This window comes from Canis lupus, chromosome 30, assembly GCF_048164855.1.
Source record: "Canis lupus baileyi chromosome 30, mCanLup2.hap1, whole genome shotgun sequence".
NCBI classification, from domain to species: Eukaryota; Metazoa; Chordata; class Mammalia; order Carnivora; family Canidae; genus Canis; species Canis lupus.
Window position 1 is genome coordinate 34,829,494 of NC_132867.1, and position 144,179 is coordinate 34,973,672.

Genomic DNA, 144,179 nt, shown 5'->3' on the forward strand with positions numbered 1-144,179 from the left:
ATTGACCACCTTCCCTATGCCGTGCAGCAGCAATAAAAAATATTTAAAAAGTTTTAATGCTATTTTTCAAAAATTTAAAACATTTTAAAAACATTTAAAATACTATTTTTTCAGATTTTTAAAACTTAAAAAGTACTATTATTCAAATTTTTAAAATACTTGATTTTTCAACGAATTTATTACACTTTGAAATATTTAATGCATTTCCACTGTTCAAAATTCAAAGGGCACAAAAGGCTATAGTAAGAAAGTATAATAAGTCATCTTCCCACCCTTGTCTCCTTCCACAGAAGCAGTTAAAGTTCTCAATTCCTTGAGTGTCTTTCCAGAGATATTTCACGCAAATATAAACAAAAGAACTTTTTTTCTGACTTTGTTTCCTTCTGCTTCTCAAATGTTAAGGGCTCTTTTTGTGATGGTCATATTTTCTTTCTTGACATACTGAGACCTCTGAGATCTATTTTGAATGAACTCAATGTATTTTTTTCTTCTTTGATCTATTCTGAATGAACTCATGTCATTCATAATGGATATTAATGTGATCTATTTGCTAGTATTTTATTATTCATTTATATCAATATTAATAACAGATACTGAGATAGGTCTACTGTTTGGTATGTGTGTGTGTGATATTTTTAAATGGCTTTGTTATCAGGGTTTGTATTAGTCAGGTCCAGCCAGCAAAAGAGAAGCCATGCTGTGTGTGTTGGAGGGATTTAGTGCAGGGCACGACTTGGTTGCCACCAACCCCGCTGAACAGGTGCGGTGAGGCTACCACAGGGTGTACCAAGAGAACCCGGATGTCAGAACCAGCTACAGCTACTGAGACTCATCTGTCTCAGCACCTCTGGTCGGAATCTGAATGGCCAACAGGTCCTAGTCTTGGTGTCCAGAGGACCCCAGAAGGGTAGTTTAGACCAGAAAGACTGTAGGTAAATAATAGGCACCTGAACGAATCAGGAGGCTTTCCTTCCTTCTCCATGCCCTTGAATAGTTTAAATAGGCTTGGAAGCATGTATGCTTTCAAAGTTTGAAAAAAATTGCCATCAAATCATCTGAGTATGAGTCCTTCATGGGGGAATAATTCACTGACAATTTTTTATAATTTTTACCCGAATTGCTGAGTTAACTTTTTCACCTGTTCCTCAGTTCAGTATTATTGAGATATATTTCCCCAGAAGACAATTAACTGGCATAGAGTTAGCTAACATATTGCTTGTAATTACTTCCCTATTTAATTTTGATTTTATGTACGTCTGCTCTCCCATCCCTGTCTTTTTTTTTTTTAAAGTAATCAAACTACTTTGTGATCTTTTTTTTTTTTTTTTCAAAAAAGCCCCTAAATCTTGAATTCATGATCAATTCTTTTGGCTTTTTCCCCCTTATGTTTTCTTTAAATTTTGTATTAACTTTTCTAGTTATTTTTTCTCCCAGAATGCTTGATTAATTTTCGTGTGATGTGTTTAAGGATATGATTATTACTTTGCCTTCAGCTTTGACCTTTTCCTTTGGGGTTTGATACATAATATCCTCATTATTGTAATTTCCTAGATATGCTGCAGTTCTAGTTTGATTTCCTCTTTGAAACAAGGAAAAACAGACTTTAAAAAAAACATTTCTGATAGGCTGGATATTAATATTTTTTTATTCAACGTTATTATTTTTAGCTTTATTGGCTTGAGAATGTGGTTTCCGTTTCACTTCTTGGAATTTGTTGAGGTTTCTTTGTAATTTAATATATTGTAAAATTGTGTAAGTCTCTTGTTGTTTTTTTGTTAAAGATTTTATTTATTTGAGAGAGAGAGAGAGTGTGTGTGCAAGTGGGAGGAGGGAGAGGGACAAGCATATTCCATACTCAGTGAGTAGTCTGTCTGACCCAGGAATTGATCTCATGACCCTGAGATCATGACCTGAGCCAAAATGAAGAATCAGGCACTCAACCAACTGAGCTGCCCAGGTGCCCCTGTCTTCTGTTTTTTTGTTTTTTGTTTGTTTGTTTTTAAAGACTGCTTTGTATTTTCGGTTTTTTTTTTTTTTTTTTCAGGACAAAGAAGTAGGTATGTATGGACAAGATCAACCTTGTTCATCCTATTATTCAGGAAATCTATATCTGTTTGTTTGTTTGTTTTACTTGATAGGGACTGAAGGAAGTGAATTAAAATATCTTGCTACTCATGTATTTCTGTCATTTTTTCCCCACTTCATGAGCAATATCTTTTCATTGTGGATTATAAAATCCATCATGATGAAGTGACCTTTATGGATTACTTAAGCAGTTTTCCTTGAATTCAAATTTCTCTGATATTAATGTATATATACATACATATATAATGGAATATTTAAGTATACACACATATATATGTACACATACATATAGATCCCCCACACCTTCTTTATCCATTCATCTGTTGATGGACATCTGTGCTCTTTCCATATATTGGCAATTGTGGACATTGCTGCTATAAATACTGGAGTGCATGTACTCCTTCAAATCATTATCTTTTTATCCTAGTAGTGTGATTGCTGTGTACTCACCCTTCCTCATCTGATGATACAAAATGATAAAATGCCTCCTTGTTGAGACAAAATGAAATGCGTGACATAGGCATGTGACCTAGCCTGTTAATCTGATGATATGTCAGAAGGAGGATCATCTGCTTCTAGACCCTGGTTGACTGCAGGTAACTGAAATCAGGGGGAGTGAAATCCTAGATAAAGAGGACCTAGTGTATTCTTGGATTCTCTCACCCAATTTTATTTGCTTGTTTTGGAATTTTTGTACTTTATATCATTATCAATTAAAAATAATTAGTCTCTGCATTTCCAGGAATTACAACAATTATATTCTTGTTTTTAGAATTTCTGCATCATTTGGATATACTTTATACTTATTAGATTCAATGATTAATGCTTTTTTTATCCTATGACTTCCCTACTTCTGAGTTATTTATTTTTCTTTCTAAAATAGATTATATCTTTAAGTATTTTTAAAATTTTGCTGAGATATTATTGGAGTACACTAAATTGACAAATATAAAGTATAAAATGTTATCACTTTATGCACACACATATCTGTGAAACCATCACTGCAACCAAAATAAACATTTGTAAAAAAGAAAAACCCCACATATGGAAAAGAAGATAACACATATTTCTATTTGAGGAAAAACAATGCCAATGTGGAGGACAGACAACCCAAATATCCAATATATAGTTAATTTTGTAGACCTAAAAAATAGAACTAATTGAACAGGAAAACAATTAGAAGATATAATAAAAACCAGAATTTTCTAAAATGAAGAAAGAAATAAATTTGTACATCAAGAGTCCTTTATTTTTTGGGACAAAAATAATAAAGAACTATAAACTCTGGATAAAATTGTTGAAATATAAGGTTGAAGTGATTGTGACAAAAATAAAGTTGTTTACTAAAGAAAAATTAGTCTAACTTCAAATTTCTCCTCAGCAGTTTAAAATGAAAGGATAAAATAGAACAATGTCCATTGAAGGTTTTGTTTGAGAAATTGTTTGACCCAATTTTCCATAACCAGCCTAATTATCATTTGTCTGACAAAGCAACCGAAAGATGTTATCAAATGGTCAGGATTATAGGAAATATATCATTTTCATGGACTTCTCTAAAATACACTTGGCTAAAACTAACATCAGACCAAATGGTGAAAGACTGAGTTGTTTCCCCCAAGACTGGGAATGAGGCAAGGATTTGCATTTTGAACACTTCTATTCAATATTGTTTTGAAGGTTACAGACATCGCAATAAGGCAAGATAAATAAATAAAAGGCATGAAGATAAGACATGACACAGTGTAATTATCCCTGTTTGCATTTTTAAGAATTTTATATAAATGGAACCTCATAGTAGTTACCTGGGTATGGGGATGCTAAGGGCATGGCTAAACTTTTGGAGATGATGGAAATGCTTGTTGTCTTGATTGCTCAAAAACGATATGGGTACGATTTTCCTTTCCTATGTTTCTTAGCACTATTTCAATCCTTCCCTTAGCGTTTATTCTGAAAGGTGGGGGGTTAATAATTTATGTTCTCTGTTTAGATCTTCACTTGCTTGAGAGTTTGGGAGGAGGACCAAGGTTGTGAGCAGATGCATTCTGGAAGCTCTTGCCCTGAATTTGTTGAATCCATGGGAAACTGGGTTGATGTTTTACCTTGTTCTGTGCATGTGGGATTGCCCTTGGATTTCAGTTTGTTCCTCTGCACTGGTGTGAGAAGTTGAGTAGGAGTGATGCCTCCTTGCAGCCTGGCTTGTGCGCTTTATGTAGTAGCACTTATTTTTATCCAACAGTTGCCACTTGTCTGCAGTTTCTAGATCTTCCCATTAGGAAAGGAAGACCTCTCTGAGGAGCTGACATTTGAAAGGAAGCAGAATTAAAGGGAGAAATAAGCCATTTGAAGATTTAGGAGGTGGGCATTCCAGGAAAAAGGAACAGTACATGAAGCTCAGAACTGGGAGAAAACATAATGCTCCTTAGTTGAGAGCCTTTTTGTTAAGTTTTACGTGCCTGCTGATCTCCAGTAGGAGCTGTTCCAATGGAGGGTTTTTCTTTCCTTCACTAGTCCACCCATGCTTTTAGCTCTTTCATGCTAAAATGTGAATTGGGATGTTTTGGGGAGGGGGAGATTCTTTCAGAAATGCCTTCGTTTCCTCTGAAAGCACTCACTGTGCTTGTAAGATGGGTATTCTTCGTTCCTATGTATCCTCTGTGTATGTCGTTTCTCATACACATCTGGCCAATGGTCTTTGATGATGAGAAGTGGTTGGGGTCCTTCATAATTTCAGCCTAAATGGAGTTTTCTTTCTCATGGAGCCCAGAGATCAATGGTCCTGTGTTCTTTTACTCCTGAATCCACATGTATCATGTGTGTTCCCTGCTGTACCAGCCAAGGCAAAAAATTTCTTCAATTTCCCTCCAAATATTCCCAGTTGCCCAAAAGCATTCATGATTTTGCAGATTTTACTGACGGCTTACTAGGGGAGACAGGGGAGGGAGTTATATCTTGTATTTCATTGCAAACACTGAGAAATCATTGTTAGATGTTTTGTTCTTTAGGTCTCTCTTGAGTGAGTGCCAACACATGGAGGTTTGTATCTATGGGTGGTCAGAGTAGAGCAGCAGGGCTGTGGCTGTCCCTTCCACCCTACTGGGCTGCAGCCTCAGGCTGTGAGATCCCCCTTTCCTTCCTGGTAACAGCCATGGAGAACCATGTAGTATAACATTTTTGTAACAATTGAGGTGAAATTTACATAACATAAAGTTAGCCATTTAAAAAAATCACAGTAGGGGATCCCTGGGTGGCTCAGCAGTTTGGCGCCTGCTTTCGGCCCAGGGTATGATCCTGGCATCCCGGGATGGAGTCCCACGTCGGGCTCCCTGCATGGAGCCTGCTTCTCCCTCTGCCTGTGTCTCTGCCTCTCTCTCTCTCTCTCTCTCTCTCTCTCTGCCTCTCATGAATAAATAAATAAAATCTTTAAAAATAAATAAAATAAAAATCACAGTAAAATAAAATTAACCATTTAAAAAATATTTTATTTATTTATTCATGAAGACACAGAGAGAGAGACAGAGACATAGGCAGGGGGAGAAGCAGGCTCCCCATGGGAAGCCTAATGCGTAACTCAATCCCAGGACTTCAGGATCATACTCTGAGCTAAAGGCAGGTGCTCAACCACTGAGTCACCCAGGTGTCCCCAAATTAACCATTTTAAAATATATAATTCACCGTCATTTAATACATTCACAGTGCTGTGCAACTACTGCATCTATGTCATCCCAAAACATTTTAATCACCCCCAAAGAAAATCTCATACCCAATAAGCAATCACTCCCTGCTCTTCTCTCTCACTCTAGTCCCTGGGAACCACTAATCTGACTGGGCTGGTCCAGCAGGGAACACACACAGTACTTGCTGTCTATCCATACAAGGGAATACAATTCAGCCACAGAGGAATGAAGTTCTGGACATGCCACAACAAGGATAGATCCTGAAGATGTTATATAATTTTATATAAATGCAGTCCTACAATATGTGATCTTTTGCATCTGTTTTCTTCACTTAGCATGCTTTCTTTGATGTTCATTCATGTTAAAGCATGTATTCAGTACCTTATTCCTCTTCATGGCTGAGTGATAGTCCATTGTATGGATAGACCACATTTGATTTATCCATTCATCTGTTGATGGACTTTTGGACTGTTTCCACCTTTTGACTATTGTGAATTATGCTGCTATAAACATTCATGTACAAGCATTCATCTACGTATCTGTTTTCAATCACTTTGGATATGTACTTAGAAGCAGAGTTCCTGGGCCACCACCACATTTTAATTGGGATTCTCTTCAAGATGTGCTGGTGAAGTCATTTCCTGGGACTTTCTCTAGGACCCCCATCTATCCTTTCACACTCTCTCAATTCTTCAGCCTCACCTCTTGGAAATGCTCCCACAGAACTAGTCATGGATTCTGAGGTGCGTGTTATTAGGGTTTCTTAATTCTGTAAGACCGGGGCTCTCACACACAGCTCTCGATTTGTAGTTTGGTATTTCAGGAGTGGAAAGAGGAGGTGCTGAAATGGAATACGTGCATAAACGAGGAGGGTTGCTCTGCCAGCGTGGCCTGGCCAACGTGGAAGGGCAAGAGCAACTGAAGGAAGCTGTATATATTTTTCCATCTCTTTGTGTCTTCCCCTGGAGTCTCAGCTGCCACAGAGTGAGAGTTACTTCTGGGAGATCAGTGACCCAGAACAGCACCTGAGGAAGGGAGGATCAGTAGTAACACCTCTGGCCCCGGAGCTCAAGCAGAGGGGTCTCCCCAGCGTGTCCACTCCTCACAGAGGGTCTCCCTGCCTGAGCAGCAGGATGAAGTCTAGATGCACAGGACAGGATAGGACACTGCTGCTCCCAGGGCTCCCAGAGTTTCCTCCTCATATTGCTGCCCTCACCTCTGGGGTCCAACCTCCCCTACTCCAGACTCTGCTCCAGCAAACCAGGCTAACTAAGGAGTGAATTTAACCCAAACTGCAAAGACAGCTTCTGAGCTGAGGCTTCTCCAAAGAATGTTCTGTAGTAGTGTAGGCTGCCAGGTGGCACGGGACCCAAGTCAATCTTGGTGCTCCGGTCTTCCTTTTTTTGTGTATTTTCCCCTCCATCCTTGGGCACTTGGACTTGCTGAGGTGTCCGTCACACTGTTGTGTAAATCAAAGCGCTTTGCTAGCATTCCAAGGAGGAACTCGCGCTTCTTGCCTTCCCTGCTTCAAAGGGAACTCCAATTAAATCACATACATATTTTTAACCCAGGGCTATGCCAGGTCTTTCACATATGACAGTGAATGATATGGACCAAATCTCTGCACTGAAGGACCTGGAGTCTAATGGAGGAGTCAGAAAAGAAATATAGGTACCACACGATAATCACTCATTCTGAGAAGGGTTGGAAGGAGTGGACAGTGTGCGGAGATAGGGTCTAACAGGGATGTGGGAGCTGCTGTGGATGAGAAGGAACCAGCTATTCTTTCTATATGATCTGGGTTTTTTTTTTTTTTTTTTTTGCTCTCTGGGAGTTTTTTAAACATCTTTTTTTTTTTCTGATGTTCTGAAATTTCATGAGGCTGTATCTTATTTATTTGTGTGAATCTCTAGTATTGCATTTAATATCTTTTAAGTCCCTTCAATTTGGAAATTCATGTCTTCCTTCAGGTCTGGGATTTTTTTCTCATTTTTAAACATAATTTCTACTTGTCTATATTATTATTATTATTATTATTATTATTATTATTATTATTTAGGAACTCCTGTTTGTCAGATGTTTGACCTCCTGCAGGGATGCTCTGTGTCTTTCATCTTCTGGTCTGTGGTTCCCTATTATTTGTATGGTTTTTTTTAAGTAATCTCTGTATCCAATGTGAGGCTCAAACCCACAACCTCAAGATCAAGAGTCACACGCTCCACCAACTGAGCCAGCCATGTGCCCTTATTATTTGTAATTTAATCTTTGTTATGCTTTGGAATATTTTTTCTACTTTATGTTTCAACTCAGGTATTTAATTTTTAAATGTATTTATTTGTTTTATATAAAACTTTTAAATATTCTATTAAAAATTTTAACTTAAGGGATCCCTGGGTGGCGCAGCGGTTTGGCTCCTGCCTTTGGCCCAGGGCGCGATCCTGGAGACCCGGGATCAAATCCCACGTCGGGCTCCCGGTGCATGGAGCCTGCTTCTCCCTCTGCCTGTCTCTGCCTCTCTCTCTCTCTCTCTCTGTGACTATCATAAATTAAAAAAAAAAATTTTAACTTAAAAATCTTTTCCATTTTCTGATTTTTTCATAGCATTCTCTTCTTATGGAAGAAATAAGACCTTGAATTTCTGTAAGAGTACAGAATAGAGATTTCAAAACATTCTCTTCTCTTCCCTGAACTACTCTAGTGTCAGTCTCTCTCTCTTTCTCTCTCTTTCTCTTTCATGCTGCAGGCTTTCCTCAAGTGTCTTACTTCTTGGAAGCAGGAGGCAATGCAGACGCTGGCCGAGAGTGTGATTTATGCAAGAAAGACTTGTCAAAAGGAAGGCTTCCCTTGGGCCAGAGGGAGCAGGAAGCTGGACTTCTTGAGGACTTCTGAAATGCCAGAGGTAGAGGGGTTCACAGTAACGTGCAGACACCTGTACTACTTGCCCCATAACTCCCTAGAACCTAGAATGGTTATCCTAGATCCTCTGTGTGTGCCTGTGGGGATGGGGAGAAGCAGTAAATGGAGTAACTCTGCCATTTGCATTTTCCATCCTTTCCTTCTCAGCTCTGAGTCAGCTTTCTTGTTGGACTCCTCCAGGGTTTCCCCTCACTCAGCTCCACTTGCCCTCCTTGTTGTGCCTCCCACCTCTCTGATTTGAAAATTATATTTTCACATCAGCTTTTTGTTTCCAATGATTTAAAAAAAAAAAACCCAAACCCCAAACCCTAACAGTCCTTTTTCCGTTCTCTTTGTTGTGCATTTCATTCTTTTATTATTTACTATTATTTTGTATTATTTTGACGGGATCCAAAGAAGGGATAGGCATTTAAACATAAACTTAGCCTACTGTCTTGATTGGAAGTTCCAATTTAAAAGGATGGCTTTGGCTGTCTGTCACTTTATGAAAAGGAAGGATATGCATGAATAGGATTCCAGAACAGTCCAGAATTGTTGTGACCCCTTCATTGTTACACAATGAACTACTATAACCCTCTTAATATTCTTTGCTCTGGAATCTACTTTGTCTGATAATATTACAGCCACTCCATCTTTTTTCTTTTAATTACATCCACGAAGGCAAAAGAAACAAAAGCAAAAATGAACTATTGGGACTTCATCAAGATAAGAAGATTTTGCACAGCAAAGGATACAGTCAACAAAACTCAAAGACAACCTACAGAATGGGAGAAGATATTTGCAAATGACATATCAGATAAAGGGCTAGTTTCCAAGATCTATAAAGAACTTATCAAACTCAACACCAAAGAAACAAACAATCCAATCATGAAATGGGCAAAAGACATGAACAGAAATCTCACAGAGGAAGACATAGACATGGCCAACATGCACATGAGAAAATGCTCTGCATCACTTGCCATCAGGGAAATACAAATCAAAACCACAATGAGATACCACCTCACACCAGTGAGAATGGGGCAAATTAACAAGGCAGGAAACAACAAATGTTGGAGAGGATGCGGAGAAAAGGGAACCCTCATACACTGTTGGTGGGAATGTGAACTGGTGCAGCCACTCTGGAAAACTGTGTGGAGGTTCCTCAAACAGTTAAAAATAGACCTGCCCTACGACCCAGCAATTGCACTGTTGGGGATTTACCCCAAAGATACAGATGCAATGAAATGCCGGGACACCTGCACCCCGATGTTTATAGCAGCAATGGCCACGATAGCCAAACTGTGGAAGGAGACTCGGTGTCCAACGAAAGATGAATGGATAAAGAAGATGTGGTTTATGTATACAATGGAATATTACTCAGCTATTAGAAATGACAAATACCCACCATTTGCTTCAACGTGGATGGAACTGGAGGGTATTATGCTGAGTGAAGTAAGCCAGTCGGAGAAGGACAAACATTATATGTTCTCATTCATTTGGGGAATATAAATAATAGTGAAAGGGAATATAAGGGAAGGGGGAAGAAATGTGTGGGAAATATCAGAAAGGGAGACAGAACGTAAAGACTGCTAACTCTGGGAAACGAACTAGGGGTGGTGGAAGGGGAGGAGGGCGGGGGGTGGGAGTGAATGGGTGACGGGCACTGGGGGTTATTCTGTATGTTAGTAAATTGAACACCAATAAAAAATAAATTAAAAAAAATAAATTAGTATTCACATTGTATATTTTTCCATCCTTTTAACTTATTTTGTCCTTATTTTTAAAGAGCATTTCTATGCAGGCATCAGAGAGGTGGGTCTTACTTTTTTATCCAGTTTGACAATCTCTATTTTTAAAATTGAGGCAGTTAGTTCATGTACATTTCATGTGACTCTTGATATAGTTAGGTTTACGTCAAAAGGACGTAATTCTAATTTATGCACCTAATAATGGAGCTTCAAAGTACATGAAGTAAAAACTTATAGAACTGCAAGGAGAAATAGGCAGCCCCTCCATGTATAATCAGAGATTGCAACACTCTTCTCTCAACAATTGGTAGACAAGCGGAAAAATCAGGAAAGATGTCAAAGAATTAGACAAACAGGACAGAGAGAAATAGTCAAGGAGACAGTCTAGAGGGCCTGCGACCCCAATTTGTGTGAAGAAGGCTCTTGAGAGGAAGGAGGGCAGAAAAAATAAATAAATAAATAAATAAATAAAAAAGGAAGGAGGGCAGAGAGCAAGCAGAACAGGACCGACAAGTAAGTTGGATGAATTGTATATAAGATGGGGGAAACTTAAAGCCTTTTATTTAAATATTAATGGAAAGACTTTGGTTTCATTAAAAGAATTCCATTCGCAGAAGACAAGATGTACAGATGTTTTAGAGCACCAGACTGGCACAGAGCTTCTCCCTAAAGACCCTGATTTAACCATGGCCCTGACCACATTTGGGCCGAGTAGGGGATTGCCTCTCTCTATGCCATGTGTTGTTGACTCTCCTGGTGAAACAAAGTTCAACATCCACTTGGAAAAAGGCCTGGGCTCAGGAGCACAGTACAAAATACATCCCTATATTTTTATTCTCCTTTTCAGCTTTGGTCAAGCGGACTTTCTAAGAGTGGAGTGGCCCATGATGTGAGGAAGGCCCTGTTTTCCACACAATGCAGTCCTGAGACGTTTTGTGCAAAGAGATTTCTAAAATAAACTGAATCATATGTCAAATATGTAGAAGAGTTGCATATCTAAAGGGATTCGATAGCTTTTTGTGAAGTACAAAGCCATGTATTCAACAGCAAGTCACTTGTTGAAGAGCTACCATGTACAAGGCCATGGGAACATAACTTCCTAGATCAGGAAAGCTCAGAATCTCATGGGAGAAGGAGGCAAACACAGGGTGAGTTGTAAAGAAAACAAAATAAAATAAACATATCCCAGTTATGAGTGTCTACCTAGATAAATGACCATTGGATGAATATAGCTGTATAAGTACCACCCAGATCTAGAGAGGGAACATTACCAGCACCCAGAAGCCTCCCAACTACCCCCTGCCCATAACCATCTGTAATGGTACGGATGTGCCCCTTCACTCCTGGAAACAGAAGTTGTCGTTGCTTCATCTCCTAGTCAACACTTGATATTGTCAATCCTTTACAATTTAGCCAGCCTAGCGTGCATGTAGTGGTACTTATCTTATTGTGATTTTAATCAGAACTAGATTTTATGTTGGAAAAACAAAGTCATGTGATGGTCTGATGTCTGGGTATCACAGAGCAATTCATAGTCATTACGAAGAGGGGTGGTAAATTTCATAACAGAAATATTTATAGAGCTGTGAATGGAAAAACAGGCTACCTCTCCAGCTGAGACGGTTGTCTGGGGAGAGGCTGGGGATCAGGTTCTGTCTAGGCTCAGGGACTCCTGAGTATAGCACTGGGTCTCCTTATTCACACAAGAGCTTCACTGTCCTGGTCCCCCATTGCCTCCAACTCGTGTTGAGCAAAGTCATCATGAGCTCCTACTCAAGGCAGGCACCAGCTTCCCCAGACACCTGTTGAAGCCACTAGACCAAAACTCTCCTATGTTTTTCTGACTGTTAAATCCTGCCTTCTTGCTATTTATTATGCTGGATGGGAAATCTATGCAAATGCTTTATTTTGGAAAAATGCCTGGGATAACTGAAAAAAATCCCAGACCTCCCCAGAGCTCTAGGCAGCTGATGCTCCCAGCAGGAGCTGGTAGGCTGCCCTGGTGGGATGGAAAGCTTGGGCCAGTCAATCATTTACCCAGCAGGGATGGCAGGGTGGCGAGCTTTTAAATAGAGAGCCCCATAGGAGAAAGGAATTGCAGTATATTCCGTGCTGAGCTTTTCGGAGGTGAAGCTCTAGAGCAGGAGGTGTGAGGAGGATGCAGGTGAATCACCCCCAGGGCCTGGGGACCTCCAAGATTTATGGGGTCGACCTCCGCTGGCCTTTCCCAGGCAGGAAATGGACTATTGGCTCATGCCTTTCCCCTGCCACACACACCTGCAAGAGCCAGTTGGTAGTATTTTAAAATAATTTACTAGAATGAAATTTCTGTGTTTTCATTTGGATAGTTGCCCAGTAATTGGCTTTGTGCTTTTTGATTCAAGAAATAGCTTCAAATATCCAGGACCTCAGATTTCAATCTCTCCTTTTGTCTCTGTCTCTCTGTCTCTCTCTTTCTCTCTCACACACACACACCACACCCCTGTGTCTCTTCCTGGTTGAGAAAGGTGTGAGGATACTATAGGAGATGTGTGGAGGCTCTACTCCTCCAAGTTGTAGTTAAACCTGGTTTACTCACCTGTTGTTCCCCTGGGGCGTGTCTTCTGCTTCCTCCCCCCTCTCTGGAGCTTGGTGACTGTTAAGCTACTGAGTATGGTTAATTCTAATATCATTTGTCTAAAACTGACTTTTCTGGCAGAAGAAATGTGCACTGGATTTGCCTTTGCTCTTGGCCTGACTTGGTTTATTTTTTATTTGTTTTATTATTAATTTTTTTGGCCTGACTTGGTTTAGCAAGGCTGTTCCCAGGGGCTCTTCTCTCTCTCTCTCTCTCTCTCTCTCATCTGTGGACCTTGCAAATGGCAGCCAGCGGTACCAAGAAACCCCATGACTGGGTACCTATGCCTGGTGCTTCTCTGGCCACCGTGAGGAGCTCCTGCTCTGTCTGTAACAGATGGGAATACTGCCTGGGGTCATTGTGATTTACTTTGGGGCATTGAGATGGCTCTTACTGAGCAGTTAAAACAAACAAACAAACAAACAAATAAATAAATAAATAAATAAATATGTACTTGAAATATTAAAAAAATAATGTCCATATATAATGCTATGTGAAAAGAATAGCCTACAAAACTTTGTAAAGTAGAAGTTTTGTTACAAATTATAAATTAAATTAGATGTAAAATAAAGGACTACAAGAAAAAAAATATATAAAAAAAAAGTGGAGCCAGATTTCCACTGTCTTCAGGAATGGCGGAGGCAGGTCTAGGCTGCTGTTCTGGGGTCCCCTAGCCCCCCAGACACATGCATAAGACTTCTGGGGTTCCCAGGTGGCTCTTAAGGTTTATTTTATTTTAATTTAAACATTTTTTTTCTTTGGACCCCTGGGTGGTTCAGTGGTTGAGCGTCTGCCTTCAGCTCAGGTCGTGATCCTGGGGTCCTGGGATCGAGTCCTGCATCGGGCTCCTCATGGGTAGCCTGCTTCTTCTCCCTCTGCCTATGTGTCTGCTTCTCTCTCTCATGAATAAATAAAATCTTTTAAAAATTTGTTCTTAAACTTATTATTATTTTTAGTAATCTCTACTCCCAACATGGGGCTTGAACTCACAATCTAGAGATCAAGAGTCTCATTCTTTTCTGATCCAGCCACCAGGCACCTAGTAGACTATTACTTATGTGCAGTAGGAAGTTTGAATTTCAGGCTGCAGAACTCTTCATGCAAAGGGGCTTTAAGCGTATCTTTAAGTCATCTGAGGAATTTTCTTTCTTTCTTTCTTTCTTTCTTTCTTTCTTTCTTTCTTTTCTTTCTTTCTTTCTTTCTTTCTTTCTTTCTTTCTTTTTTCTTCTCTTTCTTCTTTCTTTCTTTCTTTCTTTCTTTCTTTCTTTCTTTCTTTCTTTCTTTCTTTCTCTCTTCTTCCTCTTTCTTTCTTTCTTTTTTGAATTGTAGCCCTTGAGACTTTATCACTACTGGAAGTCGCAAATATTTTCATATCAAATTGTTGCAAATTTCTGAAAATACTATTTACGCTCATTATTGCTTTTGGCCTTGCAGTATTTTTTGCAGGGTATTGTCATTTAGCGCATTCCTGAAGGAGTGCAAATATTACCAGTGATGTCACACTTTGTAAATATTTTGACAACCCCTTTCAATTTCATTGGTTTCTTTTTGAAATCTTACATAGTTCTCTTTTGTCTTTCTATTCAAAAATATTAATGTGGTGTGGAGTCCACGGGAACCTAGGACAGAACCTGGAGAGAAGACTCCTAATGTGTTATCTCGGGAAGAATCCTAGTAGGTCTGCCTTAAAGCTTATGAGGGAGCTTCGAGCTGCGTATTTTTCCTTGAGGGCTCTTGCAACCTTAGGGCTTGGATACAAGAGTGTTGTAACCTTAGTGCATCCGCTCTCCACGCAGGCAGCTTGTTGCTTCCACCTGGCCACCGCCCTCAGCTTCCCTTTTGCTTTTCTTTTTTTTTTTTTTTTAATTTATTTTTTATTGGTGTTCAATTTACTAACATACAGAATAACCCCCAGTGCCCGTCACCCATTCACTTTTGCTTTTCTAAGCCCAGTGCCTGCCCTGCAAATGAAGCCAACCACAACACCTCCATCCCACATGACCATGAAGATCAAGGAGTTAATGTAACGCTGCTGATCACTCCCTTCAAGAACATCCTCTCCTTAGTTCTCCTTGCTCACTGGGCATTCCCCCTCCAGCTGCTGGCTAGATCAATCCACCTCATCCTCCCACCCTCCAAACATGAACCTCTTTGGCCTCTGATTCCTCATCTGGTTCACTTCCAACGTGATCCTTTCTAGCTGCCAGCTTAAGTGATATTCCTGGGCTGATGGCTCCCAAAGTGACCTCTCTCTGAGCTCCAGCTTTGTATATCCAAGAATCCACCCCACATCTCCCCTGGAGGCAGCTCAGACCAAACACCTGGTAAATTGATTTAATCTACCTTAGTAGATTTTTCTACTAGAATCTTCTAGATTCTACTAGAATTTTTCTTTCTAGAATCTTCTTCATTTCAGAAAGTTGTAACCCCATGCTTCCAGTTGATCCAGCCCCAAATCTTGGCATCATCCTTTAAGACTTTTCTTTCTTTCTTTTTTTTTTTTTTAAGACTTTTCTTTTCAAGCCCAGAATCAAGCCCCCAGGAAATCCTATTGGCTCTGTCTGCAGGCCAATCTCTTCTTCCCCATCCATCCTGCCACCTGGTTCACAGCCACATCTCCTGCCAAGATTCTCATCATCCATGCCATTCCCTCTGCCTGGCAGGGAAAAAGCAAGGAGGGATCGAGGCAGGGAGAAGTACAGTGGCGCTGTAGCCAAGCATGGGATGTTGGGGCCAGGCACTGAGTGTGGAAATCCTGACCCTGCCTTCAGTTTATCACCACAACGTAATAGACGGTTGCTATACAGATTGTGAGTGAGCGATCATTCTCAAATTGTTTCCACCTAGGGCTGAGAGTGGCTGACACAAAAGTAGAGTTGTCTGGGAGATTTCAGAGGCCTTTGATTTCTAAAGGCTAAACCTATGAGAGCAATCAGAGTGTGCTATTCAAGAGGCAACATTCAGGTGCTTTGGGTAGGAGAGGGGCATGTCTCCATCTCAGAAAGTGGCTTCCAGAGACTCAGCCAAGGACAAAGAGTTCATGAGTGGAAGTTTCCAGTGTCTGCTCACACAGGGCTGGTGAGGGCTTGGGACATGACATGAATGACTGTGGTGATGGATGGGTTGTGGCCTGGGAGGAGCATCAGGAGGCCGTGGGCTGTGAAAGCACCAATGCCAACAGTCAATGGGTAACAACAAGGCATCCTCAAGGACTCAAGACTGGCCTTCACATTCAAATTGGCAAAGAAGAAGTCAAACTCTCCCTCTTCGCCGATGACATGATACTCTACATAGAAAACCCAAAAGTCTCCACCCCAAGATTGCTAGAACTCATACAGCAATTCGGTAGCGTGGCAGGATACAAAATCAATGCCCAGAAGTCAGTGGCATTTCTATACACTAACAATGAGACTGAAGAAAGAGAAATTAAGGAGTCAATCCCATTTACAATTGCACCCAAAAGCATAAGATACCTAGGAATAAACCTAACCAAAGATGTAAAGGATCTATACCCTCAAAACTATAGAACACTTCTGAAAGAAATTGAGGAAGACACAAAGAGATGGAAAAATATTCCATGCTCATGGATTGGCAGAATTAATATTGTGAAAATGTCAATGTTACCCAGGGCAATATACACGTTTAATGCAATCCCTATCAAAATACCATGGACTTTCTTCAGAGAGTTAGAACAAATTATTTTAAGATTTGTGTGGAATCAGAAAAGACCCCGAATAGCCAGGGGAATTTTAAAAAAGAAAACCATATCTGGGGGCATCACAATGCCAGATTTCAGGTTGTACTACAAAGCTGTGGTCATCAAGACAGTGTGGTACTGGCACAAAAACAGACACATAGATCAGTGGAACAGAATAGAGAATCCAGAAGTGGACCCTGAACTTTATGGGCAACTAATATTCGATAAAGGAGGAAAGACTATCCATTGGAAGAAAGACAGTCTCTTCAATAAATGGTGCTGGGAAAATTGGACATCCACATGCAGAAGAATGAAACTAGACCACTCTCTTTCACCATACACCAAGATAAACTCAAAATGGATGAAAGATCTAAATGTGAGACAAGATTCCATCAAAATCCTAGAGAAGAACACAGGCAACACCCTTTTTGAACTCGGCCATAGTAACTTCTTGCAAGATACATCCACAAAGGCAAAAGAAACAAAAGCAAAAATGAACTATTGGGACTTCATCAAGATAAGAAGCTTTTGCACAGCAAAGGATACAGTCAACAAAACTCAAAGACAACCTACAGAATGGGAGAAGATATTTGCAAATGACCTATCAGATAAAGGGCTAGTTTCCAAGATCTATAAAGAACTTATCAAACTCAACACCAAAGAAACAAACAATCCAATCATGAAATGGGCAAAAGACATGAACAGAAATCTCACAGAGGAAGACATAGACATGGCCAACATGCATATGAGAAAATGTTCTGCATCACTTGCCATCAGGGAAATACAAATCAAAACTACAATGAGATACCACCTCACACCAGTGAGAATGGGGCAAATTAACAAGGCAGGAAACAACAAATGTTGGAGAGGATGCGGAGAAAAGGGAACCCTCATACACTGTTGGTGGGAATGTGAACTGGTCAGCCACTCTGGAAAACTGTGTGGAGGTTCCTCAAACAGTTAAAAATATACCTGCCCTACGACCCAGCAATTGCACTGTTGGGGATTTACCCCAAAGATACAAATGCAATGAAACGCCGGGACACCTGCACCCCGATGTTTATAGCAGCAATGGCCACGATAGCCAAACTGTGGAAGGAGCCTCGGTGTCCAACGAAAGATGAATGGATAAAGAAGATGTGGTTTATATATACAATGGAATATTACTCAGCTATTAGAAATGACAAATACCCACCATTTGCTTCAACGTGGATGGAACTGGAGGGTATTATGCTGAGTGAAGTAAGTCAGTCGGAGAAGGACAAACATTATATGTTCTCATTCATTTGGGGAATATAAATAATAGTGAAAGGGAATATAAGGGAAGGGAGAAGAAATGTGTGGGAAATATCAGAAAGGGAGACAGAACGTAAAGACTGCTAACTCTGGGAAACGAACTAGGGGTGGTAGAAGGGGAGGAGGGCAGGGGGTGGGAGTGAATGGGTGACGGGCACTGGGTGTTATTCTGTATGTTAGTAAATTGAACACCAATAAAAAATAAATTAAAAAAAAAAAAAAGACTGGCCTTCACTCCTACAAATCCAGGGCCTCCCTTAGCTCTGTGGCCCTGAGACATCCTAAATGCAGGGGAGAGAACCAGAAAACATGGATCAGAGCCAAACTTGATTTGATTTAGAGAAGCAAGGAATTGTAGCATTTCTTATCCCATGAGGGTCATGTTGTAATTTATATTCATGACAATGGTCTGACTCACATTTCCTTTTTATTCTGAAACTTGGGACTGTGTGTTGGACCTCCAAAAGAAGACCATACTGTTGTTAAAGCAGCCTTGCTTAAGACCGACCAGTTCCAAAGGTTTGGGCAAAACCAGGAACAGGCACCTACTTGAAGGCCCTGGTGGTAACATGGCAAGAGACGGGCTTGCGTGGCCTGAGATACTTGCTCTGGGAGTGACGGAGGAAACAGGGAACTGCATCCTTATACCCTGTTTCTTGAGGGAGAGAATCAAGGTCTTATTCACATCTACTTCCTGTTCGGACTGGCTAGCTATAGGACGGAGTCATCCATGTGTCACTTCTTATATGTTGCTTCCTGCTTTCTATGGGAATTCAAGTTTGGACCTTTGGGTCTGGCATCACATTCCATCAATACAGCCAGAGCCCAGGCAACAGAAGCTCTAGGGGGTGAAGATTGTGGCAAGAACCATATATGGTCATGAAATAATCTCTTAATTATTTGGAAATAGTCTAGACACAAAAGCAATTAGACTATGGGTCATGCCGCTACTTGAGTGAACATATCTGTCACCTGCTTACCTGTCTGGCTTTGAATCCTGGGTCTTTTACTCATTGGCTCTGTGATCCTGGGCAAGTAGCTAATCTCTTCTAAATGCTTTAATTTTCTCCTTTGTAAAATGGGGTTAAGAGTTGTGTTTATCTCATTGGGTTCTCATGGGTCTCATTGGACCAAATTAGTCAACAAAAAGTATGCTTGGCACATAGTAAGTGCCCAGTAAACTGTAATCACTATTACTATTGACTTCTCACCTGAGTAAGAGATAGGGACATGTTTTATTTTAGTAATGAGATAATTCAAGGAAGAATTTGAAAAAATGCTATTTTTTCTTTAATTTATAATAGGTCTATTACCTAGAGTAACTTCACCAGACACATTGTAGACCATGACCATCAAGGGAGGGCTAACAGAATATCATTCTGGTTTTAGAAGATTCTATTTCCCTTCTTTATTGGTTCAGATTGATTTATTTTTTTATAGTTTAAAGAGTAGGTTAAGATTATTTGTTTCATCCTACATGAATGATGACCTTTCTGGTCTAATTCCCTGGCCTTGTTGGGATGGCAGCCCTCCTAGATTCTCTGTGCTCAGATAAAGGCTAAAATGTACTGCACCCCTCCTTCCAAACCCAGGTGGTACCTGTTGCCTGGGTTGTAAGGTCAACAAAAAGTAGTACAGAGCTTCTCCTTTAACTCCCACTTCCCCATGTCGGGAAGGTTTTCCTCCTGCCAGACCTCAGCAACAGTGTAGTTCAGTAGCTGTAACTGGTAAGGCCAAAAGGAGCCAGAGGGTCTCTCAGTGTACACACATCCCTGCTGAGAGCCTCTGCCTGCACGTGAAGCACATGGTGGCTGAGGTTCTTGTCACCATCTCAGTGGCCTGATCAGAGGGCCTGGAGGACCCTGTCAGATGGAAGCATGAAGTCAGCGGAGGATGAACCCACCTCTGGCCTTGTTGGATCCAGGGGCACCATGCTACAGCCTGCCTGGCCCTTTGACCATGGTCCAGGAGCCTCCTCTTCCACCCTTCTGATCCTGGCCACTGCAGCAGCGAGGTTGGCCAGCTGGCTCCATGTCTGTGCTGACATGCTGTGGCTCTCTCCTCTGCAGGCAATGACTGCTGGAACCCTGGCCACTCTTCTCCAAGACCCCTTGAGCATGGAGGCACAGCTCTCAGGCACAGCCCTTCTGCAGAACAGGGTATTCTCTTGACATGTTCAGAACTTGAAGTTTGGGACAAAGGCATGAGCCGGGCACCATCAGGGGGAATCATGGGAAGGCTGTGAAATGGATGGAGATAGAACAGGACTAAGGTCCCCAGGCTAATGGGAGAGCTGTGTGTGTGTGTGTGTGTGTGTGTGTGTGTGTGACCCTGTTCAGCTCTCTGACCATGTGATTTAGATCACAACCAGAAAGCATCATCGATGTTCTTAAAGAAGTCCGAGCTCATCTGGTCCTCTCAGCAGTGCTTTGGAGCTAAAAGAGAAGTAAACACACTCTTGTACCTGTTCTGATGGCAGCTGCAATCCTGCTTCTTTTTTTTTTTTTTTTTAAGATTTTATTTATTTACTCATGAGAGACACAGAGAGAGAGGCAGAGACACGGGCAGAGGGAGAAGCAGGCTCCATGCAGGGAGCCCGACGTGGGACTCGATCCCAGGTCACCAGGATCACGCCCCGAGCCAAGAGCAGATGCTCAACCACTGAGCCATCTAGGTGCCCTGCCATCCTGCTTCTGTCCCCAGAAAAGGAGCTGGTGGTGTCCTGCAGGGCCCTTGGGCGTGAGCAGTGCTCCTAACTGGGCTTCTTGCCAATGCCTAGATAGCTAAGTAAGCAGCCACCCCTGATTTGTCTTTTTTAAATGATTTTATTTATTTATTCATGAGAGACACAAAGAGGCAGAGACACAAGCAGAGGGAGAAGGAGGCTCCCTGCGAGGAGCCTGATGCAGGACTCGATCCCAGGACCCCGGGATCACACCCTGAGCCGAAGGCAGGGCAACTGCTGGGCCACTCAGGCATCCCTGCTTTGTCTTTTTATTTATTTATTTATTTATTTATTTATTTATTTATTTATTTATTTTAATTTTTTAATTAGAGTTCAATTTGCCAACATATAGCATAACACCCAGTGCTCATCCCGCCAGGTGCCCCCCTCAGTGCCCATCACCCAGTCACCCCCACTCCCCACCCACCTCCCTTTCCACCACCCCTTGTTCGTTTCCCAGAGTTAGGTGTCTCTCATGTTTTGTCTCCCTCACTGATATTTTCACTCATTTTCTCTCCTTTCCCTTTATTCCCTTTCACTATTTTTTATATTCCCCAAATGAATGAGACCATATAATGTTTGTCCTTCTCGGACTGACTTACTTCACTCAGCATAATACCCTCCAGGTCCCTCCACGTCGAAGCAGATGGTGGGTATTTGTCTTTTCTAATGGCTGAGGAATATTCCATTGTATACATAGACCACATTTTTATCCATTCATCTTTCGATGGACACCGAGGCTCCTTCCACAGTGCGGCTATTGTGGACATTGCTGCTATAAATATTGGGATAGTTGAGAACTTGCCTAACTTGGGAAGGGAAACAGGCATTCAGAACCAGGAGATAGAGAGATTCCCCTCCCCCCTGCTTTGTCTTTTTAATGCTGACTTTTGCTTCCTTACTAGTGAGGGGCTACCACTAGAACACATTACCTTTACTGTGTGATTTACGGCCCCCGTCTTTTCCCCACAAAGCCCTGTGCTTCCTGCCCTGCCTCTGCACTTAAGCTGGAGTTGACAGTTTTTGGTGGGTGTTGCTCAAGCAGCTTTTCGATGAGTATCAGCCCAACCCTCCTCTGATTTTCCCATCATGTGTGGGTCGGGGCCCCTCGCCGAGTGTCCCCATCGCTTTGCCGCGTGAAGCTGTGACGGTGTGCGGTGGTTACAAGACCTTAGCAGACAGGACAGATCGGAAACAGAAACGGATACTGTCTATTTCGTGCACGACCACATCCAAAAGGTTTATTCCTATACCGCAGACAAACCCCACAGACCAAACTCCCGAGTTGCTTTGCATTCAGTTGTTATTAAATCACCCACATAAATACATAAAATAAATAAAAAACCCAGAAAGGATTGTTGTAAGTCTTTGGTATATAGAGCTCCTCTCCTCCCATTCCCCCCTCCTTCCCTGTGTTCTAAGCCCACTCCCCTCACGATCATATTATTCCTCTGGACACGAGAGTGGCCGGGACCGTGCATGGGTGCCACCCCAGGGTCCGTGGGCTCGGGGAGGGGCAGGCCCTGGGCACTCACACATAGTCGTTCAGTCTGTACCCGCTGAGCGAGGCCGAGGTGGCTGAGGGGGCCCGGTTGTCCTTGAAGGCAGCGGGGGGGCGGTAGGCGGGAGCGGTGGTGGCCGTGGTGGCCCTGGGCGGCACCTGGTGGGGCCCGGAGGGCACCTCGTCCAGGCAGGACAGGCAAAGCAGCGTGCCACCGATGAGCGACAGGGAGGAGGAGATGAAGCCGAGGTAGAGGGCCTGCCCGAGCTCGAACTTCATGCCGCTGGGCAGCAGCGGGTTGTAGAAGTTCTGCACCACGTCGTTGGTGGTCCAGGAGACGGCCACCATGCACAGCAGGCCGGCCAGGAGGAAGAGCGCGCCGCCCAGCACGGCGCACACGGTCTTGGCCGGGGTGCCCTTGGCGCAGCGCGTGCACTTCATGCCCACGACGGCACAGGCGCAGGCGGCGGCCGACAGCAGGCACGAGATGACCATGAGCGCACGGGCCGCCTGCAGGTCCCGGGGCAGCGCCAGCAGCGAGCGGTAGATCTGGCACTGGTAGATGCCCGTGCTGTGCCACACGCACTCCATCCACAGCCCTTTCAGGTAGGACACGGCCGTCAGGATGTTGGTGCCCACGTGCGCCGTGCGGCGCCAGTGCGGCAGGATGGTGGTGATCAGCGTGCCCACCAGGCCCAGGAAGCTGAGCAGGAAGCCCAGCAGCTGCACGGCCGTGCTGGCCATGGTCCGGGTGCCCGCTGCCCGGCTCGCTCAGGCGCCCGCCGGAGTCCTAATGAAGCCGGGGGGTGGGGGGGAGGAAGGAAAGGAGTTAAAGATTATCTCGCTGCATTTATTTCTGCCACCGAAACTGAGTTTTCCATAGGCAGTTGGTATGACAATTAACATATTTTTCAAAAACAGTTGCTGAGACTTCACTGGGTGAAGGAATGAGCGGCCGGGTTACGACATTTTCCCTGGAAGGCCAGAAGGGGAAGGGACGGGGGCAGGAACCCCGGCGGGGACCCCAGCGAAGGGCAGTCCACACCCCCCACTTGCCATCTGTCAGCCCTTAGCAAGCGCGTGTGGCAAGTTCTACCTTATGTCTACCCTGAAACACTTCTGCTGCATCTGAATCTCCTCTCCTACCGTGTGGCCAGTAATCACTTCGGTTGTTAAACCGGCCACAAACATATGGTCTCATTCATTTGGGGAATATAAATAATGGTGAAAGGGAATAGAGGGGAAGGGAGAAGAAATGGGTAGGAAATATCAGAAAGGGAGACAGAACATGAAGACTCCTAACTCTGGGAAACGAACTAGGGGTGGTGGAAGGGGAGGAGGGCGGGGGGTGGGGGTGACTGGGTGACGGGCACTGAGGGGGGCACTTGGCGGGGTGAGCACTGGGTGTTATTCTGTATGTTGGCAAATTGAACACCAATAAAAAATAAATTTATTATTAAAAAAAAAATAAACCGGCCAACGGACTGACAAGAGTCAAGTGGTGTGTTACCTACGACTTAGAAATTAGCCTGCGGTGGCCCTTCAGGGTGGTGACTTCCCTGTGCTCTCCGGGTGGGAGAGATTTAGCATCCGTAGGCGGGGCTGATGCTTCCTTCCAGAATCCTGAGCTGGATGTGAATTTAGAGATTGCCTACTGATGCCAGGGGCCAGGGATGACCAAGGTCACCAGCTCCTTAGGTGCTCAGCCCAGCACCACGAATCACCCACCACCCCCTCCAGGCAAGCCGCCTCCCCTTTCACCTCTCTGCAGGGTGGCGGGCTTGTTGCAAACCAAGCATGGCCACCTGCCTTTCAGAGAGACAGGAATGCGGAGCCATTTCAGAGGTTTAAAAAATTCTAACCATGGCAAAATCTAGAACACTTCTTGGGGGCAGGGACCCAGCACCTGTGTAGTGCCAGACAAATAGGGGACACTCGGGAAATATTAGAAGGAAGGATGGAGAGAAGCAGGGAAAATGATGCAGGGAGGAGTGGAAGGGAGGAAGGAAGGCGGGAGGGCCAGCAGAAATACCCCAGTGGCCACCACCGGCTCCTCTCTCTTGCCTGGGGCAGGGTACCAAGCCGTGTTGCCACCCCTACCTGCTGGGTGACTCGGGGGGTCTCTCTGGGCTCAGCTTCTTTCTCTAACACGAGGGAGCTAGACCCCAGAGCCCCAAAGTATCTCCTGGTCCTGAGGGGAGAAAAGGGACGCTTCCCTGATAACAAGTCACTTCAGCATCCCGAACCAAGGAAGACCTCAGTAGGCAAAACCCATTTCTTCCTTCATCTCAGTGAAGTGTGGGAGGCTGCCAGGAGAGAACGGTGGGCTGGCAGGACACCTCCCAGGCCCTGCTGACGCTCACTATGACCGTCTTTAACCCCGGGTCCCTTGGGGAGAAATCCCCTACTCAACTACCATCATCTTGCTGGATTTAAAACTGTATATGGGGCTTAGATGTCTGAGCGTCGTAGCAGGAGATTCTTAGTTCTATGCTGGTTAACAAACAAGCAAAGCTCGGTGACAGCATAACGGTGTGGTGCCAAACAGGACATGCAGTCCCCTGGCAGTGAGTTTTCTCGGGCCTTTTAAAGGATCATTTGTTCAGGACACAGTGTTTTTCACCCACACTTGACGCTGACCGGCCCCCTGCACCTCATCAGGATGCTGGTCCCCTTTAGGCTCTGCAGGAAGGCTTTTCCTTCCACTCAGCAAGTGCTCACTTTGTGCAAGTGCTGGGTCGGGGTCGGGGACCCTGACAGTGCCTGTTGCCCAGAGCAGCCTCGGCTGCCCTGCAGTCACTGCCAGGGAGGAGAGGGGGCCCACACAGGGGTTGCTCTGATGTGTGGGCCGGGGCAGCTTCAGGAACCCCCACCTGATGCGCTGAGCACCCTAGCAGAGCTGACACCAAAGCTCCAATTTCTGGGTGTAAGCGATGCAGGGTGCTGCGTGTGCCTTGACTTAATGCTGCCCGGTGTGTTCCCCATGCAGCAGCTGTTCATCCTGTTTTCACACAGGGAAACTCTGTGTGGGGCATGAAGTTCTATGCCTAGCCTGGCTGGTCCTTTCTGTGGTTAATTCCTCTTACAAACACTAGCTTCTTCAAATAAATAGGAACAACACTGGTGTAAAGAGCGAGAGGTGGTATCATCAAGGCCCTTCTGGAGAGTTGACTCTTCTCCCCAAAGACGTCCCAAAACATTGGTCTCAATCCTTTTGCAGTGGTTCAGGCAACCGGAGTGACCAACTGAGCCGGTTTGCTGAAGACTGAGAGGTACCCAGGGCAGGGGACTTTCAGCCTGAAATCAGGACAGTACCAGGCAAACCTGGACAGTTGGTTCCTCCAGGTAGCCCAGAGGCTGTGAACTTTTCCAAATGGCCTTTACAATCCTTCTAGGCCTGCCCGGTGGCTGTCCCCAGGCTGATGTCCATGCAGGCTGTCCCAGGTCCAAGGCTTCTCAAAGCTCTTGCTTGTCAAGGTCAATCATTTTAAGTACACTGATCCTCAAGAATGTGGCATAAAAGCTAAGCCTGCTTGACCCCATTAGTCTAGGGAAGTGGACCTGAAGTTTATTAGAGGTCTAAATATTTATGGAAAGCCATGACTGCTAATTTTAGAAACCATTAGGTTTCTATTTTTAAACTTGTACCAGGAGGACTTGCTAATTTAAGAAGTGAGTGTTAATGAACCCCCAACTCCCAGCCACCAGCTCCCCACCCCTTCCCTGTAGTTACCAGCAGCTGCTACTGGCATTAAGTCATAATTCAGCTTCCCTGCAACCACTTTTCACTTTGGGGCCATTCGATGGAAAAACAACTTCAAATGAATGCATCTCCTTGGAAACCACATAAAACTCATCCCTGATACTCCGGAAGGATCTTGCCCAAGCATGCCTCCCAAGAGGGGCTGCGCATGCAGGACTCAATGAGCCAGCTGTGTTGAAGAGCTGCAACTGGCTTCACCTATGGGCTACTCTTTTCCTGCAGACGTGTGTGTGCCTGTGGAAACATTTGCTAGAGAGACATGAGTCCAAGACAAATATGGTCCTAAGAATCAAGTTCCAAAAAGACCTTGACAGGCGGCTGGGTGGGTGGGGCTGAGCATAACAAGATAACGCATTCCAGGAATAAAGGTTGCGTCTTGCATTTGGGTTCACAAAGTCTCCAAAGCCCACTCCGAGGTGGGCAATATGCAACCTAGTGTGTGAGTGAGCAGGATTTAGGGTGGCATTTCCCAGCCGATGTTTCTGCCACGCTGTGTTTGCAGGAGGTCTTGCGTGAGGACATAATTGTCAGGTGGGTGTGGGAGGCATCGAGAGTGCAGGCCCTCTCACCGCTCATAACAGGCAGGTATGCATTGCGAACCTCCCAGAAAAGTATGGGTAGCATTTCCTAAACTTCCTTGACTAGAGACATCCTCTTTTGACTTTTCCAGGGAACGACTTGAAGTCAGATCACTCTGGCAAGCAGACTGAGAGGATATAAGTCCCTTGAAAGTTTAATGGGGCAAAGGTGAGTTTGAGTTGCTAAACCAAACAAAGCAAAACAACAAAATTTGATTTTGGGGAGGCTGAGTGAGCACAGATTGGAAGGCCAGCAGGATGTAGGGTTTGCCCCCAGCAGAGTCTCAGAAAGCCCCAGGGCTGTAACAGCATGAAAATCCATAAGGGCAGCTGTGAAAAATGCCAGGGCACTTGTCAGCCCTTCCAACTGGATCTGGTTTTATGAGCACCAGATCTGAGAGGTGAGGGGTTTTTTTTCCATATAAACTTTTATGTTGTTCCTTCCTCTGTTGTCTGTGAGATATATACGTACATATACATATATATATACATATATATATATAAAATTTATGAAAGAAAGAATTTTTTCTTTTATGAAAGAAAGAATTAAAAAAAAAAAGCAGGAACTCTCAGCATATGGTAGAGTCTCTCCATTGTGTTCAGCCTCCCAGCCTGCCTGGACTCCAGCTGTGTCCACTTCGGAGTTTTGTCTCCCAGTTAGATGTCATTTCAACAGCAATGGCCAGTGGGGACAACCTGGCAGGGACAGGGGACAGAGGCATTGTTCGCCTAGCCCCTCTTCCTGCTTTTTTACTGTCCATGGTCCCTGAGACATCTAGTTCATTCTTCATTTTGTCCAGTCTTCTTAAGACCTTTTTCCTGCTTGGTGGAGTGTGAGCTCAGGTCTCGCTGGCCATCCAGACTTCCTGGAGGGCTGCAGGTGTGAGGCCAGTAGGACATTTGAGTCACATGATGTTCCCATCCCTCAGAAGTCTCACCTTTGGCTACCTGTAACTGTCCCCCACCTCACTCCTCGAATACTCAATCCCATTATGAGTAGCTCACCTATGGGAACACATGGCTTTCTGACTCTTCCCCACCTGCACTGCTAAAGGGCATGTGGGACCTGGCATGGGAGTGGTGCAGGTCATTTATGAGGAAGGAGGGCAGGAGCCAGACGTGTGGGGAATTTTTTTTTTTTTTTTTTTTTTTACCTCGAATCCCCTGGATGCTCCTGTCTGGGTGAAAAGTAGGAAGGTTTAGCCACTCAGCCTCTCTCCAGCCTTGAACTGCCCTGCAGCAGATTCAGATTTTAGATTTAAAGCCATTTGGGAACGGACCATCTCACACATGTCTGCCTCAACAGCTCTTGACCGGGTGGTGGATCCATAGCAGAGACAGCAAAAAACCTGGTTTCCTAGAGCTTATCAAGGAAAAGGAAGAGCTGCCTTTTAAAAGAAGATGGTCCTTGGACTTTGAAAGAATGCAGAGTTGTCTCAACTTTGATGTTCAGCAATTTTAGAAAACGTCTAGTTCAAAAAAGCTGTCTGTCCTTCTTGTCACTCCAACCAGACTGGCTCTTCATTGTTGCTGAGATATTTCACAAATGCTGCAACTTGGAAACTAAGAATAAACTCAAGGGAGATTTGGATTCACCTTAATGAGATTAATTAGCAAAACTAACATGAGAAAATAAATGACTTTTACGGTATATCCAAAAGAAATAACTCCAACCAGTATTTCCTAAGTACATGTTGGATACTGTGTTTCTTGTTAATGTACAAAGCAAAATGGATTTTTTTTTTGCTAGCAGCTTAGGTATCCTCTGGAAGTGCGATTATAGTGCATCTTCTTACACAAATATATAAGGATTATGAGAAAGTGATAGAGTAATATCTTGGAAAAACCATTTTATATTCATTCAGGATGGGCCCATACTGTGGATTTTTTGGCTCTAAAAATGAAGTTTCCTTAATTACCATTCCAAACTTTCTGTAACTTTCCTTGGGTTATTTTTCAGACTGGCAGGCATCTGTATTTTAAATTTATGAGGACTTCTCTGCCATCTACACATGTTGCAGAAGAACTGCAGTCTTTCTGTGACAGCCAGAGACGGAATAATTGTATGACTAAGTTATTACTACCATGGTGGTTAGGACTTGCTCGTGTTATTTAGGGATATTCATGTGAAATATCTTGCCCACATCATATAGACATGACAATTTATAGATTAAATTTTTCCCCTGTCTTTTGGATGACCAAAGAAAAATCTACTTTTCATAATAAGGACTGGTTTGGGGAAAAGCCTGTGTTAATACAAATGAAAACCATGGCTATGTGGTTGGATGCTTGTAGAGACCATTTTCAACTCAGCGAGATTGAGCAATCTATTGATTTAGTGAAAAACGCAAGTTTAAATAACCACAGCCGTAAAAATTCTAAGCCATTTTTCAGGAGGCATTATCTCTCTAATTTCAGCTCACCAAATTTCATTTAGAATCCATTAAAAATACAGCAGATAAATATTTCTAAATGAAACTATTGAATTTCATGTACTAAAACATACTGGTGCCTTTGCATAGCTGTTTTTCCTGACAAGATAGTTGTATAGATTTCTTATGTTGTTGTTTTTCATTTTTCAAGGTATAGGAGAATAAAAACCTATTACACAAGAAAAATATTTAAAAAAAATATGGGGCGCCTGGGTGGCTCAGTTGGTTAAGTGTCTGATTCTTGGTTTAAGCTCAGGTCATGATCTCATGGATCATGGGATTGAGCCCAAGTTGGGCTCTGTGCTCAGCAGGGAGTCTGCTTGAGATTCTCTCCCTCCTCCCCTCCCTCAACTAGTGCACACACACATGCTCTCTCTCTCCCTCAAATAAATAAATCTTTTTTAAAAAGAGTAAAAAGACATGGGTATTGTCTAAACTGTTAAATTAAATGATTCATAGTTAAAATGTTCCAAGGGAAAACTTTATGTAAGGGGTGTTATGGGTTGAATTATGTCCATCCAAGAAGATAATGTTGAAATCCTAATACCTAATGCCTCAGAATGTGACTTTATTTGGAAATAAGGTTGTTGCAGATGACCCATGGGGTGTGAGAGCTATATGCAGCCCCATTTATTGAGAAGATGAAGACAGTAGGAGGTGGGCAGTTTTGGAGGGCGAAGGGCAGAAAAGAGGAGTTTTGTCTTGAATGTGTTGAATTTGAGATGCCTATGACTGCCCAGGTAGGGACATCCGTGGTTAGATTTGGGACACAACAGCATAGATCTGGGATTAAGAGCCGTGAGATTGGATGAAAGCCTAGACCTTCGTCTTCCCAATGACTCCAGGAGCCCTCCAACATCAGAGATTGGGTGATGAGGACAAGGTAGCAGTACAGGACACAGGAGTGGCCACAAAGAAGGAGGCAACCCAGAGTGGTGAGTGCGAAAAGAGATCCACATTGGAGAGAGTAATCCATTATACCAGGTCATCAGACAAATGAAGTAATCTGAGTACTGAGAAATGACTGTTAGATTTAGCAACGTGAAGGAAACTGCAGACCCTGGTAAGCACAGTGTTAGTGGAGTGATTTTATGGGTTCAAGAGAGAATCAGGATGGGATACATGAGCCTAGAACATTCTTTCAAGGACTTGGACAATCAAGTGCCCTCCCAGTGCCCCCCAGAGTTTTGTTCTTACCACCCCAGTCCTCTTTCGGGGACCCCAGCCTGTCCTGGGCACTCAGCCCACCTCATGTATTGATCTTGGCCAAGAAGTTACCCCAGGAGGCATTTACATTTTCCTGGATGGCCCCTGGAAACAAATCTCCTCCTGTCCTTGGTCCCAAAGAATAACATTCACGTTGGTAAGGGTATGACTGGCTCAGCCCTCGGAGGGAGACCAGTGATACTTTCAGGTATGTGCTTTTAAAACATTTAAGAAGTTTAGAATTCGTTGGGTCAGGCATGAAATTTCAGATTGCAGAAGTCCTCATAAAGGCAAAACCCTCACTGATGAAATAGTGCATGGCATTTCTAGCTTAGTCTTCAAACATAGACAAAGGGCCATGTTGTGCATTTTTCTCTGAAGAGTACAGGCCACCATTGGTTACTTTTGCCCATCCTCAGGACTTCTGCAGAAGAAGCCAGTGTAAAATGAAAATGGGGGCCCCTTGTTCAAAAATCACTAAGAATTTGAAGATGAATGAAATATAAGCTAGTACAGTACATTAAACAAGCATGGGGCTCTCCTGAGGGTGGGGTCCTATGGGACCTGGCAGGTTGAAGCCTGCCCTGCTGGTTATGGATGGAGTGAGGAACTGGACGTTGGGATTTTTTTCTCTCTTACACCCATGAGTACACCTTGTTGAGATGTTGAAAGGAACAGGAGACACTTTTGCAGTGTTCTGCAGGATAAAAAATATGGTTTCTTATGTTTATTTTTTCCTCATTTAAGTGCAGCCCAGATGCCTCTGTAAATATCTGCCAAGGAGGAGCCTTTCAAAAACAAAGCTATTGCTGGTCTCCTATGCCCAAGAACGGCCTCCAATGGAAACAGACCTGTCGTACTAAATCTGTTTTCACTTTCCTCTTGTTCCAGGGAGGCTGTAGGTGTGCATGGCATTGGGTGTGCACATCCAAGTCTAGGGAACAGCTGCCTCTGGGTGGCTTGCTGCTTCTGGGAGGCTCTGCTCCAAGCCCCTACCCTCTGGTAGGGTCCCCAGCCCCTAGCAAGAAGTGGTGAGGTGCCTGAGTCCCAGATACTCCTTGTCCCTTCCAGAATCCTCCACACGGGAGGCCCTCTGAGAGCAAGCCCTGGGCACCCTCCCAGCACATGGCCCCCAGTGGAAAATCCCCGGTGCGTTATTGCTATTGGCAGCCCAGGGAAAAGCCTGTGGCCCTGGCGGCCACTGGTCCCGCAAACAGTGCGAGGAATATGAAGATCAGCTGCAGGGAGGAATGTTTGAGTTTAAAAGTGCCAAGAATCACTCCTGAACTGGCAAGATTGACTGTCTGAATTTTAAAAAAAGACATCGGAAGAAGCATTGAAAACAGGCTTTTAGACTTCTTGTTCTGTGTAATGGAAGATACTCTCTGATATAAGTGGAGAATAACTTTTTAAAAACAAAAACTGAAGTTCAATTGCATTGATTTTTACTTAAAAAAAACTGGAAAACAAATACTTACAGTAACATTTTCATGGTACCAAAGAAAGAATCTGTGTTTCTTCCTTTTTTAAACAGATTTCTTTGTAGATGCTTAAAAAGCATTGGTCCCATTATAGATGTGGGTAAGTAAAACACAGTAACCATAAGAAATTTTTGCCAAGGAGATGGTGCCAGATAAGAATGGAGGCCGACTTCAAGTCTCACTAATTTGAGCTAACAGCTCAGCCTTAAATGACTCACCTGGCTATCTACATCATAACAGCTGCTTCCCAGAACTGTCTAGAAGATGCTGAGATAATATATATGTAAAAACCTATAAGCGCTGTAAGGACACCCAACAAATGCAAAATCTGTGCTGCTGAAGATTTATCATCATTACAGATAAATCCATTCCCGACTCCATCGAAGCCAGCCCGGGCACCCAAGACCTGGCGCTGTCGCTGGAGAACGCAGCAATGGGGGCTCTTCTCTGGTTTCCCAAGACTTCAAAACTAAACCGAGCGATTAAGAGATTTTTGACCTTGAAAACTGCAGGAATTAAATCTCTTGGTGGGAATGTGCAGCCAAAAGCCAGTGTCCTGAGTGACTCCAGGGTCTGGGGACCCTCTCAGGGCTCTAATCCCGGATCCCTTTCTACTCTGCCTGTGGCCCTCCCAGCAGGCCTCAGGAGGACCGCCCATCTTGGGAAGACCATGGCAGCTGTTGGGGATGTGGGGTTCAAGGTAGTTGAAGGATTAACTCACGGATCAGATTGCATGGAAATTCCCCGTTTTACCCTTATTAGGAGAGATCTATAACTTTCCTGCCCCTTCTCCCATGCCTGTGTGTGTGTGTGTGTGTGTGTGTGTGTGTTGGTGGAGAGGAGTACAGGTTATGGGGAGGAAAAAGCTCCCATGCCTGGAAACTCTGGATGCTCCATTTGCCTCTCTTTGCAGGAGAAATAAGCCAGTCACAATGCAAAGGGTTAGTGACAGTGAGCTCAAGCTGATGCCACCTCGAAACACTCAACAGATTTAGCCCTTGCTCCCGGACCGGGGCCAGCCAGTGATGAAAGAGTTCTGCCCAAACACTCAGAAATGGGGTCTTGTCCTTCCTGGCTCATTAGGAACCCAGCTGTCCTCACCCTTGCCTGCTGGGGTCCCCCAGGGACCTCCAACCCTGCGTCAGCTGCATTTCTGCAGAGGGATATGGACTGTGCCACCTGGAGAACCCTTGCCTGCTCATGCCTCTGGTCAGTGGTGCCTCATGGCCCCAAGACAAATGACTGTCAATCCTAAACCCTCCCATAGCCTCACCCCAGACTCACATGCAGGGGCCCTGAGTCCCATCCGCTTCATCAGGTCACTCATCAGTGGGGCTGCTCCGGACTCTGGCTGGGGGCCAGCCTGTGTGAAACAAGGATTCCTTAGGGATGCCGCCGCCCTCCTGTCTTCCCTCTTGCACCAACCGGAAGCTTCAAAGCCAGATTCTCTCAAACACTTTTGAGAGAAAAGTGTTACCTTGCTCTTTGAGAAGGGCCTGCGTGGGCACATGTGTCATCGGTTGAATGGTTAACTGCCCCGTGCGTGATATGAGGCAGCTGGGCCAAGGCAGACTTTCAGGACCAACCAGAAATGTCCTTTCCGCACTTTGGAAAAATGCCCAATACATCTGAACATAGTCATCTCGTCCCTATAACACCCTCTGGTGACTCTCCAGGGCTGCCCAGCCCAGCACCATCCCCTGTCAGCCCAGCCCACCCGCCCACACTCCCTGCACCAGGCCCATTGGCTGTGCACTCCTCTGTGTCCTTACTCATGGCTTCCCAATGAATGGCCTGATTCCTGCCAAGGATCCCCTCCTTTGGCCCTGACCACCCATCCTCCCCTGGGCTGGTCACCTGGCAGTTGTCCCCATACTGTGTGGGACTTTTATCATATTGAGCAACTCAAGAGTTTCTCAACTTGCAGGCTGGTGTGCCCTGGACACAAGCCATTGGATTTTGAACCAACATGCAACTGCGTTTTATTTTGTCGGCTACAATTGCAGACTTGGGCAGTTAGGCGGTATATGTTGGTAGAGTATGGAATGGGGTGGGTCTTGGAGCACTGTGTGGAAGGATGGCTGGTTTGGTACGAGTTGGAGATAACGGACAAGGTGAAATGTGAAGCCAGTGCCAAAAGAAGAAGCTGGCTTTCTTGGGATGTACAAAAAGTTTGGGAAGTAAGACTGGACATAGTTCTGAAGGTAGGATAGCTCCTGAGGGTGGCGGAAGGAACAGGGCTGTGCTGGAAACGCCCCCAGCCCGTCCAGGTGTGCAGCCAGCCATTGTGGGATACAGAATTGTTGAGAACTGTGGTTTAACTTGACCCACATGCCTAACTCTTTCTCATTGATTCCATCACTACACTCCAAGGGTGGGGACTTGGGCTTCTGTGTTCTCTTCACAGCAGTCCTCCATCTGCACGGCTTTGGTTGATACTTAAAGACAGTGAAGGAACTCAACAGTGGGCAAACGGCCCTGAGCATGGACCAGAACCTGGCTCCTGTGTCCCTGGCAATGGGAGCCTGATGGCAGATGGGGTGTCTTGTGGAACCGCTTCGAGGTTGGAGTAGTTCAGAAGTGTCTGTTAGATATTACTGATGGAGGATTGACCTGCAAACTAAATCCACGTAGCTTTTTATTTTTTTTTAATCTCTTCTCCAGAAGTAACTGTTATAAACAAAATCCTCTTTGGTTCAGAGCCATCACAGGTCCAGAGCCTCTTCTCTTCAGTAACTATCATCTATAGTAAAATGCACCTGCACGATCTGTAGTTTTAAGCTGGAAATGTTGGGGGATGATCTGTAATACTTTTGTTTTGGGGGGTGATTTGGCTGCAAGTAATACACTTAGTTTACAACTGCTTTTGATTTCTTGGCACTGACTGTGTATTTTTGGGAAATCCTGCAGAAACAGACAAAATGAGAACCCAAATTTGTTTAAAAAGATTATGATTTTTTAAATAAATGCTACATCTAACTGTGAGCAAAGTAGACATAATATTATGTTTTGTAGAACTTTCATTAAACCTTCATTAATCTTGATTTTTCTCTGGAACAATTCATTCCTGTTCTGGGCTGAAGTGTGACAGCTCCCAGGCCCATGGCCCTGGTGAGTGGCTCCTGATGGACAAATGAGCCTTTCCTGGGACAGAGGGCAAAGACGCAGGTTTATCAATTATTGATTAATTGATTGATTGATTGAACTCCAGCATATGTGAGCAACAGGTGCTTGGTGAGCAGGACGGATACTGCTCCTGCCCCCTCAGAGTGTGGGGTCTCAGGCACACAGAGTAAGTTGTATTAGGGACAACTGGCAGGCAGGGAGGCCAGCTTGGGAGCTCCAGCCCTCCTTTCCCACCCGGGACCCTCATCCTTGTTGCTCCTACCTGCCATCAAAGTCCACCCTTGGATCCTTTTTTAAACTCTCAGGTGCAAATGACTCGTAACAGCTTAACATTTTACCCCACCCAGGAGGTATTTTTAAGTCTATAGGATAAAGATTTAATAGTGAAATCTCAAACACCGATCAGGGGACATAGGAGCATTGGGAAGAAGGTCTACCCCTAAAATCATTCTACTGAGCTAGGGTGACTTCTGTCTTTGTGGATATGATAGAAGCCAGTAGATGCTTCAGATTAGATGGATGGGCAGATACATTAATGGACGGATGGTTGGATGGATGGTTGGATAGACGGATGGACAGAAGATGGATAGATGAATAGATCACCTTTATTCTGCTCTCAACTGGTGTTTGAAGTCTGATTCATTTTTTGATTTCTCATAGAGCTGGTCTAGGGTCTGACACACATTAGGGAGTGGGTAAAAAGTTTGTTGAATGAACAAATTAATGAAAAGGAGGTTATACATATGCAATAAACCTGTGGTTTGGGTTACTGTTTTGGGCTCCTTTTGATTTGAGTAACACACAAGCAGGCAACTTGAGTCTGCAGTTAGCAGACTCTTAGCTCTCTTCTTGGGGTAAAGGCCATTACAGAACTTGACCTTGCTCAATTTATAGACAGCATATCCCTTGGAAGCCACTAGACTCCCATGGAAATTCTTGTTCCAGATTACATGTTAAGTTGGCACAGGTCCAACTGTGGTGGATGCCTCGTATTAGTAGTAGCAATAATAAAATGATCCTCAATACTAACATAGCACTAATTGTATGCTCGTTGTGGTTTTAAGCACATTACATATATTTACTAAATGAACCCATAAAATAGCCCGTTACTATAGGCACTACCATTAACACCATTTTATGGATGAGGAAATGGAGGTTCCAAGAGGATAAATGACCTGCCCAAGGTCATCCAGCTCTAAGTGGCAGACTTGAACCCAGGCAGATTGGCCTCAGCATCTGGGCTTATATCACTATATAAACCAGATCCCCAAAATCAGTTGGCAGCTGCCAGGCTCCTGTCATCGAAGGAGAGTTTTTGCTGCTTCTTCAGAAGGAGGGCTCTTACAGGCACCAGGTTGCTAAGGTGCTGGCTCGGGGTCCTTTTGGTGTCCTGGCATTGACAATAGTGTTATCTGTGGAGGGACCAGCTTGGTGGGGAAGGCTCCTTCCCTGTCAGCTATTGACTCAGGCAGGAAGAGAAGACCAACTGCAACAAAGAAACAACCAGCCTCACAGCCATTCCACCCTGCAACAGGGCTGAGGGGGCAGGGACAGGTGTGCATCTATGTATCCATCATAGAAACAGGAAGTCTGGCCTCTTTACTGAGGATGACTGGGGGCTTGCTGGCCTTTCACTGGGAGGGGTATGGGGCATGCCAGGCCATCCATGCTCAGCCACAGTCTGCATTTAGAATTGGGAGCCCTGGGGCCACTTGGAAGAAAAGATACTTTCTTTAGGGAAATACCCTAGAACTGCCCTGAGACAAGTGAGACAGGAGGAGGGCGAGAATATGATCATTTATGTGTGAATGTCTGTTAAATCTGGATTTGAAAATCCCATATTTTTGGGTTTAAGCGGTGCTTTTCTGACATAAAGAGTGAATTGCAAAGTCAGACTAGGGGATTATTACTTTTTCACCAAGTGAGTAGCCTTCAAAGAAGTCCAGTGTATTAGTTTCCTGGGGCTGCTGTAACAATGTACCACAAGTTGGGTGGCTTAAGACAATAAAAATGTATTCTCTCAGTTCTGAAGAAGTCCAAAATCAAGGTGGCAGCAGGCCCTCGCTCCCTTCTAGGTCTAGGTAGGATCCCTCCTTGCCTCTTCCAGCTTCCAGTGGTGGTGGCTGTCAATCCTCAGCACTCCTCTGCCTGCAGCTTGTATTACTCCAGTCTCTGCTTCTGTCTTTACATGGCTTCTTTCCTTTGTGTCTCTTTCGTAACATGGCTTCCCCACCCCCTTTTTAAGATTTATTTTAGAGAGAGAGAGAAAGGAGAGGGGTAGAGAGAGAGGGAGAGAGAGAATCTCAAAAAGACTCCTCCCTGAGTGTGGAGTCCAATGGAAGTCTTGATCCCAGGACCCTGAGATAATGACCAGAGCTGAAATCAAGAGTTGGATGCCCAACCGACTGACCCACCCAGGCACCCCCAGCATCTCCCTTTTATAAGTACGCCAGACATACTGAATTAAAGCCCACTCTAATGAGCTCATCAGAACTTGATTGTATCTGCAAAGACTCTATTTCCAAATAAAGTCATCTTCACAGGTACCAGAATTAGGAACATACCTTTTGAACATACCTTTTTTGGGGGGACAGAATTCAACCCATAACAGCTGGTGATATCTGTGGCTCACTAGTTCCTTACTACATGGAATGAGACCGTGATTTTCATTAGGACCAGGGAATCTCAGCGGGAAGCACTGATACTTGAATGCAGGTTAAACTGATAGAGCAGAAGATGCTGTATCAGTCAAGTTCATTTCCAAATACAGAGCAAAAGCAAGATGCCCTCCTAATCTTATGCTTTGTTTTGTTTCCTGAAGCTTCTTCCTTGGCTGCCTCAGGACACATTCTCATCCCAAGTTAAATGACAACAAAGTGAAAATGAAGACAAACCAAGTAACAGTCTGGAAGCCATGCAGCTAGTAGGGGAGAACCCTCATTTTCCATCAATTATTAATTATAACCTTTGCCTATTTCTTGAAAGAATCCTTCAGAAAGAGGTGCCTTGGTGGTTCAGTAGTTGAGGCTCTGCCTTTGTTGGCTCAGGTCATGATCCCAGGGTCCTGGGATCGAGTTCCACATCGGGCTCCCTGCGGGGACCCTGCTTCTCCTTCTGCCTCTGCCTCTGTCTCTGCCTCTGTCTCTGCACCTCTCATGAATAAATAAATAAAATCTTAAAAAAAATCCTTCAGAAATACCTAGGGTTAATAGTGCTTTGTAGTCTACCTGGAAAGAGTATCAGAAAGAATTTTGCTTAGTGGGGACATTTCCAATACACAAGTGAACTGATGGCAAATGTATTTAATAGGGGAGACCACGGGGAAATAAATTAAATAGGTTCCTGTTTATGCTTTTATCCTGGAAGACTATGTAGATTTTAGTTCAAGCAGGGCTTCACTGGGGCTGTCTGAACATAAATATGTTGGCTAATGCTGGTCACTTGGTATGAAATGGGACGTTTCTGAAATTTAAACAACATATCTGTGACACATGACCTCACTTTTATTTATCTGGTGCCCATGATGAAGCTGACAGCAACCTCAGCAACACACATTTCAACCTGATCCTGTTTTTGCTAATTGTCCTTTTGTACTCTGGACACAGGAAGATTTAACCTGTCGGATGAGATAGATACCAGTAACTTCACAGCCAAAGTGCTTGGAGATCATCTGATAAATAGTGACCACCAAAGAATTATGTATTAACTATTAAGAGGCCACAAGAATTGAAAGTGGAAACCATACAAGCATGTGTGTGCCCATGTTCATAGCAGCATTATTCACAGTAGCCAAAAGGTGGGAGCAGCCCAAATATCCACTGATGGATGAATGGATAAGCAAATGAAGTCTATCCATACAATGCAGTTATTATTTAGGCATAGAAAGGAATAAAATTATGACACCTGCCACAACATGGGTGAACCCTGAAGACATTATGCTCAGTGAAATAAGTCAGTCATAAGAGTCAAATATTGCATGACTCTACTTATATAAAGTCCCTAGAGGACTCTGATTCATAAAGACAGAAAGTGGAATGGTGGTTACTGGGGGCTGGGGAGTTAGTGTTTAATGGGGACAGAGTTTCTGTTTCGCATGCCGAACACATTGTGGAGATGGATGGTGGTGATGTTTGTACCACAATGTGAATGTACCTAACACCACTGAACTGTACACTTAAAAATGATTAAAATGGTAAGTTTTATGTTATGTGTATTTTACCACAATAAAAGACATGCACACACATACACATAAGATGCGTGTTTTATATTAGCCATTCTGAGTGGGGCCACCCCATCCAGTGTGGTCTTGTGGTAGTTCATTACCACAAGGGGATGCCTGGGTGGCTCAGTGGTTGAGCGTCTGCTTTCAGCTCAGGGTGTGATCCTGGAGTCCTGGGATCGAGTCCCGTATCAGGCTCCCGGCATGGAGCCTGCCTCTCTCTCTCTCTCTCTCTCTCTCTCTCTCTGTGTGTGTCTCTCATAAATAAATAAATAAACTTTTTTTAAAAAAAAAAAGGAGTTTCATTGGAATAAATGTTCTCAGATACTAACCAAGACAACACTGTTCTCTTATCTCTATTCTAGATGATAATTCTGAGAGCCAAATGCCAAATCCAGACCCTGGCCCACCTGGGAGGACAGAGGACTATCAGGATTTAAGGCCAGGAAACAGTGGTCTTCCTGCAGTGAGCCCTTCTTTCCTCAGGGAGTCGCTGTGGGAAGGCCCACTCAGCCTGGTGCAGGCCTGCGGCTACCAAGGGAAGAGGTGGTCATGCAGCACATTGCAGGAGCTGGCAGGCAGGCAGCCTAGCTCCAGGTGGGACCAGAGAAGACTGCCGGGTCATCCATCTGCCGTTCTGAACAAAGGCCTCGCCCGCCCTGGACTCCTTCTAATTGCTACCCACTCCACGCACAGTCTACTGATGCTGGTGCCGCACGTCTGAGTTTCCTATGCCTTCTAATTTGCTGAGTGCTTACACGAAGACTATTTATTATCTAATCCTACAGACGACTCTGTGAGGCATCTGTTATCAAGTTTAGGCATCTTGTGCAGTCCTCACAGCTGCTCATAGGAGAATCTGGGCCTCTGACCCAAGCTTAAGTTCCTTCCTCCATAAGCTGCCAGCCCAGAGTCGCCAGCCCTCCCTCAAGCTGTCAGAAAAGGCAGTCGTGATGAGCAAGTGGGGTCACGGTGGAGCTCTGCAGGAGGGCACTGAACACTCCATCAAGATTTGTTGAGTGAACAAGAGCAGGTCTTAAGCATGATTTTCAGAAAGGCCTTGCTCTCTGTTCCAATCCTGGCTTATGTTCATTGCAGCTGAGCAGGCAACATGGCTTTGCTGGGTCCTGGCTTCAGACAGTTTTAAAACATCACAGTTGCCATGGATCAGACAGTTTGTGGATGACAAATTCAGGCTCTCGAGACACGCAGACACCAAGAGGCCCTTTTTCAAAGGAAGAAGAATATTCTCAATATTCAGTCTGATAAGCATAGAATGATATTTGTTTGTGCCCTGATGGACATTACTCACAACCTCCTTTCTAAAGTTTGGTCCTAAGACAAGGCACTTGAATCTGTACCTTCCAGCTCTTAATAATCCCAAATCTCCCTTCTCCACCGGAGGCCTCTTCCATAAAGAGGTTAATCAGAAAACAAGAAGGAACACACAAAGCTCGCAAAGGCAGAGCAGCGAGGAATGTAATATGTTTAAGAGAGTCAACGAAAATAAGAAAGGAGCCCAATGTCAAACTTAACACCATCATTTTAATTTCCAAGTGCTTTTGGGTTTTTTTCATGTTGGTTTCATGGAAATTTATGTTTGCAGAGAACACTGTATTTGCTACAGGATCTTGCTGTGTTCATTTAGCCCGGTAATAAAAACCATCTGCCTGAAATCCTTTTTGGAACAAGAAAAGGTATAAACAAATAGGCAAATGGGTATAAATGACCAGGGGAAGGGGAGGGCTGTTTCAGAAAGGGGGAGTGTGGGTAAGCCCCGAGCGAATGCTGTAGGCCAATATTTGTGGGAGCTGCCACCTTTGGAAGGCATGTGTGAGGCAATTATGAAAACCCATACTGCTTTCAAATAAATATTTGAATGGGGAATGGGTGAGGATGAACAGGCACCTTTCTCTTCCTGAACACTCATTCTGTACTTGGAGTTTCACCACCAGAGTGAGCAATATTAGGAAGCATTGACCCCTGAGACCCTGTAGTGAGTTGAATAGTGTTGTTCCATCCCAGAACTCATGTCCACCTGGAAACTTATTTGTGACCTTATTTGGAAGTAAGGTTTTTGTAGATGTAATTAAGATGAGGTCATACTACATTAGGGTGGGCCTTAAATCTAATGGCTGGTGTCACTATAGGAGAAGAAAAGAAACACACAAGAGAGAAAGGCCGTATGAAGATGAGGCAGAGATTGAGGTGATTCAGCTGCAAACCGAGGAGTGCCAAGAGCCCCCAGAGGGTGGAAGAGCTAGGAAAGGATCCTTCCTTACAGCCCTTGAAGCCTTCAGGGAACATGGCCTTGATGACACCTTGATTTCATTCTCTGGCCTCCGGAACTGTGAGAGAATCAAGTTCTGTTGTTTGCGGGCCCCTGGTTTGTGGTGATTTACTATGGCAGTTACAGAAAATGCATACACCCCCCATTTCTGCTGGGAGCTGTTTAGGCTGGGAGAGATGGGCATATTAGAACCAAGAAGGACTTGGTCAGATTCTTGGCCCTCATCTTAAGAACTGAGGTCCAGGAGTAGGAAGACCTGATCTTGAAAGAATACATGTCAAGCCAGTTTTTCCCATTAGTTCATTTGTTTTCTTGTTACCTGAGAGGAAATCCCTGGATGACCACTAGATACTCCTGGGTCCAAGGAGGAAAGAAGGCAGCCCTAGAGCAAGCAGGTGGTGAGAGGCTCTGTCCTGTTCTGCTGGTCTCAGGGTTGGCTCCACAGAGAGGTGGGATATCCTAGGAGTCCCAACTGGGTTGGAGGATCTGTGAGTAGAGAGGGCTGCTCTTCTGGCTGCCCTGGGAGGCAGGGCATGGAGAAGAAGTAGCAAGAAAGACTAGGTTCTTTGCTTCTGATATTCAATATAGGTTTTTATATTCTCAGCAAGACTGTTCTTGAGAATCAGGCATTGATTGGCAAGAGATAATTTTTAAAATTCCTTTAGCTCCTATCACCATATAAAGAACAAAGCATAGAGATTTGATCTCTGAAATTCTTATAATCTAGAAAACTCAGGACAATGCATTCAAGTACTTGCCCCAAGGAACAGAAGAAGCTGTTCTTTCCAGCTCTGGTGGACAAAGAGGAGAAGGGAGACCAAGGAAGGGGAAGCTGGTAGTCACATACACTTGCCTCAATCTCCCCCAAATTGAATATTCTGGGGGAGTCCAAAGAAAACGGGCCTTTCTTCTGCTTCCTGTTTGAATCCTTGGGGGAGATAACCCCATCCCAACATGGGGATGCTTGGGTGTCGGGGAGCATAATGTGGTCATGGGAAGGTGGGATGAGTGAGCCTGAGTTGGGATTCCTGGCTTCCTTCATCTCCTCTGAGGCCTGGAAGTGATCCAGGAATCCTCACATGTCCCCAAAGGAAGTACAGCATGTAGCTAAAAGTCTGGCTGGGAGCCAATGGCTGCAAGGAGTCCACCTTGGCCAGGGATGGAGTGGGCATCCCATCAGATGTTGAGGGATCTCCAAAGTGTCTTGGTCCCATGTGAGAGTCCCTAAGCCTAGTCCCTCAGTCCCTTGTCTTCAGTAAGGACATCAGCTGGACGTCCAGAAGGCAGACCCAACCCATGCTTCCCTGAGTAGGTATCTATCAGCACAATCACCAGGATAAGCATAGCTTCCTGGTAGAAGAGGCCAGGGCAGGACTGGATGGGAGATCAGTCATGTCCCCATGGGGACTGTGAGCTGCCTTGTGCACTGGCTGCCAACTCAGTATGAGTGCAGGGAGGAGAGAACCAGCACTCATGAGAGATGAACCCTACCAGTAAACATTTCCCTCTTGAAGCCTGCTTCGCTCAAAGATGATCATTTCAACCAGAAAGGATGAAGGTAATACTAATACTGGTCAAATATTAAAATCTCCTCTGCAACCATAGGACAAGGACTCAGGATGAAGAGAATTAAAGAAGCTTCATGCTCCCCCCTCCCATACAACTGAATGATGACGTGACTCTGAACCCTCACCACCTTGGCATGGAAAGGCATGTGCTGAACCGTGTTGCTCCCCAAATTCCCATGTTGAAGTCCTAACCCCCAGGACCTCAGAATATGACTATATTTAGAGACAGAGCCTTTAAAGAGGTAAATAAGGCAAAATGAAGTCATATGGATGGGCTCTAATCCAATCTGACTAGTGTCCTCACCCCAAAAGGAGAGGAAACTTGGACAGAGGATCATGCGAAGCCAGAGGCAGAGACTGGAATGATGTAGCCACACACCAAGGGATGCCCAGGATTGCTGCAATGGCCAAGAGCTGAAAGAGGCAGGGAAGGATCCTCCTGTAGTGCCTTCAGAGAACACAGCCCTGCCAACAACTTAATTTTGGACTTTTAGCCTCCAGAACTGTGAGAGAATAAATTTCAGCTGTTTTAAATTACCCAATCTGTGGCACTTTGTTCCATCAGTCCTAGGAAGCTAAAAACAAAAAACAAACAAAACAAAACAAAAACAAAAACAAAAAACTAATGTCATCAAAATTGAGGTTTCTGAAGGACTGTGCTCAATCTAAGTGAATTTAAAAGCCTTTCTTTTAGGCTAGTATCCAAGATCTATAAAGAACGTATCAAACCTAACACCCCCAAAACAACCAATCCAGTCATGAAATGGGCAAAAGACATGAACAGACATTTCTCCAAAGAAGACCTACACATGGCCAACAAGCACATGAGAAAATGCTGTGCATCACTTGCCATCAGGGAAATACAAATCAAAGCCACAATGAGATACTACCTCACACCAGTGAGAATGGCTAAAATTAATTAAGACAGGAAACAACAAATTTTGGTTGGATGTGGAGAAAGGGGAACCCTCTTGTACTATTGGTGGGAATGCAAGCTGGTGCAGCCACGCTGGAAAACAGAATGGAGATTCCTCAAGAAGCTAAAAATAGAGCTACCCTATGACCCAGTAATTGCACTACTGGATGTTTACCTCAAAGATACAGATGTATCTGAAACGACGGGACACCTGCACTCCAAAGTTCATAGCAGCAATGTCCACAATAGCCAAACTGTGGAAGGAGCTGAGATGTCCTCCAACAGATGAATGGATAAAGAAGATGTAATATACAGTGGAATATTACTCAGCCACAGAAAGGATGAATATCTACCACTTACATTGACATGGATGGAACTGGAGGATGTTCTACTGAATGAAATAAGTCAATCAGAGAAAGACAATTATGGTTTCGCTCACATGTGGAATATAAGAAATTGTGAAAGAGACCATGTGGGAAGGAGGGGAAACTGAGTGGGGAAAAATTAGAGAGGAGGACAAACCATGAGAGACTCCTAACTCTGGGAAACAAAGGATTGCAGAAGGGGAGGAGGGTTGGGGGAGGGGGTGACTGAGTAATGGCATTAAGGAGAGCACATGATGAGATGAGCACTGGGTGCTATACTAGAGGTTGGCAAATTGAATTTAAATATAAATAAGCCTTTCTCCTGGGGGCAGATTCCTCCAGATTCAGAACCAGGCAGGGAGTTTGGGGCCCGGGAGGCAGCAGGGCAGCTCCCTGTCCTGGTGTGGGTCACCTGGCTGGGGCCCCAGAGCAAATGCTCATCACTCCCGCGGGGCTCCCTCCCACCACGGGAGAAGCCAGCCTGGCGGAATAAGGAAAAGAGATGGCAGGGCGCACAGGCTTTCTCTGGTTCTCAAAAGGAAGCAGCTCCGAGTCTGTTTTCTCTTCCGTCAGATTGATCTTTCATATTTCCAATAACTCCTATCTTTCAGCAAACTCAAGCAGGCTGGGTAAGAGCTGTGAAAGTACCTAACTTCAAAGCCTTCACATAAATCACCTTAAAGGCCTGCCCTAAGCCCAGGGAAGCCGGAACGAGGCCTAGAAATCACTCCTTATTTCATCACCGCCTAACTGAGACTTTGTTCCCCCGTGCAGGTCACATGTGTCACCTTAACTGCTGCCACCAGGGTCTCAACCACCTCCAGACACCTGCATCAGCCGCCCCGCAAGGGCTGAGTTATGAGCCGCGCCCCAGACCTGCTGCCAGAGACTTCCATGTTATTCCAGGAGCACGATCGCCGGGGGCGGCCTCGAGAGGGTTGTGGTTTAATTTCCTTTGCTGCTTGCTGGGTAGCATGGAAGGAAACGGATGGAAATGATGGCCCTCCACGGTGGTCAATCTTCTGTCTCTACCACTGACGGTGACACTGTTGACAAGAAGGGGATACCTTTGTGTGCTGGGACAAGTATGAGAGAAGCGAGAAGAGCAATAGGGACAGGATACTAATAGTGCCTTTTTCTCTGGTCCTGGAGGATTAAAAGTTGGCTTTTCCTGCTACGCAGAGTTTTGCCTGACATCTCTTGTCTGGATTGAGTTAGGAAAGACCCGTGGGACCACGGATGGGAGAAGCTGCTCGTATGGCGGCAGGTTGGTAGAGTAAAATAAGATTTCCAGTCTCAGATGAGATACGTGCATATAAGTTCAAAAACTGTGTTATGAGGGTTCGCTGTGACTGGGAAAGGTGAGGACTGACAGTAGCAGGGCAAGACGTGCACACAGAGCGGCCCACAGCGAGCTGGGAGCACCCTTAGCGGAGTCCTTGAGTTCCAAGGAAGAGATGACCAAACCTTCCTTGGTTCTGGAGTGGGGCCGAGCTTGCTGGGTCTGCCCGTGGGGCACTGGCTCTGTGCAAACAGGGGCCTCCTGGCAGCTAAAACCCAACCAGGCTCCACTGGCCAAGCCTCGTTCCCTGCCCGGGGGTCATGTCCTTTCCTCCCAAAGAGGCTCACTTGGCACTTCTTTGTAAGTCAGCCACCCAGACAGGGGCATCCTTCTGCAATCCAGCTGTCTGGATGAGACAGCTTTGTTTTTTAAAATTTTTTAATTTTTACCAATTTGTAGCCTCAGCGCACACAAGCCGCCCTAATATGACAGGAGAGCAACCTTTGTGTGGTTGCTTTTAGGAAATGGCACGGAGGGAAGGGAACAGAGAGAGAGATGATATCAATGATGATGGCAAGCCGTAAGTGACTTAACACACGGGTTGGGGGAAAGCCACCAGAGCCCGAGACTCATGGGAAACTAGCCTTTCGAGTTTTTTTTTTTTTTTTTTTGTGTGTGTGTGTGTGTGTGTGTGTGTGAATGGGGCCATTCTGCCCTCAGCCTTCTCCAATTTTGAATTTATAGGGGAAGTCCAGGGCTATAATTTAGTGAGGAAAATGAGGGCATTGTGTTTTCTCTTTGAAACGACCCAATACTTAAATGGAAAAACAAGACCTGCTCTTAACAATCATTTGGTACACATTTAATAACCAGAAAAATCCTTTAATTTCCGGAGGAGGCTCAGAAATCTTTACGAAGCATGTGGCTACTGTGGTATCTGTTTAGGAAATACGTGGAAGCGGAAATAGGAAGATGTGCAGGGGTGCAGAGGGGGAGCCGCCCTGTGTGCAGGCCTCCTCAGAGGCACCTTGCCCCCTGTCTTCTGTGGACCCCGCTGGGGGGAGGCATGGGTGCCTGCTGGGTTCCCTGGGGTGGCAGCTCCATCTCAGCAGACCCTGCCACTGCCTGGCCATCCTTCACTCTCAACAGATGTGTCCTCACCTCCTTTTCTTCCTCAGCACCCTCCACCCCCACATCAGCTTCCTGGGGCTGCCAGGACAAAAAGCCATAATCTGCGAGGCTTCAAACAACACAAACCTATTCTCTCACATATCAGGAGGCTACAAGTCCAAAATCAAGGCATCAGTAGGTTGATTCTTCATGGGGGTTTGGAGGGAGAGTCTGTCCAGGCACCTCTCCTAGATTCTGGTGGTTGCCCACAAACACTGGCCATCCTTGGGTTGCAGACGCATCACCCCAATCTCTGCTTCTGTCATCATTTCTCTGTGTCTGTCTTTTCTCCTCTTCTTAGAAGGACTCCAGTCATATTGGGTTAAGAGGCCACCTTCCTTGGGTATGATGTCATCTTAACTCTACTAGTTACATCTGCAGTGACCCTATGTCCAAATAAGGCCACATTCTGAGGACCTAGGATGGACATGAATTTGGAGAGGGGGACACTGTTCAACCCAGTGCACCCTCATTCTCCAGACACTGAAGTCCATGGAACTCAGTTCATGGAATCCCGGGGAATTCATCCATGGAAGCTCCCAACCTTGTAGCTCATCTTTGACTGTGCCTGTTCCAGAAGACACTGTTCTCTTAACATTACATCCCAACTTAGAAATCCATTCCCCCTCCACCCCTGTCATTAGAACCAAACTCCTCTACCAGTATTTTCAACATCCTTCCCCGCTCCATCAGGTGCACCACTGAGTACTGTCTCTGGGTTCTCACTCATCACATCTCCTCCTCCATGCCCTCCTCTGCCCTCTGGCCACCACACCACGGTCTGATGGCTCTTCTCCTCCCTCCTCCCAGCCGGCCCTCCCAACTCTCCCTGCGAGCTTCTGGCTGCTGTGTCACTGCAACAGCACATGGTAGATCTCTCTTTTCAGACTTGGTCCTTTGAGCTGGATTCCCTGACATCTCTCTCAAGCACATGCGCTGATATAGCCTCTGTTTCCAGCACCCAGGAACAAGGTGGACCAGGTCCCTCCATCCCTGAATCACTCACTGACTCTCCAGTTCGCTGGTGTTCCACTCAAAAGTCATCGCCCCAGCGAGATTTCAGGCTTTCTGAAGGCCGAGACCGTGATATATCTGTTTCTGCCCTCACAGCACAATCCAGAGACTGAGAACACTCAATCAGTTTTTCCCTTCAAGCATGTATGAATGCAGCCATTTTGCTTTATGGGCCTGGGTTCCTAGAAAGAATTACTCATTAGGGATTGAGTCAGTTTAGGATGTTAACACAACACAATTGGGGATAAAAATCAAGCTGTTTTATACGTGTTTTGAGTTTCTAAAGGTGGACCTGAGGTCTGCCTGTGTTAGCATCTGCAGGGTTGCTTGTTAAAAGGTAGGTTCCAGACCTAGATCTACTGAATCAGAATTTCAGGAGCTGGGTCTGGGAACTGGTATTTTTATGTCAGCCCCAGACCAATCCAGGTGATTCTTATGCGTGGTAAAGTTGAGAATTACAGATCTAGACATGTAGACAACAAATATTGATTTTAGATACATTAGCAGAGTCAAGGACAAACTAGTGACTTATTAGAGCTCACGGAGCCAGCTAGGGCAAAGCCAAAAATTATTTATTGCGTCTTAGGTGACCAGTCACTGCAAGGGCTGCCATAGTCTCCTGGTGCAGAGCAACAGTCTCACAAAATCAGGTGGCCAGTGGAGAAAATCTGGTGGTGGTGGTGGGGGGTGTCTGTGGAGTGACCCCATGGGCGGCGCTGAGCCCGAAGCCTGCCCCAGCTGCAAACAGAGTCTACCTGTCTTCCTATGCTGGTTTCCCCCGAGGCGGAGAATTAGAGCACGCTGTTCATTTATAATGTTTGCTTTGCTTTTGGAAACACCTCAGGGCAACTCAGGATAGGTTTTCACAGTGGTGTTTGACTTGGCTTGGTTGCAAAGTTCCCCCTTTTTAGTCTATTTATTGCAAGTTAGCACACGGCCCCATATCCAGGAGTCCACTGCCAGGTCTGACACAAGTCGAGGGCAGGCAAATGAAAGGAAATGGTGGGAGGGCTGAATCGTGTGTCCCTATATCTATCTTCCCAGCTTAGAGCTAAGCTGAGGTCTGACCTTTTACTGTAGCCCAGTGATGCCTTGAGGTGGAGCGACACTTCCAGCCACTGTCTGCCCTGCAACAGGGTCCAAAGCATTATTTTTCAAGGAGATATATTCCATTCTTTTTAGCTCTCATTTTGCATATATATTTTCTTTTCTTTTTATTTTAAAAAAGTCAGCTACCTTTCCATAGTAAATTGCTTGTCCTCTTGATATTCACTTTCGAGTTTCAAATAGATGCCATGTCACATTTTAATAAAAAGCTAAAGGCCAGCACTGTGCTACATTGTTTCATTTAACTCACACAAAACTCTATGTGAAAGTATTATTAGATCCCATTTAATAATGAGAAAACAAATTCAGAGAAGTTAAGTGAGTGGCCCAAGGTGACCAAGCTCCTAAATGGAGACCAGGGCTTAGAACTCAGTGCCATGTTTTCTCAGTGATGGGAGCGCTCTCTGCCTGGTGATGACCTACCCCGGCCTGAATCTTGTTTCTTTGCTTTGAAGAAGGAGAAAACAAGTTTGGCTGAGGGCTGAAAGATTTCACCTAAGGCTAGCCCCTATTTGCATTTATGTGCCAAGTTTATATCAGCAAAATGAAAAGTGAGGAAATTTACCGGTCTACACTGATTCTTTTTGTAATTCTGTCCATATAATTCTTTTCGTAAACCTGAAAGGCCTGATTGGGATTCACTAGTGTGAGTGACATGCACAGTTCAAGACCCAATCAGAGCATAATCAGGACCTTTGGGATATGGCCACTGTCATCTGATCCAGGGAGGACCGTACTCAAAGATGTAGGTGTTGGGTGGAATCTGGTACACTTGAAGCTGATACTAGCAAACTGAACTGCAACCTATGGATTTTAGGTAATGGCCCAAACACTCCACATCTCCCACTTGACCATCTCCTTCATACTCTTTCCCTTCCGTATTTCCCGCAGTGTTGGCATGGGCTCAGCTCTCCTGCTCCATACCCAAGTGTAGCCTTTGAGAGCCATGGTGACTGCTGGCTCTATTAACCTCTCTTCCCAGCAGCCTGGGCCTGAATTAGAGGACCCATGTTTCTCTCTACTTCAAGGGACACACAGCAGGCTTCCAGCCAGCTCTCGGTCCTGGGTAAGGGCTGATCTTCATAGAATGAGGAATATTGAAATGAGAATAGTTTAGGATTATATTACTCAGCTGCGAAAAGACACTAGATAAAGAAGGAGTTCTATAAATTTAAAAAGCCTGGTAATTAATGAAATCCAAGGACCCCAAAAGGGGCTAAGCTATTGTTGAAATGTGAATCCCATGTCTGGACCTTGTACACAACAGTTTATAGACACTGGACCGGGCAGGCTAGAAGGGGTTAATGGTCCTATTCTGCTGTGTCTGTGCCAGGAAACACCATCTTGATTTTTTTTTTTTTTGGTAATGAGCTAAAAGCAGTAAAAATAAACCACCATGGGTAACAGTAAGTACTTACTACCCTATCAGCAGCCGCATTATGTGTTTCATGTTTGCAGATGTGAATTCCAGTAGCCACAAAAGCTGAAGTTGGTGCTATTATCCTAATTTTGCAGAGTGGGGAAACAACAGATTTGACGAGTTCAGTAACTTGCACAAGATTACAAAGTTAGCAAGTGGTAGGACCCAGAAATGAATGGGGTCCTTTCTTCTCCACACTGTCTCCCATGAAATACTATTCTTCTCCCCACTGTGATCTGATGTGGTATCACATTCTACTACTGCACTAGCCAGGTCAAGAGCAATTATGCCATCCTGGCAGTATGCTGAGGGGTCAGTCCTGGAATTAGCAGGGTTCACCCTCAGCCAAGAAAATAATATTCCAAGGAAATGGTATCTTAGATTTTTTCCCCCTTGGTGGATAGACATTACTTGGGAGGGTTATGGTATGTTAAAGATATATTACTGTGACATCTTGTAAATTTTATAGCCACTGTCTTACACTTCACTGGCATTCCTGATCTCATTGTGGTATTCACTTCAAATAATATTGTGTGGACAAATGTGTAAGAATCAAAAGCAAGTTGTAGACTTTTTGATGATACACTAAATGATGATGTCTTTAGGAATGGATTTTTTCCTCAAATACCAGGGTTTTAAAGTTCTCCATGATTCCTCTTATAAGGAGTTTCTTTGCATTCATAATTATAATTGTTACAAGAAAAAAGAGTTGTTTACTCTTTGTAACACTGAATATTTCCCAACTATTAAAAAAATATATAATTTTGAACACATCTGACTTGAATGAAGGAAAAAGTTCTCAGTCAACACATTAGAACTTAAAAGTTCGGAAGCTTTCAAAAATTCTTCATGTGTGGGCTCCACTCCTAGGCCAATTAGGTTAGATCTCTGAGAAGTGTGATCTGGTTAGTTAAAATTTAGAAAATTCTGCAGGTGATTCTAACATGTAGCCAGTGTTGAGAACTACTGGGTCTAGACAATAATGGATTTTTCAATTTAGGGAGTTAGATCTTGATTAGTATCAATGCATTAATGTATCATAAAGGAGAAAGACCTACATTATACCTCACAATGAAGAGTTTTGAATATAATGCAATTAAAATATATCCAATGAATATAATACATTCAATGAGTCAATAAGTCACAGATACAATTCAATAAATATTACTGAAAGAATGAATGAACATCCTACAAAGTTTCGTATGGAAAATAATATCTTGGAGAAACTAAGATAATTGTAAGAAGTACCAGTGATAAAGAAAAACTTTTAATTAAACTATGATAGGCCATGTATTATGAGCTACACTCCAATTTCAAAAATGTTCAAAACAAGGAGAAATAGATTTTATAATTGAAGTACATATTACTAATGTCCACTAGATGTCGCTGTAATCTGCTGCTTCAGGTTTCAAAGGCAATCTCAAAACCAATTTTCTCCAAGTATTTAAAATTGTAATAGTCCACCTCTTTTAAAGACAAAAGACTTAGAATTATCATATTTTGAGGAATTGCTTATATTAAGACCTACCCGAAGTACCTCATACTGTGTAAAATTATTTAAAATGTGAATTGAAAAGTTTGAATGGCTTGATAGAAGAGGTGCGATTGCTTCCCTTTCATCCACAGCCCTAGATTTCATATTTCTCTTGTTTTTAGTGAGTTACAGAGAAAAGACAGTCATAACAGGGCTTATGTTTGACTTAAATCAAGTAAAACATAAAATCCGAAGGAAAGAAAACGATGTCTTCTAGTTTGAAGGCAGCAGATGGTAGCCCCTTGCACACACAAGTTACTGCTTGCCGTGACAAGAATGGCTGGGTGAACAGGGGGAACCAGGATCAATGGGACTGGGCCCTGAGAGTAAACTTATGCTCAGTGTCAATCCTGGTAATTGACTCAAGGCCTCTGTGGCTGAAAACCTGGATGACTTCCCCTCTGGGGTGAGAATCACCCTCCCAGTAAAATAATAGAGGCTTTGGGACAAAAGGAACCTTGCAGAAGCTTCTAGAGAAGTGCATAGAGCAGTGCTACTCAAACTGTTCCAGATCTCCAATGAGATGAGAATGGAAATTAAGTACTTAGAAATACTTTTATAGCAACATAAAAAGTCAGTCTATGTCTGTGAAATATAATAAGAAGAAATTGAACTTGAATTTTGTGTGTATTTTTTATTTCATTTCTCTAGTAATTCAGTATTTCTAGTATTTTACAAAAGTACTGGTTCACAACTAATGGGAAATTTTTAAAAAGTAGTCTTTCACCCCAAATAGCTTGGGAAGTACTGCAGAAAGCCCACCTTGAGCTGCAGAGGAGGGAACCCCAGGATGATGACCCTATTAAATACCTTAATAATTTCCTAGTGGACAACATAGGTCAAAAAGGGCTGAAGAACAGGTGCACCTTGATTCTGAAGCATAGGATGACTGGAAAGGTAAAAGAAAATCCTAACAACAGCATACCTCAGGGATCCCCAGCCTCTGAGCGCACAGCTGGCAGCTCACCCCAGAACCCCACCAGCTCTGCAAGGCTCAGAGACCCCTCACCATCACCCCTAAGCTGCTCCCCCCCTTGCCCAATGCACACACACAACAAATCGACCTTGGGATGAGAGGAACTCGGGGGGCCACAGTGAAAAGAAAATACAAAACCTCTCAGAATTGCTCAAATCTTATATATTCGGGTTCACAAGAGAAATGCAGAGAGAAATGCATAGACTTCTTCCTGGCTTGACCCAGCCTAAATCAGCTGGCTTTGATGGAAATGAGGCTTAAAGCAGCTTTTCCATGTATGGATGGTTTTCCATGTATGGATAACTGGGTTGGCAATTTTGCTTCTCTAAAAAAAAAAAAAAAAAAAAAAAAAGCCCTGTTGCATTATCATACCATTGGTGTCTTTTTTTAGAAAGCAAATTGGAATACCTATCAAAATGTGAATTGTGAATAGTCTTTAACCCAGCAGTTTGCCTGCTAGAAATTCATCCTACAGGTATCCTCTTACAGCAAGGAAAGGCACGCATAATACAATATCTAACACTCATTGGTTCTTTGTGTGAGGAATAAAACTAGATGAAACCAAAATGGCCTTCAATGAGAGTAGTTAGTCGATGGCACCCCACACAGTAGAAGAGAATACACCATTAAAAGGTTCAGTGTTCCTCTAGGTAGTCATGTGGAAAGAGTTCCAAGACCCAATTTAAAGTAAAGAAGCCAGTTGAGTACAATGGGTACAGTGTGATCATATTTGTGTAAAACAAGAAGCATATGCGTTTTGATCATGCAGAGAGCCCTTCTGGAAGCTGTATAAGAATCTGTTCACAGTGGTTACCTCTGGGAAGTGAAGCTAAGGGTCAAGACGAAAGAGAAGGACTTTTGTATCTGACATCACACACTACTGTTTTCTTTTTTAAGTAAAGAAAAGTATTAATGTAACGTAGAACAAGGTGCCTATTACAGAGAATCGAGAGCTATAAGAAAAGGCAGCAAATATCAGCCAAAGATATAACATGAAACAAGAAGTTGCACAAAAAGTCAATCATGCTGCAAAGGTCAAGAGACATCGACCAAGGGGAAAACACAACTCCTAGATCGCTGTCACCCATGGCTGGGGAATATTTTTAGTCACAGGCAATTATCAGCTGCAGGAGACCCTATAAAACCCAGTGGAACATGTGGCAGGGGATCTGAGACTTCCAGGGATCATGGTCATCACGAGGTAAAGGAGTCAAGAGACAACAGCCTTAGTATTTAATTACGCTGTGGACACAAAATGGGAGGAAAGGAGATTGGGGTTAGGTAGTTAAATAAAACAGGGTTGCCTGGCCCTGCTTCACAAACAGAGGGAGTATCTTGGCTACCCAAAGTGCTGTTAACTTCTACAAATGAGGCATACACATTTCCTGTTTAATTCTATCCTGCACAGTGCCAATTCACCGTGATACCACCGGTCTCAGAAATAACTTTCTTAAAAGGTGTATGTGATTACTCTATTTATATAGGTATATAGTCTCGACCAAGGAGAGTTGCGGAGGGAGGCTCCCTGTCCACCTGGGACCTTCAGCACAACACCCTGCACTACAAACCCTCGTGGCTAAAGAGCCTTTTCAGTGCTATGTGAAGCTGAGTGCGTTCCGCAACACACGCTGCTTACTCTGCTTTGGATTTTCTCTAGGCCACTTATCTCATATTCTAGGGAGCAGAGTTGACGCCTTGTTGCAGGTCAAGTGTGTTGAAGTGAGCATTCAGGAGGTGCCTCAAAGAGACCAAGGAAGAATATGATGCTGGGTGTCAAAACGCCAGTTTCCAGGCAGCGAGGGTTGCCTTCATGGAAATGGTGAACAGGACGCTGGGGGTGAAGATGAGAGAGAGACACACGGGACAGGATGGATTAAAGGTACTTTGCAATTGCAAGGAGCATCATAAGCAGCACTGCACCCCCGGGAGACAAGGCCCGCGGGCCGGAGAGGGGATGTCAAGGCAGAAGCCGGAATCAAGCTCATGATGCTCTGAGGAGCAAGTCTCTCCAGCTTCTACCCACCTGCTGTGTCACGGCCCATCTGATGCTATGATGGGGAGTTGGCGGGGCTGGCGGGGCAGGGTCAGGTGGGCACGCGGCCACCCCTCCCCATGCCCACCCCCAGCAACACCTGGGCGCTCAGGCCTCCCCCTGCATTTGGAAGGAGCCCACAAGTCCTGTTAGCCAGGGTGGACCAGCTGCACATCTGCCCCAGCCCCGAAAACATTAGCAGGAGCAGAGACAATAGTCTTTTGCAGAACGGCCCTCGGGGGAAGCAGCTGTGCTGGGGATGGGGAAGGATACTTGGATAGGGACCGCAGGGACGGGCCCCCACGGGTGCCCTCAATTGCAGGGGCTTTTGCTTTGCTCAGAGGGGGCTGCAGATCGGAGGCCAGAGATGAAGTCTCCGAGCGAGCGAGCGAGCAGAATGGAGAGGCTGAAGCTGCCCCCCCAAGGGCCCTTCTTCCTGCTGGGCCCTTCCTTTATTTATTCAGAGCACTCAGCCTTTCCGTTGAGTAAATACTGAACAAATACTGCAAAACCACCGTTTAAACAGTGTGGAATTATGAGCCTGTCTCCACCCGCACTGACCGCAGCGCTCCCGGGCCTGCGGGTGGGGATGGACGCGCGGGCGCCTGGCGAGGCGGGCACTTCCGGCGCCGCCATCTTGCCGGCGGTGCTCATGTGCCGAAGGAACCGGAAGCCGCGCTCAGACCGGAAGTCACGTGGCCAGCGTGACTTTGGCGTGAGGTAGGAGAAGGGCGGATGGCTGGGTAGGGAGCTTTTGCCTCGCGAGGTAGGAGCCGGGATGAGAGGGAGGTTTTTAGGCCCAGAGAAGGGGCGCTGTGGTGTGGTCTGAGGGTCTCCCGGGAAGGCGGGAAATATGCGGAGAGGCAGAGGCAGCGCTGCCTCTGTGACGACGCTGACGCGTTCTCTCACAACCGCGGAGCCCGGAGGTGGTTCCCTCGAGGGAAGCGGTAGGCGCCCCCGTAGAGGCCTTGGCTGTGGAGCGACACCTGAGGAAGTGTGTTCACCAGCCTCCTGCTCCCGCTGCCGCTGCCGGAGGGAGAGAGATTCAGGGCCCTGCGTGCATGCGACGTGCCTCCTCCCTGGGGGCTCGGCGGAGCCACCGACGATGACGTCAACACCCAGAACCCAGGTAAAGCCAGGGCTCGGTCGTGCTCCTCAGATGCGGTGGGCACAGCTCCCGCTCAGGTCCCCCGAGCACCGAGCACCACCACCACCGAGCACCACCACCACCGAGCACCGATTTTGTCCAGGACACTCTTCCCACCCCACACCAGCCAGACTGGAAAAACCGGAAAAGCAAAGGGAGCTGCCCTCAGAGGCAGCCGTGGCTATTTTCTTTCCTTGGGACCAGTTCAGTTTTAACTAGAAACTGGAATAATAATTACAATGATACATGTTTACAGGTTTTAACTAATTGATCCCTTGGAGTCCTCTTCTGGGGCGAAAGCATTCTACCCACCTCATACATCAGGAAAACAAGAGGCCATATGGTTGCGCTGGGCTGGGTGGTCGCTGGTGTCAGTAGGAGAGTGGAGACGTGGGTGTCAACAGTTCTTGACTTCTTGGCCCGTGTCCAGGCTGCTGGGCCTCGCAGCCCCTAGGAAGGGCAACACATTGAGGAATTGAGGTGGACCAGACCATAAACCATCAGGAGCGATTGGCTCTCGTTAGGGCCCCTGCCTGTGCCTGTTTCTCTTGGAAAGACAGGCGTGGAGAGGAGGACAGCGCGTTTCTTCAGGAGTGTTTTGCCCATCTTTAATTACCAGTTAAAACAAAAACATTCTGTAGAGAAAACCCTTACGTTGCTGTGAAGGTTTCATCTTTCCCTTTTGAATTCCAGGGTCTGCAGCCACATAATCTAATGTTGGCCTGAAAAAATATTTGTCTGCAGAAACACTCGCATGAGGTGTTGGGAAGACCAGCTCCAGGACACTGAGGTGGAGCCCCTACGGTAGCCCCCAGCCAGATCCCCTCAAATCAGGCCCTGACCTATTTATTCTAAATCCTCTTCACCCTTTGTAACAAGTGGTATCTAGAGCGTCTCCTGATCGTATCTTCTTTATCTGCCAGCAATAGTTTTCTCGACAAATTTAGGTGAGATGGTGGGTGTAGGTGAGGGGTGAAGGGCCACAAAGGTCTTCAATGATCATGACTGTTTCAAGGTCAGGGAGGTGGTAGAAACACAGGGAGGCAGGTTGGGGATTCTCCAACCCCGACAGATGAAGACACACACAGAGGCATGCAAGTCAGCAAAGAAATGTAGGCTGGATTCCCAGAGAGAGACAACTGCTTGTGTTTTTTATAAGTGAGCAGGAGGGTCAAGTACAATCCTTTCAGAGTGTAGCAAGGCCGATTACCAGCCCTATGTGGAAGCATAGCCTTGCCATCTCAATAGATTCTCCCTCTGAACCCATAATAGGCCTTTACTTAGTCTTGATCCCATGTTATCTGGTGGTGGTGTTGTCCAGTGTTTCATACATGAAATGCCCGATTTCCCCCAACCACTTGTAGGCTTTTGAGTAGTAGGGACCAGGGTTTTCATAATCAATATTAATTAAAATGACTGATCAAAAAGTTTTCCCTAGTGTATTATCAGCTGAGGGACATAAACTAATTTCAGTTTCATTCCTATTGCTTGATTTCCTTTCATCGTTCCAAGTTTCCTGTTAAGGCCCAAACTTTGAGAGTCTTCCCAATGCAAAGAGCACATCTGGGAGGCATGTGTTTCACTCTTTACTTTTTCACAATGGTAATTTTTTCGGCTACTACAGGAAGCTCGTGGATTCAGAAGTACAAGGAGCCCCACCAAGTCCTAAGATGATATCCATTGATGCTATCAGCAGGTCTGAATGCCAACATCTGCTTAAAGAATGACTGCCCTGAGAGGTTCATTTGATTGGTCTGTTTGCAGGTGATAACCTCATATTGAAGTAATTTTTCCCCACCAAAGGGTCTAGGACAGGTTCAGTTGTAATCTATTTTATGTAGTTGTGACTGTCTTAAGAAACCTGGAAAGGGTTATTAAGAGTGTATATCTAGGCAAATGGATAACTTTTCCAGCTCAACAGTCTGTGAACACCATTAGTAGCCCTTGAAATGGTTCTCCAGGAAGTGTGGGCTGTTAATAACTCTGCCCTGATGCTCCAATGTGAGCTGAACAATGAGATAATGTATAACTTTGCAAGTAGCCCAAGTGCTCTGAATTGACGACCTGTTCAGGGAGACTGAGATGTTGTGCCATCTTATACCCCCAGAAAGTGCTGCCAAAGGAACAGTGGACAATTATCAACTCTCCCTTGGTAGTAGATTGATTTGTCACTCTTGTTGGTAGACAAAAGAATGACAAACTGACAAACTATGATGCTTGTACCTTTACTGGTTCAGAGAAGGGCTCCTTGTCGGACCATCAGAAGTGCTAAGACAACTCATGTGGCAAGAGAGAGAATTATTCCATCAATAGAGAATTATTCCATCAATAGCTGTTAATTGACTTTCACTTTGTAGAAAATATAGTAAGTGCTTGGACGTAGAAAGAAAAATATGCCCTCAGGATGTTCATGCTCCAGCTAGGGAGATAAAGCACAAGATTGAAAAGCTACTTAAAATACAAGGCAATGGAATACCTACCCTTTGGGATAATAATTCAGTCATTACAATTAATGAAATGCATCTAGAAGTACTGAGGGCTAAGTGGGGAAAGGCCAGTAGCAGAACAAGATACCATCTATTTTAAAAATGAAAGGAAAGCACCTATGTGTGTATGAACATATGTTTATATGCAAATGCATAAAGGAGTTAGGAAGAGGACACACCAAAATAGACAGAAGTTCCTTCTGGGGAGGGAAACGGGATTGGGGGAGGGCAGTGAAAGACAATTTTCTTATTTCTCCTCCACATACTTCTGAATTGAGTAAATTATTTAGAACAAAAAATATATACTTCTCATGTAAAGAAGGAAAAGAGTGAAAGTATAACAGCAAGTACATGATAAACACCAAGGGGTGACCCCAAAGGTTAATGTGGTGGTCTTGTAAACTCTGCAACTGCCCCCCCCCACCCCTTCTCCTTGTCTTCAGAGTCCTGCTTTGCTCAGGAATGGGTGCATGTCTCCAGAGATACCTGAAAAAGACAAAATAATGGCGGTTCCATTCCTCTGCAGGGATTCCTTGAGCTTGATCATTTGATACAATCAGGGCCAGTGAGATTTAAAGAGATGCCTAGGAGGTTGCTGGTGAAGCTTCTCTGCTCTTGAAGAGAGGAGCAAAAAAGATAAAGCACTTCTTCCTTCTACTGGATATTGCAGCGCCTGGATGTGAGTATTGGCAGGTGGCAGCCACCTTGTGCCTTAGGGAGCTACCCCAGAGACCAAGCCAGACACTGAAAATGCTGGTAGAAAGATGGAGAAACCTGAGTCCTTGGAAACATTATTGAGCCACTGAATCAGCTGACCCAGAGCTGCTCTGCCTCAGGACTTCTGCTCCAGTGAGAGAACACATTTTTCTTGTTGTTGAGGTGGGATTATCAGTTACTTACAGCCCAGTGCAGCCTGATGGACATATCAGTCAGCAGGAGTCCTGTCTGAAACCTCAAGCCCCTTGGTCACATCTAGGGGACCTTTGGGTCCTCAGCACCATGGCTCCTGGGCACTAGAACATACTCCAGAATGGAGAAGGGGTCATGAACCCTTTGGCTGGGAGGAGACAGAGAGACACATTCCCCTGGCTTGTCAGTGTGTGAGCAGGGCTGCAAGTGTGAGGTGGGAGGATACCAGACAAGTAGATCCATGGTGTGTCCCTGGGGTGTTTGATACAAGTTCCTAACAGAGGCAGGAGTGGCACTTGGGAGGCCAAAAAGAGCCATCTCACCAAAGGGTGGGAGTGAGTGTGGGGTTGGGACAGTGGCTGCCCTGCACAGGACTGCAGCTTTGCAGAGCCTAGGCCAGGCAGCAGTGGGGTCAAGCAGGCTGGGCAGGGCTCACATCAGTGGACACTGGGGAAGAGGCAGGAAAGGGTGGGAGTTGGCTGACTGCAGGTGTTCCCAGAATCCCCCACAAATTTCCCTGGAAGTGATGATGATCTTGACTGGTTTGTAGAGGGGTCTACCTGCATTAAAACCCAGCGCCCAAACTGCTATTGACTTAAAATGTTTTAAACTAGGATAATTCCTTGCAGTGTATTGAGGCTGGGCCCCTGAAGGGAGGGCAGGGAAATGAAGTCTTACTTATTGTGGTTGCTTGAGAGACAGAGACAGAGAAAGAGAAGGATGATTTCTAGTCCTAAACACCCACCCGGGGGGTGGCTAGTTTCGACTTGGGCTCTGAACACCAGACCTGGAGGTATCTGTTTCTTTTCCCAGTCTCACCTCCAGCTTGAAATCAATCACCCTGCTCACTTCTTGGAGTGAAGTCAAGGAAGGCTTACTGTTAAATCACAAACTCTGAGGGGGGATGGTAAAAAAAACCCAGCCCCCTGCTTTCAGACTGCTCTGTGGAACTCTAAAATGACGTGACTGTGCCCCGGCAGCCCCAAAAGCTCAATGCCAATCTCATTAAAACATTTTCCCACTCCCCTCCTAGTAGGATAGCTATCATGTATATAATTATGTATATAATATATCTAAAGGAAAAAACCCAGTAACTGTTGCTGAGGATGTAGAGAAAGTGGAACCCTTGGGCATTACTGGGAGGGAATGCAAAGTGGTGCAGCCTCTTTGGAAAATGCCATGGAGATTCCTCAAAAAATTAAACATAGAATTACGATCATATGACCCAACGATTCCACTCCTAAATGTATACCCCCCAAATTGAAAGCAGGTATTCAGACAGACATTCGTATTCCCATGTTCACAGTAGCGTTATCCATAATAGCCAAAAGGTTGGAGCAACTCAGATATCCAAGGATGAATGAACGGATAAACAAAATCTGTATAAACACATACAATAGAACACTATTGAGTCTTTAAAAGGAATGAAGTTCTAATACATGGGAAAACCTCGAAACATTACGAGAACTGGGCCTCGAGGACGAACTGCATGATTCCACATATATGAGGCATTCAGAGGGGTCAAATTCATAGAGATAGAACATGAAATAGTGGCTGCCAGGAGCTGGAGAGGGAGGAGTAGGGAGTTAGTGTTTAATGGGGAAAGGGTTTCTGTTTGGTACAGTGAAAGAGTCCAGATAAAGATGGTGGTGATGGTTGCACAACAGTATGAATGTACTCAGTGTCACTGAATTCTGCACTTAAAAAAATGGTTAACATGGTAAATTTTATGTTACATATATTTTACTGCAATTTTAAAAATTAAAAGAATTCTAATAATTGAATAAAAACATCATCAGCATTCAGATACTTGAAAATATACTGATTATACATTGGGGACCATCTGTGTGTTAAATTGGGCTTCCTTCTTGCCTTCTCTTTGTGCCCTCTGGAATTAGGCTTCTCCCAGCATTTCTCTGAGGGAGTTCACATTTATTACAAATATGCCAGTGGTTAGGAAGTTTGTATCTCCTGCACTAATCTTTTAGAAATGCAGACTTAACTCTTCTCCACTCAGATAAAATTGTGGGAGCATAGCTGTGACCTGCTCTAGTCACAGCAGCAGAGCCAGTTGTATAAAAACACCTGTGATATGACAATCACAATATTATATCTGTCACGTATTTAAGTTTCTGATGCATCATATGTGGCTCTTATATTTATAAATAAGAATATCAACTACTATTAGGTATTGTTAGTGCTCTGCTTTGGAACAGAAACTCCTCTCTCTTCTTCCAAGCATTGGGCAGTTTAATCAAAGAGCATCTTAACAGCCATATGGAACTTTCCCTTGAGTATCATATTCATCAAACCCTACAAATGTTATCTATCCATTTGAACTCATAAAATAAAATTTTACTAATAGAATACTATGTTTCTTTCGAACGGGATTTCTATAAGATTTGAATTCCAAAGAGTTTCTGCTGAGAGAAAAGGTTTGAAAAGCACTGTATTTGCTTAAATCTCACTCGGTTCAATTTGATAAACATTCATGGAAGCCTTTGTTCAATTATTAGCTGAGCACACGATAAACTTGTGGGGGATGAAAAGTAAGAGAGTTCAATTCGAAATGCCTACAATATAGAAATGGTTTATATATTTTAAGTGGTTGGAAAGCTTCAATAGAATAATATTTCATGACACATGAAGAAATATATGGAATTCAAATTTTAGTGTCCACAAATAAAATTTTATTGGGACACAGTCACATTCATTCACTTTTGTATTGTCCTTGCTGGTTTTGTCCTGCCACTGCAGAATTGGTAGTTGTGACAGAGACTATGTCGTCCCAAAGCCTAAAATATTTACTGTCTGGTCCTTTACAGAACAAGTTTGCCAACTCCTGGATTAGACAATGACTATATCAAGTAAAGTCTGAATATCAGGACCTGAGAAGCCCACCAATAATCTTGATGTTGCTAGCATGGGGGAACTTTACTGCAGAGGCAGTAAATCTGGATCAGTGGTTCTCCAGCTTGGGTAGAACCAGACCCCCCCAATGAGATATCCAGAAGCATGTGGACACAACTTTTGTTATTATAATAATGGTGATACCATGGGTGTAATGTGGGCAGAGACTCCGGACTTTAAACACCCGACGGTGTAGGACAGACCTGCATAGAATTGTTCTACCCCTAAACATCCATGGCATATGCATTGGTAAACCAGATAGTCACTGTGATGGATAATCTTACGTGTTGACATGATTGGCCACAGTGACTGGATATTTGATCAAACGTTAGTCTTTGAACTTTGAGTAAAGCAGATTTATGCTACATAATATGGATGGGCCTCATCCAATTACTTGAAGGCTTTAATAGAATAAAATCTGACCTCCCTGAACAAGAAGGAATTTTACTTGCAGATGGGCACTGGATTCAAACTGTGCAACTCTTCAGAAAGTAAGATGTGGAAATCTGTTACATCTGTTCTCATCTCCTCCTGTCCTTCTTTACTACAACAGAAACCTTTTATCCAGACACCCTTTCCTGCTACCAGAGAAGGAAACCGGCTGATGTTGATGCCATTGGCCAGAGTGGCTTCTCCATTGCTTCCTACCACTCAGTTCGGAGCTTTCCCAAGAGAGAATTCACGGAGTACAGAGTCACAGGAGGACATGTGATTCAACGCAAGAGCCACAGACATCAGAGATAATGTTTCAGAATCCTGGAGCTGCTGTAACAATCACCACAAACTAAGTGGCTTAAACAATGGAAGTGTACTCTCACAGTGCTGGAGGCTGCAGGTCTGAAATCAAGGTGTTGGTAGGGCCATACTCCTTCTAAAGCCTCTCAGAGAGGGCCCATTCTTGCCTCTTCTGGGGCTTGTCATGCTCATCTGTAATCCCTGGCACTCCTTGGTTTGTAGACACAACACTCCACTCCGAGTCTGTCTTTATATGGCCATCTTCCCTCTGTGTGTCTGTGTGTTCAAATTTCCCTCTCCTTAAAAGGATGCCAGTCAATGGATTAATCCTAATCCTAATACTCAGTTATTACCTCATCTCAACTCCGTTACATCTGCAAAAAAAACCCTACTTTCAAATAAAGCCACATTCACAGCTATCAGGGGTTAAGATTTGAGCATCCTTGGGTGGGGGGGGCACAATTCCACCCACCACAGATGCAGACTCCATACTTCTATCAATCTACCAGAAGCCACAAAGACCCTACATAGAACATCTCTTTCTGAGGCCTGTGAAACCCCACCCTCCAGCAATTTGTGCATGAGAATAGAAAAGAAGTCATCCACTTTCATTAGACGCCTGGCAGAAGGGAGCTAGTAGCTAGCGTGCCCTCCTTTTACCTCTCCCCATGGAGCAGCCTCGCTGTTCTGCAGAGTGGCTCTCATGGGCCATGATGGAAGGCTGGGCACTGAAGCCTGGGCAGCTGCTCACTTAAATTCCTGAGTCACACAGAGCAAGCAGCCCGGAGTGACAGTGACGGGGGATGGCCAGACTTGCTCGAAAAGCTGTCATTTCAGAAAGGAAGGGAAAAAAATCCTTTTTTTTTTTTTTTAAATCGCTGAAAGTCAAAGATTTAAAAACTTGGCTATGACCATGAAATGTCTGAAGTAGAGCTGGTCTGTAAAGATAAGTCTCTTAAACCAGCAGGCATTCCAACAGGCCGTTGGCAGCAGCTGAGCTACCATTGGCTTGCTTGGGAGAAGCGTGGAATCACATGGCCCTTGCTGGTTCCGGAGCAGGGGCATAGAGAGGAGGAAGGAGAAAAAAGGTAGGGAGTGGATGGAAACATTTTCTAAAGGTGGTTTCGTCCTCTCCCGGGGCTTCCTGATGCTCAGGAGAGGAGAGTTTAGGGACCTGCCGAATATCTATCTAATACGGAAAAACAGCCTCAGACATACCATCTTGTAACTGGAGCCACACAAACCTCTACTTCTGAATGTTCCCATGGCAAAGACACAGATTTTCACAACATTCCAAGAAAATCCTGAAATTGAGTCCTGTAGATGGCTTGGAATTTTTTTGGCCAGGGAAATAATATTCCACGCATCAGAGGTGCATCTGTGTGGGCAGATGTCTTGCAACCAATGGAGAGAGCCCCAAAGCTGGTGGTCACTGCTGGGGGTGGGGGTTGGAATGCAGGCAGGAGAGCAAAGTGCCTCTGCTGCAGAGATACTGCTGGGCTGGGTGATGCCAGAGATGGGGAGCAACAGGGTAAGGATTCAGGAATGTATTTCTCTTCCCCATCCCCACTCCTTGCTTCTCAATGGAAATGGCAGCATTGTCATGATTTCCCAACTAAAAATCATGGAGAATATTTAGTGTCTTATGCATGAAGGCCAGTGGCCAGTATTATGCCCGTAGGCATTGGAATTTTATATCAACAGCAAAATCTCATCTAAAAAAAAACTCGTATATCAAATCATTATAGGAAATTTATTCATGTCATAACTTTAAAAATAAAGACCTGGTCCTCCCAGCAGAATCTTTGCACCCCTCATTATGGATTAAACTGATGCCCAAACTGAGAAAGTGGCAGGCTCACTGGCACCTATGCTTATTATAAAATCCATCTTCTTTTCATGTCCAATATAATCAAGGCAGCCACACCCCACACTCAGCCAATCTGGCCTTTCTTTCCCCAATTCCAGACCCCACTTTATGTGAGAATATATATAATCACCCTGGTGGGCTTGGAGCCTGTCTTGAAATAAAACATCAGAACCACAGGGGAGAGACTCAAACCCAAATTGTGCATCCTGACTTGGCACACATATCCTTCCTTGTCTTCACTTGTTAATTTGGGGAGGCACTGAGAGCTCCCCAGGATGGGCGAGGGTTTTGCAAACATTCCTGCCCCAAGCCCTGCAAAGGCCTGACGACCAGAGCCCAGAGCTCTCCTGGCTCCTACCCTAGCCCCTCTGGAGACAGAAGGACAGCCCTGCCCATTCAGGCTGCCTCCATTCTCACAAACTCCATGCAACAGCATCTGGAGGACAATGTGATATATGGCGTCTTTTCAGAGAACAGGATGCAGATGCGCGGGGGAGGGTAACCCGAGAACAGTGCAAGAAGATGCTTCTGTCCCCGGAGTTCAACGCATAAATTACAAACCACAATTTCAAATTGGAAGGGAAGTATTGACATTTCTCTCTTTCCCAAACTTTGGCCTTTGTGCTCAAGGTAAGTTCAAGAGGAGTGAAGCTTTTACCAGAGACAACTTCTTCCCATCCTGTGTCAATCATCTGCTGGGTCCTCCACAAGCAGTGTGTCTGTCTTAGTGACAAGGTCATGCACTGTGCCCCCACTGCCCTGACACTGGCCAGCCACAGAAACCTCCCATCCAAGTACTAACCAGGCCCAACCCCACTTAGCCTCTGAGATTAGACTAGATCGGGTGCGTTCAGGGTGGCATAGCCGTAGACCAGCCATGGAAACCTAGTGTTGATGCATGGTCTTTTCTGGGAGCAGAAGGAATTTGGTAAGGGAAGGGGAGAGGTTGAGATGGTAGGCACAGAGGGAGGCGGACATCCATATCATTACAGATACATAGCCTGAGACCAGCCAGGGCATTCAGCTGGACCATTCCCATTCTGTCCAGAAACACTCACTGTCCTGAATGGACACTGTTCTTAGCCCATGCTTCTACCCTCCTGGCTACAGGGAGCAGGGAATATGAGCTTGAATATACCCAGAAGTCTCAGAGACAGAGGGCTACAGGCTCTGTCACCCTTTGTGTGTATTTGTCTCTCTAATTGTACAGAACAAACAGACCGCTTCAAAGGGGTTGGTTTCCTGCCCATCATGTCATGGCTGTCCCAGGTTCTAGAAAACACTGATCCTTCTCTTGAAATTTCATTTGGATACAAATAAATGGGGTGCGTGTGTGACAAATGGGACAGGCTAAATTGTTGAGATGATCTCTATTCACCTAAACTTTTGCAAACAAGTAATTGCACTCAGGCCTTAAACTCTGGATTTGGGAATTTTCCCACTTAGGTGGAAAGTGGATTAGGCCCCATCCTATATGACTGACAATGGAGCAGTAACGTTACAGAATGAGGAGACACGTGACCTCAGTGCCAGGCCTGACTGCCCTCTACAAGCACAAGGAACTCTCTTGTAGATTCATCTCCTGCAGCAGGGTGGGTGGCTGGCCACGTCAATCTGCCCTGAATTTTAACCTGCATGAGGGAAACAGGGAGTCAGTTACACTGAAAAATTAGGCTCCCCTCCCTGCAGACGAGGCTTCACATAACCCTGGTGGACCTTCTCATGACCCAGGAGAATGGTCAGTATGGGTGCCATGCGATAGCCAGGATTATATATCCAGACACTGTTGGACGTGGGCCCACTAAGGCAAATGCAGCCATTTGGTGTTCAAATGTTACATTCAGACACAGCCACTTTCCAGTAGGACCAGCAGGCACTTGTTAGGAGAAACAGGGCCCATGTAGATATGTCCTGCCCTTTGCCCTCAGCACCAGGCCATGGTATACAGTGGTACTGGCACTGGGACCAGGGTGAGTGAGGGTCCAGAGATGCACATCTTTTCTCAGGTCATTCTGGGTGCAGGCTGGGATGCAATGCACAGATGCAAAGTGCTTTCTGCTTGGCCCTCCCTCCACTACTGGGCCACTGTGACTCTCACCTTCGGAATTCTGGGCTCTTTGAGAGCCTCTCTTCTGATGCCCATGGAAGCTGCTCTGTGGACCTTTACACAGCTGAGGAGACCCTCCACCTGCACGCAGATGCTCTGTGAAATATGCCAGCCAATTACGTCCCATGGAGAATAAAGGCAGGGTTGGCCAGACCACTCAACAATCAATTACACATTGACTTCCTAGTCAAGGCCCAATCCTGTGACCTCAAGAGAAATATAAGACAGAGACCCTATGTTCAAGAAAGTGTAGTTATGCATGGAGCCAGAACTGAAGAGCACAGAATGAGAAGATGTCAGTCTGCTGGAATGTGTGGAAGGAGGTGAACCGTGTGCTGTGTCTTGAGAGATGAAGTCTTTGAGGCTAACAGTAGGGAGAACGAGAAGGTTCTGTGCTGGGGAGCACCATCGTGATTAGGGAGGGAGCAAGAGGATGGTGAGAAGCCCGCAGGCCAAGATAGGGAATGCCGGTGACCACAGAGGAAACTGCATGGGGCTGGAGGGATCAGGGAGCCCTGGCTAAGGGGAGCTTTGGAAACTGGGCAGAGGCTTCACATGGTGACTTTCTGACCAGGGGAATGAAGGGTGGCCACACGTGAGATGTTTGGAGCAAGATGCCCTCTTGCATGAGGTGAAGCACTGTGGATAAGATCTGACCCACCAGCTACACTGCTGTCCTGCATGTGGAAGGTCAGACTTTCAAAATGGTGCTGAGAAGCCATAGGTACCATCACTTGCCTTATGGAGGATTGTCTGCTGCTAAAGGGTTATTGCATCTTTAAAACATGAGCTGGAGCCCCTCGCCTGGCACACTACACTTCCACTGTGGGCTCCCAAAGCATGGCCTCTGGGCCAGAGGGAAGCATATCACGAGGGGAAAAGTTACCTGTATTTTGGCCAATTCAGCCTCTCCCTTCTGACCTTTTCTCCATCAGTGCGTCCTTCTCCTCAGGCACCCAAAAGCCTTATATTCTTTCCCTCTTCCCAGAATAATAGATTTCAGAGTTGGAAGGAACTTACAGAAGGATCACCTAGTCCATGGGTCAGTAAACATTTACTGTAATGGGCCAGACAGTAAATATTTTAGGTTTTGCTGGCCATCTAGTCTCTGTCACAACTGTTCAACTCTGCTGTTATAGTGTGAAAGTAGCCATGACAAAGAGGAAGTGAATGGCATGGTTGTGTCCCCATAAAGCTTTATTTATAAAAACAGGCAGAGGGCCAGGTATGGCCCATAGATCATGGTTTGTCAATCCCTGACCTAGTGTTTGGCATTTTCATTTTACAGATGGTTAAGCTGAACCCAGAGGAATGAACTGACTCAACCAAAGACTCAGAGAACTGAGAGTCAGTCCAGTAGGACCTGTTGGGATGTTTGTGTTTTCGCTGAGGTAGAGAAAATAAAAAACAGATCGACTTTTTTTTTTAATGTATTCATTCAAATAAACTAACATCCTGCCAGGCAACTACCAGCTCTTCACACTCATGAGGTTGGCTCGGGCAATAATACCTGAGACAAATTTCCCTCCAGTTTAATGATAACTAACCTTCCATCACCTGCTGAGTGGCACCATCCATTTTGCTACTAAGGTCTGCCATCTGTTGTGTGTGAGAATCTCAGCAGAGACAGGCCCCTTCTCTGTATGGCGGGGCCAATATGCCTACTCCTGAGATGGGATTTTAATGGGTGAAACCTCAGCTCTGAGGACCACTGGAGAAGCGCTGGTTTCCCCAGAGTTTTGGTCATGCACCCAATAAGAGCCTCCCGCTATTGTCACTGTCAACAATAAGAACTGTGCATTCCAAATAAGAAGAAAGCAACACTTTAAAGGGGAAAAGTGGGGATCCATGGCACAAATGGACCAACACCATTAACTGTCCTTCCTTTTGGATGTGATAATTTCATATTTTTGGACCACCCTGTCAGCATGTCAGATTTAAAATATTACACGTGGAATAATGAAAAATTGCCAACATCTCACCACCATCTTTTGATTAATGGGTAGTTCCTCAGAGATTGATCAGTTTGTTTGATTTTGTTACCCGGAGTGACTGATGGCTATTTTAAAAAATACTTAGCTTTAGAGTTACCCTACATGAGATAATTTTCATATGCCTTGTGTAGCCCCGTCTAGAATAATTGGACTTTATTGCCTTCCTTCCATGCATGAACTGAGGTTCCCTGGAGAAGCAAAACAGATTCAGACTTTGTTGCTTTAATATTTCCACGTAGATCAGCTGCTGTATTCATAGAGCGGCTTTGGCCAGATGGCCAGCCAGCCTTGTAGTGACATTTCCCATTTCCCGTCCATTACTCACCAATGGAAAATAATGTGATGTGAATTCCCCATTTTGGGTAATATGTGGTTATAGCCTTGTTGTACCTGCACTAAAGATAAATGACTTATCATGCAATAATTTCTTAACTCTCTAGGGAGAAAATAGGAAAAACAACAGTTCACCGAGTTTGGCAGGAAAAGGAACCATCAATGTTAAGGCATTCACAGGACAACTACATATAATTGCCTAATTTTTATTTTTTGTTGTTTATTTTCTGTTACTTAGAGGGAAAGAAAAGCTTGTTTTTTCTGCTTCAGATATTTAAGCTCAGGTTTGAGAAGGGGACTTCAGACACCCGGTTTCAGTCCATGACTTAGGATGTCCTTTTTCCAAACACTAGTATGATGCAGAGCTGGGGTGATGAAAATTAATGGAAAAGAGTCCAATTGGATCATCCGGACTGACTCAAACACACTGAATCCTTGTTCAACGTTGTTTTAGAATTTTTATTTTTAAAATATTAGTTATCACTCCCCAATGTTTGACACAATGTTGTCATCCTTGGTTTTTAACTTTTCTGTTTGATCTCACCCTTGAAGTTAATTTTTTAAACTAACACTCCTTTTAATTATTGTCAAAGATGAGTAAGTAATAATTATAACATTATCAATAAAGTATGTTCAATTAAAGCTAATGTTTCTTCAACCCTTACCATGTGCCAGGCAGTGTGGTAAGAGTATGCCCCACTTAAATCACTTCTTTGAGCCAGGTGTCCTTTGGGACAGGTACTGTTATCATCATCCATTTCCAGGGAGGACAGGTGAGACTGGGGAGGTGTAATAGCTTTCCCAGGTCCCACAGTCTAGGTGGGATTTGAACCCACATATCTGATTTCAAGCTTCTAACCTCTCTGCTCCGGGGAAGCCAAAGTGCTAGGCAACTCTTCTTTCTGGAACAGAAAAGAGTTGCTAGGCAACTCTTTCTTTCTGGAACATTCCAATCTCTCTTGTCTTTGAAAGAAGGTAACTCAGCTACTTCCCAGTTTCTGCTCTCCTTGCTGAGCTGTGGGTCTCTTCCTGTCTGATTCTCACAGGAGGGCAGCACTATGGAGCTGGGCTGAGGTCCTTTCCCCATGAATCAATCCCGTAGAGTGTGGGTCCATTGAGCTGTCCCATCCATATAGGGGCATCTGTTCTTGTCCTAAAGATGGGTGATTTGCTGGGCTCCAGGCTGGCTACTGGCAAATCAGTTTTGCTCAATGAAATAATTTGCATGTTTGCAGCAGAAGGTTCTGGAAGCTGCAGAAGGGTCTGAAATGGCTTCCTTCCTCCTCCTCTCCCTCCTCTATACCACAGACAGAATCTGTTACAGAGTGAGCTGCAACCTTGCCGTGGCCCTCCATCCACCGAGCCCAAGAAGAATGCAAGCCAGGCTGTACCCGACAGTGTTCAGCCATAGAACTTAAACAAAGAAGGTCACCTGCCTGTGAGTTTACCCCGTTAGTAACTCAAGCCTTTTATAAACTCATTTGTATTCATCCAGACAGCTGTTTTGGCTAGAAAGAAATGCTTCCTCCTCACTAGAATTACAAATAATTTGAGCAGAAAGCTACAAGCAAGACATATTAATCATGTTTGAAAGGATGTATCTTTTTATACAAAGGGTTTGCTTCAATCAAAAAAAAAAAAATCCAAACAGAACAAAACAAAACTTCCCTTGAACTGTACTTATATTTACCAGCAATTTCTAACACAGAGAGAACGCACAGCTTGCTTTATTTCTTAATGTAATCCCCACCTCCCCTGCAGGTGAGAAATCCAATTCTTATCCCATTTATGTGCCCTTCTAATCACAGTCTGCCTTGGAAACCTGTGTGAGGTTCAGAGGAATGAACCGCTATGGAAATTTTTCTATGTTTTCATCTTTTATTTGTATTTGTTAGTCTAAAAAATTATCATTACCCAACAAATAAATGTATCAAGGAAATGGTTTATACAGAGCAAAGTCCTAACATACAGTTAGTACATTATGTTAACGTCAAGTTTGCGTGCCTACTAAATCTGTCCCTCTCCCAAGGATCCCACAAAATAGATACCTGAGTGGCCAACTCGCAGAGAGGTGGGTTTTAATAGGACTATTAAAAAGGTTGGCATTTCCATGATTGGTTTATGCTTCACCCTCCATCTCAGTTAAAGATTAAGTCTCTGCATCACAGACTATTGCTCAAAGGCAGGTTTGGAAGGGATGTGGAGTATTTTCTTTATTAAAAAAAAAAAAACACAAACCCTCATAGATAGAGTTAGGTTTATTTTTAACAGGAACAGATGCACTGTGGGAAGCTGGTTTGCAGATTCCTTTTCATTCACAGACTGTGCTCTGCAAACAAAAAAGCAGCCTTGAGTCTTCCTAATGAAAAAGTGTCCTGAGGGAAGCTCTGGGGCAATCACCCCCTACACGGGGGTCCCAGCTACAGGCTGCTCTACAGCAAAGCTGCCTTATGTCTGCCTTCATTTTTGTGCAGTAATTTCTTCTGACAAGCTCCTTTGCCCTACCTCAAGCAGGCCAGCCACGCTTTACTGAGCACCTATGATGTGCCAGACATTGAACATGGGTGCGGAGTAGATCAATAAACATAGACATAGTCCCCATCTTCACAGAGAGAGTCTGGTAGAAGAGATAACTGTAGAAAACATACTAGGTTAGGGTTAGGTTAATTATATTTATAATTAAGGGAAGGCCATATGATCAAAAAGATGTAAATGAGGGGTGCCTGGGAGGCTCATCTGACTCTTGGTTTTGGCTTAGGTGGTGATCTCAGGGTTATAGGATGAGCTTGTGGGCCCCCATGCTCAGTGCAGAGTCTGCTTGAGAATCTTTCCCTCTCTCTTCCCCTCTACTCCTCCCCCTGCTCTCACTGCCCCCCACCCCACTCCGGGCATGGAGGATGGCTGATAGGGGTCTGCAGAATAAACAGCTAGAAAGGAGGCGATATTTCAAACAGAGGGAGTAGTGGAGGAGGTTATGCTTTAGATGTACCTGGTGGAGGCAAAGAGGCCCAGAGGAGGGAGGCCAGAAACAAATCTTCCAATAACCCAATACAGAAATAAGGGGTACATCCCTATAAGTGAACAGAAAGATCTCCAAGACAGACTGTTGACCAAGAAAACAAGATATGAAAAAGTAACATTTTTAAAAAACCACTAAAAACAATATATTATTATTATCTACATATATTATATTTTATTTAAATATATATTTTAGGGCTATATAGGAATGGGTACTGGTAAATGCATTTTTAAAGGTCTGTATTATATATATTTCCCAAACCAACTATAGTCTCTAGGAGGGGCAGGAGGGTGTTAATTGGGGGTGAGGGACAGGGTGGCCTTCAGTGTTTTTTTTTTCCTGTAATGTGGACTTTTTCTTTAATTAAGGAAAATATATTCTGTATTACAAATGTAATAGAATATATATATACATTAAATGTAACTAATAATCTATTTACTTTTCATTATAACCCATGGCACTTAAGAATATTGCAATATGTCTGACTACATCTAGGTTTGGGATTTCAAAGTCAAATGGATGCTGGAGAAACAGAATTCCTGATCCATAAAACCTAAAGTTCACCAGGTCCAATTCCCTTATTTTACAAATGAGGAAATGTGGGTTTCTCATGGTCTTTTTGTTTATAGGCACAGGAAGAAGTACGTAAAATAATTCATGGAGAAGTCATTGTTGCCTTTGGGTTTTCCTGGCAGCTATGAAAACTACATTAAAATGCTTTAAAAAAAAATCATATGCCCAACCGCAAAAGCCATTTTCTCTGCAAAGAGGATGCTCTGGTACGTACTTGAGCGTAACACACTAGCAGTTGGGTTAGGAGTCAAGTTCTGCCCAGGAGCCACCACGTGATCTTGACATAAGCCAACCTCAGTGTCCCCATCCTAGTACTGGGGATTTTCTGAGCCCTCAGGAAATACTATTACTTCACACAAAGGGAGGGGGAGGACTTACACCTGTGAGGACAGAATGCTAGCCTTAAAAAATGTGCTCTGAATTTATTCCTAGAGCAAGGCTCTAACCTAGTCTCACAAGAGCTCTGATACAAAAGCTTGTTTGCGGGAGTTGTGAAACAGAAGGATAGTATGGGCGTCTCTGGAGAATATGGTGAGAGAGAGAGAGAAATCAGTATTTTGACTAAAGAAAATATTTAAGTTCTGATCGGAAATATATTTGCAGAGAAATAAGAAAAGGACTTTTCCCCCCTTAAATATTCACAGCTGGCTCTCTGACCGTATAAAGTTACTATGCTACCAAATGACTCAACTTGCAACATCTGTATTGGTGATTGACATAATGTATTAAGGGCTATCTAACCCTGCGAGTCACGACACCCCTGTTTGATTAAGGTTTATTTTACTAGCACCAAGAGACTCACACATTTAACATCTGTGGTGCTGCTCCTGAAATTCCAAGCCATAAAACAAGGAAATTCAGCGTGGTCTGAAATTCCAGAGCATAGCAACCAACTGTACAGAAAATACATTCAGGGGGCTGGTCGGAAATCGAGCAGGGCTTAGCTCAGGCGGGACGGCACATCTGGCTGCACCTTCCCTCAGCAAGTGTGGGAAGGAAGAACTGGGGGCGCCAGAGTCCAGCTGGACAGAGAGGGATGGGGCTAGTCAGCCTGGGGAAGGGTCTGTCCTCCTGCCAGTGCAGTTCATCTCTTAGTACCAGATCATTGAGACGGGACACTCCCCACTTGACCCTCCTGTGCTGCGGCTGTGTTTTGAGATGCTCATAGTTTGTAACTGTGGGTTCAGCTTTGTATTCAGCATGGGAAGGAGTTAAGCAAAAGTGAGCTTCAGCTGTCTCTGGGCTATTGCAGATTTTATTAAAGATTTTATTTGAGAGAGAAAGCACAAGTAGGAAGAAGGGCAGAGGGACAAGCAGGCTCCCTGCTGATCCGGGAGCTTGAATTGGGGCTCAATCCCAGGACCCTGAGATCACGACCTGAGCAGAAGTCAGACACTTAACCAACTGAGCCATCCAGGCACCCCACAGAGCCTTTAAAAATGATGGTTATTTGTATGTTGTACCAACGTGGGAAAATACCGACGGTCAGCCTAAACCAGAGACAAAGACAAACCTTGGGCAGCAACAATGCTACGGTAATAAATTGACGAGACCTGACATTCATCTGCAGCCCAGGGCTAGAGCCGAACACAGAAAAACAGCAAGAGTTCAGTTTACTGGGGTACAGTGATTCTTTTAAAGAAAAAAAGTCTATTAATGGAAATGAAAATTTTTTTTATTACATTAATGGAAGTTACACTAATGGAAATTAATCCTTTTAAAGACATAATCCCTGCTTTTTAGGAATCCTAGAGTCCTGGGGGGGAGATGTGGGGGCTCCATATGAAAAAACACAAGGTCAACCCTGAAGAGTTATGAGAGAAGCACAGGACAAGTCCCATGGGAGCTGGAGCAAGATCACGAATTTCAAAGCTCTTTGACAAGTACAGGATGATAAAAACATATGGCTTCCGGACAGCTTGCAGTACCACATCTTCCAATGGGGCTGATACCCAGAAGTCCTGCAAGTTACTCTTTCACATGAGTATCCAGTGTGCCTTGGGTGCAAATGCACTGGAGAGAGGCCGGGGTGGCTGAGTCACCAGAGCACTATCCCACCTTGTCGGTACACAGACTCCTTTGCAGGCACATCTGCCCGCCACCCCACGCCAGGAGCAAGCAGCCTCCAGTGTGCCTACCACCACCACCTTGTGCTCCATTTTCACAATGCCACCCAGCTCTGGGTTCTCATGCTACAGCCCATGTCCTCCCACCTCCCCCAACACTTGCATTTTAATAACATGACACAACTTTAGATGAGCTGGCTGTGTCTTTCCCAGCCACAACCAGAGGAAATATCATCACCTTCCCCTCCAGCAATGGCAAAACCGAACCCTCGCAAGCCAGGAAGGGGAGCAGCAAGCCCTGATCTTATTGTATAATTACAGCCACAGGAGTGTGATTTATGTAGGATGAAAAGGAGTCATAAAACAATAGATTTTGTCCAAAAACAGAACAGTGGTTTGTTAAACTGCAGTACGTCCATCCGATGGAAAAATCATTTCTTTTAAAAAACGATTTTGTAAAGGCCATGCAGTAATGGAAAAAAGCACATGATACACAATTAAGTGAGAAAAGGTACTGTGCAAGAATGCATACAAATTATGCTTATAAATATGAAAAATATTTTAAAGACTGGAAAGGAATATGAATATAGGTAGGTGCATATAGTATATGTCTAAATATAAGTACACAGATAATCGCAAGTTTTACTGCAGAAGGGAATAAATAGGTCTAATGACAGAGAATGAGGGCTCGTGGAAAATCTATATGAGCAAGTGGCTTAGTTCATTTTCAGGAGTGGTGAGATCATGGGGGATTCTTTTCTCTATTGCCCTTAATTTCTGTGACATCTTACATAATAAATGCAATTAAAACTTGTGTTTTGGTTTTCTGGCAGACACTTTCCAAAGTTTAAATGCTCATACTAAACTGGGTGGTTTCAAGGGGTATGCTTTGCTGCTAACCCACCCTGGTGGCCTGGCTGGAGGTGGAGGCAAGACACAGCAGTGCCAGACAATTCCTCCTCATGGAGAATGGAAATCCATGCTCATTCTTATATCTTCTCTAAGGGTTTTCCAGAGGAAGGGGAAAAGCAGCATGGCTGTGCCATTCTGAGCTTGGGTTCTACACTTATGCAGACAGAAAAAAAAAATTATCAGAAAATCTTGGTAGAGGGACGCCTGGGTGGCTCAGTGGTTAAGCATTTGCCTTCAGGTCAGGTGGTGATCCCAGGGTCCTGGTGTCAAGTGCTGCATCAGGCTTCTCTCAGGGAGCCTGCTTCTCCCTCTGCCTGTGTCTCTGCCTCTCTCTATGTGTCTCTCATGAATAAAATAAATAAAATATTTTTTTTAAAAAGGAAACCGGGGATCCCTGGGTGGCTCAGCGGTTTAGTGCCTGCCTTCGGCCCAGGATGTGGTCCTGGAACCCAGGATGGAGTCCCACATCAGGCTCCCTGTGATGTGCTTCTCCCTCTGCCTGTGTCTCTGCCTCTCTGTGTGTGTGTGTCTCTCATGAATTAATAAATAAAATCTTAAAAAATAAAAAAAAGGAAATCTTGGTATAGCTTGCAAGTTTTCAGCTGTGGTCAACTTTGTACAGAGGTGATGGGACAGGAATGGGGGCAGAGAGGGGCTGGACTGCCAGTCTCAGGAGCCCACGCCTCAGGTTCTCTCAGCTTCATGTCTGGGGCCAGCCTTGCACTAGCTCTATGTCTACCTCCCAGGTCCAGTGGGGACTTGCCTCCTCCTGAGGACCTGGCCAGGTGAGGCCAGCAACAACAGCAGGAGGAGGACAAGACTCAAGGCCAGGTGGTCTATTGTCTATCGATCCTCAGGGTGTGCCACTTCTCTGCTTGCATCAGAAAATCAACTGACCTAGACTGGACTCATTAAAACAAACAAACAAACAAACAAACAAAAAACAACCTCACCAGATTACATTTTAATGTTGCATCCTTGGTATTGACCTTGTATACACAGAAACAGCTCAATGAAGAATGTTCCCGAATCACTGATGAAGCTGTTAAAGATGCTACTCATTATTTTGTTTGATGTCATTTGTCTAATGCTCCATAGGACAAATTATTTTTGCAATCTAGTGTGGGTAAAGCTCATATTTCCTGAAGATGATTTTCTTTTTTTTCAACATTTTTGCTTTGGCAGCCAGAAAACTCACCTTCAAATCTCATGTTAAGTTATAGTAACCACATTAATATGTGTTTATGGTATATTTGCCCACTGCATCCCATCTGCCATCCTCCTACATGGTAAAAAAAATTTTCTTTTATTCGACAGGTTTCCTATTCTATTGTAAACTGCCTTAAATTCTTTTTAGGTGTAGACAGTTTATAAATAAACCCACACAGTACCGTATCTTGAGGAAATTGATCGTTGGCAGAGGCACAGTTTCATATACTAAAGCAAGGCTGTTAACACTACTTAACCAAAGCAAATCCAGAGCTAGGACAAATCCGAAACACAGGACTTTATATCAGACAACTGGATTGGACAATTCAAAAGTCAAAACCATAACAAAAAGGCTGAGAGATTGTTCTAGATTAAAAGAGATAAAATGACACAACGACCAACATGTTGACCTTAAACTGGATTTTGGTTCAAGAGAAATAAAAACAAAACTCTGTATAAAAGAAATTTTGATGCATTAGGAAAATTTTGAACATCGACTGGATGATAGATGATATTAAAGTTAATTTTAATAGGTCTACCAATGATACTGTGGATATACAGGAGAATGTCCTTGGAAGAATTAAATATTGCGAAGTTTCATGATTGTTTACTATTAAATAGATAAGCAAAACAAAGCACATATGTGTGTATATACACATATATATTATATTCATGCAAAGAGAAAGCAAATAGGGCAAAATGTAAATGATTGCTAGATCAAGGGGACAGTCTCCAGTTGTTTATCATGGTATTCTTTGATTTTTGATGTGTGTTTGAAAATTTTCACAGTAGGTTGGGCAGAGTTATACAAAAATCAAACACTTAGACTATAGATCCAAAGATATATTAAACCTGATGGCAAATCATTTTCTGGAATCCCAGCTGTACCCCAAGCTTAAATGGTTGGGGCAAATGTTAATGGGGTTCAAGGAACACTCATAAAAACTTAGCAAGAAAGAAAGCAACCACTGCTACTGTTTTACCACTGTCACATCTTGAAGGATGGGTCATGAAGCAGCATGGCAGGAAGGGACAGGATTTTGGAGGGTGGTGGTGCCTGATGGTTGTTACAGGTAGAAAAGAGACTGCCACATTCCCTCCATGCTCTGTGCACCAACTCACTTGGTCCGCTAGATTTGGCTGCCTCTCAGCCGTCCAACAAGACATGCATCAGAACTAGGAGGCTGTGGTTCCAAATGAAGCCACCTCTATTAAAAATCTATTTATTTCCACAGTCTTCATGGACAGGTTCATTATCCACATGTCACCTAGTCAATACCAAGACATTATAGGACCACCTCCTATAACCGTGGAGATGCTCACACCCAAACGTAGAAATAAAAGCAGCAGGAAGCCCTGTCACCTGATCACCAGCACCACTCTGAAGGTTGAGAATATTCCAGTCTCATCCCTACCAGTTCCACCCACCAAACAGAACATGCTTCTTAATTGTGCCTGACCAGTGAAGCTATGACCCAAGCTTCTATCCGTGGATTCGGGGCCTCCCATCTTATTCTGACTCACTCCAAACTGTTGGCTAGAGAGTCTCTGTTGCCACTGATGTCAATTTAAGGGATGCTGAGAATGAGCTTCAATTCATTTATTCAATCTTTCAAGGACAGTTAATGAGCACCTACTATGTTCCAGGCACTGTGCTAGACAAGAACTTATGTTTGTGAATAAATCAGACAAGGGTCTTGCGTTCATGGTGTCTAAGGTCTAGTGGGAGGCACAAATAATTAAACTAGCAGACAAATATCTGTGTGTTTATACACATACATATAAATATACCTAAATACAAATTGCTTTGTTCTTGAAAGAAAACAGAGTACTGTTGACTGGTGGTAGACCCTGGGCAGCATCACCCTCTGAAATACTATACCTTTTGTGCCATGAACAGGTGTGGGGCAGGGGTTAAAGAGAGCCTTTGAGGAAGCACTAGGGATCAAGGGCTAGAGGAGAGAAGAGAGTCAGTGTGGCGACAGGTAGGGAAGAGAACACCAAGTTCAGAAACCACACAAAGTGGGCCAGGGTGCGTGGGAGGGGAATGACTGAAGACGTGCCTCAGGTGACATTGGACCACACCTTGTCAGAGTGGCGATAAGCAGCTCTGCATTACTCTAAATGGATAGGAAGCCACTGAACAATTTTAAGGACATGATGCAACTTAGGTTTTAAAACACCACCCTGCAGCAAGCGATTGCACATGAGCAGGAGTGGAAGCTATTGCTGTAGTTTGAATGAGTCATATGTTCCTTAACTAGGACAGTGACCATGGGGTAGGAGAGAAGTGGATGGAATTGGCAGGTTTTGCTAATGGGTTGGATGGTAGGGTTGAGAAAGGAAGAAATTTCTGGTTTAAGCAAATGGTGGTGCCAGTTAGGGAGAGAGGGCCAACCTGAAGTGAACAGGCAGGTGCTGAAAACACTGAAGTCAATAGACAGAACTTTCCATCTTCTGAAGAATATCACCGCTCTGACTTGTTGAAGGTTCACCATGTATCAAACTCTGCACATTTACCTTGACCATATTTTTTTCAAAGATGATTTGAAAGGTCTTGCAAAAAAAAAAAAAATCACAGGTACAAGAAAACTGAAAAGGCTTTGTGTGTGTGTGTGTGTGTGTGTGAAAACACAAGAGCAAAAAAAAAAAAAAATGAAAACACAAGAGCCAAGTAACAAAAGGAAATAATCAAATCCTAGTCCTAATTCTGAAAGAAGTTACTATGGTTACAAGCAAAAAACTTGGCTCTGAGCTTCCCAGCAGCCAAAGCAAATGGGGAGGGTGAATTTTCTAGAGTCATTATCTCAGAACAGGAAGCATGCTGGCTTATGTGGAGAAATAGAAGTGCCCTTAATCTCTACTTTGAAAGCATTTTTATCACTATGTGGCTTCTCGAAGGGCCGGTGATCAATGTGGCAAAAGGTTTCGTCAACGAGAATTTATCACGAAATGCAAAGACCTTCTATATAAAATCTGAAAAAAGACAGCCCAAATGCCCAGGAGAATGATCCATCAGGGGCATTGGTGAAGGGCACAGGTCTTTTTCTTTGGGTTTCTTTCTTTCTTTTTTTTTTTTTAATAATAAATTTATTTTTTACTGGTGTTCAATTTGCCAACATACAGAATAACACTCAGTGCTCGTCCCGTCAAGTGCCCCCTCAGTGCCCTCACCCAGTCACCCCCACCCCCTGCCCACCTCCCCTTCCACCACCCCTAGTTCGTTTCCCAGAGTTAGGAGTCTTCATGTTCTGTCTCCCTTTCTGATATTTCCCACTTATTTTTTCTCCTTTCCCCTTTATTCCCTTTTTGGGTTTCTTTCTAATAGTATCATCACGATGGTTATCTTGGTATCCGCTGGCTGCATTATATTTTTTGTCTGATGATGAACATCTCTTTTGTGATTCTCTCTTTCTGTGTGTGGCTGTGTGTGTGTGTGCGCATACGCACACCATATGAGAGTTAGCTGCAGACATTCTAAGACATCTAACAAACCTCACACACTCCCACACTCCCTCCCTCTGCTTGGAAAATTCTGACTTCACTCTCCTTGGGAAAACAAACCTCACACAACAGAGTTTCCAGACCTCTTTCATGTCACGATGAAAATAAAGCCTCCTGAACTCCTTTGTGTCTGTCCTCTGATCAGCTGACCCTCCTGTGACAGGCTACCAGGGCGCCCCCTCTGACATCACAGCCTACTTTCGGGGGACCCCGGGTGCTGCAAGCCTGCAGAGCTGGCCTGAACTAGATGCCCTTCTAAATGTCCCTGAGTTAAAAGGAAGCCCCATGGGCTGAGTTGGGGGCCTCCAGGAGGTGCCTGGCCTGGGGGCACCCCAGGACAACCCCAAACTCACCGGTGCTGGGGAGCTTCACACCAGCTCATGACCGCGCAGGGGCCGGGAGCTGGAGAACCCACCGCGGCGCCCCTCGCAGTCCTGGGGGTGAGCACGAACGGCCCGCGGAGCTGGGACCCGAGCGGCCCGCAGGTGGCCCCGGGAGCGCCGCGCCGCGTGGGATGAATAATTGACGCGCGGAGTGGAATTACGGCTGCGGGTGCCCGCGCCTCCCGCAGCCCGCAGGCCCGGGCGGGGCTGAGGCTGCACCCCCACCCCCACCCACCCACCCCACCCCCGCTGCCCGGGGAGTCCTGCCCCCTGCAGAACCCGCGGTGCCAGCGCGCGTGCAAAGTGCATTGCCTTCTGGCTGGGAACTCATTTACATTCTCCGTTTCAGGTTCAAATGTGTGCGCATAAAACAGAGCATTAATTAGCAAGACCTGGCGAGGTCCCTCCCCCCCCCCCCCAGCTTGGCCGAGGAGTGCGAGAACCCCAGCAGGCTGCAACACCCACCCACCCCGCGCCCCAAGGGCGGGTGCACCGAGGGACCCAGGCGCTGGGGCTGGGGCTGGGGCTGCGTCTGGGGTGGAAGGAACACCAATTTCCAGGAAAGCGCCAAGAGAGCAACCAGCTGCTCCTCCATTCTCGGCGCTTTGCCATTCCCTTTCCTCCAACAGACATTCATTGAGCATTTGCGACGTGCCAGCTCTGAGGAACGGGGGAAGGGAGAGGATGCCACAGTGAAGGAAACAGTCCCTGCTTTCACGGGGCTTCCCTTCGAGTGTGTGTTTGGGGAGTGGGGGGCAGACAGTAGAGAAATGACATAGTGGGTGGGAATGATAAGAACAAGTACCCATGAAAGAATGTTGGAGGAGTTAGTCAAGATGCTCAGAGATGCGGCTCTGTCTAGCAATTCTTAGATTTCTGCAGTAATTTAGTAAATGTCATTATTTGATGATAGCACTTAATGAGCATGTGGCATGTGCGAGGCACTAGAATAAGTGCATGAGAAAGTTTGCTTTATGCAACTGTGGCAATGGCCTCATGACATGGATCTGTGGCCATTTTATAGAAGGGGAAGTTGATGGGCACTTGACGGGATGAGCACTGGGTGTTATTCTGTATGTTGACAAATTGAACACCAATAAAAAATACATTTATTTAAAAAAAAAAGAAGAGGAAATTGAGGCAGTGGGTACCAAGGCCACTTAGGTAGCAAATGGTCAAGATGGGACTTGAACCCCAAGAAGCTGGCTCCAGGACCCTATTCAGAATTGGTAAGCTATGATTTATACATACATATGGTTGTATATATATATTTTTATAAATTATATATGTATATATAATAATATATATGGATAGTTTCCCCCTCCTTCCCTAATGTGTGGTGAGACCAAAATAACCCTAATATGCATAAAAGCTCTTTGAAAAGTAAAGGCCACCCCATTCCATCTTCTTTCTCGCCTAGATTTCTAGCTGATTCCTAAAGCAACATGAGAATGCATGATTATAGGAACCATTTACTAGGTGAGTCACACAAGTATCCTCAAGCTACGTGAAGCTGGGGCCCTGTGTCACTGATTCCACCTGTTACGCTGAGCTGCAGCTGCTCTGGCCACGATTCTAGTATCTGGGTTTCAATTTGGGGACCCAGTGGGTGACACTCGAGAAGACAGGAGTCACACCAGCTCCTGGCTCCCGCCAACCAGGTCTCCATTACAAGGGTGCTTCCTACCATCCAGGAGGGTGGTGGGTACGCTCCAGGAACCAGTGTTACACACATCATGTGCCGGTCAGGTCCCCACCCTAAGCCTCACTCTGCTGCCATCCACCTCACTTTTGGAGGAAGGCAGTGCTAAGGGTAATGACCTTTCCATGACAGAGGGTGCCAGGGAATCAAGGCCCTGAACCCGGGTGAGCCAAGACTCCCAGGCACCCCTACCCATTACAGGGAGGTCTGGCTGGATTCTGTGCACCCTCAAAATCTGACTCAGCCACAGAGCCTAGAACAAAGTTCTCCCAGGCCCCAGAAAGTCATCCCTGCCCCCACCACCAGACTGTTTGCATAGGCGGATTAAGTGGGGTTGGAGTTGGGATTTGGAAAGGCAGCAAATTTGAGGCTGGGGAGAATTTGGACTTTCCCGTGCATTAACCACAGGCAGCTCTTCCCTTCCCCCAGAGTATACTCTCAGACCCCCAATGAGCCAACCGAACTTTCTCTGTGTTTTATCCAAACATGCCATGGACTTTAGAATGAACTCTTACTCCTCCTTCCTGCTGACCTGACTGCAAATCAGCTTTTGATGGGGTTGGACAGTTTGGAGAGATGGGCAGTGATCACACTGAAATATGATGACAGGGGCAAGACTGTAAGGACATCCTCGAGGTAAGACATGTGCATAGAGCAGCCATGTGAAAACAATTAGGACAATAAATTTACTAATTGCTGAAAGTAACTTAATAGCAAAACCACAATGCTCTCTGCTATTAATCCCAGCTACTGCAGAGGGTGCCATATTGCTTGCTCGAGGCATTGTGAATATGGGGGCCAGCGCTGTTGTGTTTGTGGATATCAAGCAAAAAAGCTTGCATGACTTTTGGTAGTTGAAAAGTAAATGACTCTGTAGCCTCAAACCAATTCAAGGAGCCCTGGGGTTTGAGGCATTTCATAAGCCTTGGAGGGAGGGGAAGGAGGCAGGGCCTGTCTCTACTGCTATGTCTCCCTTGCCCTCCATCACCTTCTGCGCTTTGTCCATTTAAACTAGAGCAATGGGAGTTACTCAGATTTCGGAGGCTTAAGAATTGATTTTTAACAAGTAGAGATTCTAATGCAGTATTTTGACTGAGGGTTGGAGTTTTAAGACTGCATGGGTAGAAACGAGGTAGTAAGTAGATGCAGGGGGCCATTTTTAGGTCGGGGAAAGATTTCAGTCTTTAGGTCCCCAAGTCTTTGGGGCTGCTTGTTACAGATGATTCTTCATCAGAAATTAGATATTGTGCCCTCATATCAGGCATAAATGCAGTATGTTTGGATCCTAGAAGAATCCTTATCCCTCCAGAAAATCAAAGACAACCATCAAAGGTGCCACTTTCAATAGCTCATAGGTATGCACAGGACTGCAATTTCCCTAAGTAGATGGGATCTTTGTGTCCACATTTATCTTAAAGGTGCCAGAGTCTTCAAGGATTTGGATCGCTTAATCCTCATTTTTTTCCTCTCCTCAATATTCAGAAAAAATAGGCCAAAGTTTTTTGTTTTTGTTTTTAAATATGTTTGTATCTGCTTCTACTGTGTTTGATTGTATATATATGGCAAGGTATATTTCAAAAATTGAGGGTTCAGTTTGAACTTTATTGTGATGTTCTTGTCATTTCAATGAGCAGTTTAACTCTTTCTCTTGTAGTCAGAATGATCATGGCCTGAAATTTTGAAATTTTAAAGACCAGGTTTGTTTCTGCCGGAACATCCTCAGGAGAGGTCTGGCCAGCTCTGCTGGGAGCCTGAGTGGAGGGAGTGGTGGGAGAGGGTACCTGAAACTCTTCTGAGGATGGTTAGTTTTTCCACGAAGCCTTAAGCCCTCCCTCCAGCTGCAAGAGCCGGCGGGGCCAGCCTAAATGGGCTCCCCAAGAACAGCTGCCTTCCAGGAAGCAGAGGTTATAACCCTGGACTTTCTGAAAGTTTGGAGAGAAATAATATTTCTGAGGCTGTCCAGCCTGTGGCTACTCTGGATTAATCCAGATGTTCAGAGACCTGTGTGTATGCGAGTGCATTGCTTTCATTCCTTGCAGAGTTACTTTTACTAAGTTGCACATTAATCTTGTCTTACTGACCCACTTCTAAAGAATATTCGTTAAAAGAAGACATTCTCAGGCCCATGCTAGAGTCTGATTCAGCATTTCCAGAGGAGCTCGAGGAACACGTATCTCTGCCGATTCTGTGTCTGGGCAACTGCCGCATACTCTCTCTTTCATTACTAGCAAGAGCTGTGCCTGTTCTGAGCAACTGGCTTATTTTTTATGGCTAGCCACTGGTGCTGCTCACTGAGCATGCTCTATCTGCGGGTTGGCCGTAGGAATCTCAGGACAAGATCTTAGGCACACGTACTTTATGTTCATCTTCTAATTACTGCCTCTGCTTTCCTTCTCCTCTGTCACACTTTCTTCATTCAACTTGCTCATTAATCATTTTTATTATGAAATACTGAAAATATAATATAAACATTTATCCCTTCTATTAGAAAAAAAATGTCAAACACACACAAAATAGCGAGTGTGCTGTAATGCACCCTCATGTATCTATAACTAAGTGTCAGTAATTTTCAACTGAGAGTTGATCTTTAACATTTATATTTACTCTTATTGGAGTTTTCAGTCTTTGCAAGTACCCCAGACCCTTTTTCTTAAGAGATGGAGAGGCTACGTTCGTAATAACCACAATACGTTAGTAGTTCTCATCTGGAGGTGATTTTTGCCCGTTCCCGCCTGAGGACGTTTGGCAATATCTGGGGACATTTTTGGTTGTCCTAACTAGGTGGAGGGCTATGTTGCATTGACATCTAGGGTGTAGAAGCAGGGATGCTGCCCTTTGACACAGAGGGCGGCCCCTATAACAAAGAGTGATGGCCCCCAAAGGACACTAGTACTGAGGTGGAGAAATTTCACAGTAAATGAAAAGGAATGTTTTCCAAGCTAGAAACTTGCTAGGATGTTGAGTTTGAACAAAGCCAAAACTTGCATTTTCAAGTTGAAAAGTGTCCTGAATACCATAGGTTTGGTGGTTTAGGGTTCCTTCATGGTACATGCGCTAGAACACCAGGAAGGAACTGGGCAACAGTGGTTGAGTCTGGGGAGGGGTGCTGGGGGGCTGGGGGCAGGGTGGAGTATTTCCTTTTTACCATATTTCTGTGTCTTTTATATTTTGTTTTATAACGTCTGTGTGCATGTCTTACCTACATTTGAATAACATGGAATACGTGACTGTTTCCAAAGGATCAGGAAACACAAAATTCCTACTAAAAAAGAAAAGCTTTTAAAATGGTCGTGTAAGGGGACCAGAAAGAACTTTCTGAAAGGGCTTCCCAGGGCGCCGTGAGCCTGTCAGACACCGAGTGGGGCTCACAGAGTGCAGGGGCCATTAAGGGAATCAGAAACACGTGGAGGGGCGGTCGTCTAGTCCCGGCATGATGGATCAATTGTGGGAGAGTGAAGTTAAATGAGATGGTCCCCATGCCAAGCCTCTGACACTAATGAGCCCTCAACGCAGGGAGCAGGTCTCCCAGGGCCAGGCAGGGAGGCGTGGGGGTGACAAGCAGAGTTGCCAGCCCTAGTGTAGGCGGGGACCAGCCCCCTGCCCTGACACCGAGTCCTTGCCCTAACTGCGAGTAGCCACGAACCCCAGGGAAGTCACTTGGCCTTTGCCTGATCTTCCAAAGGATCAGCTCTAAATCGTAATAGAAGGAGGTGGGTCCCTTGCTTCTTTCCAGAGCACTGTGAGCCTGTCAGACACCAAATGGGGCTCTGGTGTCTTACCAGTTCTCCAAAAGGCCCTGCAAAGTGGCTGCTGCTCTGGGGGGGGACTTGAAGGCCCTCCCACCTCTGTATTCTCCTCATCCTTTGTGCTCTCCCTGCCCTCTCAACTCTAGCTTCTAGAGCCTTCTGTTAGTCCCTCACATTTGCCAGGCTGTCCTCCACACCAGGGCCTTTGGAATATGCTGTTCCTTCTACCAAGCACATGTTTCCTTCCTTTCACTTCTAGTTAATGTCTGCTCTCCTCCAGAGAGCACTCAGTGACTCTGCTATTAAGCTCTCAGGTCCCAGGACCTCTCTCCCCAGCCCTTGGAAAGACGCATGTTCATATTGTGTATGCAATTATATGATAAATGTCTGTCTCTCTGCTGGTCTATAACCTCTGTGGGAGCAGAGTCTAAGTCTAGTTTGCTTGCCTGTTTCTGGAGCAGCATCTGGCACATACCTGGAAGTCAAAGAGTATCTGTTGACCAAGTGACCAAATGAGCAACTGCCCTAGAAGTGTGTACCACTAGGAATTTGTAAAGGCCATCCTAAAAGTTCAGATGCGGTGGGAAAAGTGGAGGGGCCCCCGAGATGTGGAAGAAAAAGTGGGCCTGGGCAGCCTGGAATCTTCTGTGACTTTGCCACGGGTGGGGACCTTGGTGTGGCCAGGTCTGGTCTCTGCCAGAGGGCATGTCTGTGTAAGTACCTTGACCACACCTTTGTGTGGAAATGAGCTTTTCCCATTTCTCCCCTCTCCTACCTCGTCCTAATGAGCAAGCCAGACCTCACTGGTGCTCAAGTGATGAATTAATTACCCCCTGAGGTTGGTCAGCTAATGTGGGAGCCCAGGAGTGGGGGAGCTAGGAAATTCTTCAGGATAATAGGGGCAAACAAAAAAACCTCCTTCCAACTTGACACATGAGAGGGGTGAAGGGTTCTTCTCTCTACAGGGGTAAAATCCTCCCTGACTGCAATGACCTTAGACTGCATTGGATGCCCCCTTCTCAAACTCCCATAATACCCTGAGTATATTCTAGTTGCTAAGCAACACCAATGGTGACCTTCTTAAATGTCTGGTACTGAACTGGGCTGTGAGCCCCCAAGAGCAACACCATGAAGTTTTTTCTTCCTTTTAATCCCTACACCATGCACAATGCCTCAATTATCAAGGTGCTTGATAATGTCTAAGGAATGGTATCCCCACTTGATCATATGTCACCATGTGATGATTAATTTTTGGAATTTTCTTTAACTTGTCTATCTTGCCACAATTTCTGTCAGCAGGAACGGAAATGGTCACCAAAAGAAAGGGTGTTTGCTTCAAGCTGGACTTATGTATTCATTCCTTCAGGTGTTCATTAAATATACACGCATGCACACACACACACACACACACCTCTCTCAGCTACCGAGAATTCTTGTTGAAGCCAAAAGTGGTAGAAGTGTAAGAAAATGCTGTAAAATGAGAAAGATATATTTGGTGTTGAAAAGTGAATTGATGAGTAGAAGTAATGTGTGGGCTCCTGGGTAAGACGAGCCGCCCTTGAGATGCAGGGCTCAGCCAGAGCCAAAGAACAACTGTCAGGTGTGCGGGCCTCCCCAGGAGACCCCCACAGAGACCCTGGAGGACATTTTTCCTTCATTCTCCTTCTACAGAGAACAAATGTCCTCCAGAATGTTTCCCAGGGGAAGGGCAGGTGGTGTGGGAATTGCTTCTGGTGGTTGTACGAACGCAAGGCTGAGCAGAGTCTCTGGAGGCTGCTCTCAGAGACTCCAGTCAACCACACGACAGCTGTAAATGCACACAGCAGGTGGGGTTCTAGGCTCTAGCCATAGCTAGAGAAAGTCACCTGCCCCAGGTAAGCATGCTGAAGCCAAGGTTGGACTCCACTAAATGAACCTCCTCTCCCCTTTTGGGTCTTCACTCAAGTGTCACCTTGGGTAGTCCTCCCCGATCGGTTTTCCACCTACAACCCTTCCCTGGCTCTCTGAAGGCCATGCATGTTGCTCATTCTCTAACATTCTTCTCTCTCCAAGACCGTAAGCTGCAATAAGAGCCTCCCCTGCTCTGTCCTCAGCACCCAGACCCCCCACCTAGCATGATGATGGTGAGTGGCTGAAAGAAAGAATGATCTTCATCACGGAAGGCTGGAATGCATGGAATGGTGACAACCATGCATTCTGATCATTTAAAGATACTGTCTTACTAAATTCCCCCAAGTACGAGGTGATCCCAACCTATGTGTAAATTTCAGTGAATTAAAAGTAATTTTCTTTTGAAAATATATTCAGTATTTTACAAGTGTCCTTGAGATAGAAGAGACATGTTGCCTTTGCATTGGGAGGCTTGACCATTCTCATGGCAATAACACTTCTTACCGGAACCCGGCAGGTAGAATGAACTCTCCTTATTGGCATAGAGAGTAGATAGATGTCTATACACTTTGTTTTGCACCTCAAGGCAGAGTTTTAATAATTATAAGTTGAGGGAGAGGTTGTTTGGCCCTAGGGGTAAGTGGTTTGCTGAGTGTCATCCTGTCAAGAGAGACCAAAGAAGGGGTGGCCTAACCTCCCCTTTGCTGGGGCTTCTCAGGTGGTCTCTGTAAAGTTGTGTCCATGGCACAGGGTACCCAGTGGTTGTCCCATTGCTGCCCCTTTATACACAGCTGTCCCCACTTCCAATCTCATCTCCAGCATGGGCCCTGGACCATCTGCTCCCACCTGGTTTTTCCCACTTCCCTTCTGTAGGACTTGGTCCTTATCCTGGTCTTCTCCAGTTTTTGGTGACCTGTTCAGAGGTCCCTACCCCACTCTCTCACCAGCCACCATGCCAGGTGGGAGATGCACTTGCCACCAGCCATGGTCCCTACAGAGACTATGGTGGGCTGAGAAATGTTGCCTGTGATGAGAAAACAGCTGTTTGGAGTCGCTGCCCTGACATTTTACAACAGGACAGCCCTGTTCACACCTAGACGTGTAGGTAGGGATCTGGGCTTAGGATTCCTGCCTCATGTTTCCATTTTGCTTTTCCTGGAGCATCTCTTAAAATAACCACTTAGGGATGCCTGGGTGGCTCAGTTGGTAAGGCAGCCGACTCTTGATTTCGGCTTGGGTCATGATCCTTTGGTCATGGGATCAAGCCCTGTATCTGGCTCCACGCTTAGTGGGGAGTCTGCTTGAGATTCTCTCTCTTCCTCTCCCTCTGCCCCTTCCACCTACCCCTGCTCTCTCTCTGTCTCTCAAATAAATAATCTTTAAAAAATAAACCACTTAAAGTTGCCCCTATGAAAAGTTAGTAACTTCAGCCCCAATCACCTTAGAAGTAATAGGTGTTTGCTACCCTACTGTCTATATCTGCCCCACTTGGGACCTGGGACAGAAGAGGACCCTTCAGAATGGCTCATTGCAAACCACCTCCCTCTGCACCCCACCCCCATTTCTAGGATGTGTAAGTAATAAACTCGTGACTTTACTTCCTTCATGTGGGTGTACTGACATCGCACCTTCAGTCCAAAGGACCCCACGGTTTTCACTTTCCCAAAGTGGGAGCTCAGATGCTGAGGGAGCTTTCTGCTGACCTTGGGTTATAACCTGCACATTCTTAATTCACCAGCTCCATCCTCCAAACACACCTAAACTCATGTCCTCCAGAACCACAGAACGTGACCTTCTTTAGGAATAAGTATAATCAGTTAAGACGAGGTCATACTGGAGCAGGGTGGAGCCTGAACCTAATATGACCAATGTCCTTGGAGGGAGGCTATTTAGAGACACAGGGACACACAGAGACCGAGGGAGAAGGCCCTGTGAATTGAAGCCCCGAGCAAAGCCAGGGGCTGCTGACAACCACAGATGCTACACAAGAGGCACAGCATGGACTCTTCCTGAGAGCCTCCAGAAAAAACCCGCCCTGCCAACACCATGATTTCAGACCTCCAGCCTCCAGAACTAGGAAAAAATAACTATCTGGTGTTTACGCCTGCAGATCCGTGGCACTTTGTTCGGTGGCCCCAGGAAACTAACACAGAGACACGATGGCCTGGCACGTGGCAGACCTGCCCTGGGCCTTTCCACTGGGGAAGAAGCGGCCCCCACAGAGATGTCCAGGCAGACACGTGGTCGTCCTCAGACAGACTTTGTTCCTTGAACTTGATCCTCTCGCAGCTGGCCCAGCCACACTTAGCGATACTTCCTAGCTTCGCAGTTGCCTCGCCTGACTGCCCTCTTCACCCTGCAAACTTGCTCTATGAGGCTCCATCATCACTGTGTTGCACTTTCGAGCAGGGTCCCTGGCTGGGGGTAGAGGCATCACAAACTGTTGGATCGTAGCCAGCACAGTATTTGGAGAGCGAATGCATCACAGCAGTCAGGGAGGCTGCTCGTCTGATCTGGGTCAGATACAGCCTTGGGGTGAGGGCCCTGAACCAGCTGCATCATAACCACCCCTCCTGTGGCACCCCCCAACACCATGCGCCTTGTCTCCGCCCAGCAGGGGACAAACTTCACAAGAAAGGAAGAAGGATGTCGAGTGAAATTCTCACTCGCTGTCACACTGTCACGATCACTGAAACAGCCGACCGGCTCAACCGGTCCTGTCCTTGGGCCGAGATGAGATGAGTGTTGAGCACGATGCCCCCAGTCACCTGAGAGCCTGCCTCAGCCACAGATGAGCCAGCCCCCTTGGCTGCTGTTCTCATCATTTTAAAAGGACTGCTGGGGCAAGGGGCGGGGTGGGGAGGAAGGAGGGAAGGAGTTTGTCTCATGCGAGATTTCTACAGTTTGCTAACAGTAAAAAATGAGCAAAGTGATAAAGTTACTCCATTCATCAGTCATCCACTCCCAAACATTTGCAACTGATTATGTTCTTCAGAGCTGGCACCGAGTCACGGGGTCTTCTTGTAAGCAGCTTGCTGGCAGGAGCCAAACACAGGCAAACTAGAAGGTACTTCTGAATCGCGTTCAGAAGAAAAATTCTCCCAGGTCATAAAAAAGATATGGAGACCGGTAGTTGCTTTTCTCAGCAGCAGAGCAGCCATCGTTGCTCTTTAAAAAACAGTCAAGTAAGAATGGTTCTAGGAACTGCAACGAAGCATGTGCTTTTCCTGCCCCCCGTTAGTAGACGAGTCAGCTTTCTGAACCCCTGTCCTCCTTAAAAGATGCCCTGCGTGGAAGAGGGAGCTGATGGTTGTCTTAAATGGCCAAACCTGTAGGCACCGCCAGACCAAGCCGACTTGACCGGCTACTGCAGGACTCATTACCCTAAAAGGGTCACTATTGACATTCACTGGAAATTATTATCCAGAAAGCTCTCGCCTCGGCCTTCTAGAGATGGCCACGGTTGAATTAGACCAAGACTCACCTGAGCGAAGAAAACAGCCCTGCACCTGGCTGCACTAATTTTTACTGACTTAACAGAGTACACCAAGTTTGCGTCTCTATCACACCACAAGACACAAAAGCCCCTCCTGAACTGGAAAGGGCGCCTGCATTTGCTGGAATGGATGTGTCAGGCATGCCTGCCAGGCTTGGAACAGCGCAGTCTCTGCTCTGAGAACCTGATTTCTCCCCTGGAAGGAAGCCTTGCTCATGCCCCTTTCCCGCTCTGGGCTTTGGGGCTTCTGCCTGATTCTGGCACTCGCCGGCGGCTTCCTGGGCATGTTACCTGCCTGGATTTTGGGGGTGCTGCAGCTCCTCCTCTCCCTGGTCTCTGCACAGGATAACTCAGCTGTCCTGCTGCCCAGAGGCAACTGAGGCGAGTTGTGCTGGGCCCTGGGCACGGGGCTGTAAGACAGTGCTCAGCAAATGGGAGCTATTTCAGCATCGGCTGGCTGTGCACTGACTCTTCCAGAGGCTTCTTTCTAGAGGTGACAGAGGCTGCTGTGGCCTCAGAGGACCCCATGCTTTGGAAGACCTCCATTCGAGCTGACCCAGCAACTGGCAGTGCCTGCAATGGTGTTACTTCTTCCTTCACTGGACTCCTGGTTTCCTGAAATAAGGGGTTCAGGGGCAAGAGGAAGGTGAAGTGGGAAGGAGATGCCTTTCAACACAGTAGAGGCCGGGCAGCTCTAAGGAAGCAGGGTCCCCTCCCTAGGGGGTCTCAGGCCCAGTCACTGCTCCTGGGCTTCCCCAGGATGCACCTGCCAGTGCTCATCTGCTTTTTGTCCCCTCCTGGAGGACAATGCTTGGGAAGCCCTGCCAGCCAAGCCAGCGTCCTAGCACCTTTTCTCGCAGTTTCCTGGAGCCCCGAGCCCACAATTGGCCTGCCCTGGTGACTCCCAGGGGAAGGCCACGCTTGCAGTGCTGACCCAGGGGAGACTGTGGAGTGGGACACTCCTTCCTTCGTGGTCAGTTAACCTCTCCCACCATGGACAGGACGCTGGGCTCACCGATCCGCCACCAGCAGGACCCGGATGCAGTCGACACAAGCTGGTAGAGGAAGATAGTCTCACCTCTGCTACAGCGAAGGCCACTGTGCCTGAGAGGAGTCGGGGGCCGTGGCCAGACCACGCCTTCCACGTAAAGCCCTCCTGTTCCAGAAGCTCTCACAGCCTCCCTCTGTGCCTCCTGCAATAATTCCAGGGCTGCTCTGCTCCTGCTCACTCCTTCTTATAAGGACATTGACTGCCTCCTGGTGCAGCCCTGTCCCAACACCCCAGCAACACAGCCCCCGCCCCCAAAGATGGACCTAAGCACCAGGGTAGTAGCACAAATGGCCACAAGAATGCGTACTCAGGCCTGCCTTGTTCTGAGTGTTTCTCTTACCTGTTCCTCACAACGTTCATAGAAGATAGGTACTATTATGCTTGTCCTTTCACAAATGGAGGAAGTGAGGCACAGAGAGGTTGAGAAACTTGCCTAGAGTCACACAGCTGAGATGGTGGACCTGAGATCTGAGGTTGAGAACCGGTATTCTGGGGTTTTAACCACTGCCTCACGTGTTTCTAGCAGGCCAGGCCTGCGAATGTCCAACCTCTCCAAATGCTAATTCCAACTAGTTCCTTGAGGGCAGGGGTGCATATATTATCCCCCCACAGGATGTGTTATCACCGAGGAGGCACTTAATAAACACTGATTATGTTCTGTCCCTGCCGCTGCTGCATCGAGGGGCCTGAGGCCGACGGGGAAGGATCTGCAGAATCAGACATGTCTTCCCATGACCTCCTCCTGTTCTGAAGCCTCCCCCAAACAGCCACAAATGCTTTTCACCAAACTCCTCGATGTTTATAGAATTGTTTCCTCATTTGCTGGCCATCCCAGCATACTCTGGGCTCCCTGAGAGTGAGGGTCAGCCTCTCGGACATCTCGAGGGCCCCCCTCAACTGCCCAGGGCATCCAGAGGCCTGGAAGGCTGTGAGCCACTGGTGGATATTTGTCAAATGAATGAAGGAAAACGAATGAATACGTCCAGCTCTGCCTAACTCTGAGGGCCCTAACCGTGCTGCTTTCTAGAATACCCGTAAGAATGCCGTCTGACTATAGAATGTTGCTTTTCCAGTATTTGGAATGTATTAGGAGGGGTTTCAAACAAATTGCCAAGATACATCAAGCTAAAACCGCCTCAGCTTTGCCAGAAATCGCTGGAAAATACAAGCCAGAGGAGGGGGCTGCGGGCCGATGACCCTCGCGAGCCCTCCATGTAGGAATCCGTCCCATGGAAAGTAGGATTTGGCTCCCTGCACCCTGCCCGGGGGTGAACGATTAGGCTTCAAAACAGAACTTATCAACGATTTAGTCTCATTAAGTTGTAAGAAAACAGGCAACGTGTTCCAAGGTCATAAGTTTTCTCAAACGTTCAAACGTTTGCAATGGTTTATAAAACCAAAGGAGTGCCGGAGCCCACTGGGGCTTGCTAGGGTGATGGATATATGTGAGTTTGCAAAGAACGTTTCCAGGCTGTCTTAAAAGCCAGCTCATTACAACTCTACCGGCTACAGGCAGTTTCTCTTTCCTAAGTGAAGGCTGATCAGTGGTTGTGTGTGTGTGTGTGTGTGTGTGTGTGTGTGTGACAATCTCCAAAGACTTGCAGATCCCATCTCACATTTTCAACTTTAATGGAAGCTCCCAAGACTGCTCGTGTGAACAGACAAGCAGTTTTCTTCTGCTTTTCTGTAGGGTGGCGTGTGTGCATAGATGCACACATCTCCAGGTCACTCTGCACAGTCAGTCTGGGTTGGGCTGATCTTCCCCAGGATTAGAAATTTTAAGAAGTTTTGCTTCAAGCATTTCCCATCTGCATCTCCAGTCTTATCCCAGAAAACATCAGCCCCCAAACCCTCAATGTTCCAACAAGGACACTTTGCAGGGGTCCCAGCTGTCCGGTGTGTGTAGTTTCATTACCTTACTTCCTGACACTGAGTGTGGCCACCTTGTTTGTGGGCTGGCAGCTACAGCGCACCCTCCAGGGACACTTCCTTCCTTCGTGGTCAGTCAACCTCTCCCCGCCACAGACAGGACTTGTTGTTTGCTTCTCTGGAGTCCTCAATTGATCAAGTGTGTCCTCCAGTATTTTCTTGGTAGACTGGCCTCCATCATAGGTAGGAAGATACCTCGTTTGTATTGGAGGTGACCAAGGCCAGGAGTCTACACATTGACAGAAGCAAGCCACAGACCCTGCAGGCCATTCAATCATGTCCCTTTGCTTGGGGTCTCATGATCAACAGGCTACAGATGTGGTAGGAAGACTAAAGTTTGGCGGGCCAGCAGACGTGGTTTGAAAGTCCAGCTCTGACCTTCCAGGAGTGAGCTCTGACCTTCCAGGAGCGTGACTTTGGCAGATTCCCTAGCCACACTGTGTCGTCTTACCTCCCATGAGAGAATGGTGTTGGCTCTGTGGGTGGCTGTCAGCATTAAGTGGGATGACCCACATCAAAACACAACAGCAAGACATACCAGTTACTATGATCTCTCTCTGCCCACAGCTGTCCTTCTGAAAAAAAAAAGTGTCAGTGAATGGGGCTGCCTTCCCCATTGGCTTCCACTGATTTTGGCCAAATATCTCCCTTGTTCTGATTGAGTTTCATTGAAGAGTCTCCTACTGTATTTGTACCTGTGAGGTTTCCCCTCACTCCTGGAGAAATGAAGTTAAATATCCTGAACACATCACTCGCATGTGTTTGGTGAGGACGCTATTTAAGGGAATCGGGGGTAGATAGATGTATCTGAAAGTGAGGCATTCTCAAAATTCAAGAATAGTCCTCTGTAACAACTAGTCTGGTGACTGTGGATGTTTCTATCTGGGATCTGAGAACAGATATTTGTCTTTGAGATGATTGTCATCGACAAGGCCAAGACCATGATCATGATGCCCTGGAATGGAAGTTCCCTGAATTCAGAACTCGGTCTCTCGGTTTTGTGAAGTCCCACTTTGCTGGGACACCAGGCTCATACATTCTCCTAATTCCTCTCTCCTGAGCTGTGCCAGCTTCGAGTAAAATCTGCCAGCCTGCTGTGTTAAAGCCCCACATGGTTACTCCTTAGGACATGTCCCGAGGGCTGACAGGACCTGCGGAGGGGTGCTATCTAGGATGATGAGAGCCAGGACCCTCCCCTGAGCCTCACTGCAGATGTGTTCTCCACAGACCAGATGTCCTGGGGCCGAAGGAAAGCCCCGGGAGATGTAGTGGGGGCAAAAAAGGGAAAATATGTGTTCTTATTATAGTTCAGGCACGCAGGAAACATTGCAATGTTGCTTCTTATTTTTTTTTCCAAAACTAATCTGATCTTTCTTTACAAGTCCCTATTCACTGATTTGAAGGGAAAAGAATGTATTGAGCCTGGTTTAAAACCTAGTTCCATCCATAAACCCAGTGCTTCTCAAGCTACTTGTGGTGAGGGACCACTTTTGCTGCTGTTTTTAATTTCCAACTGGTTACAGATACTTTCATAAAATCCAATAGAAATGAATTACCAAAAGTAAAATTTAATAAGACACACAAAGTACAAGCCATTTTTTATGATTATTTCAATAAACATAAAATTATTCTGTCAAATTTCTACAAGAACTTCTGAATGTCCACCCTCAAGATTTTCATTTATTTTTACTTTTTCAGTTTTAATGATCTTATTATTTTATTTTGTTTTTAATTTAAATTCTAGTTAGTTAACAAATTGATTTCAGAGTAGATTCAGTGATTCATCACTTACCTATAACACCTAGTGCTCATCCTAACAAGTGCCCTCCTTAATGCCCATCACCCATCTAGCCCATCCGCCCTCTACCCTCTACTCACCACACCATCAACCCCTAGTTTGTTCTCTGTAGTAAAGAGTCTCTTCTGGTTTGCCTCCCTCTCTGTCCTGTCTTTTTTCCCCTTCCCCTATGTTCATCTGTCTTATTTTTTTATTTCACATATGAGTGAAATCAAATAGTATTTATCTTTCTCTGACTGACTGACTTCATTTAGCATTCTACTCTCTAGCTCCATCCACATTGTTTTAAATGGCAAGACGGCTGAGTATGTGTATATATATATTCCTCTATATATATACCACATCCTCTTTATCCTCATTTTTTACATCTATGTCATACTCTGATGACAGCAGTTTGAGGAGCTGCCCCAGTGCTCAGACCCACTAGAGTGTAACTGATTTAGACAGTCTCCAAAGGCTTAACTTCATCTGTCTGATTCCATCCTCACTCTGTTGCCCCTTCTGAGGTGATATCTGGGCATATGGAAGGGAGAGGAGGGCTTATGTGCCCTGGAGGCACTGGTACTAATCCAGGTCTATGGGAGGGTCTAGATGTTTCTCCCTTACGTAGAGTTGGCCAGCTGATGTCCATGGATCATGAAACCTTGACCAATTGGGATTCTAACCATGGAGCCCATCTACCTCTAGACATCTTCTAATGCAGGCCACATGGCACCCACCATATGGAGCCACTTGGCAGGCCCTCCCCTTCTTGGCTTAATCACCACTTAGTGCCACTAGACCCTCTCTGCCAGTGAATGCTCCTCCATCTTCTTGGTTTCTCTGGGGCATTCTATGTTGGTGAGGAACTACCCAACAGAGTGATGTCCCCCAAACAGAGAGCATACCAACCCCTCTATCTTTTGCATTTTCCTCAACTTAGTGAAAGCACTTCCCTCTCTCTGAATCTCTGCCAGAAGAGATGAGTTGGGACCCATACATCTCACTACTAACTCCTCCTGCCCACTGCCTGTGTCCCCAAATCCTCCAGGGCTGGAAGTCGCTGGCATGACTCCCTCCTTCCCTCTGAATATAAAACTCTATGGTTTCGTCTTCCATGCCTGACTCTTGGTATGCCAAGGGGATAGAAAAGAATGGTGGAAATCCTTTCTCTCAAAGACACCTGACTTTCAAGTTTATTATTTTGCTGCAAAATCTTATGTTTTTTTTAATTCATGAGAGACACACACAGAGAGGTAGAGACATAGGCAGAGGGAGTGGCAGGCTCCCCACAGGGAGTCGGATGTGGGACCCAATCCTAGGACCCGGGGATCATGACCTGAGCCAAAAGCAGATGCTCAACCACTGAGCCACCCAGGCACCTCACAAAATCTTATTTTAAATGGCAAAAGCTCAGTATCATTTCTTTTCATTTTCTTTGCATTCCTTCCGTGATATACTGTTAAATATCTCCATGCATGAAAATGAAGTGAAGAATGTCATTATTATTATCATCTGCACCAGGTGACTTACCAGCTAGCTAATGTATTCCCCAGGGTAATTTCTCTGATTAATCCACCCACATTTTCATATAGGAAACTGATATTCTGAGGAAATAGGGCTAGGATGGGTAATGTTTGATGGGGATGGGAAATCTGGGACAATGGAGCTTTCCATTTTCCATTTTCCTCTTTGTGAGGCTTTCTTAATGGACATGAATCGCCAGGACAACCCAAGGACAGGAAGTAGACCATAGCAGAGGTGGGACCCGAGAGAAATAGGAAAAGAACAAGGATAACCTTTATCCCCTTCATAACTCTAGTCATTCTTCAGCTAAATACTAAACTCCCCCCACACACACACATTCTGGCTCTAAAAACATAACAATATCTCTTCTGGAGTATTCCTGAGGAAAAGGAGCCATTTAATGTAAAGCTCCACCAGTCCTCCACAATGGATAGCTTCCAACCCACGTGTCATCTTGTATTTATGATTTACTCATCAGCTTTGCTTTAAAAAATAATTTTCGGTAACCTCTAAAGAAATACTTTCTCTCTTATCTTTAAAATATTCAAACGACCCCCTACCCATTCTTTGCTCTTTTTTTGCATGAGCAAATTACATCTGGCCTCTTTCCCACCTGGGAAGTAGACAGTGATCATGAGGGATGGAGAGATCTGGCTTGTGCTTGGCACACTGTCTATTTGTCAAGCAGTGCAGTTTTGTGGTGAGCCCACTGGCCTGGGAATTCTAATAACCCTGACTTCATGGGTAATTTGGGGTAAGTTATTCATTCTGTTCCTCATTTAGCTCCTCTGCAAAATGGGGCAAATAATAACACAGCGTGATTTTGAAGCCATAACAAGATGATGGGAATGAAAGCGGTCACCTTCATCTAACCATGAGCTTGGGTGCCACACAAATGCAGAATGAAATGTTATCATTCTTTAGGGGAGTCATATTTCATGACGAGCTCCATGTTTTTACTCACTCATTTTTTTAAATAAAAGAAGTGAAGAAACAAAGAAGATTGCTGCCTAGGACACATGAGGTACCTTCTCTGCTACTTGTTTGAACAAGAAAAGTGCCACACTGTTTTGAAAAGTTGATCACACCGGACCAGGACTTTGAAGGGTTTAATCTATGCCTGGGTGCAAATACAATAGGAAAAATATTGTGGCCAGAGTATCGCCATGCATTATTTGGGTTTTAAATCCTAAATCACTACCTAAAATGCATGGTTTGGTTTAGGCTACCCAACTAGACATGTTGGCCTGGCTCCTCACTCTAGAGCACTCTCCTAATAACCCAACATAAAAAAGCAGGGCCCTTTTCAGAGTTGCAAGTCAATGTGCTGTAAACATGGGTCTGAGGTTGGAATATTGAATTCCATGAATATCAACAATCTGTCTTACCCCATTAATCAGAGGCTTGCAATCTCTACAGTCTTATGAGCCATGGGGCCGTCACTGATAATTCTCTGTCAAAGAGAAATGTAATCATCTAGACATGTGCTTGAAGAGGAATTTTTCCCCTTGTTGATTTTATGTAGGAAATGATTATTAGAAAATGTTGGCTGACTTGGTGGCTTAGAGGTTTGGAGAGGAGGCCTTTTGTTGGGGATGGTAGAGTAATGGGTGACACAGAGGGTCCTTTGACAGGGCTCTGCAAACCCAAAGAGGTTCAACGATTTGTTGGGCTGGGTGCATGGTCTCCTCTGGGACCCATTTCCAAGCAGTGAAACTAATAATCCTCAAATCCACTCCTCCAGACACTATTACACTGTATTTAAATTATGTTATCAGGAGAGAGATGTTGGTTTAATTCTGGTCGGTCCCTCAAACTCTAAGGAAAGGTACTCCTCCCTTGGTGGGAAAGTATGTTTGATGACCCTCAGAGTCATATTTCTTAAGTCTGGCCCCCTTCCCCCAGCTCCCCAGTCAGCTTCACCCTATCTGTGGAGTCCTTGAAAATTCTGGAGACAACAAAGGTTGGGAAACGACACCAAAGGGGTAGGCCAGGGCCATGTTTCGGTCCCCTGAGGTCAGCACAATTAACCTTCTTTTGCGTCCATAAGTCTTCCATTACACATCCATGTTATGTGTCAAGAAGGATGTCTGGTTCTCTAAGTAGGTGTACTTGCTGTATGCTCGGCTTTAGTATATGTGCAAGAGTGGCAGGAACCAGAGAACTTCCAGCTATATCTAAGCCATAGAAACTAGGGACATAATTTTAAGAAGTTTGGATAGAATAACCATTTAGGGGAGGAAAACCTTAGCACCTCTGATTTGAGTCCTTAAGACGACAGGAGTACCAGGTAAACCCAATCCCAGTATCTAGAACAGTTGTGGTTTTACCCCTACATGTCCTTGGCTGTCACTAAGGAAAGAGGCTGGGGTTGGTTTAGTTACTTTGGTTAGGTCCCTCCAGAAAAAAAGATAGATGTAGCTGTAAAGTCACTTCCAGGTGTTTCACTGAAGACCTTAGGTGACATGTGTTGCTGTAATAGGCAAAATCATTTCTCACCAGAGGTGTCCATGTCGTGATCCCCAGAATCTGTGAATATGTTATCGTCCATGGCAAGGGCCAGCTGAGGTTGTAGATGGAATTTAGACTGCTGACCAGATGACATCATAATAAGAAGATCATCATGAGTTATCTGGGTGGACCTGTCATTACAAGGGCCCTTAGATGTAGAAGACAGAGGCAGTGTCAGTGTCAGAGGGGTACAATGTGAGAAAGCCTGGACCACCACGGCTGGCTTTGATCACAGAAGGATGGATGATGAACCAAGCAAGCAAGTGGCCACTAGAAGCTGGAAAAGGAAGAAAATGGGTTCTCTCCTGGAGCCTCCAGAAAGGAATACAGCCCTGCCAACTCCTGGACTTTAGCCCAATAAGACTGATTTCTGACCTCCAAAACTGTAAGAGAGTACATTTGTATTAAGCCACTTGGTTTGTGGTAATTTGTTATAGCAGCAATAGGAAACTAACACAGTTGCCTTGATGTTTTCTGCTGACTGATACAAGTTACAAAAGAGCTAATTTTGCTGTTCTCCCAGAATCAAGGCAAGTCAAGTGGGAACAAAGTTTACAGCAGAGGCTGGCTATGCCCAGCATGTGTGTAAAAACAGGCACATGATGGATTTGAGGTAGTAGATGGGAAAGTGGCTTTGTCTCTCTGCCTGCCTCTTCCTGGATCTTGTGAGGACAGCCATGAGGTCACCATGCTCTCTCCCTGGTTCTTCTGAAAGATGGCCATCTTGAACACCAGAGCTACTGGTTCTTCAGAACCAACCCTGCAATATTCTTAGAGTCCTGTGGTTTCCATTTTCCCCCATTTCCCTTTCTTCCCCACCTCCCCTCCTCCTTTTATATGTAACCCTGACTTGTTGGAAAAATCCATAAAGTCTCAGATTTCCTTTCTTGGTGGTATACTGGTCTCCTGGTTCTAGGGGTGGCAAGTAGCCCTGCTATAACATCTACCAATTTCTTCTGTCTTTTTCTTTCTTTCTTTCTTTCTTTCTTTCTTTCTTTCTTTCTTTCTTTCTTTCTTTCTTTCCTTCCTTCCTTCCTTCCTTCATTTCTTCCTTCATCTTTCTTTCTTTCGAGAGAAACGGGAGGAGCAGAGGGAGAGAGAGAATCTTAAGCAGGCTGCATGCCCAGCGAGGAGCCCAATGTGGAGCTCGATCATATGACCCTGAAATCACAACCTGAGCCAAAATCAAGAGTCAGATGCTTAACCGACTGAGACACCCAGGTGCCCCTAGGGTCTGCCAATGTCTGTGGTGTAAATGCTCCTACTATGGCTGACATCAAACTACCAATGTCACTGAATGCAGCGGTAGGAAAAGGTGTTCACAGTCTGGATTGGCCAGGCTCAAGCACACCCTGCAGCATGTCGAAAACCCTCCACCCTTCAAGGGGGAAGCGTAGAGCCCAAGGCTTTCAGAAAGCATGGCACATTTGCAGGAGTTTGGCCTTTACCATAAACAGTGCTGTGAAGTCTTTCAAAGGAATTTTGTTTTGTTTTACAGATTGTTCTGTAACTAAATTCCCTAATTCCCCCTCCTGCAGTTGCTCAGAACCAATAGAAACCTGAAGAGCCAGAAAGTAGAGTCATAAACAGCCATGAGTTGATTAAAGACACTAGTCATCAATGGTTAAGGCCAGTTTTAACCCCAGAATGTACTTTGTATTTTTTCCTTTTTAAGTTATTTTCCAGTTTAGTTTGATTTCATAAGGTTACTTGAAAACCATCAAAACCTAAAATCATCAGTAGTCAGAAAATTATTAAGAGGTCTTTGATCATATTAACAGGTCTCATTTTATATCCATTATACCTAAGTGAACTAGTGAGTCCTATTTCCATCATTAATTATACTAGGACCTATTAGTTAGTAACTTGGTATGAAAGCTTAAATCAGTTTATTGGAGGAAGTTTAACACACACATATAAGAGATATCCTATATATTTAATAATATGACCACTGAATTGCAATTAACATATGAGAAAGATACTTCATAGTCTTGCTAGAAAGAGGAAGTAAGTTAATATTTGTAAAGCACATAGGCCCACAGTATGTTTTTATTTTTATTTTTTTTTATTTTTTATTTATTTATTTATGATAGTCACAGAGAGAGAGGCAGAGACATAGGCAGAGGGAGAAGCAGGCTCCATGCACCGGGAGCCCGACGTGGGACTCGATCCCGGGTCTCCAGGATCACACCCTGGGCCAAAGGCCCGCGCCAAACCGCTGCGCCACCCAGGGATCCCCCACAGTATGTTTTTAAAAGATTTTATCACAGTAGGTTTTTTAGAAGTGTGCTAAGCAACTCTAAAGAAATACATATTATTTTTTAAAATTGAGAACTTAAGAAGTCTGTGACTTAGGAGACTCAGCAAATATCACCCAACCCTATAAAGATAATCATGACATAACCAAATAATCTCCTCTGTGTTTTTCATCAAAACTTTTTTCCTTTTTCTTTCTTTTCTATTTTCTTCTTTTTCTTTCTTCTTTCTTTCTTTCTTTCTTTCTTTCTTTCTTTCTTTCTTTCTTTCTTTCTTTCTTTCTTTTCTTTTCTTTTCTTTCTTTCTTCTTTCACCTTTCTCTCTTTCCAGTGAAATGGGACACTTGCAGTCACCCTGCCCTCCAAGGTGGGGCTGCACCATCACCATAGCCTGCCCATATAAGCTCTCCCTATTACAGTTTATGAGATGCTTCGTGGAAATTCTCTTTCTCTGCAGGATTTGGATGGCCCGGGCTCCATCCCTTCCAAATGTGGCACTGGCAGGCTGCCATGTGCAAAAGTGTTTTCTTGTTCACACAATGACATAATATGAACCTAAATGAAGTGGCCCGTCTACTCTGGGCATCTTGGTCCCCTTTAAATTAATTCCAAAGCCCAAGTGATGGTCTGGCCTCAGCAAGCCCTGCTTCTTGGGTTCAGGATTATAAGTCAGGGGCCTCACAGTGATGGGCAGGGAGGCCGGAAGACATCTGTCTGCCAGCAGGAAGAGGGAGGTGCTTGTAGCTACTGAGTGGACGCTGACAGCAAATTCTTAAGCTTCCGGGAGTGAGAAGGTTGGGATAAAAGGAGATGGAATATATTAAAGATGCTGCAGCTACATTTTCCAGAGAACTTCTTCATCCCATTGTGAATTGATTTGTAGCCCTGCATTTCATCAACTACATCATACCCCAGAGTCACTGGGGAAGACGGCCCAACGAGGAGTACTCACTCACCAGCAATTAGGAGCCTGGTCCAGGAGGCCCACTCGCCTCAGGTTTGGGGGCATGCACATCACATAGACTCACTCAGAAAAAGCTCTTGCCTAGAAATTGAATCCAGTTTCTTTTTCCTGTGTTTGTTTTGCAATCCACCCTTGGAAGGGAGAGTTGATGGAGGAAAGCAATAATTCTCCAAGGCACACCGCTTCAATTAAGAGATAGAGGAGCCCAGAGGGGCCCCAGAGCCTCAAGAGGAGCCAACCGCAGATTAATGGATGTTAAAGAATGTTGCATTCGAAGACTGGAATTGCTGATTTATGTCTATTCACATATTCTGGAGCATTTTACTCATGGCATTCCTTAATCATAGCACGATTACATGACCGCTTTCATTTACGGGTGTGGGGGGAGGGGTCTGTTTACTCAGTTCAGCTTTAATAAGCTCTTGACTACAATGCATTTTTGTAAACTGAGACCAGTTTCCACCCAACCCCCTCTGACTCTCCATCCCTGGTCCTCTATAGATCCTCCTTGGCTATTCTTAATATGCAAACCATTTGTTCCCTTAGAGCCTGAAATTGTCCAGGGTCTGTATATTGCAGCCCCAGGTGCATTTTACCCAGAGCAGTTTGAACAAAGTCAGCTCAGCCATTTGCCTTATGGAAGGGAGAAGGAGGGAAGTCAATGCATTCCCTAGGATGAGTCAAAGTCATATGTTGTTGGGTGGTTGCTGTTGTCGTCGTCGTCGTCGTTGTTGTTGTTGTTGTTTTCATTCATTTGTTTCACTCAGAGGACATTTTCTTTGCACCTACTACGGGGCAGCTCGATGCTGGCAAGAGAGATTCAGAAAGAAATAATATTGTCTCCCTTTCACATGAGCTCACAGTCCAAGGAAGACATATGAGAAAATCAGTACTTATAATAGAGCGAGAGATGCTCAGAAAGGAAACATTTCTAGGATCATAGAACCTGGAGCTGGACACCAAAAGCCAAGTGCAGAGCAAGTGGAAAGCTGAACAGGCTAGACATGTGAGGGGACTCAGTTTCCCAAGAAATAACCGCAAGAAGCCCAGGCGGGGTGGAGCACAGGTGGTGGGAGTGTGGCTGGGGAGTCAGACGGAGGGTCCTACATGCCATTGGTGCAGCATGGGGTGAGCTGCTCTGACCCCCTTCAAAAAAGGCCTCACTGTGGTATAGCCACTGTGAAAAACGGTATGGATTTTCCTTCAAAATTAAAAATAGATAAACTGTATGATCTAGCAATTCCACTTCTGGGTATTTCTCTGAAGAAAATGAAAACAACAATTCAGAGAGATATCTGCACCCCCACATTCATTGCAGCATTGTTTATAACACCCAAGATATGGAAGCAACCTAAGCAGGGGTGCCTGGGTGGTTCAGTGGTTGAGTGTCTGCCCTTGGCTCAGGTCATGATCCCAGGGTCCTGGGATTGAGTCCCACATTGGGCTCCCCACAGGGAGCCTGCTTCTCCCTCCAACTATGTCTCTGCTTCTCCCTCTTTGTCTCTCATGAATAAATTAAAAAAATATTTTTTTAAAAAAGGAAACAACCTAAGCATCCATCGATGGATGAACGGATAAAGAAAATGTGGTATACACATACAATGGAGTATTATTCAGCCACAAAAAAGAATGAAATCCTTCCATTTACAATAACATGGATAGAACTTGAAAGTATTATGCTAAGTGAAATAAGTCAGACAGAGAAAGACATACTGTATGATTTCACTAATATTTGGAATCTAAAGAACAGCAACAACAAAAAGAAAAAATCAAAATGGAAATAGACTCATAGAGAACAAACTTAGCTGCCAGATGGGGGAGGGTTTGGAGAGATGGGTGAAATAGATGAAGGGGATTGAGAGGTAAAAACTTGTAGTTATAAAATAAGTAAGTCATGGAGATGTCATGGGCAGCAGAGGTAAAGTAAACACTAATACTATAATAACTTTATTACAGGTGACAGGTGGTGACGACCTTTACTGTGGAGATCATTGCATACTGTATAAAAATATCAGATCACTATGATGTACACCTGAAACTAATAAGATCTTATATGTCAATTATACTTAAATTTAAAAGTAAAAAAGGGAAAGGGCCTGCTGTGTCACATCAAGCCTGTCTCAGCTTTTGAGCCAGGGTCACACTGTCCTTGTGTTGTCCTAGCCAATGGCTGAACAAGGAGGAACAGGTCCCAGGCATTGCCACATGACATGGGCTTCTCTAACAGTAGTCCGTGCTCTGGAGCTCCCCTCTGGGCTCCCTTAGCTCCCTTGGCCCAGTGAGGGGAGCAATTTGAACGTAGTGGCCACTCAGATGCTTTTGGCTCATGACAATGCAAAACTTAAAATCCTGGTACAGGAAACAATGAGGGAAATCCCTCTTTCTACATCCCCTCCCTCTTCTTACAAACTCACCCTCCCTGTTATTCCTTGAAAAACTGAGACTGGGGCAGGGTCAACTGTGAGGCTACCAGACAAGCCATTTTATGGATTTGACTGTCATTTGAGTCCAATAACCAATCAACTTAATTAACCAGTTTGACTTTTTCTTTTGTTTATTGCTGAATTAAGTGATTCTACTAAATTTACTGATGCCTCGGTGTCCTATATACCTGGAGTTGCAATGTTACGCTAAAGCCATTTACACCAGTAAACTACAAATAATATGGCATTTACAATATAAGGACAGTGAATTATTTTATTTCAAAGGTTCCAGAACAATAAGCCAATGTACTCTAAAAATTGGTAACTATAGGGAAAATATTAGGCTATACATCAGGGTTATCGAATAGCCCTGGTTTTGAGACAAAACTCTCCATTATGAAAGAATGCTAAGAAATATCAAGTAAATGATCAAATTAGAAAACCACCACTTTGGGAATGCCTGGGTGGTTCAGTTAGTTAGGCATCCAGCTCTTGATTTTGGTTTGGGTCTTGGTTCAGGGAGTCTGCTTAAAATTCCCTAACTGCCAGTGAGAAGGAAGTAGCAGGATAGCACATTGCCAGTGAAGGCAATGGAGGCAGTGCTGGCTATGTGGGAATATATTCATATTTTTTAGAGACACTTAGGTTCCTGTAGTAATGTCTGTAATTTATTTTATATTACAAGAAAAATCCAGGTTGATGCAAATATGACAAAATACTAATAATTGTTAAATGTGGATGGTGAGTATATAGGTGTTCATTATACTATTTTTTCTCCTTCTCTGTATCCTTGAAAATGTTCACAATATAGAGTAAAAGCGGGAGATACTGAAAGACAAAACATTTTAAACAAAAGCTTCTAGAGAGTATATCTACTTGTTACCAAGGATTTTAATGACACCGTGTAGAAAGCCACATATTCTCAGGGGTTTTGTGAAAACAAGATTATTGGCCCAGTTTCAAAACAATTCAAGTTGGAGAAGTATGCCATTCAGAGAACAGCAATGCACAGCATGTTCCCTATAACACCCTTACTGAAAAAAAAAAAAAACACCCTTACTGAAGTATATTAATAAAAGCAATTCTCAGGTGTGGTTAAATTGTTTCAGAGAGTACCATTAATGTACTTTTAAACCTCCTCTTATATGCCTTGTGACACAGAGCATATTCAGAGTCATGTGGTTTGCCAACTGTTATTTCTGTGTTCTTTGTTCACGACATGGTCAATGATGTCAAGTGGCATAAAGCATCCCAAGAGAATGTGTCCTTCAATGTTTAGAAGCAAGCAGTATCCACTCTTATTCCACAGCTATAGTTGTAGATCCAAGGTTCAAGACACGCCTCAGGCTTGAGGGGTTTCCAGGGGTTGAAAAAGGAGATGCCTGCAAAGGAGTGAACTTCCAACCCAACCTCCAAATGAAGAGATGGAGATTCTTGGAATGGAATGCCTTTTGGAGCTGGAGAGCACACTGTTACCTGCAGGTACCCTGATTGATGTTGAAGGACCCTGCCAAATTCCATTCTCCAGACTGGAAATTCCAGGATAATGCTGGTACCAGTGAGTGACATTTTCTTGGAACGTCACCAGGAGTTATAAAGTACTCTCCCCACCCCTACGTGTCTAAGGTATGAAGGGTAAAGGTCAACACAAAGAAAAATTTAAATTATCATGAAAACATCGCTATGGAGTTCATTGGATAGAATCGGCGAAGATGGAGTCTTCTTGGCTGAATCGTCTCAAGCCCATTTCTTAAGGACTCCCTCCTCCCTCAATGAAACCAGATACAGCAATGGGATTGCCAAGTGCGGCCTGTGCTGAAGCACAACAGGCTTTGTTTTACAAGCGTCTCTTTATGATTCTGTAATCTGCAGCATACAGGGCAACCTTTTGCAGTTCTGGTGCTGATGCTTTCTGGGCTTGTTATTCCAGGCTTTTACTGCCCTTGGTTGGGTTTGTTTTGTTTTGTTTGGGGGTCGGGGTCGCTCTGTAATTCCAGCCCTGGCGTCATCTGCATCTGTGTAGCGGGCTTGCGTGGGTTGTGTCCATGTGAACTGGATGTGCTCCTCTGATGGCAGGAAGCACCACACAGCATTCTAATTCACTTGATGTGCCCCATTGTATATGGCACCGTGGGTGACCTGCCCTCTGCAGAGGTTGGCCTTGATGTTGTTTCTCCAGCTAAAGAGCTCTGTAACCCTCACACAGGTCCCCATGATAACCAGGGATTGCAGAAGAGATCTTGGACTTCCTAGTAGATCCCTTAATCAGCTGATACAAGAAATTTATTACTACACCTCAACCATTACATAGCAACAAATGGAAGCTGGTATCATTCCTTATCAGCCTAAGAATTTTTAAGCCTGGCTAAATTCTTTTTTCTATAGGAATGACGTTTGCTTTGGTCGACAGCGAGGGCTCCAAAGTCAGGAACTTTGATTCAGATCTCGATTCTGCTACTCATTAACTGTGTGACCTGGCAAACAACTGAATATAAGCCTTGGTTTTCTGGTCTGTAAAATAGGTCTAACGATGATTCTAACTTCATATGGTCTTTGGGAAGAATAAATGCACATAAGTCGCTTAGCTCAGTTCCTGGTATACAATCTATGTGCCCTTAAGTGATAGCTATTGTAATTTCCGATCTTGTTCCTCCCACATGGCATGGATGCCAAACTGAGTAAGGGATTTACCAAATGATACTTGGAGGGTATTTCAAAACATTATCTGCCATGCATATGCAGGAAATACATGCTGTAAGAATTGGAGAAAAGTTATAGTACTAGATATTAACACTAATTACTACAATTTTAAAATTCTCTAGACAAAGGTGTAAATTATAAATAGTTACGAAGTTGTGGGGCTCATTCATTTATTTATTTTTAAAGATTTTATTTATTTATTCATGAGAGACGGAGAGAGAGGCAGAGACATAGGCAGAGGGAGGAGCAGGCTCCATGCGGGAAGCCCGATGTGGGACTGGATCCTGGACCCCGGGATCATGCCCTGAGCCAAAGGCAGAGGCTCAACCGCTGAGCCACCCAGGCGTCTAGTAATCTAGGGGTTACTTAGGAGCTTAACCACACGGTTTCGAAATCTTGCAATTGATATGAAAGATTTGTTTTATGAACTTTTCTCTGTGCAAATCATCCCCATCAAAACTATCATCACCACCACCACAGCAATAAAATCCTTAGAAGCAAAGATGTAATAACAGATAATTAAAACTATAACAACTAAGTTTCTTAATTTATTGACTATCTAGTTATTAATTATTATATATCAAGAAAATACTATGGATAAATAAATCACTGGAATTACATGAATTTAGCAAGGTTGTTAAGATATAAAGTTAATATAAAAAACTAGTTTTATTACTATATACCTGTAACATATGCTTGAAAATGACATTTTAAAAATCAGTACAATGGCATCCAAAACTTCAATTACATAGGAGTAAATCTACTGAAAGATTACAAAACATTTTACATAAAGATTACAAAACATTTATGAGAAATATGGAAGAGGCTTAAATAACTGGATATACCATGCTTATTGATTGGAAGACTCAAAATTGTGAAAATGTCCCTTTTCCCTTAACTTGGGTATTGGTTCAACACAATCTGTATAAAAATCCCATCACGCTTTTTTTGAAGAAACAAATGAGATGATTCCAAAAAGGATCTAGAATACCCAAGGTGATTTGGAAAAACAAATACCAATTTGGAAGACTTATACTATGTGATTTTGAGGTATATTATAAAGCAGTAATAGTGAAGACAGCAGGATGTTGGCATAAAGTTATGCATATAAATCAATTGAATAAAATAGACAATCAATGGATCAACACACAGATGGCCAACTGATTTTCCACAAAGATGCCAAAGTCATCGAGAAAGAAATCTTTGTAATAAATATTGCCAGAACTGGATATGCCACATTTATACAATGGAATACTATTCACCACTAAGAAATAGAATAAATTATTGACATACCCAACAACATGGATGATTTTCAAATATGTCCAAACAAAAAAGCCAAACTCAAAAAAGCACATACCGTCTGATTCCATTCATAGGAAGTTTAAATAATGGCAAAACTAATCTCTAACTCTTAATCATAGGACACAAACAGGTTGCTGGAGGGGAAGGGGTTGGGGGACGGGGTAACTGGGTGATAGGCATTAAGGAGGACACATGATGTTCACGAACACTGGGTATTATACAAGACTGATGAATCACTGACCTCTATCTCTGAAACTAATAATATATGTTAATTAATTGAATTTAAATAAAAAATTTAAAAAATTAAAAAGAAAAAACTAATCTCTATATACCAACCTATAAATAAGTCAAAAAGTGATGGGGGAGGGCAGCCTGGGTGGCTCAGCAGTTTAGCGCCGCCTTCAGCCCAGGGCCTGATCCTGGAGACCCGGGATCAAGTCCCACGTCAGGCTCCCTGCATGGAGCCTGTTTCTCCCTCTGCCTGTGTCTCTGCCTCTCTCTCTATGTCTCTCATGAATAAATAAATAAAATCTTTTTTAAAAATTAAAAAAAGTGATGGGGGAAAGGAGATAGACTGGAAAGAGCTTCAGGGGAATTGATGATAAAAAAATGTATGATATAAAAAAATGATAAAAAAAATGTTCTGTATCTTGTTTTGAGTGGCAACTACCAATACACAATTGTCAAAGTTTGTTGAACCAAATACCTAATATTTGTGCATTTCATTTATGTTAGTTATGCTTAAGTCACATCTTTAGAAAAATAAATGAAAAATTATTAGAAGATGAAATGTTTAATTAGTGAACTGCTCCCATGTTATGGCTATTCTATATTTCCCTACATGCTTTTGTAAAGAATATATGTATTGTGATGGTATTGATCATACTTCGAGACTCCTTAAATCGTAGCCTTCTTTGAAATTTTTAGAATTCTTTTCCTGTAAAAGCATTTTGAGTAATGAAAAAACACAGTAGAATATACTGCTTGTAGTGAAGTAGTTTCTAACATAAAGAAACTATCTTTTCACTTAACCTAAGTGACAAGGCTTTGATTGGATTATTTTACCAACCTGCTAAATTTCTAGGGGACTCAGGGAATGAAACTCTTTAAAGCCACTGACCCAGTTCCCGATGCTATCCTTCCTTCCCCTTTGCCCCGTCTCCCACATCTTTAGTTACTGGTAGAGATAGATCATTTTGAGAAATAAAATCATATTTAGCAGGAAGTGTCGAACAGAAAAACAGACATCCCTGTCTCTCCCTAAGAATAAAAATATTAGAGCATGTCACCATATTATCTTCATATAGAATTCTCTATACCATATTCTTTTTTATAGTATTGAAGTTTCTACTTTTGCAAATGAATTCAGGTTACCAGCTTTGCTCACGCTGTTTGTTGTCTCATTTGTCCTTAGGCAATGTGCAGAGGTCCCCTGGTCCACTGTTGGCTTCCCCTTGGATTTATCAACTCAAATTGATCCTGATGCATAGTGAGGTCAAACAGTGATAATTAGCCAAGAATAACTGATCACTTGAATGGAGCCCATGCTATATGCCAGTTACTTAATATTTATCTCCACAAGTATGAAGTAGGACTCTCATTATCCCCATTTTACAGATGAGGAAACTGAGGCTTATATTATATAATTCCCATCTAGTAGGTGGCATAGCTGGGATCTGAATCCAGGTGGTTTGTTCCCAGAGTTCATGTTTTTGGCCACCATCTTTTGCAATGTCACTAATGCTTTAGCAAAGGGCATAAATAAAACCATAAGCAGGTGATGCTGCCTTGTGTGGTGTTTGATAATAGAGACAGTCTTGGGAGTGATTACCTTGTCCACAGGAGGCACAGACTGTGTTTATCAGCATAGACACTCCCAAACACAATTTCATAGGTGTTTATGGTCCTTGAGTCTCACATCTCACATCGCAGCTGTTAACAAAGTTCCTCGTGATTTATACTCGGTTCGTGTACTCCTGGGATGAAGGAACCATCTTGCTTTTGGAACATATAAAACACCACCTTGCCTTTCTGGTGAGATGAGCTCATCGACCCAGAGAATAAGCCTCTCTGGAATTCCTTAATGGAGAATGCAGTGACGTTTGTGCGGTGGCTCTCTTGGAGAACCCTGCACAGTCCAGAAATGCAGTGCAGTTTATCTTTCCTTTGGAAACTAATCTTTCTATTAATCTACGTGAAGCCAAAGTCTGTGTATCCTAAAATCATTATCGCATTTCCACATACTCAATGATGGAAAAATAATCAAATGATCTCCTCTCACCAAAGTGAGGTAAGAATAGGAGTATGTTTTGCTGACATGCTCTAGAGTCTACATAAATAGATCCATCTAGATTCCAGCCAATCTGAGTCACTTAATTAAAAAGCTGGTGAATTAATCATTGACCACCCAATCTACTCATTAAGAAGTATAAAAGTTTCTCATCCTTTCCTTCCTTCCATCTTTCTTTCCTTTGTTTACCTCCTTGATCATCCTACTCCCAACAAACCTGCCTGCTCTAATTATTTTAACCTTCCACAGTCATCGGCAGACTCAAACTTCAAGATAGAATCGAGCAGAGATATAATTTACAGACCATAAGTGCAACTCACCGTGCTGGTGTGTCTCCCACCTTGTTTGGCTCTGTATCTGAATTCTCTTCCGGACTCCTCCTGAACATCTTTCTCAGCTTCTTGCTCAGGTGCCCCCTGGCTCCTGACTTTTGCCTGCCAGGTCCTGTGTGCTCTCTCCGTAGCTACCCCCAGCTTTACCTCACCACCAATCAGGTCCCCTCAGCCTCGGGTTGGATCTTGCTCACCCTTCCTGCGCCACTGGACTCTCAGCTGATACCCCACCCACTCCTACACGAGATGTCTCTCAGACCCCCTGACAGTCCAGGTGTGTGGCACACCTAGTTTCAGCTACCAACCTTGCCCTTTCAAGACCTGCCATCCTAACCTGTCCACTCTAAAAAGGGGCCAGTGTCTCTCTCAGGCTCTGCTTAAAGAGTCACTATTCTCTTAACAAAAGACCAATCAAATACTAAGATGGTTTCACTGACGTCTCTCCCAGCTCAAATAACCTGTTCTCTTAGGCGTCATTGTTGCTGGTCACTGCTGATGCCTCTTGGTGTTCAAATTCAGAAGAAAGCACAGATTGAGTGGCATTAGGAAACAGGAAGACATTTAAAGGAAAAAGGCTGGCAGTGAGGCCTTAGAAGAGGGAAGAAAACAGGGAAGAGGTGGCCAGTGGGTGAAATCCACCCATGTAGTGAGGAGAAATACATGTAGGAAGTGGCTTCTTAAGGAAAGGTGAAGTCTGAGGAAAGACAAGAATATTTAAAAAAAAAATGAAAAATTTAAGAGTAGGATTAAAACTGTATTGTTGTCTGGGAAAGGTGGAGGTGTTTTGTGCCCAGGAAGCTTTCCCAAGCACATTTTCCCACATAAGCCTCATCCTAATGACCAAAACTAGGCAGGCATTATGGTCCTGGCTATTCAGCTCAAGTCCGGGGTTAAGAATGGTTAAGTATTTGCCCATTAGGAGTCCCCATGTTGTTCTAGAGCTTGACCTAAAACTCGATGTGCTCATCCTTGTTCATTGTTCATTCCTATCTTGGAGAGTGTGTCCCCCAGTTCAAGTCCAATCAACAATTTAATGCATACTGACTTAATCTAGTGTGAAAGACTTGTTTTGGGCAGAAGGGTGAGTCAGTATGGTGGACCCAGAAGCCATTTAGGAGGTAAGCAGGCTTGGGTTTGAGTTCCAGGTCTGCTACTCATTAACTGTATGCCCTTGCATGATGCCGCTGAGTTTCTGTTTTGATCTTTAAAATGAAGTTGGAAATGCTCGCAGGATTAAGTAAAAGAATGAGTGTAAAGTGACTAGCACAGTGCCTTCACTCCAATTATAAATGGTGCCAAATTCTCCCCACTTCCTGCATCTATGCCTCTGATATGTGGCTTCCAATACCACTAAGCAATTCTCTGATTCTCAATGGACACTGACTGGTGTCCTAGAATTTAACTAAATTCTGACAATAAGTGGGATAACATCAAATCCCAAAGGTTAAGGGCTTAGTCCCATAGGACTATCCCCACCTCCCTCAGACACCAATCTCAAGTCCACATTATTACCTGTGTTCTGACTGATTGCCTATCAAAGTTTCCTACAACTTCCTCCTTGGGTTTGATTACTTTACTAGAGCAGCTTACCAAAGGCAGGGAAGCATTTGCTTATGTTTATTAGTTTATTATGAAGATAGAAAGGATTCAGATGAAGAGCCAGATGAAAAGATACATAGGGAGAGGTCTGAAAGGGTCCTGAGAGCAGGAGCTTCCGTCCCCACAGAAGCACCACATAGCATGTGGATGTGTTCACCAGCCTGGAAGCAAATCCAAACCATTCAAGAGTTTTTTTGGGGCTCAATCTGCACCCAACCTCTTCTCCTTCTTAGAGGTCAGTCGGTAGAGCTGAAGGTTCCAACTCTGTAATTACACAGTCTTTCTGGTGACCAGCCCCATCCTGGGGCTATCTAGGAGCTTCGCCCTAAGTCACCTCCTTAGCATAAACTCCAAAGGGCTCCTAATGAATGACAAAAGGCACTTCTACCACTCAGGAAATTTCAAGGGTTTGGGGAGCTCTGTGCCAGGAACTGGAAACAAAAACCAAACATATCTCTTATTATATATACCAACAGCTCCCTTGCAATGTGACATGGCAAATTTTTCCCATCAGAGGTAGAATTTATTTCTCCAGCTTTTTAGCTGGCCTTGGCCATGTGACTTGCTTTGGCCAAGGGGACATTAGAAAATGTACCAGACAGCAGGGATCAGAAGGGTGGGTGTTCTGGGACTCTCCTTGTACTGCTGCTGAAAATCCAAAACAAATGCAGCCTGGGCATGAGGGGGATGAGAGACCATGTGGAGAGAAGCCCCAGCCATCCCAGCCTTCCACCTGAGGTCCCAAATGCAGGAGAGATGCCATCCTGAACTAAGCCTCAACTGAGCATGCTCAGATGAAAAGAACTGCTTGCCCAACCCACAGAATCATGCATAATAAATATTTATTTTAAGTCAGTAAACTTTGGGTGTAGTTTGTTACATAGCAAAAGCTAACTGGTATAGCAACTTATACCTGGTAATAATAACCAACATTTATTTAGCATTTAGTTACACCAGGTACTCTGCTGGGCATATCCCTGCCCATCGTGCTGGATCTCCCTGATGCCCAGGACAGAGTCTTCAACACCAGAGAAATCTAGTAGGTATCATTGTAAAAATTGTTTTAAATTTATTTTTCTTGTGCCTGAATTCAGAAAGCTTCAAAGGAAACTAAAACACAATCAAGGTGCATAAGTTAAAACTAGGTGTAAAAGAAGAAGGTGCAAGTATGGGAGACATACAAGCATAAGACAAAAAACAAACACAAACATAAATATCTATACAGTGGTTGTGGGTAGGTATATCAGTCCACTAGAGTTTTATAACAAAGTACCACAGACTGGGTGGTATAAACAATGGAAATTTATGTTCTCACAGTTCTGAAGACCAAAAATTTCAAGATCAAAGTGTCCCCAAGGTTGGTTCCCTCTATGCCCTCCTGACTTTCTTGCCTGGTTCCCTATGAGTGGCCTAAACCTACATTTTGCAGAGTGTGTTCACAAGTACATCCATCCCAAAGAATGCCCTGCAAAAAGGGATCCCATGGGGGCAGAGTTTATGAAACATCGTGTACTCTATCCTGCCCATTAAATATTCTAAGAAGTCCTTCAGTAAAACAGGTCCTGCATAATCCTGCTTAACCCAGCCTTTCCTAAACCCATTTCAACACAGAGCATTTTTATTGGGTGCTAGCACATTTGCAAATGCTCCTCCTATGATGGTTAATTTTATGTGTCAATTTGGCTGGGCCACAGTGCCCAGATATTTGGTCAAATGTATCCTGGATACTTCTGTGAGGATAGTTTTGGGTGAGATTTACATTTAAATTGTTGGACTTTGAAGGTAAAGCAGATTAGCCTCCATAACGTGGGTGGCCCTCACCCAGTTGAAGGCCTGGAGAGAACAAAAACACCAACCTCTCCCAAGCAAGATGGCCTTCAGACTTCATGTGCAACATCAGCAGTCCCTAAGCCTCCAGGCTGCTGGTCTACAGATTTTAGACTTACCAGACTCCATAATCATGTAAGCCAATTCCTTAGATTATCTATCTGTCTACCTATCTTTCTATCTATCTATTTATCATCTATCTATGCACTAGTCAAGATTCTCCAGAGAAATAGAACCAATAGGATATAGAAGAATATATAGAAGATTTATTATAGGAATTGACTCATGAGATTATGGAAACTGAGAAATCCTAAAATCTGTCATCTATAAGCTGGAGATCCAGGAAAGCCAGTGGTGTGGTTCCAGCCTAAGCTGGAAAATCTGAGAAGCAGAGGAACTGATGGTGTAAGTATGATTATGTCTCCAAAGACCTGAGAACCAGGAGTGCCACTGTCCAAGGGCAGGAGAAGATGGGCAGCCCAGCTCCAACAGAAAGCAAATTTTGCCCTTCCTCTGCTTTTTTTGTTCCATTTGGGCACTCAACAGATTCGGTGGTGCCCCCCTGCACTGATGAGAGTGATCTTTACTCAGTCTTTACTCTGTCTACCAATTCAAATTTTAATCTCTTCACAGAAACCCCTAGAATAATGTTTTACCAGCTCAATGCTTTACTGAGCATCCCTTAGCCCAGTCAAGTTGACACATAAAATTAACCATCACAATATATAAATACACGTCCTGTTGGTTCTGTTTCTCTGAGAACTCCCTACCAGAATCCACAGAGCATAATGGAAACATCAGTGCAATGTCTGCAGTCTCAGCCCTTTGGATGATCCTGTATTTGATGCAGTGCTCGTCTCCAAGTGCCCCACCAGGCAGGCTGCCATGGAGCAGAAAGACCTGCAGACCAAGTCAAGATGCTCGAATCACATGATTTATTAAATCAACTCAAAACACACAGCCAGAAACAAGGGGAGAGATCTGGGTTTGGCTGACTCATTTAGGATAGGTGCCTATGGAGTAGAAGAACCACACACCTGAATCCTGAGCTATGCCATGTTTACGTATCCTGTCCACCTGCTATGCCAACCTTTCCCACTAATGGTGAGGCCACTGGGATCAGTCTAATGAAAAAGTCCTCAAAAAGGACACTATACCAACATCATTCCTACTTCATATATTTGTTGTTTTAAATTAATGCCCTTGATTAGAGATGCAGGAAAAGCAAGTGGTTTTTCTTTCACGAAGGTTTGAATCTGCTTTGTTTTCAATCCATTCCAGAAGTTGTGAAAATGAAAATGCACATCGTCTTTGAGCAGATTGAAGACATTTTATTTTTTTTAAAGATTTTATTTATTTATTCATGAGAGACACAGAGAGAGAGGGAGAGACACAGGCTGAGGGAGAAGCAGGGTCCATGCAGGGAGCCCGATATGAGACTCGATCCTGGGACTCCAGGATCACACCCCAGGCCAAAGGCAGGCGCTAAACCGCTGAGCCACCCAGGCATCCCAGATTGAAGACATTTTAGAAGGTGGTGCATTTTGATCGAATGATGGATTGTACAGGGCCAAGGAGAGGAGGGTATAGCAGAGCACGCACCAGTGCCTCTGAGCTCCACCAAGGACTCATGACGAGCAGGTGGGGCAGATGCAAAGGTGTGATAGGAAAGAGAAGGAGGCACTGCAATAAATTTAAAGAGAGAGACAGATGCATATGTAAGTTATAAATCTTGGAAAAGAGAAATAAAAGATTAGGAGTGAGAAATGGGAAGGCCGAGAGGTGTTATCTGAATGAACATGTCGAACGAAGGGGAACATTTCACAACAGGATTAGGTAGAAAAATGCGACTTTCCCCCTTTAACCAAAAGAGGCCAGAACCTGCCAAGGAAATCTATTCAGCTGAGAATGGTAATATTTTAGCAATAGAATCGGACACTCTGTGGAGGGGAATTGATAAATGGCTCCTATCTCAGTGGTCAGGAGGTAGGAGGGAAAACAGATGCCAAGGGTAGGCACTGACTCCCCAGAGAAGAAAGGAGAGAGCTGAGCTGAGAGTCAGGCCAGCACTGAGGGCTGAGAAGGCAAATGTCCAAGGTCAAATTCAGTCTGCTAATCTCTTCCTTGTGTCCACACGAGGTCTGGCTTCCGTGAAGCAACTCATCAGCCCACCAGCGTGTCCCACTGTTGACCCAATAGACACTGCTTTGCCTCAGACCAGGAACTTGACACAGCTTCTACCTACAACAAACCAGTTGCAGGGAAAGGGTCTTAAATCTCTAGAAATGGAAGCTTCTCTTTCCAGAACATTCCATCACCTGGAAAATTAAACTTGGTAATGACATAGCAAGACCTGCAGCTCAGGTCTCCGACCCCCAGCAATCCTTAATGTCAAGGATGACAGGAGAGTACCTGGCCAAGGCCTTGAATGAACAGTCAGATACCCAGCAGCATCTGGAAGGATACAAGGGCATCCTGTGACAACTGTCCAGTGATCTCCAAACCTGCTTGGTCCACATGGGACCACCCTCCACAGCCCCTTCCCAGCCCTTCTGTGCTGTGGAGGAGCTAATGGAATCTCAGCAAAGTTTCCCTCCTGCAAAGCCTGGGAGGAGAGTGCGAGATGCTGGGCTGGAGGGAGGGGGAGAGCCCTTCTGATCACACGTGGAACTCAGGGAAAGCCACCCCAAAGGTCCTGAATAACCTGTGAGGCATGCCTGGGAACTCGTCACAGCAACCCAGGTGCAATCTAGCTGTTTCTGCAGACAAATTGTGGTTGACAGACTGGAAAGGCTGCAAGCTTCACTAGACATTAGGCCATAGGACAACCCACCCCATGCCACCACTCCGTATCCAACAACACCCCTGGGTTTTACGTTCCTTCATCTTCATGCCACCACAGAGACTGTACCATCCCTTGCCTGGAGGGGCCAACTAGGTGGCCACATGCTGGACCTTGCCTCTCAGAAGGCTCAAGCTGAGAATCCTTGCTTGCCTCTTCTGGTTCCTGCTGTTTGCCAGCAATCCTTGGCATTGCTTGGCATTGATGACAGCGTTCCGGTCTCTGCCTTCATACTCACGTGGCATTCTCCCTGTGTCTGTGTCTGTGTGTCTCTGTGTTCCTTCTCTCATAGTACACCTGTCATATTGGATTTAAGACCCACCCTAATCCAGGTTGATATATTTTTTTTCTATTTTAAGTAGACTCCAACATGGGGCTTGAACTTATGACACTGAGATCAAGACCTGAGCTGAGATAAAAAATCAGATGGTCAACCAACTGAGCCAGCCAGGAGCCCCAAGGATGATCTTCTCTTAACTTGATCACATGTACAAGGACCCTATTTCTAAATCAGGCCACATTCCAAGGTTACAGGTAGTCATGAATTTTGCGGAGATATTACTCAACTCCGTACAATAACTTTTGGATAAAGAACTTTTGACTTTGTAGATATAGCCAACTTTACTGTATCCCCTTTTCTTCCCCACAGCACTCTGAAATGACCATGGGTCTCCTTTTTCCATTCTATAAATCTGGCCTAATACAAGCAGGGCTCAGCTTTCAAATAAAGGAATTTTCCAGAGTCACTACGGGCAAGGGCATGTGCTAGCAGTATCTGTTGGCCAGGCCAGGCCCCTCAGGATGAGGGAGTGCATTAACACAAATCCTGGCTCCCTGAGAGGGGAACATTAACACAACACTGGCTCCCTCTGTCCATCACTTCCTCCTTCTTGATTGGTACATTGGAAAGAAGAAGTCAGACATGAGCAGTGAGAGGCCCCAGCTTCTTAGTTTACTATTAGGAGTGAGCTGTACCTCCAGGAGGGCTCTCTGGGGAGGTGGGGAGGCATGCCCACATCCACCACATACACTCGCCTAAATTTAATCTTCAGAATTAGGGAGTTTATTTGCCTACAGATATAAGCCACATCTTTCAACATAGACTTTATCAGTTATAAAGGTGATCTTTATATCAGTTATAAAGGAGGCCCCTGATGAGAGACACCTCCCTCCCTCATTTCAGTTCTGAACTGATTCAGGGGAGGGGAGGGAAGAGGGTGCCATGTATCGGGCGCCCCAGACAGAGCCCTGCAGGGCCCACCCTTCGCACCCATTAGGTTCTCAGCACTTGACACACCATCCATTCATGTCAGCCTCATTCCCTATGTGCCAAAAAATATATATCTGAGGCTGAAAAGGAGAGTGCCCAACCCAAGGCAAGTTTGAACTTTCCATAAAAGGCCAAAGAGTGAATTGATTTCTCTCCCTTATTGTTTCCCCTACAATAGCTGGTATGCATTCCAAATAAGGCCATAAAGGAGCCAGGCCAAGTTGTGGAAGCGAATTTAAGTGAAAATCTTCCAAACACCAAGAATCTCAAAGGAGAGGAAGTAGCTGGCCACCCCCTCGGCCCCAGTTCATCGTCACAGAGCCTGTTTCTATAGAACAGGCTTCCAGGATTATCTATTTGCAGAAATGTACAAACACAGCCAGCATACTCGGTGCCTGTGGAAAGACCTGAATCGATACAAGTACAGAAGAATGGAGAAAAGAGAAAAGGAAAGATTTTATCAAGCCTATTTACTTTAAAGCTACCTAAAAGACCTGCACAAACACACCTGCTTCTTCAGCACTGGAGAGAACAAAGCAAACATGTCTCTTTTAAAAGAAACGTGCAGAGAGAGAGACAGGGGAGCCACAAAGCCAGTGCCCCCAGGAGGCGCTAGCATATCAGGCCAGGGAAGCTTTAAACCCAGATCAACCTTCAGATCAAAGTCTTCAAAAATGAACCTAGGATCACTGTTGTCAGTGGTGGTTCAGAATTAACCCTATGTCAGGCTGGGGATGGTGTCAGGCTGGGGAGTGTAGAACAACTGGATCTCCAGGGGGGAAATAACCCTGATTTGTAGTGTCTGCCCATCTCTGCGGTGTAAATATTCCCACAGTAGTTGATGTCAAGCTACAATGTGACTCACGAAAGGGGAGCTGGGAAGATGTAAAGTTGCTTGCTGCTGGTTTATACTGTTTCCACTCAACTACTACTGAGCATAGGTAATGGGGTAGGTCAGGGGCACCCCTCCCTGTGCAGTAGAAAAGCCAAGTATAATTTTTGACTCCTAAAAACCTAACTATGGAAAGCCTACTGTTGACCGAAGCCTCACTGATGACATCAACAGCCAACTAACCCATATTTTGTGTTACCTGTATTATATACTGTATTCTTACAATAACACTTAACTTTTTCTTGCCTTTTTTTTTCTTTTTTGGTATTTCTAGGCCATGTGGTTTGTCTGCAACTTTTTTTTTAAATTGTCACAAATCTCCAAAAAAGTTTCCAATATATTTATTGAAAAAAAAACGTGTATAAGTAGACCCACACAGTTCAAACCCATGTTGTTCACGGGCCAGCTATAGAATGTCCTGAAACAATGAGGAAGTGATGGGTTTGAAGATTCATCACGTTTGTTTTAAATATAATTTATTTAATTGTAAGTTGATATATTTTGATTTTTAATAATGACTGTGCAACAGTGAAGCTCACAAAATTTCCAAAAGTTTAAAGACTGGTTCGAGTTAGAAATAAGCCACTCCAGGGATGCCTGGGTGGCTGAGCTGTTGGGTGCCTGTCTTTGGCTCAGGTTGTGATCCTGGGATCCAGGATCGAATCCCACATCAGATTCCCTGTGAGGAGCCTACTTCTCCCTCTGCCTATGTCTCTGCCTCTCTCTGTCTGTGTCTCTCATGAATAAATAAATCTTTAAAAATGAAAGAAAGGAAGAAAAAATAAAGAAAGAAAGAGAGAGAGAAAGAAAGAAAGAAAAGAAAGAAAGAAAGAAAGAAAGAAAGAAAGAAAGAAAGAAAGAAAGAAGAAGAAGAAGAAGAAGGAAGGAAAGAAAGAAAGAAAGAAAGAAAGAAAGAAAGAAAGAAAGAAAGAAAGAAAGAAAGAAAGAAAGAAAGAAAGAAAGAAAAGAAGATAAATAAGCCATTCCAGCACATCACTGCCTGGGAGGCTTTTTAAAAATACCAAAGATTCGTCTGTCTCCCCGAATGCCACAATTGCCGGAGGCCCCCAGGGTGAGGACAGCACATGTGTATCTTAAAAAGCTCAGTAGGGTGGTTCTAATGGATATCCTCAGGTGAGACACGATGGGGAAACTGAGGGTCAGATGTTTAAATGTCCTGCCCATTGGTTATAATTTGGCCAAGCTGGGAGATGACAGCTTCTGTTTCTTCCCCTACTCTTTCCACTCTGGTTATGGGCAACTTTAGGTCTACTTTTGAAATATCTAGGTTTGTATTAGGATCCATATAGCAAGACCTTATTCTTTTTTTTTTTTTAGTTTTTATTTATTTATTTGAGAGAACGAAAGCACGAGTGAGGGGGAGAGGCAGAGACAGAGTTGAAGAAGCAGGCTCCTTGCTGAGCAGAGAGCTAGACGTGGGGCTCAAACCCAGGACTCCAAGACCATGACCTGAGCCAAAGGCAGACACTTAACTGACTGAGCCACCCAGGCACCCCAACCTCATTCTTTTTTAGCTATTTCAACAAAAACTGAAGCAAAGTTTACCTTTAGGCCATCTATGAAAAACCAGGGCCTAACAAGGAAATTCAGAGGTAAGTAAGATGAAGAGAAGGCCTCTGTGCTCTCAAGAATCTTTTTTTTTTTCTCAAGAATCTTTTAAAACCAGCTTTATATCTCTGTTTATTCCAGTCACCTATATATTAATGACAAATGACTCTTTTCTCCTCATAAACAGAGGGCTGACTGAACTGGCAATCCTTAGAAATTTCAATTATTAAATGGTTTAAGTTATTCCTTTTACTTAAAAAAAAAGTTTAGGTAGCAAGACAATGCATGATTTTCAATCACTGTGATTTACTCCTATATTTTTTCTAAATTGTCTTTAGTAAGCACAATGTAAAGTTGGCATATACTTTAAATATTTTATTTATTTATTTATTTATTTATTTATTTATTTATTATTTATTTATTTGAGAGAGAGAGCATGTGATTAAGGTGAGGAGCAGAGGGAAGGAGAAAGGATCTCAAGCAGACTCGGCGCTGAGCACGGAGTCTCATGCAAGACTCCATCTCACGACCCTGAGATCATGACCTGAGCTGAAACCAAGAGTCGGTTGCTAACCAACTGATCCATTCAGGTGCCCCTAGTATATACTTTAAAAATATTTTTATAGTTGGGGAAAGGTTGGTATTATTTTGTAAAAAATCTATTGTATGTCTACACCCAGGCTTTTGGCAAACCCAGCTGGCTTTTCCCTTGAACATTCTAAAGAGACCAACAGAGGCTTTTGCTGCAGCTCCAGCTCCCTTAGGCTTTCCTTTTTGGATTTTTTTTCCTTACTCTTCCCCCCTGGGCATTGGGAGTAATGTCCTCTGAGTTCCTTGTCCCACTCTGAGGCTGTGGGGTTCTCACAGGGACAGAACACAGTCTCCTGAGTGTCCCACTCAATTGCTCACAGCAGCAATCTCAGCCGCCAGCCCTCACGCGGGGAAGCAGTTACCACGCAGCGGGTCCCCAAACACGTTCTCTGCTCCTGTTATTTGAGAGAACATTCCAGAACTAAATGTGAACTCATCCCCCAAATATATGACATCCGAGTTTCACTGAAGGCCGATGCAGTTAAGCCGAGTACAAATAAGAACACACCTAAGCTAAGAATGAGGCCTGCTGATTCCAGCAACTTCCCTGTCCTCTCTGCCTGTGTGACCGGGCATTAGCAGGGGCTTCTCCTCCCCGTCCTGAAGACAGGCCACTGGGGACTCCACTGACTGCCCTCGTGAACCCCACGGATAGGAGACCACCCCATCTGAGAGGAGCCAGCTGTAAACCCAGGAGCCCCAAGTCCTGAAGGGGATAAACCTTACCCCGGGGCATGGCTTCCTGAACAGTGCTCACGTTCACGCTCATTCCACAGCATCTCCAGAGCATGTCCTGGCCTCGTTCCTGCAGAGGAAGGGGTTGGTAAGGAGGTGGTGATAGGGCCGGGAAGCTGAACGTGCAGGGCCGGGCTGGAGGCACTTCCCAAGGGGAGGCCTGCACCCCTCCTCTCAGACCAAGTACACACCTTGGATCCTTTTCTCCTCCAAGGATCTGTACTCCTCGGTGCAACGACACTTGAAAGCATTTTTCTTCTCACACTCCAGGTAGCTTCTGCAGCCGTTTCTAAGCCCATTCTCCCTAAATCCCAATCCTAAACCAGGCTTCTGACACTCAGTTCTCCTGTGAGGAGGCCACATCCAGTTGTAGGTTTTCCCACCATGACTCCTTCCACACCTGCCTTTCCCCACCAGCCTCGTCCAATCCCAGGGTGTAGGGGTTCCCACAGCTGGTCATGGGGAGAACTATGTCTGCATCCGCTCCCTTGCCCTTACTGAATGTGTGTTTGGAGAAGTCACATGATCTCTAAGTATCTCAGTGGCCTCAGTGGCCAGCCGGGGATAGCAATGTGCACCCTTGGCTTAGGTGGGCATTCACGGAGCAATTATGTATGTAGGACTCAGCAAAAGGCCCAGGCCTCATCAGTGCCAGAAAAGGTCACCAAGTCTCCGTTCCTGCAGCCTCCGTTCTCTCCTCTGAGTCCCCTTGGTCCCTATACTAGCACTGTCGTCATGTCCCCATGATCTCTGTATCATCAGTTTGGTTGCCAGATGAAATATTGGGCATCTAGTTGAATTTGAATTTCAAATAGACAACCAATAATTTTTGGTGTACGTCCCATGCGATATTTTTATTTGCTAAGTCTGTCAACCCTCATTTAATGAGAGTACATGTTTTGTGGATTGGGCACCAAACCTGATTCATTTGTGCTCCCAGCCTGGCCCGGGGCCTGGCACCAGAATTAGGAGCCAGTAGATCTTGGTTCTCAGCAGGGGCGGTACTGCCCCCTAGGGGCTGCTTTGGAGATTGGAGAAGGTGTTTTTGATTGGCACCCTAGGGTGGAGGGAAGAGGTGACTCCTGGCCTCCAGGCTACAGCAGGCAGGGACCTGGCAGGCACAGAACAGTGGCTCTCAACAGAAAATTGTCTTTTGTCCCACGCATTCTTCAGGTACATGAAAACCTACTCCTGCATATCCGAGCCTAGAAACTAACTCCATATGAGTGTAAGGTGAATTTTGCACCGTATTTTCCAGGAATGCAACCACTGGATAAATCAAGGAAAGACTCCATTTTTTGCTTTGTACATAACCAAGAGATCTTCACTGGGACAGAAATCACCGCATCGGTGTTTTGAGAGCATCGCAGCTCAGACGGGTTCTCAAGGCTGCCCATGGTGCAAGGACAGCTTTCTACCCACCCCCACCCCCCACGCTTCAAGGCTCTTTGCTTCTCCCATTTCCCATCCTCTCTCGCTCTATTCCTCTCTTCTCCACCTCCAGCAGAAACCCGTATGTGCACCCTGATGGTTAGGAGGACTCATGTAGTATTGTATCATCAGACTGGGGTGTGGCAGCAGCATAGGATGCTCTTCACGGTGGGGGGACCCACCATGGGCGGTCCATCAGCTTAATTCCCTCCTGGAGCAGAGCTGGGCTAGCACAGAAACCCCTCTTTGCTGAAGAAGCCGCCTCCTCCTGAGCCAGGCAGGGGGTAAAGACCCTTCGAGGCCCCACCGCACCCCAGGTGGCTATGGACAGGACCAGTCCCCTCAGAGTGACACTGAGGTTACTGGCTGGATGAGGAGGAGCTGTTTGGGGATGGTCCGTGGCTGGCCTGGCCTGAGGCTTTGGCATTAAGAGCCCCATCTTCTGAGAACCCCTAGGTAGCCGGGGTTAAAAGCCACACACTTGTAATCATCTTTCTTTCTTTCTTTCTTTCTTTCTTTCTTTCTTTCTTTCTTTCTTTCTTTCTTTCTTTCTTTCTTTCTTCTTTCTTTTTCTTTCTTTCTTTCTTAGAATTTATTTATTTATTTATTTATTCATTCATTCATTCATGAGAGAGACAGAGAGAGGCAGAGACACAGGAGAGACACAGGCAGAGGGAGAAGCAGGCTCCCTGCAGGGATCCCGATCTCAGGACCCGGGGATCATGACCTGAGCCGAAAGCAGACGCTCAACCACTGAGCCACCCAGGTGCCCTATCTGTCGCATTTCTGCTGGAGACAAAACAGGTCTGAGCACAAACGGGAGCACAAATTAATCAAGTTTGGTGTCCAATCCACAAAACATGTACTCTCATTAAATGAGGGTTGACAGACTTAGCAAATAAAAATATTGCACAGGACCTACTTACACCAAAACCTTGATACCAGGTGTCCTTGAGGCAGCCCCGGTGCCCCTCTTCTAACTCCCACCTCCATCCCCGTAATGCCCATCTCCTGCCCCGTCCAGGTAAAGTTCACAGCCACAAGCCAGGGCTGGAGATGCCTCCAGACAGTCCAGCTGGGGAGTCTGCAGAAGGGAAATCACCTCCATATCCCCTGTTCTCAGTGCTCCTCAGGTAATCAATCACACAGCCCAGGAAAATGCCTCATTATCTTGCCTTTACAGGTGATGTCCCTTTTATTGCCTACAACAGGGGTCAGCAAACTTTTTCTGTAAAGAGTCAGATGGCAAATATTTGGGACTTTGCAGGCCATCCGGGGGTCTCTGCTGCAGCTACTTCATACATAAGTGAATGGATATGGCTCTGTTCCAATAAAACTTTATTGATAAAAACATGCAGCGGGCCAGATTGGCCCAGAAGTCAGAGTTTGCCAGCCCCTGGCCTACAAGGTTAAGGAATCTAAAAGGCCAGAAGCTTTCCTATTGGAGTCCCTGAACAAAGCAAGGTGGACTCCCTTTCCATTTTTCCAGCGGGGTCTCCTGGGCTCTTCCTAACTTCTACCCCACAAGGGAGGCAGATGGTGCTTCATCTGCTCCGCCGGTCACTACTGCCTCCAAGTCTTGGCTGCTGGCAAGATTGGCGGTTCCTCACTCCCTACAAGTTCCTTAGAGCACCCTGCTACTCATTAAAAACCCAGAACCTCCCGAAGGAATGCACTCTTCTCTGATGTGTCGTTTATAAACTCTCAGGAACTGGCCCTGTTTTGAGAATATTTTATTACTACCTCTTGCTGAGAGAGTGCCAAGCCTGTAAAGATGAAGAGAGGAGAGATTCTGCTCATTTCACTTTATAGGAAAGAGCAATCTCCAATTTCTCGACTCATGAGCCCTTGTGCCTCCCTCTATTCTGGTGACTCTTCAGTGACTCAAATAGGACCAGTCCCAATGACTACCCCAGTGACAGGAGAGTCTATCTTGGGGAAGAAAACTGGGTATTTGGGGATCTTGTTACAACAAGGGCAGTTCCAAATGCAAGGGAGCCCTTGGGCTTTATTAATGGATTTTCTGGCTGTTAGACAAAACAGCAGTGTTTCGAAGCCAAAGAAACAGTCTCTTCCTAGATGATAGATTACATTTCTAAGAACAAGAGTTTAGATCTCCCTTCAATGTGTGTGATGAACGAAGGTATGAAGTTAATGTTCTTCCCTCAGAGCAAAGATTCTTTGGAAAAGATTTTAAAGCTCCTTTGGGTGGCTGAGAGAATTTTTTTTTTTTTTTTTTTTTTTTTTTTTTTTTTTTTTTTTTTTGTCGGTGGGCCAGAGCCTGGGCCTGGCGGCCAGTGCCAAGCCCATGTCCTGGTCCACGGAGAGAGAATTTTTTGAGTTAAAGAGTATATTCAACGTTCACTAAACACATTGGGTTTCCTGAGTAGGTGATAGACCGCCTTGATAGTGAGTATGGAAAGTCAGTAAATGATGCTTTCTGAAGAAACTCTGGAAAGACACATGAGAAGAGAGGGAGTAGGGAGGGAGCAGGAGGAAGGCAAGAGCGTTCACTCTATACTTTCCTATGTCCTTTTGATTACTGATGTATGTGAATGTAGTATCAAGACTAAGAAATAATCTTATTATTTTTTAAAGATTTTATTTATTTATTCATGAGAGACACAGAGAGAGAGGCAGAGACACAGGCAGAGGGAGAAGCTGGCTCCCTGCGGGGGAACCCAATGCTGGACTCGATCCCAGGACCCCGGGATCATGCCCTGAGCCAAAGGCAGATGCTCAACCACTGAGCCACCCAAGTGTCCCAGAAATAATTTTAAAACTGAATAAGTACGATACTCTTTATTGCATCTCCAACCCAGCTGGTTATTTGGCTGCAAACTTGATTTTCCTCCTCTGCCCTGGCCAAGGGGAGACTAAGTCATGTTAATACCCATAAGTGTCGCTGGGGGTCAGGGTGGAGGGCAGCATCGCCTGGCAGTTGAGGTGGGTCCTAGCCCTGGTTTTAAGGCCCTACCTGGATTCGTCACAGTTCCTGGAAAGGGTAACATGACATTTTCAAGAACACTGAGTTTACTGGTTTTATTATTTTTTTAATGAGTTTGATAACATATCCAGAGGAGCAGCCAGTAGTTCCAGCAGGGACATGTGTGCATCAAGGGGACCTTAGAGCCATGCAGCCTTCCTGAGAGGAGCTTGGAGTGTCCGGGCCTTGGTTTCCTCATCTGGAAAATGAGGAAAGATCACCTGCCTCATGGGGTTGTGAATCCTCTTAATGTAAAGTGACTTAGTAAAGCGACTTAGGTCCTTAGTAAAGCAACTCTTGCTCAGTGAAAGATAGCCACACCAACAGCCATCCTGGGAGGGAAGACCCCCAGGGAAGAGGCAGGCCATTGTCACCCATCAATGTCCCTTGACTCCTGAGTCCCTGGGCTTTCCTGTTACTGTAGCCCACGAGCTGCCCACTCTCTTACCACTTCTTGCTCCCCAGGCCATCACTGCCTGGAGGATAAATCTCCTCCTCCCTCTGATCCCTCCATGACCAGAACCCCACCTCCAGATTCCAGGACCATCTTGGATTGTTTCTCCTGGCGAACCACTCTTGCCTATATGTGCAAGCTTGGATGCAGCTCAGAATGCCCTCCTGGACCAGGAGCTGGACACAGGATGGGTCAGAGCTGGTCCCTCCCACCCACAGCCTCTCCTGAAAATCTGCACGTTGGGTGGTGGGACTCCAAGATGGAAAGTGATCCCCTCACCCTTACTGCTCACCTTCTACCAGCACCACGATGTTCCCCACCTGGATGCAGTTCTAGGCCCTTCCTTCAAGAATGCCTCCTTCTTTGTGAGGAAGGCTCCTGTCCCCTGTCCTCAGGCAGCCTGCAGGGTGCCTTCTTGGGGTGCCAATTCTGACTCCCCAGGTGGGCCACTGTGAAACACTTGCCAACTTGCATTGCTTTTTTCTTAGTGTGCACATCTGTCCCCAACATCATTCCACACTCTGGAAGGGCTGGGACTCTGTTCCAATTAAGTTCATACCCCAGCCTCTAGGACCTTGGCCTATGGACTATAAACAAAACTGTTTTGAGTGAGGTGGCCCATGTGCTCACAGGAGGGCATTACCTAGCCAATCCCTTCCCAGGCAGGAAATCTTCTCTGTGTGGTTGTGACAAAGACAGCTGTGCAAGGTTAGTGATTCCAGCTGGAGCCCACCCTGCTCAGACTGCATCTGGAGAGCGGATGGGGTGAGTGCTGGGGAGCCAACATCCTCCCTGGAATGAAGCATCTCCTGCGGGTAAGCTCCTGAACACAGAGCCAGACGATTAAGGAAGCCACAATCCTGGGTGTCTGTCCTATAGACATGCTTCCAGCCCATCCCTCACATGGCATCCTACAGGAGGGGGCTATAAGAAAACCCAAAAGCTCCTGAGTAGCACCAAGGGCCAGAGAAGCAACCCAGCCTGGTTCCCACTAGCATAGCAGCTTGAAGAGCCCAGGGACCCAGAGGAGGCAGCTTCTAAAAGTATCCCTAGGACTTGACTCCTGATGGGGGAGTTGGCTTCTTGGCTGCATCCCAGACTTCAGAGGCCCCACCCAGGGGGGCCCCAGGTCTGTGTGGGCTCCCAGGCCTGCCCACACCTCCATGCCCAGGGGCCTGCAGAGCCCAGGCCGATCTCCAGATGATTCCGGCAGAAACTCAACCACAGCCAAGTGGTGCTTAGGAAACAGAGGGGCTTTTGACCTAATTATTCCCAATTGGTTGTCTCCATCGATCACATTCTCTTGATAATTGCCCAGCTCCCCACTTCCAGATGGGGGTGCAGTTCTCGCGTGGGATAAATGGGGTGTGACGCTGAGAAACGTGCAGCCCCTTGCTTTCCACACACTGGGCCTTTGTGGAGGGGTGTTTTGTTTACTGCCATTAAAATGAAAGGAACACAACCAGGGAGTGTGTGGGGGCCATGGAGGGGCAGGGGGCTGGCTCCTCAGGGAGAGAGTGGGCTGGTGTAAGCTGATCTTGGGCCTCGCCCCCATGGGACCCCCACCATCTGGCCCAGACCCCGCTCTCTCGGTCACTCACTCAGTGTTTGCAAACCCTGATCCTGTGCAGATCCCCTGTCATGATTCCCTCCCTTGAGTGCCCATCAGAACCTCAGTCTCCTTGGCCTGGCACTCAAGGCTCCCCCGCACCGCCCCTGCCCTCGCCCTCCACTTCATCTCCCACCAGTCGCCCCTATTGACAGCCTGCTCCGTCCAAGCTGAGTCACTGCATCCGGAAAGGACACCATGAATTACCACGTTGGCCTGTGTGTCCCACCCACCCTGGGTCCCCCCCTGCCCCATCCCCAGTCTACTCATGCTTTCTCCAGCTCCGTGCAGCTTTTGGGGTTCACTTCAGCTCACACCTCCTCTAGGGATCTTTGCTCAGCCCCCTCCAGCTTTGAGGAAGTCTCCCCTGTAAACTCCCAGCGCCAGCCCTCCAAGCCCTTCATAGGGCTGTAGGTCAGAGGGCGTTCCCCTCTGTTCTGTATCCTGGCTCCCCAGCTGGCCTGTGAACTCCCGGGGATCCCCAGTTTGGCCTAGGTCCCCGCACTAGAGTGACATCAGTCTCACACAGAGCTCAGCACACACACCTGTTGGTTAATAAAATAATGGGGCAACAGATGCATTCCAATGGTGTTGACCTCACTGGAATCTGCTCCCTTTAAAGAGCAGGGCCAGGCCTGTTGTATTCTGTATTCCCCCTCCCAGGCCTTCCTCCCTAACCTGTAGGGACCCACGTGCCTCCCAGATCCCTGAGACTAAGGAGAGGCTTCAGCGAATGGGAGCCTCTCCTCCACCAGCACCTGGTTCCCCTATGCCAACAGTCACACCGACAGTAATCGAAAATCAGGTGTACACTAACTGGGCGGGGACTTACGGGAACGTTCTCATCAAACACAAAGGACTTGCAGACCAACCTCTCCTTTTCTCCATTTTCCCCCCACAGTCACTACAAACTGAGCTGATTGGACATCCTGGCCATGACTGTCACTAATGTCAAGACGTCTCCCCAATGCATATCCCCACCCCTGGTATGAGTTGGTGAGCTTCAATGAACCTCGTAACTTCTGTGTTATAACTTTTCTCTTCTCCTAAATCTGTGGTTCTCAACCAGGGGTGAGCAACCCCCTGCCTTCATGCGGGGGGACATTTAGCAACCTGGAAACACTTGATTGTCACAACTGGGGAGAGGAGTGTTAGTGGCACTTAGTGGATGGAAGCCTGGGGTGCTGATAAAGGTGCCTCCCCATGACAGAGAATGATCCAGCCCAAATGTCAATAGCGCTGAGAGTTGCCCACCCGGCTAGGGTTCTATGCTACATTTAGGAACAGAGTGCATCTTCTGGATTGATTCACCTTTTTGATTTCAACTGCAAGTTGACATCTGCTGCTTGTCCTTGCCCAGGGAAGCCACCAGCGCCTTCCCAAGGGAACGAGGAATGACGAACGAAGGACTGGAGGAGGCTTCTAAGCTAGAGCTGGGGCGAAGGGTGCCCCACACCCACGGTAGATGGACGGGAAGGGAAGTGCCAGCAGTCCCCGCGTTTCTGTGAGCCCCCCTCTGAAATTCAGAGCTCTCAATCAAGCAGCTCACAGGAAGGCTCCAGAGGGAAGGGTGATGAGAGACACGGAAAGAGAGCACTTTTGTTTCTAAACTTACAGGGAAGGGCAGAGGATTTTTCAACAGAGCCAAACCACACACACCTCTGTCGGGCCCTGAAAAATGTGCGCATCAACAAGACAAAATCACGCACGTGACTCAGCTTTTCATGTGCACTGCACACATGGCTTACTAAATGCAATGCGAAGGCTTATTTGCTTAGTGGAAATTCTCCAATAATGGCTCTGCCTGTTGCAGCAGGTAAAACGTGCAGTTTCATTGTGCTAGAGTTTTTCAACACAGGATTTCTCTGTTTGACAATATTTGAACAGATGGGGTGTGTGGCAGGCAAGATGCCTGAGCCGTTTCCAGCCTGAGACCCAGATCCAAATGTCTCTCACTGTTGGCCGACGTGTCTGTAGAACTTGGAGCACCTGAAGGCCTTGCCTTCTGTATTACTTATATTCGACTGGTCTCATTTTTGCCAGCATTTCCCCCTACTGTTTATTGATTGTATGAGTTAGGATTGCTTGCTGCTGCAAGTAATGGCAAACCCATCAAAGACAGGCTTACAAAACCAAGCGGTCAATCACAGCACATAACAAGAAAGGGGAAGTTGAAAATTCTAGGGTTGTTCCCGTGGGACTCAGTGAGGCCATGGAGGACTCTTTTTCTGCTGAGTTATCTCAAGCAAGTTAGATTTTCTTCCTTAAACTCATCACCTCATGGTCATAAGATGCCTCAGCAGCACTGGAGGGAGGCATGAAGGACGCTAGTGAGGGGCCAGGTTAGGTACCCACATCCTAGGGCCCTGGCATGGTCTCCTCCACCCCCCAACCTGAAGGGATTCATTGCTTCCTTTACGCTCTGCAGCTTCACAGCCTGGAGCAGGGCAGGTCTTCCCTCTCCACCGGGCTTCCCAAGGGGCTGAGCTCTAGCCCTGCCTGCACTCCCCACTTCAGAGAAGAAAGATCCCAGAGCAGATGGCTCCCTCCTACTCTTCCTCTGGAGGACACCTTCACCCAGTGCTTCTTAGACTTTTTTTTTATTTTTAAAGAGATTTTATTTATTTATTCCTGAGAGACACAAAGAGAGAGGCAGAGACATAGGCAGAAGGAGAAGCAGGCTCCCCATGGGGAGCCCGATGCAGGACTCGATCCCAGGACCATGGGATCACTCCCTGAGCTGAAGGCAAACGCTCAACCACTGAGTCTCCCAGGAACCCCTTTTCTCAGACTTTAAATGCAGCTAAATCCCCCGGGGCTTGGGCACAACTCACTAGCTCCCGGAGACACTGATGCTATGGATCTAGAAGCTGCACTTTGATGGCAAGAATCTGGAAGCTCAGTGCTGCTCACATCCTGCCCAACCCTGACCATAACCACCATTTCCAACACCACTGCCTCCTACCTCTCCTCTCCTACTTCCTGTGTCCTCAAGTGCTTTAAAATTTAGGAGGAGACTCTCCTTGAACCCCAACCACCATAAGAAATCATCATATATTAATGTACTCCTTCACTGAACTAATGAGTCCTTCCTGTGGCCATTGAATGGTTGGAACTATGGGCCACCTGCACTGGACCGCTGTGGCTATGAGCAATTCAATGAACAGTGAGAAAATCCATCTAATTAATGAATCCTTTCTACGTTCTGGGTGTTCTTCTGGGAAAGTGCAAAAGACAAAGAATATCTGCTCCCATGGAGCTGACATTCTGCTGAAGGGACAGTCCGTACAGAGAAAGAATGGTAATTGCTGAGGGAAAAAATATAAGGATGAGAAGTTGAAATTATATGTAGGGCAGCCAGGGAAGGCTCAGCAAACAAGGTAGACCTTACTGCAAAACTGTGCAGAAGCAGGGAGGACTTGTCTCAGGTGTCACAGCACACCCTCCATGGGCCTGTGAAGCCTCCATGACTCTCCCTGCCAGGTCTAGTCCCCATGGTGGTACAGCTGGGCCATCTATCTACCTGTCCCTGAGGAATGGCCCCACAGGTGGGTCAGCTGTGCAACGTTTCCCTGGAACCCCGAAGAAGACAGTTGCCTCCGTTTTCTTGCAAAGTGCTATGGGCTTTATGGTTAAAGCAATGGGAAGTGCGCTGGGTGTTGAGCAGGGGTGTGTGGGAGTCACATATGTCTTGTCATGACAAAACCACCTTAAATTCTTTACAGAACAAGGCTAAGGAAATTACTTTTCTAATTTTTTAAAATTATTTTTTCTTTTTTATCCTTTTAAAATTTAAAAAATTCTTTTAAAAAATTAAAAATTTAAATTCAATTAATTAACATATTATGTATTATTGTTTCAGAAGTAGAGGTCAGTGATTCATTGGTCTTGTATAATACCCAGTTTAAAAAGGGCTTTCACACTCTTATTTGAACTTCAACCTTAAAAGATACAAATTCCTGCACTATTGCTTCCGAGATGTGTGACTTTGGTACATTAATAAATTTCTCTATTCTTCAGTTTCCTCTACTTTCTCTGTGCAAGTAGAGATGATGATAATACCTACAATTGTGGTGAGAACTACGAATAAAGCCTTCAGACCATTTTGTGCCCTTCTTCCTCATTCAAGGGAACATTTGCACTTGTAGCCCTGACCTATCTGTAAGACTGGCTACCCTGAGACAGGCTGTGTGCGGGCGCTCTGGTCTCTAGTCCAGCTGAGTCCAGCCTTCCCCGATCCCTGCCAGTGCACCCGGTGCCAGATGTCACACCCCCTCCAGATGAGCACCCACCCACTAGGTGAGTGCCACCAAGGACCTCCATCCAATAATACCACGTGCAACTGAAGGGTCGCCCAGCCAAGCCCTGTCTGAATTTATGATTCATGAAATTGGGTGCTATAGTAAAATGTTGATTGCTTTAGGCTGAATAGAGTTGAGGTGCTTTGTTATACAGCAATGGATAGCTGCTACACCACTAGTATGATTATTTTCATTAGTATTATTATTACTACTATTATCAGTATAAGTATTAAAAGACTGACAGGCAGGCACTAGGCACTAGAGGCAGAGACTAAGAGAACAACTAAAGGGTTTGTGCAGGGGAGCCATGAGCATAACAGGTTTTCTGGGTTGGGCATCCTTCTGACTGTCCAGCATGACCTCTCTCCTGGGTCTCGCACGAACCATTTCTGGCTGGTGAACTGCCCTTTGGGAAGCTGCAAGAACGCTCCTGTCAACTGTTTCCTTGGGACTCAACCTCCAGGAAGATTACTCATCTTATATGATCTGGCCCCAAAGAAACACATCGAGCTCTGCATATACTAAACATCACTATGCTGATAGTCCTCATTAAAAACACTGCAAAACGAAAGCCAAACCAGATGCTACACTAACAACAACCCCCCCCCCAACACACACACTTTTTGAATTAAAATAACATAAAATCTAAACTCCTGGTTTCCCCTGAATATAGCAGAGAAGCCTTGGCAAATCTGATCTCTCTAATACACCAGCCAAGGAAGAAAGACTCCGATGACCTATTCTTTCTGTCAGAGTGAAGGAAACAAACACAGTGCTTTTAATCAATATTTATGTAACACTCACCAAAAGCTGTGCTTGCTGAAGTAAAATATAACCTTTCTCTCTTTAAACACCTTTTACTTGTTATTCAAATAGGAAGTTATTTTTGCAGAATTAGCTACATCTGTCAACCCAGCATTCCTGAGTGCCACATATAAAGCTCTTACCATATCCCACCTTCTCAATAACTTTCTCTTTAGCTTAGATTTTATTTATTTTTGACAACTCCCTGGGGTTGCCTGACAGGAGAAATCTTTAGGACTGGGGTAATATGGTTTTTACATTCAGGGATACATTATTTTTTTTATTAGTGTTTTCAACTCAGAATAAGACAGTGGGACAAATCCATGCCAAATGCAGTCCATTTTTTATTAATGGCTCCACAGACCAACATTTATTTTAAGCCTTAAGGTTCCAACTTTCTTGTCTCCTTCATCGGTTTAAGAGGTACCGGGTGTGTTCTCAAATGTGTTTTTGTTGGATCGGCATAGGGTATAGCACTTTGGCAGGAAAGCATGGGTTAAGTAGATGAAAATTCATGGGACTATCTGCAAAATTCCATGCTTGACGTCTATTGTTTCCTTACGAGTGCCATAGTTTGATCAGGATGAAACAGCCTCCTTTGCGCCATTGATCATGGTTTGTAATCCTTTATCAATGGATGAGTCTTCCAGCTTTAGGCCATGGCTGAAAACACACAAATTATTTCCTTCTGCATGATGCCCTGCATCTCACCCAGTCCCCTGGCTCTTCAATCTACGGATGGCCCTCCCGGGCATACTCTAACCTGGTCGTTGGAGTGACACGGAATCAGTTTGGTAGTTTCATGACTTCCCAACAGAATTTTACCCCTAAAGCTGGCCAGGTCCGAGATTTTCCTTACCTGCCTGGGAGCACATTGCACAGAGGGCCACAGACTGGTCCCAGGAGAGGAGGATGCTTCGTTTGCAGAAGAATGGGCTTGACCATTCTGGCCTCAGCAGCCCTGGTGGCTGCTCACCTGCAGCAGTCTATCAGGACTCCCTTGGGGTCCGCCTGGTTCAGTGGAAGCCAGAGGTAGAAACTGAGCTCTGAAATGGATTGGTGGAGGTCTTACTCTTTTTCCTTTTTTAAAAAAACTTGCTGGGGATCCCTGGGTGCCTCAGCAGTTTAGTGCCTGCCTTTGGCCCAGGGCACAATCCTGGAGTCCCTGGATTGAGTCCCACATTGGGCTCCCTGCATGGAGCCTGCTTCTCCCTCTGCCTGTGTCTCTGCCTCTCTCTCTCTCTCTCTCTCTGTCTCTGTGTGTGTGTGTGTGTGTCTCATGAATAAATAAATAAATAAAATCTTAAAAAAAAAAAACAACTTGCCAACCACTCTTTGGGTGCTGCACAGACACAACCATTGCTAGGTTCTCTGGAACACCTATGTGGTCCAGGCTCTAACTAGCAGGCTTACTGTGATATTTTCCAGATTTAACTTTAAAATGTATATTATTTATTGTAGCCTGCCTTGATCCAGAAAGGGCTTAAGGCAGCTGACTGAAATATATAATCAGGAAAAGCTGATTGAACTTACTTGGTTGAAGACATTCTGCTGTAAATCGGGGGGGGGGGGAGTGTTTTGAAATCCTCCTTTTCATTATAAGGTGATTACCTTATTTTACAACAAACAGACGTTTCTCGTAAGTGAATATAGTTAAGTATCTGTCCAAAAATTTCCTTTGACCTTGTAACTTACAGCTAATATATAGTGTTTTCATTCCTTCCTAACCAGGAAATTTGATGTCATCATATAAATTATACGGGAGAAATGTCTGGTATGGGCAAAGCTGGACAGTCACAAGATGTGGACAACTTTGACAGGACGCCCTTGCTCATGACATGGAGGGTCCTCTGCTCTGATCCATCCCAGGATTATTTTATTTTATTTTATTTTGTTATTTTATTTATTTATTTGTTATTTTATTTCCTCCATCATCGAGACACATCACTTTCTCATTTTTTCCTTCCATTGGCCCCTTGAAATTCCACATTTCTGTGATTTATTAAAATATTCAAACCTCTCTCTTTTGTTTCAATTTTATAAGCAAACTTTTGGCGAAATCTCTATAAAGCAGAACTAAATTTTCATATTCTCTGGCCAGGCCAGGCTTTGGTGGGATTCAGTGGCAGTTGGTGGCCATGAGGTCATTCCTCTTGGTGATTGGCTGGTCATTGCTATTTCCTGAAGTGCCTGTCATGTCCCTTCCCATGAGCCCTTCCAAACAGCCCTCATCAATGGGCGGGCAGATTCTGGAGAATGAAGGAGGGAAATGCTTCCATCTGCATGGAGACTCCTATGTAGCCACTGGCTTCCATCTTTTTCTTTGCATGCAGGTAGAGGTGGGGAGTCCACCAAAGTCATTTGGATTACACATTCCCATTTAACTGTCACATGTTGGAGAGTATATACTGCTCACTGTGTATGTGTATGAAATCTAAGGTTAGGGACTTTTTCTTTTATTTCTATTTCTTTTTGTTTTGAAAAAAGATGTAACAGTAAATTATGCAACCAAGTGGAGAAAGAGAGTAAAGTCATAGAGGGTACCTTCTTTTAAAAAGTCACTCCCCATGTTTTGAGCTTTATGAGGCAGGACACTGTGCTAAGTGATCTTCACACACAGAATCTCCCTGTGGAAGGGACACCATCACGTGACCCCATTTTACAGATGAAGGAGCCAAGACTCAGAGGAGACAGGATGTTCTAAGGATGTGCCTGGGATTTGCTTTAATCAGGTATGGTAAAGACATGCAAACACGGAAGTAGCTGTCACGAGGAGTTTATCCTCACAGCTCCCTAGAAACAAGAGGCATAGAACACCATGCAGGAACACACAGGGAAAGCACCAGGGTCAGTCAGGAGGCAGAGGGCAAGGGGGAAAGCATGGCCCACAGCCCTTTACTGGGGTTTTGTGGGAAAGGGAATGGCAGAGTGAACCCTTTAGGGTTAGCTGGTTTGAATAACCCTGACAGTCTCTAGGCTACAACTGTCCTTAGGTGTCTGGCACCTGGTCCTGGGGTGACCTAGGGCAGGGGCAGGATTAGCGTGGCATCTGAGAGTCAAACATAGGATATGATTGGTTCATTTCTGATCAAAGGCATGCTTGTAGGGCAGTTGTTTGCTGTCTCTAGGAATTGGCCTCTCCTGGAAGGGGCAGTCTCTCTAGGTTCAAGACCTCAAATGAGAGCATCAAGAAAGCAGACAATAAGAAAACATAGTCGCTGCACAGGATGTGGCTCAGGTATGTGCAGATAGTAAGGGGCAGAGCCAGGGTTCAGACCAGACTGCCTGGCCCCAGTCCTTCGTAGGACTCAACCCAGTGAAATGTTTCTTTCCCCCACTACCCACAGCTAGCTAACGGGAGCACAGGAGCTGATTCAGGTGCATATCCTACTCTTGGGAGCTGATCTGTGTTAGTAAAAGAGCAAACAGAGGGCTCACACACAAGATCAGGATAGCCCTCCCTTGGAAGTTACCAAAGCTTGGTGGAATGGTATTATCCATGCCTCAGGGACATTTACGTTTTCAAGGAAGCTTATGATGCATTTTTTCAAAAAAATTTTATTGAGGTATAATTGACATACAACATAGTACTAGCTTTAGATATCCAACATGATGATTTTCAATATTTGTATATAATGCTAAATGATCATTGCAAGCCCAGCCGACATCTGTCCATCACCATACGTGATAACAACATTTCTTTTTCTTGTGATGAGAACTTTTAGGATTTACTCTCTTAGCAACTTTCAAACATGCAATACAGTATCATTAGCTATAATCACTATGGTGTACATTATATCCTATGACATGTTTATTTTATAACTGGAAGCCTGTAACCTTTGATCCCCTTTACCCATTTTACCCACCCACTACCCTCCATCTCTGGCAACCACCAGTCTGTTCTCTGTATCTATGAGCTTGGTAGGGCTTTTTGTTTTGTTTTGTTTTGTTCTGATTTTTAAGATTCCATATATAAGTAAGACCTTAAGGTATTTGTCTTTCTCTGTCTGACTTATGTCACTTAGCACAATGCCCTCAAGTTCCATCCATGTTGTCACAAATGGCAAGATTTCCTTCCTTTCTTATGGAAAATTTTTATATATAAACACACACAGATATACATACATACATACATACACACACACATATGTAAAGAAGATATATATATATCCATTCATCCATCAGTGAACATTTAGGTTGCTTCCATATCTTGGCTGTTGTAAATAAGGCTGCAGTCAACATGGGGGTGCCATATGGTTTTGAGTTCATCATTTTCTTTGGATGAATACCTAGAAGTTGAATTGCTGGATCATATGGTAGTTCTATTTTTTTTTTTTTTGAGAAATCTACATACTGGTTTCCACAGGGACTGCATGATTCGCCTTTTCTATCAACTAAGAATTCACTTCTCCAGCTTTCCTTCCTCAGAGCCACCTTGCATCTTTGGACTGGGGACAATCAAGTGTCCTAAGAGCACATCTATTTAGGCGAAATTTGTGTGCACATCTGTGAGATTGCCGAAGCTGTCAGAGCTCAAGGTCCCAAGAGCCAGGGAGAACCAGTCTGTGCCATCATCCGTGTGGAGACCCATCCTCCTCCTGACCAACACTGGATGCATGGAGGTCTGTGCAGCAAGCAAGAAGCAGGTGAGAGGTATATTGAGAGAAACAAACGATGTCCATCGAAAGATGAATGGATAAAGATGTGGTCTATATATACAATGGAATATTATTCAGCCTCTAATTAGAAACGACAAATACCCACCATTTGCTTCAACATGGATGAACCTGGAGGGTATTATGCTGAGTAAAATAAGTCAATCGGAGAAGGACAAACATTATATGGTCTCATTCATTCAGGGAATATAAAAAAATAGTGAAAGGGATTAAAGGGAAAAGGAGAGAAAATGAGTGGGAAATATCAGAGAGGGAGACAGAACATGAGAGACTCCTAACTCTGGGAAACGAACATGGGGTAGTGGAAGGGGAGGTGGGCGGGGTGTTGGGGTAACTGGATGACAGGCACTGAGGGCGGCACTTGACGGAATGAGCACTGGGTGTTACACTATATGTTGGCAAATCGAACTCTGATAAAAAAAAATATACAAAAAAGAGAGAGAGAAAAAAAAACAAATGAACGTGGTAGATCTAGATCAGCCCAGCCCAGTAGAAACCTAATGCACACCACGGATGTCATTTTCCATTTTCCAAAAGCCACATTAAAAAGATAAAAAGCAACAGGTGAAATTAATTTTAGTAACCTATTCTCTATAACCCCACTTATCCAAAATGTTATCATTTCAACATGCAATCATTATAAAAATTATTTATGAGACATTTTACATTACCTTTCCTCACTAAGTCCTTGAAATCGGTGTGTATTTTATACTTAAGGCATATCTCAATTTGCACTAGCCACATTTTAAGTGCTTGGATTTCATATTTCAGGTGGCTAATGCCTAATATCCTGAACAGCACAGACATAGATCAGTAAAACCCAGGTCATTTGTTCTTTCGGTTTCCGTGACTGGGAAAGAAAAGGATTGTCATCCACCTGGACATAAAGAATTTTTGGAAGACAGTGGGCTTAGGAGCATTGGGACAGAAATGAGACAGAAGAGCAAAATATATAAAAGAGAAACAAAGAGCATGCAGGAGAAGCAGAGAAAAGGAAAGAAATTTGCAAGCATTTCTTGCATCTGTCTGCTGTGTAGGCACAGTGCCTAGCTCTTCAGACACATCACCCCATGGAGTTCTCCCTCCCTTTGTCATCTGAGGAAACCGAGATGCATGGCCCAGGTACAGCTCATAGCTAGGAACTCATGATTATAGGATTCAAGCCCACTTTTGTGAGACTGCTGTGCTGCCCCTAAAGTTCCAGTCATATGCCACAGACATCAATTATGTTTGGACGAAGGTGAAAAATTTTCTGCTGGAAAGATTTATGAATCCAAATGTAACTTGTTCTTCGTGGTCTTCACCCCAATATCAACTGGAAAAATTAGTCAGGATGACCTCCTCATCATAACAAGAGGCCAGGAAGCCAAGGCATCACTCGTAGGCAACCATAGGCCTCTTTGGATAAGAGGCACTTGTTTTTTTTTCCAGAATGGAAATATCTATATTGTTTTGTTTTAAGGAAGTACATATTCATTATAAAATGTCCAAAAACATAAAAAGAAGAGCCTCTGTAATTCCTCTCCCCACTCTGTAAGAATCACTGTAGATGTTGGTGCATAATTAGAATAAAAAGAATCCATGTGATGTATACCATTGTATATCTGCCTTTTACACTGTGCACCACCTCTCAGATCTCTCTGTTTCCATGACAACACCCTTCCCTTGTGACTTATTCTTCTGTAGGGTTGTAGAGTGTTTCATCAATGAACGGACCCCAATTTAACAACTTCCCTTTGGTGGGCATGCAGATTGTGTCCAGTGTCGTGATGCAATGAGCATTTCCCAGACATTCAAGCATCTTCATGTGTCTCCAAGCATTTCACCAGGACAAACTGACATGGCAGGTTTTACAATGCTGATGCCACCATGCATGTTATGCTGGGTCACATCCACTGAGGGTAAAAAAAAAAAAAAAAAAAAAAAATCCACATCACAGTAATGATACAAGCTACATTCTTGGCTTTTCTGTGCCCACCACTGGGGGAACCCCAAGCCTCATTGAAGCACCCCCCTGAACTATACACTTGAGGAGCATGACACAGGCCTTCAGACCACCCTGCAGCTTCTTCCACTTTCTTCTTACCTTCTCTGTGCCCATCTTATGAGATGTCAACAGCCCAGTTCTCCGTGCTGAGGAGCCAGCTCCCATCTCTGGTACTACAAGCCTGTGAGCTGATGGAGGAATGACAAAGTCATTTCTCAGATCTGTCACACACTGTCAAAGCTCAGCACTGTCCTGGCTCCTTCTGTCCTTACCGCTATACCAGAGCATAACAGGCCTAGAAGAATCCAGAACCTTCACTTCAGGAGACTATTATTATTATAGGCTGGACTGGAAGATTTGCCGGCCCTTATCTTTGGATGGGTTCTTTTGTAGGGGGTTTCTTAGGCCTCCAGACCCCTAGATTCCTGGCTCAGATACAGAGGCTTTGGAAATGCCTAAACCTATTAAAACCCTGAAGTAAGTGGACTTAGATTTTTGCTGTGTCTCCATCCTAGGCTGTTAACCCTCAATCTCTAGAGGGGTGACAGGACCACTTGGAAATTTTTGGGGAGGGCTGTCATGGGCATCTCCAATTGAAGGAGACTGATGATGTTGGGGAGACTGGAGGGGACAATTCAGGGGTTCACATGCATTTAAGAATGTTGGAGAAAAAAAAAAAAAGAATGTTGGAGTATCAGAGCTGGAAGGGGCTGGAGTAAGCATATTAGTCAGTGTGGCTACAGTAACAAACAACCCTGAATTCTCAGAGACTGTAGAACCCTGAATTCTCAGGGACTGCATAGACATCTCTCTCACTATGTTATGGAGTCCACTATGCTGCAGCCGCCTTACTCCACCCATCTTCTCACTCCAGGATACTGGCTCAAGAAGCAACCCCATCCTGGCTCTCAAGGTAGGGGACAAGAGCAAGAGAGCTAGGTGGAAGCTCCCACAGTGCTTCCTAGACAGAGCTTTTCCTCACACATGGCTTAAGTCCATGCACTTATGTTCCATTGGCCAAAGTATACCCCATGGATAACCAAAGGAATATGGCAGGGGTGTATAATACTTTCACAGGGGAGGAGAGAGAGAATAATCCCGAATACCAACTCTAACTACCACACACGGTACATCCCTAACTCTGTGATACACCTGGAAAACCAGACACCCTGAGGGAAAGTAGCTTGACCAAAGTCTGCAAACCAGAACCAGAACTAGCACCAGATCTCCTGGCAACCAACCCAGTGCTCTTCATTCTACCCCCAGAGCTTCCCAAAATGTGTTGCAAGAGGTATAACTGAGGCTCTGTGTCATAAGACACCTCAGAGCCTCTGATAATGCCATTTGAGATTTATGGCTGTGCATGTCAGGGAAGTGGCCTCCAGCCATTCCCAACTGTTTGACCACAAAACCCACAGAGCCAGCTGAGGAGCAGCCTGTGGCATTGACCCTCCTGGGAACATACTTTGGGAAACGCAGCGGCACCACACCAGCTAACCACACTGACTCTAATTCACCATCGGGAACATGAATCTTGAAGTTTTATATTGCTATAAGGAATGCTTTAAAATAACATAACCTTCATATAAATTCTTCACAGCTTAGAAGTAGACACAGCTTTCATTTTTAGAAAGCATGCATTACTTTGTGAGGCCATCATTAATTTTGATTATTTTTTCCACTTTCATTTCTTTTTCAGTTGCAGCCGAAAATGCAATAAATGTAATGAAACAGATATTCATAAAGTCCTGGGTGGATGAATCATGGGTATCTGGAAAGCGTGCTTGCCTCTCTGCTTCAAGCCTTTCTTCTTTTTTTCTTTGATAAAGACAACAAA

General features: G+C 44.9%; 1 protein-coding gene and 3 long non-coding RNA genes across 18 annotated transcripts; 1 reads left to right on the forward strand and 3 right to left on the reverse strand.

Annotated features, from left to right (window-relative positions):
• Nucleotides 1–21,171: 21,171 nt before the first annotated feature.
• Nucleotides 21,172–80,996, reverse strand: CLDN14 (claudin 14). Of its 5 annotated transcripts, XM_072806914.1 has the most exons (5): nt 69,874–70,705; nt 58,088–58,283; nt 56,177–56,314; nt 32,983–33,061; nt 21,172–23,028 (listed from the first exon to the last, which is right to left on the reverse strand). In XM_072806914.1, the coding sequence occupies exon 5, from the start codon at nt 22,980–22,982 to the stop codon at nt 22,269–22,271; it is 714 nt and encodes a 237-aa protein (XP_072663015.1). In that variant the 5' UTR covers nt 22,983–23,028; nt 32,983–33,061; nt 56,177–56,314; nt 58,088–58,283; nt 69,874–70,705; the 3' UTR covers nt 21,172–22,268. The 5 variants fall into 5 exon arrangements, with proteins under 5 accessions (XP_072663015.1, XP_072663016.1, XP_072663014.1 ...); XM_072806915.1 differs by lacking the exons at nt 58,088–58,283; nt 69,874–70,705 and adding an exon at nt 80,845–80,996; XM_072806913.1 differs by lacking the exon at nt 58,088–58,283.
• On the forward strand, nt 55,407–88,586 carry LOC140621643 (uncharacterized). Of its 11 annotated transcripts, none has more exons than XR_012021397.1 (11): nt 55,445–55,846; nt 56,558–56,654; nt 57,489–57,628; nt 58,877–59,029; nt 68,170–68,272; nt 69,316–70,183; nt 70,517–70,969; nt 72,857–73,006; nt 82,295–82,353; nt 83,079–83,212; nt 88,375–88,586. It is a non-coding gene; the product is annotated as an uncharacterized lncRNA (long non-coding RNA). The 11 variants fall into 11 exon arrangements; XR_012021402.1 differs by having other exon boundaries at nt 70,517–70,646; XR_012021403.1 differs by lacking the exon at nt 72,857–73,006 and having other exon boundaries at nt 70,517–70,646.
• A 5,785-nt stretch (nt 88,587–94,371) lies between these two features.
• LOC140621644 (uncharacterized) lies at nt 94,372–100,583 on the reverse strand. Its single transcript, XR_012021407.1, has 2 exons — nt 100,492–100,583; nt 94,372–95,263 (listed from the first exon to the last, which is right to left on the reverse strand). It is a non-coding gene; the product is annotated as an uncharacterized lncRNA (long non-coding RNA).
• A 17,084-nt stretch (nt 100,584–117,667) lies between these two features.
• On the reverse strand, nt 117,668–124,779 carry LOC140621338 (uncharacterized). Its single transcript, XR_012021049.1, has 3 exons — nt 124,286–124,779; nt 124,086–124,164; nt 117,668–118,436 (listed from the first exon to the last, which is right to left on the reverse strand). It is a non-coding gene; the product is annotated as an uncharacterized lncRNA (long non-coding RNA).
• Nucleotides 124,780–144,179: the final 19,400 nt, after the last annotated feature.

Coding starts and splice junctions, on each gene's coding strand:
- CLDN14 (XM_072806915.1), bottom strand. CDS start 22,982: ATGGCCAGCACGGCCGTGCAGCTGCTGGGCTTCCTGCTCAGCTTCCTG.